Source organism: Meriones unguiculatus, chromosome 17 (assembly GCF_030254825.1).
Source record: "Meriones unguiculatus strain TT.TT164.6M chromosome 17, Bangor_MerUng_6.1, whole genome shotgun sequence".
Taxonomy (NCBI): Eukaryota; Metazoa; Chordata; class Mammalia; order Rodentia; family Muridae; genus Meriones; species Meriones unguiculatus.
The window spans coordinates 80,052,133-80,196,311 of NC_083364.1; the positions used below are offsets into that span (position 1 = coordinate 80,052,133).

At 40.5% G+C, this 144,179-nt stretch overlaps 3 protein-coding genes and 1 long non-coding RNA gene across 8 annotated transcripts; 1 reads left to right on the forward strand and 3 right to left on the reverse strand.

The window, feature by feature from the left end:
* Positions 1-3,257: 3,257 nt before the first annotated feature.
* LOC132648594 (uncharacterized) lies at positions 3,258-36,312 on the reverse strand. 2 transcript variants are annotated; one of them, XR_009587027.1, is made up of 5 exons: positions 35,818-36,312; positions 34,301-34,402; positions 13,591-13,730; positions 11,185-11,274; positions 3,258-10,419 (listed from the first exon to the last, which is right to left on the reverse strand). It is a non-coding gene; the product is annotated as an uncharacterized LOC132648594 (long non-coding RNA). The 2 variants fall into 2 exon arrangements; XR_009587026.1 differs by having other exon boundaries at positions 11,185-11,334.
* On the forward strand, positions 35,611-91,257 carry Cxadr (CXADR Ig-like cell adhesion molecule). Of its 3 annotated transcripts, none has more exons than XM_060370669.1 (8): positions 35,611-35,876; positions 56,359-56,528; positions 60,168-60,372; positions 65,041-65,196; positions 65,858-65,980; positions 66,448-66,586; positions 67,595-67,778; positions 91,152-91,257. In XM_060370669.1, exons 1-8 carry the CDS (start codon positions 35,834-35,836, stop codon positions 91,164-91,166), a joined length of 1,035 nt encoding a protein of 344 aa, XP_060226652.1. In that variant the 5' UTR covers positions 35,611-35,833; the 3' UTR covers positions 91,167-91,257. The 3 variants fall into 3 exon arrangements, with proteins under 3 accessions (XP_060226652.1, XP_021515134.1, XP_021515133.1); XM_021659459.2 differs by lacking the exon at positions 91,152-91,257 and adding an exon at positions 84,968-85,503; XM_021659458.2 differs by lacking the exon at positions 91,152-91,257 and having other exon boundaries at positions 67,595-72,165.
* On the reverse strand, positions 85,572-105,460 carry Btg3 (BTG anti-proliferation factor 3). Of its 2 annotated transcripts, none has more exons than XM_021659460.2 (5): positions 105,252-105,460; positions 101,868-102,046; positions 97,481-97,618; positions 90,510-90,717; positions 85,572-86,245 (listed from the first exon to the last, which is right to left on the reverse strand). In XM_021659460.2, the coding sequence occupies exons 2-5, from the start codon at positions 102,038-102,040 to the stop codon at positions 86,006-86,008; spliced, it is 759 nt and encodes a 252-aa protein (XP_021515135.1). In that variant the 5' UTR covers positions 102,041-102,046; positions 105,252-105,460; the 3' UTR covers positions 85,572-86,005. The 2 variants fall into 2 exon arrangements, with proteins under 2 accessions (XP_021515135.1, XP_021515136.1); XM_021659461.2 differs by lacking the exon at positions 105,252-105,460 and adding an exon at positions 103,836-104,567.
* On the reverse strand, positions 104,734-105,957 carry LOC110562624 (collagen alpha-1(III) chain-like). Its single transcript, XM_021659457.1, has one exon. It carries the CDS (start codon positions 105,955-105,957, stop codon positions 104,734-104,736), a length of 1,224 nt encoding a protein of 407 aa, XP_021515132.1.
* Between the last annotated feature and the right edge of the window lie 38,222 nt (positions 105,958-144,179).

Genomic DNA, 144,179 nt, shown 5'->3' on the forward strand with positions numbered 1-144,179 from the left:
TCCTTTCTCATTAAAAATACCTTCTATCACAAAGATGATTGAAACATATCTTCATTTAGAAAAGAGACTGATAAGGGTCAACAGCTGGAGATAGGAAAATATAGGGACATGATGGACATGATCCAGTCTAAGGGTCTTGATTGGGTGTGTTTTCTCTTCCAGTTAAAGGCAGGAAAAATCGATAGCAGCAGAGAAAATTCAGACACTGCAGACAGAATCAGCAGTTAGAGATAGGTCTTCTTTGGCGATGAGGATACACAGGCAGGCACAGGCATACAGAGAAGACACTCTGAAAAGCTGGGAAAGTGGGAAACTCCTATCTCTTCTCTGGAGCTCAAGCTTCTGAGAGTTTCCTCCCCATATTCAGGTTGGTCAGTCTGATGGAAAATGCAATGGGTGATGGACCCAGAGCTGCTATGTAACATATCCTGACTCTCCCTTGAACCTGTCGAGCCAGTCTACCAGCGGGGCCCTACTGTTAGGAGACAAAAGTCAACAGGCTTTTGTTTTAGACTGTCAGGCTTTTGTTTCAAGTCAGAAGAGCAAAGAAGTTGGCCATCTTGGAAATGTTCCACCATTGTTACCTAGCCATGCCCCTCTGCCTTCCTGCCTTCCTAACAGGGAGTCAGTCCAGCGTCCAGTCTCTCAGATATAGATTCCTGCTTTGGGAAAATGAAATGATTTCTGGCCATGGATGGTAGGAAAGCTTGTGTTGTTGTAGCAAGAAAGACGCATTAAGGGAAGACTCCTGATCAAGAAAACAGAATTTTGATTACAGTTGTCAACACCTGGCCAATGGACCAAGATTAAGAAGGTCTTTCTTAGTCTTTCTCCCATAGTATAGCAATAGGCTATCTGGGGTGTTTTCTGCAAACACTAGCAACAAGGGTAGACAGAAGTTAGAAGCATTTTTATAATGAAAATTTAGGAAAGAAAAGCATTTGTTGTTTTGACTATGGATAAAGGAGCAGGTAAACACAAAGCTGGCAAAGTTTGAAGACAGAAATAGCCAACAGTAGAGGCATTTCATGCTTCATGCTTTCGTAGTGGTTGGGGTTAGTAGCCCAGTTCTTTATTTGGATTGGGGGTATTTATTTGGATTTTGGATGTGGAGTTGGGTCCCCACAGTTGCAAGGCAAGCACATTATCAACTGAGCTATCTCCTCAGCCCCAGGAAGGTGGTTTTATAAATCAAAGGTACAGTTTTGGTCAGAACAGAGGTCTCCTGTAATGTTTAGCTAACAGCGGCATACCACAAGTTTCCCAGCATGGTCTAAAGATTTTTGGCACACACTGGGATGAAGACTGGTGAGTTTCAAAAGGGTCTGAACCAGGCAGCAAGAAAAGCAAATAGAGCGCTATTTATTTTACTTGTAGGTACAGGTTTTCCAGGACACTCTGAGCCGCTGCTGAGAGGTTATGCCCTCACGGTCATTAGGTCTCATGTGTATCTGGAACTGCATGTGTGAACATATTTACATTAGGGAAGCCAAGTTTTCTTAGTTTCATTTCCCATTGCTGTGAAAAAAAAAAAAAAAGACAAAAGCAACTTAAGGAAAAAAAAGATCACAGTTCAAGAATATAACCAACCATGGCAGGGAACTCAGAGCAGCACAGGCTTGAAAACTCTGGCCACGTGACGTCACAGTAAGAAAGCAGGAAGCAGTGGCACATTCCTGTGCTCAGCTTGCTTTCTCTATTTTATATATCCCGGATCTCTTGCCTACAAGACGGTCCTGCCCACAATTAAGATGAATCTTCCCACAGTAATTAACTAACTAGATAACCTCACACAACCTGCCTGAGAGGCCTGTTTCCTAGGTGATTCTAGGTCTAATTAACACTAACCATCACACAGATCTAAGCTACAGCTATGCACACAACTAGAAATCTGCGTTCCGTTCCCACAGTCCTGCTCTTTCTATACAATGGGAACTCTATTCTTCTCTTTTTTATTTATTTATTTTTTTCCCAAAATCATTCTTAGAGCTGGGCATGGTGGTGCACACCTTTAATCCCAGCACTCAGGGAGGTAGAGGCAGACAGATCTCTGTAAGTTCGAGGTCATCCGAGTCCAGGACAACCAAGACTACACAGAGAAACCCTGTCTATGAATAAAGAAGAGAGAGAGAACAAAACTAACAAAAATTCTCTATGAACTTGTGGTCTCATTCTCAACTCCATGCTGTTTTCTTTTCTGCCTGCCTCACTGTAGTTATTATCAGACATGACTGGTCACTTCCAAAAGGCAAAGCAATAACTGCAGTCATGTTGCCTGAAATGCTCCTCTGAGCATACAGATGTGCTGACCCACAGAGGGCAACACTCCTTATCTCATCTTTGAAGTCATTTAGCAGGGGTTCAAACTCCATCATTGCCTTTCACTTGGTGTATGACTCCTGACAGTCTCACATATAAGTAAAATAAGAATTTTAATAAAATTTTAATCTCAGAAGCTTGTAGTCATAATTGGATGAAGAATGTTTAATAATTTCTTGGTGACTGTGTATTGAGTGAGTGCTTATGAATTAAGCAAATTAGTAATCATCATATTATTGGCAAGAAGCACAGTAGATTCCATTCTGGGCAAACCATGCAACAAGTTACTATTCCAGGTTTTAATTGATAGTTGTTGGCTCTATCTTTATAACCTATAATAACCCAGAAAAGGATGAATGATGGACATTGCTATGCTTGAATAAGTCTTCAGCACAGGCCTAGATGTGAGCAAAAAAAGGGACTTCAGCGTCTAAGTATTCGGTATATTTTACACACTTTATCAATTACATAATTCTGCCAAAATAATAATCTTTGCTTTCAAGTATCAAACTCAACCAGAGAGCTGGACATGGTGTTAGAGACTGGAATCAAAACACTTAGTTAGCAGAAGCAGGAGAAATCCATGTCTAAAGCTAGCCTGTGCTACATAGGGAGACTCTGTCTCAGAAAAAGAAAGAAAGAAACAAACCTCACAGCTTTGGGGAATTTTGCACATCGTTAAGGAGGGCCTCAAACACGACAAACCCCTGAAGTTTGAGATTCTTGCATGGGCAAACTAAAGCTCGTCTTTCCGAATAGTGCTTGAAATGCATGCCAGTCTGTCTTTAGAAGCTCATGAATTCTTCCTAGGAATTTATTCTACTAATCTATGTGTATTACAATGTAAATATGTGAACAAAGATGCTTAGTATAAATATAACAACAAATACAATACAAATATAAATATAACATAAACATGTGAGCAAAGATGTGTGTGAGTCCCTGATCATGTTCACAAGGGCAGAGGAAATAAAACTACTTCTTATTTAATTAAAAAATGTTTCTGGACTGGGCATCGTAGTACACGGCAGCCCTGGGTTCAGTATGGACCCAGCGGTAGCCTTGAACTCCCATTACTTACCTCTGCCCTTATTGCTGGAGTTACAGGCGTATGACACCATTCCAGGCAAAGACAACAGTTAGTTGTGTTATATCAGACCATGAAGAATTAAAACATAAAAAGAACTATTTAATGATATTGTGCATTCTCTCAATTTGGTTTTTCTGACCAAATCTTATTAGACTATGTAAGGGCCATACATTATACAAAATAAAACAGAACATAGTGGCACACACTTGTAATCCCAGCACAGAGGAACCAAAGGCAGGAGGACAATGAGACTGACGCAGGAGAATAACAATGATAACCTAATAAGCACTTGTGAAATGGGTAAGTGGGTAACGGTGCTTGATGACCTGAGTTTGATCTCCAAACCCCACATGGTGGAAGGAGAGATCCAACTCCCGCGAGACATCCTCTGATCACATATGGTACACAAGCATATATACTGTGGACACACACTCAAACACAGGATCTAAAAACAGCTCTGTCATTTTGTCCCGGAAGTATGTTCTCCACTCCTGCGCGGGTCCATACTCCCAGGTTCTGCTCCTCTCAGACATGGCTAGAGCCCTCAGGGCGAGGTCCACAAGCAAGGCTCCCAGATCTCAGCTGGGTGTAGATAACTTTTTCCCCAGGGTGTTACAGTTAGTTCAGTTTAATTGCTGGTACCAGACTGCAGCTGGAAGCTTGGGCGGTCCAAAACTGGTGATGATTCCACAGTGTTACAGCCCATTCGTGAAGTTGCTGATGACAGAATGCAGGAGGACCCAGGTGTGTCAGTTCACAGCCTGAACACAGGCCAGCTCTCGGTGGTTGGGCAGGCTTCAGGGGTGACGTAGGCCGCTATGGCTGCATGCATGGCCAGAGGCCAAGCCCCAGGAGTCAAACAACGAATTCTTCAGGGAGTAGGGGTGCCTTTTCTTCCCCATGATGAGTACATGATGAGTCTCAGATGATGGCAGCCCGTTTAATTCAAAGACTTATAAACCTCGGGCAGTGGGAGGGGTTTTGAGGGTGAATGTGTTTGATTTGATGGGGCTAAGGATGTTAGGAATACTTCACTTACACGCGGTTGCACAGTCCTATCACAAGAAGGGGAACACAATACCTAATTATCCTACGGGTGGGGGAAGAACTCCAGGTGGAGGTAAAAGTCATTTGCTGAAAACTGCGGTCTCATTAGCATAGGATGGAGTATTTCTAGGAATCCCCAGGTTCTGGCCAAACAGGTTTCTTATCAGGAAAGGGTCACAAAGCCCCTGGGGGCTATGTGATTCTCCTTAGAGGATCTGGCGTCTCCCCAGGTCAGGGGGAGAGGAGGAAACCCTTTTTAAGGAAGGGAGTCCATTATTTTGGTACTGAGCTCCAGGGATATCCAGTAATGCCAGACTTTGACCTTACCAGCGGGGTCTCAGACACCTTTAAAAAGCTGTATTACTGAAAGAGGCTGTGGTGGCTTAAATGGCCCCCATAGGCTTATATATTGGATTCTTGCCCCCTAGTCCCTAATTGGTGGAGCTGTTTCGGGAAGAACCGGAAGGTACGATCTTGTTAGAGTAGGTGTATCACTGGGGTTCAAAAGCCCAGGCCAGGCCCAGTCTCTGGCTTTCTCTGCCTCCAACTTGCAGAGTAAGATGTGAGCACTTAGGTTCTGCTCCAGCACCATGCATGCCTGCCTGCCTGCCTGCCTGCTGCCAGGCTCCTGGCCACGATAGTCATGAACCCACCCTCTGAAACTGTAAGTAAGCCCCTAATTAAATGTTGTCTTAGCTACGGTTACTATTGCTGTAATGAAACACCGTGACCATAGCAACTTGGGGAGGAAAAGGTTTATTTCACTCACAGTTCCATAGAGCAGTTTATCATGGAAATGATAAAACTCAAGCAGGGTAGGAAGCTGGAGACAAGAGCTGGTGCAGAGGCTGTGGAGGCCTGCTGTTTCCTGGCTTGCTCAACCTGCTTTCTTATAGAACCCAGGACCACCAACCTAGAGTTAGCATCACCCACAGTGAGCTGCCCCCTCCCCCCCCCCCATCAATCACTAATTAAGAAAATGCACAGGCTGATTCACAGCCTGCTCTTACAGAGGTTTTTTTTTTTTTTCCCCCACAAAGGTTTCTTCTTCTCAGAAGACCACAGCTAGCAATGTTGATACAATGTCTACCCAGTGCAAATGCCTTCTTTTGTAAATTGCCTTGGTCATAGTGACTCTTCACAGCAATGGAATGGTAACTAAGACAGATATAATCATAATTAAAACAGAAAGAAAATGATGAAAAATCAGTGTAATTAGAAGCCAGTACTGGTGACACACAACGATATTGTGCTACTCCAGAGACTGAGCCGGGAGGATGACAGTTTCCTTCCAGCTGTGCTCTCTGCCTATCCGGGAGGGTAATCCAACAGCCATGTCAAGGCCAACTAGAGAAAAAAACTAAGACATGCTCACAATCCCACACATGAGTGAGCATCTTGGAGGATGCAATGGCCTTGCAATCTGGCAAGGACTACAGCCTTTGCCCTATGCTGGAATCCAGCATAAGGGGAAACCTTAGCAAGACTGCGAAGCCAAGCCACTCCCAGATTCCTGCTTCTTAGGAACCATGTACAACAATAAAGGCTTGTTGCATTAGGTGGCTGATATTTCCAGTAATTTGTTTCACCATGATAGATAAATGAAACAATCCTCCAAAAGGGAAACAGAATATGATCCAAAGATAATATATGTATCGTTACCCAGTCAGATGAGATATTATTCAAAAATAAAAGCAGATATTTTCTTAGGTGAAAAATGTTAGGCACAGGCAGATCCATTAACAAGACCACTGAACTTGTTATGAAAAGCAGCCAATTAAGACATACATCAGAGGCCCTCTGTGGTAGGCTCCTGTCCTGTTTCCTGTTTTCTCCCTCTTCCTATGTCCATTTGCCTTTCTGAGTGAGGATTTATCATCTTACCCAAGGTCCTCCTTTCCTATCTTATAGTCTAGTATCCACTCATAAGTGAGAATATACTATGTACGTCTCTCTGCTTCTAGGATACCTCATTCAGGATGATCTTTTCAGGTTCCCACCATTTGCCTGCAAATTTCATGATTTCCCTGTTTGTAATTGTGGAATTGTGGAGTAGTACTCCATTGTGTAAATGTTACACAATTTCTGTACCCATTCTTCAGTTGAGGAACACCTGTGTTTTTTCCAGATTCTGGCTATTACAAACATATCTGCTGCGAACATGGTTGAGCAAACAGGGAACAGGACAGGAGCCTACCACAGAGGGCCTCTGAAAGACTACCCAGCAGGGTATCAAAGCAAATGCTGAGACTCATAACCAAACTTTGGGCAGAGTGCAGGGAATCTCATGAAAGAAAGGGGAAATAGAAAGACCTTGAGGGGACAGGAGCTCCACAAGGAGAGCAACAGAACCAAAAAATCTGGCACAGGGGTCTTTTCTGAGACTGATACCCCAACCAAGGGTCATTCATGGAGATAAGGCCCCTGCACAGATGTAGCCCATGGCAGCTCAGTCTCCAAGTGGGTACCCTAGTAAGGGGAACAGGGACTGTATCTTACATGAACTCAGTGGCTGGCTCTTTGATCACCTCCCCCTGAGGTGGGAGCAGTCTTTCCAGGCCACAGAGGAAGACAATCCTCATGCAGCCAGTCCTCATGAGATCTGATAGACTGGGGTCAGAGGGAAGGGGAGAAGGACCTCCCCTATCAGTGGTCTGGGGAGGGGCATGGGAGGAAATGATGGAGGAAGGGTAGGATTAGGAGGGAGGGAGGGAGGGGGCTACAGCTGGGATAGAAAGTAAATAAACTCAAATTATAAAAAATTAAAAATTTTTTAACAGGGCTGGAGAGATGGCTCAGAGGTTAAGAGCACTGTCTGCTCTTCCAGAGGTCCTGAGTTCAATTCCCAGCAACCACATGGTGGCTCACAACCATCTATAATGAAATTCGGTGCCCTCTTCTGTCATGCAGATGTATACGCAAAATAGAGCACTCATATGTAAAATAAAGAAATAAAAAAAAATTTTTAACAGACATATATCACTTTTTAAAATTTATTTATGTATATCTATTTAAGTTTTAATACAGAGAAGAAAACAAACATTAAAGGCCAGACAATGCACAAGAAATAATAATGTAAATAACAAAGTTAGGAAATGCAGGGAGGAGATGAGTGAGGGATGGTGGAATTGGGAGGGAATGGGGGAGGGTGCTACAGCTGGGATACAAAGTAAATAACCTATAATTAATATATAAAAATAAAAATTATTTTTAAAAATCCAAAAAAAAAAGAAATGCTGTAGGAGCACTAAGTCTCTAAATTCTTTCCTAGAAGGATCTCAGTTTATTTCAGCTAAGATGCAAAGATATCATTAGCAACTAAACAGGAGAATTTTTTAATTTTAATTTTTAATATTTTATTATTAATATTTTAATATTAATTACAGTTTATTCACTTTTTATCCCAGCTGTAGCTCCACCCTCATCCCCTCCCAATTCCACCCTCCTTTCCTCCCTCCCTCATCTCCTCCCATGCCCCTCCCCAAGTCCACTGATAGGGGAGGTCCTTTTCCCCTTCCCTCTGACCCCAGCCTGTCAGATCTCATGAGGACTGGCTGCATTGTCTTCCTCTGTGGCCTGGTAAGACTGCTCCCACCTCAGGGGGAAATGATCAAAGAGCCAGCCACTGAGTTCATGTCAGAGACAGCCCCTGTTCCCCTTACTAGGGTACCCACTTGGAGACTGAGCTGCCATGGGCTACATCTGTGCAGGGGTTCTACTTTATCTCCATGCATGGTCCTTGGTTGGAGTATCAGTCTCAGAAAGGACCCCTGTGGCCAGATTTTTTTGGTTCTGTTGCTCTCCTTGTGGAGTTCCTGTTCCCTCCAGGTCTTTCTATCTCCCCTTTCTTTCATAAGATTCCTGCACTCTGTCCAAACTTTGGTTATGAGCTTCAGCATCTGCTTTGATACACTGCTGGATAAAGTCTTTCAGAGGCCCTCTGTGGGAGACTCGTGTCCTTTTTCCTGTTTTCTCCTTCTTCCAATGTATGTCTTTCATAGTGAGGATTGATCATCTTACCCAGGGTCCTCCTTCTTGCTTAGCTTCTTTAGGTGTACAGATTTTAGTATGTTTATCCTATATGTCTAATATCCACTTATAAGTGAGTATATACAATGTGTGTCTTTCTGCTTCTGGGATACCTCACTCTGGATGATCTTTGTAGATTCCACCATTTGCCTCCAAATTTCATGAATTGCTGAGTAGTATTCCACTGTGTAAATGTACCTCAATTTCTGTATCCATTCCTCAGTTGAGGGACATCTGGGTTGTTTCCAGGTTCTGGCTCTTACAAATAAAGCTGCTATGAACATGGTTGAGCAAATATCCTTGTTGTGTACTTGAGCATATTTTGGATATTTGCCTAGGAGTGGTATAGCTGGATCTTGAGGAAGCACTACTCCTAGTTGTCTAAGAAAGCGCCAGATTTATTTCCAGAGTGGTTGTGCAAGTTTCCAGTCCCACCAGCAGTGGAGGAGGGTTCCCCTTTCTCCACAACCTCTCCAGCATGTATTGTCACTTGAGTTTTTGATCTTAGCCATTCTGATGGGTATAAGGTGAAATCAGGGTCGTTTTGATTTGTGTCTCCCTGATGGATAAGGATGTTGAGCATATCTAAGTGTTTCTCTGCCATTCTATATCTCTTTACAGAGAATTCTCTGTTTAGCTCCATACTCCATTTTTTTTTAATTGGATTACTTGATTTGTTGCTTTTTAACTTCTTGAGTTTTTTACATATTCTGGATATTAGCCCTCTGTCAGATATAGGGTTGGTGAAGATCCTTTCTCAGTCTGTAGGCAGTCGTTTTGTTCTGATGACAGTGTCCTTTGCTTTACAGAAGCTTTTCAGTTTCATGAGGTCCCATTTATTGATTGTTGCTCTTAGAGTCTGTGCTGTTAGTGTTCAAACAGGAGAAATTTTATTATTCACTACTGATAGGGATATGAACTGGTAGAGCCAGCCACTGTGGAAACCAGCATGGAGGTGCCTCAAAAAATACTAAAACCAGAAATAACAGGAAACAACCATGTGACTCCGGTACTGTACTCTGCCCATGTATCCGAGGGACTCTAAGCCAATAAGCCACAGATACACTTAACATACATGATAGATGGGAAATGGGTCCAGCCTACCTGTCCACCGAGTGATGTATGATAAAGGCATGTGGTGCATACATACAATGGAATTTTATAAAGTCAGATGTAAAAATGACCTTATTGCAGGAAAATGACTGTAACTAGAAATCATATTAATTGAACAAACAGATTAAAGAAAGATCAACTCTGGAGCTGGCTACTGTTTGTTTTTTTAACTGATAATAGCTGGCATTCTCACTTTAATTTTGTACTTTCCTGTATTTTATGTACATATTGCCTAAGAAAGCCAGGGTTAGGAGAAGTCTAGGACGGAAACATGCTAAAAATATTTCCCCCAATTAATTTGATCCAGTTCACTTTTATGTATTTACTTACTGTTTGCCTAACAATAAGTGACTTTAAACAATTAGACAGGATACTGAAAGCACTCACTTTAGTTTTTCTTTAACATGAAGATAATAAGTTCGGTGAAAAGGGTTAAAAGAAAAAGCATGCATTAGGTCTGCAGTGCCAGCACAAAAGCAGAGGTCAGCAGAAGCCAGCTACACAATGGCCACCTGTGCTATTTATAGAGCTCTGAATAAACCTTACACATTTTCCATGAATCCCTTCCAAATTACACTCTTGCTCATATTGTGGAGAGATTTATGGAGCTGTGCACTGTGATGGGTCTGGAGAGAGCTAAGGAAGGTGGCACAGCCCGGAAGGACGTATGTGTTAGCAGAAGCAGCTTCCTGTTGTTCGTGCCTCACGTGTGCCTCCTGGAGCTGTATTTGGACGAATCCAGTGACTTCCTTCCCAACCTTTACGACGATACTTGTACTGGAAAGAGGAGAACTGACAGATATTTTCGATAAATCTGACTCCTAAAATGTATTGACAGGAAAGAACTGATAAAGGCAAAACTAGGATTATTTTTTTTTTTTTCTTCACAATTTTTTCACTATATATCCTGATTGAAACCCCCTCCCTCCCTCTTCTCCTCATCCCCGTCCCCTAGACCACTGAAAGGGGGAGTTCTCCACTATTGCCACCTGCCCATAGCTTGTTAAGTCTCATCATGACTGCTTGAATCTTCTTTTTCTGTGGCCTGGCAAGGCTGGCTAAGGTTCTTTTCAATTATATAAAATAATCACATTATTTTCTTGTTATATTTCCCTTTTCCATAGGGGAATAAAGAGGAAGGAAAAAAGAATAAATAGCTAGGTGCCCTCATTTGTTTTTAGCACTGTGGACCACTTAGCCACACATCCACCCTCCCTAGTTTTCTAGATCTTCAATAACAGAGACTAAATTCACTGCAAATGACTGTCTTTCCGTCAAGGTATTCTCATGTTCTCACTGTGGAAAATCGCAATGTTGTGGAAGTGTGAATGACAATGTTTCAAGGCCCCCATTGGTTCATATGTTGAATGCTTGATTCCCACTTAGTGGAACTGTTTGGGAAGGACTGGGAATTGTGGACTTGTTGAAGAAGGTGTGTCACTGCTGGTGGGCTTTGAGGTTTAAAAAGCCCATGCCAAGCCTACCCCCCCGCCATGCCCCCTCTCTCTGTCTCTCAGGTGTAAGCTCTTAGCTACTGCTGCAATGCTATGCCTACATGCTTCAAGTCATGATGGCCAAAGACTCACCTTCTGAAACTCTAAGTAAGAATCCAATGAAATGCTTTCTTCCATAAGTTGCCATGGTCATAGTGTCTCCTCACAGCACCAAAGCAGTAACTGAAACAGTTGTCATAATGAAGATTTTCTTGTGATCTGTCTTCTATTGACAGTAATAATCTCAAGAATCAAACAAAATACAATCACACTTAACACAAATGCATTTGATGATGAAAATCTATAACATTTGATGAGCACTTTCATTAAAATATGAAAATTAGACAAAAGAAATTTTAAATTCTTATTTTTCCTTTAAAATAATCACTTTTTTAAAATTAAAAGGTTAAATACAAATGAGAAAAAAAAAATCACAATTTGAGATTTATTTATTTATGTGTTTGTGGATATGTGTGGAGAACAGGGTGCATTAGGAAGCCAGAGGTCAACCCTGGGTAACAGAACTGCTCAACTTGTTTTTTGAGGTAGGATCGCTCATTAGGCCTTAGGCGTGTAGGCTAGGGAAGGCTGGTTAGCTGGAGAGCCCCAGGGTCCCATATGTCTCCTTAATGCACAAATGCTAAGGTTTCAGAAGCAGAACAATTGTTTTGTGTGGAGTCTGGGACCAAGCTCAGGTCTTCAGGTTCACAGATAAGCAATTACAGATTGAGCTATTTCTCCAACTCCAGAAAACTCCCTGTAAATGCTAAATTTGAGCCTCTTGACAATGTAACCACCATTAAACAGGCATAATTCTAGCGTTTAAAGTCCACCTTGATGCCAGCATTAGAACGTCATCTCATTTTACTGCAGCCACATGTCTGCACGCATGCCTGTGGGTAGTGGCTGTCATTCAGACTTGCATACTATTCTTTCTGTGTTTGGATGGGATTTTGCTAGGCTCTCCAAGCCAGTCTCAAACTCTTGGGCTCAAGTGCTCCTCCCACCTCAACCTTCTGTACAGGTGGGACCACAGACCTGCACTGCCCGGCCAGGGTGGGTGGGATTCTCGAATGCTTACAGAGTTACTCACAACTGAGAATGCAAAGACAAGCAAAAAAGTGGAAGGATTCACTAACTAGGGGGGAAAAAAAGAAGCATCTCTAAGCATGTAAAGATGTCTCAGCCAGTAAGGAGCCCAGACCTCACAGGAAAGAAGGGGAGAAACCATTCTCCTGCCATCCCTCCACGTTCTCTCTCCACTGTCATTAGTAAATGTAAAAAAATAAACAAACAAAAACAAAGCAAACGAAAAACAAAGCTGGGCATGGAGGTGCACCACCTTTAATCCTAGCACTCAGGGAGGCAGAGGCGGGCAGATCCCTGTGAGTTCAAGGCCAGCCTGTGAGTCCAGGACAGCCAAGGCTACCCAGAGAAACCCTGTCTTGAAAAAGAAAAGAACAGAAAGGGCCATAAGTTGGAAAGGCACATGCCTCTAAGCCTGAAGAAGTAAGTCCAAACTCTTGGATCCACATGGTGGAAAGAGGTGTTCCCTAGTCTCAGAGTAGCACCATGGCACAGATATACATAAGCATGTGCGAACATGCACACACACTCTAAACAAGGAAATAATAAATTTTTGGCCAGATGGCTCTCATCTCAGCTTTTGAGAAGCAGAGGCAGAGACAGGTAGTTCTCTGTGACTTTAAGACCAGCATATCTCACAGGAAATTCCAGGCCAGCCAGGACTACATAGCAAGGAGCATACAAAAACTAATATATATAATTACATTTAAATATAAAACCAGCACTTTCCAAAGTTTGGCTATGAGTCTCAGCATCTGCTTTAATAACCTGCTAACTAGAGTCTTTCAGAGGCCCTCTGTGGTAGGCTCCTGTTTTGTTTCTTAATAGCCAAACTTTGGGCACAGTGCAGGGAATCTTAGGAAAGAAGGAGGAGATAGAAAGACCTGGAGGGGACAGGAGCTCTACAAGGAGAGCAACAGAACCAAAAAATCTGGGCACAGGGGTCCTTTCTGAGACTGATACTCCAACCAAGGACCATGGAGATAAGGTAGAACCCCTGCACAGATGTAGCCCATGGCAGCTCAGTCTCCAAGTGGGTACCCTAGTAAGGGGAACAGGGGCTGTCTCTGACATGAACTCAGTAGTAGGCTCTTTGACCACCTCCCCCAGAGGGGAGAGCAGCCTTACCAGGGCACAGAGGAAGACTATGAAACACAGTCCTGATGAGACCTGATAGGCTAGGGTCAGAGGGAAGGAGAGGAGGACCCCCGCTATCAGTGGACTGGGGAAGGGGCATGGGAGGAGATGAGGGAGGGAGGGTGGGTGGAATTGGGAGGGGATGAGGGTGGAGCTACAGCTGGGATACAAAGTGAATAAATTGTAATAAATAAATAAAAAAAAAAAAACAGCACTTTCACCAGTCAAGAATTCTGTGCATTCATGCTATGTGAAGGGAGGGATTTGACCACTTACCTTACCTCTCGCGTGGGCATCCCTGCCCCGTACTCAGGGCACTTTTCTGCTACTGGCTGCAGTGTGCCCTCAGATCTTCACATTTGGTTACAGTGCCCTTTTGTTTCCCGGACATTGATGTCGAGAGCTATTCAGCAGGTCTGAGTGTTAGCCCCAGGACAAGAACAAGCACAAGTAAAGTCACGGGCCATTCTGTGCCAGCACACCCATTTCAAAGGCAGAGGCTCCCTGTCCTTTACTATTGTTTTTGTTTTTGTTTTTGGTGAATGTTTTTGATCTGTGTGGTGCACAGTGATGGCTTCTTCCGTGCAGCTCTGTAAACAGAACTATGAGAAGCCACTGAGTAAGCTCCAATTTTCAGTCTCTATATCCAGAGTAGCTGTACAGACCCTATTATTAGTTAGCATTGTTGGCACCACGCCCTTTAAACTGTGAAGTAGGGTTCAGTCAGAAGGTTCAATAGGTAAAGAAAGGCACTTGCCAACAAGCCTCCTGGCCTTAGCTTGAACCCCAGAACTCACTCGGTAGAAGAACTGATTCCTGCAGGCTGTCCCCTGACTTCTACACATGCAGTGTGATATAAGTAAGTAAATGTGAAAAACAATGTCAAGAAAATAAAATTGGAGGTAGATCCCCAATTCCAGGTGTCTCCGGGTAAGCGCTCTAAGGGGCTGACTCTCTTTGGACCCTCCTGCCACCATTTCCTGAGTACTGGGAGTAGAGCTGCGAGTCACCAAGTCGGTTTATGAAGTGCAGCAGACTGAACCAAGGATGTGTGTGTGCCAGCATTTTACAATCTGAGCTACACCCCCAGTCCTCTGTGTTCCTTTGATTATGATTTTTATAGTTTTTGCAGTGTTGAGGATCCAGGTAACTATTCTCCCACTGAACCACAACACTGACCACCTTCTTATTATTATCACTGTTTTTCAAATTCTTTAATCCATGTATGTAAGCTGTTATAAAATGAATGAGCTAACCAAATACAGTTTTCTAAACTGCCAATTTTAGCAAAATTGTGTGTCTCCGAATAGGTTGCTAGCTCCGCTACTCCAGCCTCGGCAACATCTGTAAATAACATTTGTGAATAAATGGACTGGTTACATGTGTTATGGTGTGGACGTGAAGAGTTCCCTCAAAAGGTTAATGTGCTGAAGATTTGATCTCCAGTTGCTGAATCCAGGCATGGAGAAGTGACTGATTCCTGTGGGGTCTGACCTAATCAAAGGGTTATTACATTAATGGAGTCAAAATCTCACAGCTTTTTTTTTTTTCTTTCTTTTCTTTTCTCTTTTAGAGGTACTGGAATACCTGCAGAATGAGGTCTCACTGGCAAAGTGAGTTCTATATTTTCTTGAGTTCTAGATCTTATCCTGGGCCCCTCCATGTCTTTCTTCATTATCATGTTTTGCGTCACCACAGATCCACAGCCATGAAGCCAGCCAACCGTGGGCAAAAGCCCCTGAAACTGTGAGGCAACAGGAATCTTTAACACTTTAAATTTCTTTTCAAGATATTTTGTCATAAAGACAGAAAAACTGATAATAAATTTTGCCTCTTCTCTAGGCCTCAGATTCTCTGATTTATTAATAAGAAGACAGGAGAAAAAAAGCCCCTAATGATTTAAAGCTACACAGGAGAGGAAACACTAAATTAAATACAGCAATAGGACACTTGATCCAACAAATTCAGAAAGACTTGAGAAACCAACTAATTCATGGTAACTGCTCAAACTAGCAGGATCTGTACTAAAAACCATTAAAATGAAAGCAGGAAAGCTGTTTTCTCCACATTATCTAAGATGAATAGATCAGAAAAAAAATATTCAGGGGGCAAAAGGAGCCACATTAAGAACAGAGCTCCCTTATTTTGTGGCTGTGCTTGGAGCATGGGGCTGCTCTCTCTCACCATTGAAAAAAGGATCACCTATGGAGCACCGTGGTTCCCGTACATCCATGTATCTCTCCACCAGCTCCTGGAGTCTTACAAGCACACAGAATGAACATTATGTTGGTATCACCAAATTCACAGGCATCAACTGTAATTTGCCTCCATAGTCCTCTTCTAGTAAATAATGAATGGTGGAATTTAAGTTATTAATCTCAGAAACTAGACGGTATTTTTAAAACAGTAAACAGGAAATAATTCCAGTCACTATCCACAAATCAGCAAAGTACCATTTCTGATGCTTCTCATGGTCTCCTAGCTGAGGATCATTCATTACCACAACCTGGCCAATGGCAATGACCACCTCTCCCCTCCTGGAAGACTGAGTACTCTGTGATCAGTGGAGGCTTGTGAGGGTTAATTCTGATTGTCAACTTGATTGGATTAAAAATACTTAGAAGGTGAGGTATTTGTTTGTGATAAGGGCTCTAAGTGAGTGATGGGATTAATCCTCTGACGATTCTTGGTATGAAGGGATTATTGAGAAGTGGTGAAAGTCATGAGGTGTGACCTTGATGATGGTGGAAGTAGGTCACAGAGAACAGGTCCTTCTGACTGTCTCTACTTCCCACCAAAAGGTAAAGAACAACACACTGGATCATATACTGCAATGGCCATGATGGTTCCACTCAAGTGAATCCACAATCCAAAATAAATCCTTGATGGCAGGACTCCTGGGGCCTGCCTGCCTTCTTACCTTGTTTTTCTCAGGGTAGAAGGGGAACCTTTTTTTGTAATTTTTATCCTCACCCTGGAAGCTGAGGACTGAACCCAGGGACTTCTGCTTGCTAAGCAAGCATTCTATTGCTGAGCTGAATCCCCAGCCCACACATTAATTCCTATTTCTTTGTCCTGTTTCTTTCTCTTTCTTGTCAGACCAGAGCTGCAGTTAGGGGCTCTCAGCCCCTGCTCCCTCTCCATTTTGACTCAGGCATTTTTCCTCAAGAAAGTTCTTTATTTTCTGAGTTAGCATCAACATCTCTTTTCTATTTATTTAGTTATTTGCTTTTCATTTTACTTTTTAATAAAATCTATTTTAACAGGCATATAAAGACTTAAAATTATACATGGTCATGGGACAAAATATAATCTTTTCATAAATGTATGCTGTGTGTAACATTTTGATACATATCTATGTCAATAAACTAACGATGTTTAAACACTTTCTTCTGGCCTCTGGAAAAGTTCAGTACATTACTGTACACATGTTTTCTCTCTCCCTTGCCCTCCACCCCCCCTTCCTGGTCTCTCAATCTGCACTCAACTTCTATGAGACCAACTTTTCCAGATGCCACCTATGAGTAAGATCATGAGGAATTTGTCCTTTAATGCATGTTTTACTTAACGTAAGTAATGATCTCTACATGCACCCACACTACCACAAACAGTAGAATTTCATGTACCATATTTTCTTCAATTCTTATTTGATGGATACTTACATTGTTTCCATGACCTCTTTGAAGGACCTGAACTACCACATAACTATCACATGGCTAGACTTATTGACTATTCTTGTGAGCACATCATTCCTCACATGACTAAGGGCTAGTGGAGATATCAAACTTACCGTAGACACAGACACACACACATACACACTCATTCATACCACTTATACTCTAAAACTCTAAGGTCAGCTTGAAGGTATTGGTGTTAGAACTTGGAGGGAATTGGGCTTGTTACAGTAGCTGAAGAGGATGCACAAGCACTGGCCGTTCATCAAGAACTGGCATATAGACAAATAAATCTTTCTACTTATCCTTGTTTTTTTTTTCCTTTGCCACAATATACTTATTTATCTAAATAAATCAAAAAGTAGGAATAACACCTATCATTTTCTAGTTTAATGTTCTGAAATATTTGTACACCCCATGTCCAAAATTAAAACTTTGGCCCACAAATCACAGTTTGTATTTCCTATTTTCCTATGTCATAACTCAGGTACCATATGAGAACCATACAGATCATACACTTTATCACCAAAGTTCTGCTTTAGCACAGCTAGTCTGCTTGAAAACCAAACCCAGCATCCTTGCACCCTTCATCCTTGTTTTATGACATCTGTCTTGTTCAGAGAAAGATTCCATCTGGTCAGTGAGCACTGACTGCTGCCTATCTAGTTTACCTGTGTATTTTTAACCTCAAAACTCTGTAAGCAAATCACTAGGTCCTCTTTAAGTTACAGTTCATACCCAGGTAGTGATTCCTCTGTCTACACAAAAGAAGAGCATTTGCCTGTCAACCATGCAGTCTGTGCTGCCCCAGAAATCTAACTGGTAAGCCAAAAAGCCGCCCTCTTCCTCAGGGGCAGGAGTGATGAACTGTTTTTACTCCTTTCATAATGTATTTGTTGTTTTATTTTATTTTGTTTTGTGTTGTTTTCTGAGACAGGGTTTCTCCGTGTAGCCTTGGCTGTCCTGGACTTGTTTGGTAGACCATGCTGGCCTCAAACTCACAGGGATCTGCCTGCTTCTGCTTCCCTGAGTGCTGGGATTACAGGCATCCTGGCTTTTTTTTTTTTTTTTTTTTTTCTTCTTCTTCTTTTTCTTCATCTTCAGTGTTTTGGTAATATGGTAACAATTGTGGATACTGTTTCAAGTTTCTTTCCCTAGACAGGAATTCCTCCTTTTGCAGTCATCCACACTGCTATGCTCGAAACTGATAGCAGAAAGGAGGAATTCTAGATGTCTGACAAGAATTAGGGGGAACAACTGTCCTATCATTTTACAGCTACTGAAGTTGGAGTCCTATGATTGTTTTACTGCTTAACAAACAAACTGAAACATAAAATAGATTATCACGCTGTTCTTGTAGGAATATTAGGTAGTTTAGCAGCATTAAATTGAAATTCACAATTCACCTGATTTAGGAAAGATATCCTAGCCTCTCCCACCATCCCTCCCCCTTTTTTACAATGGTGTCTTGGCTATACCGTTAGTGGATAGGAAACTGGAAAATCACTCTTGTCCTTAGATGAGGCAACCTAAGTTGTTATGCCTCCCCTAGAACTCCTTCCCAAAGAATGAAGCAGAGCCCAGAGGAAAGGAAGAGAGCTTTTAACAAACTGGAAGTAAAGCAAGGATTGTACACCAGGGTGAGCCGAGGACCAGGTGACACAAGAACTTGCTGAGGGTCTTATGGAAGTGCTGGTGAAAACTGCTCTCTGCCCAGGATGTAAACCTTGGTCTTGAAAACTGTGCTCTGACCCCCTTGGGCCATTCAAGTAAGAAGTGCTAAACCACATGTCATTGTTAGTTTTTATTACGGCCTCTTTAAGACTGTCCTGTGTGACTCAAAAACTCAAGGTGTGTGTTTGAGATTGCAAACACTTAACGGCCTTTATTACCATGAGATTTCCATTTAGTTGTTATCAGGTTTAGACAGGAGCAGTACTTCTAGGAACCCTAAGCTGCTCTTCATTTTACTTTACCCAAGCAGTTTGAGGAAAACTTGCTATGACTGTGGAAATCCATCTCCTTTCTGAATTCCCTAAGTCCTTCCAGACCCTGACAACATTATCTGCCACCCTTGGCTTTCTCTTCTTCCTACATCTGAGTACCATATATCCAATTGTCCTTCCCTCCATGGAGATCACAGTGGCTCCATATACCTGTGAGGCTCCGCCATTCACATCTTATGATACTTTCTCCTGCAAGCCTGACCAAGATGGCAGCTGGCCCCAACCACTCTGCATTCTGGCCAGACGTTGTGACAAGATAATAAAAATATCTGTGTGTTCCCAAAGACAGTGACTCTTTTTGGTATTTCAGGTACAAGTCCAAGTAAATTGAATGCAAGTCAAATACATATGCTTAATTATTTTTTGCAGTGAGAAGATACACAGCTTTAAACAAGTTCTACAAGTGACTGATAACCTCCAAAACAAACAAATAAATAGATTCTTTTAAAAAAATCACACAGAAAGAGCTATAGACAAATGGTTCATATCCATTCAGCATTTATTATTTATTTTTCCTGTTAGTAAGAATTAACAGCTGGCCGCTTGAGGACTTTCTCCTGCTATAGGAGTGTTAGACCCCTCGGGGCCAGATAAGAGCAGCCTTCAATCAGTGACAGAAAAGAGTTAGCAAATTAATATACCACTCCTCCACCCTGAGATTGGACAGCTCTGATGCACTTATATAGTATTCTAGTGTCTCCTGCTGGGACTGACCACAAGGTCAACCTGCTCACCAATGTGTCCTCTACTGGCCAATTTTACAAGGTCACTCCACTGTCCCTTTTTCCTGCTTGTATTTCCTAAAACCACCTTCTAACTCACCTTTAAACCTGTCTGGATCTGAGGGTCAGTTTCTGGGAGAACAGCTAAGTCAAATCACTACTCCATTAGTTTTATTATAAATAATCCATTCTTGTTTTGACTCATCTATACTCAATATTAAAACCAGAATGCCTGCTAATTGGGCCCAGTTCTGTATCTGTCTTTGAACATATCCATCTTTGTGTTTCCCTGACCCCTTCTTAAATGGTAAACCAGATCCTACATTGTATTTCAACTCTCTTCTGTCCACAGAACACTAAAGGTGTGGTAGCTTATAAACAGTTACATTACTCGTCCTCATAATTTTGCCTTTTGTGCTCAGCACATCTATATAAAGATGCTCACTTGCCCATGCATTGGAGGAAAAAAAAATGAAATGAATGATGAAAAGTAAGGTAACCTGGGTTACCACTGGAGATTAAATCTTTAACTGAGCTTATTTTATTGAAGACCGTGATCTAATTCGGATAGCTTGTTTTTGTTGCCTAGTTGGTTTTGTTTTGAGGGTCTTTCTTCTTTCTCACCATGGGTCTCATCCTTCTTAGGATATTAATAGGAACACTGGCCACCGTTAAAGAAGCCAGATTCTGGAAACTGGATGAATGTTGTTTGACAGATGCTTTTTGCAGTTCTGTGGGCAAAACCTAATTATCCACTTTGAGTTATCATCTGAGCTCCTGTTAGAGTTGCCAATATTTGTCAATTTGACTTTTATCCTGCCCACTAAGCAATTTTACTGCATGATAGGGCATTTACACAGGAAAAATTTCTGGACACTATCAGCCATGTGTTGAGAGCAATGTGAAATATGCCAGTACCATTTGCCCAAGGTCCATTTCTGTCCTTAATAAAAAAAATAAGAAATATGGAATATTATGATAAATATTTTTTTTAAAGATGTGGCTTGACACATCTAAAGGACATGGTTTGGAAAAATGCCTATCACAGTAGGAGTTCAGAATATGCCTGGAATGCACTACCACTCACTCCACTCAGAATGTTTAGTTTCTGCTTAAATAAATACACAAATGAAAAAAAATAAATCTGTAGCCTCCTGAGTATTTTTAATTAGCACAATTAAATATGTTAAACATAATTTCTGATTTTTTTAAACATTCCTACTTTAAAGTTATTTTTGTTTTTTTAAGTTACTATTCCCACATTTATCAACCAGTCAAATTTGAAGTTTGGTTCACTGATACAACAAAATGGTACAAATTTCTCTTCAGTGATAGCCTGGGCATTGCCTCCCCATTTCTAGGGAAACAGAACAAATAAAAAGCAGATACGACAAGGAACAAAAGCAATTGATTAATTTTTTCTAAACAGTAATATTCCTATTAAAGTGAGGCTATGCTGGACAGCCACTGAAGTGTCCTTTACTGACAAAAGACTTCTAAGTCTTTCTAATACCCTTTTTTTTAAAAAAAAGAATGGGGCTTCCCTGTGTCACTCAGGTTTTCCTTGAGCTTCTGAACACAAACCATCCTCCTGTTTCAGTCCTGAAAGGCAGAGGCCATATATGTGCACCAGTGCACCTCACTACAAGGGCTCCAGAATAAGCAAGACTTAGCTGAGTGCTAAATCTATGAGGCAGAGACAGGAAAAGGTCAACTCCACAGAAGGATTGCACTGTTTGAAAGTTCCTCCTCTTCCAGATGTTTATGTGATACCCAGTTCTGCAGAGCTTGTTTTGTGAGTGATTATTATTATTACCACCCCCAAATTAAACAATTCAACACCTAGAGTCCAAGGAAGCTCATTGTTCAGACTACCCACAGTGTTCTGAGTGTCTCTCTACTTAACCTCAACTTCTCTCTCATCTTTGTTGATGATCAGCAGAACATGAGGCTGAAATCTTAATAAGAAGGTCTCCAAAACTGCCAAGGGTGTGTGACTCCTCTAATCTTTCTCATTCATCAATCTTGCTATTCATTCTTTGAGTCCCCATCAAGGTCCTTCAGTCCACGTTTTTAACCTATCACCAAGAGCATCTGTCTATGCTCCATCTCTTTCCTACATGAAATACCTGCACTTTTTATTTTATCTGAAAATGCAGCCCCTTCTTTCTAAAATCACAAACAGTGCTAGTTCCAGAGGATCTGCAAATTGCCCTTCAACAACTAATGTTCCGTTGTTACTAAGAAGAAAAGAAAGTCTGTTACCAATTCTGTCTTGCAGCAAGAAAAGATGCTTTATTGGAGTTGGCCTAGTTAATGCAAGTCCCCAGAGAAAATGAACAGTCTTATCAATGACATTTTATCATGGTCTATCAGGAAAAAGACCGGCTAAATGTTGTTTGTGGGCAGCGTAACCACGTTTGCAGCATGGATGCTATGGAATATGTTGAGTTTATCACCAACACAAAAATACAAACTAATTCCTGAAAGGAGTACAATCTAGGTTCCCCAGCCTGGATCTCCAGCCAGTCTGGCTCTTTCTGGTATCTCCACTTGGATGTCCCCCAGGCACTGAAAACCTAACATTTGCACTCCACTAAACCGGCTCTTCTTGCTCCTCCCTCTTTAGTTAACAGCACCCTTATCCACAGTTGCCCAAACCTAGAAACCGGAGACAGCTCTGATTGTTTCCTGCCTGCGCCCCCTCACCCCCCCTCCCCGCCACTGTCTTCATTCAACTGGGCTCAGTTTTCTTCTAGTGCTTCCTCCAAAATACCTCCCCAAACTCCATTTTCTGCCACAATTCCACCAGCTTTTATCGGGACCTTGGCAATACTTTCTTCTTCTTCATTGAACTCTGTTCTTCTGTTTCATTCCTCTTTCTTTGGTTGCCTCCCTGGCACTCTCTGGGGTGTTCTGTCCTAAACTGACAGGGTATGACAGGCTCCTGTTGTAGAGGAAAGAAGTACACATAGGATGGTTCTTTGTCACATCAAAAGGACTGACTTCAGAAGAAACAGGGTTCCTACCCACTCTCACACTTGAGTACCCAGGACTACACTTAAAGCTTTGCTGGCAACAATTCTCTGTGTGTCTCTTCCATAAGCCCAGAGAGCAGACAGCTCTAATACATCTCTTGGGTCCCCAGAAAAACCTACCATAAGTCCCTTCTCCCTAGAAGCCAAGTGATAGAGTCAGTTGGGTTTCTGAGCCCCAATTTGTTCCTTACTTTCCTAATTTGTCTCCTTTCACGTTACCAGATTTTAAGTGGTTTTAAGTAAGTTGTTAAATCATTTTATAATGTTTTCTTATTCAAATATATTAGAATAATAAATTAGAATAATTAACATCTAGATTATAATTTTAAGTTGGAGTCTCAAGATTTAGGTTTAAATTTACAAAGAATACTTTGCTAAAGGTCAAAATTAATTCACTTAATTTCATCTATTTTGAAGGCATATTTAGACCCAAGCATTTTAAACAGACACTGGGGGTAGGGCAGTAAGAGAAATAAATGTGTTTTCTCTACTCATGGATCCTACAGTTGGGGGAGAGAGATAGTAATAGATACTAAATAAATAACTAAATAATTTCCTTATCCAGGTATGAAGCTGCAACTGTTACAATGTGCTTGGAGCAGGAAGCTCAATAGACACCTCAAACAATGCTAATTCATCCTGCTGAAGTCTGGATTCTTTGGAACAACTTGTAGTTCACTATCTATGATAAAAAAAACAAAAACAAACAAACAAACAAACAAACCCTCTAATGGTGGAATCTGAATTGACCAGGAGGCTTGTCTTTGCCCCTTTAGGAAGAAATAATTAATCCAAAATGTGTAAGTATCCAGAAGATCAAGTTTCTACACAGCTGTAGCAGACAGGCTTGGAGATGGAGGGAGCTCAGGGTTTGAGAGGGCTTAGAGAATGAAGGAGCGCTACACTTCTAAGGGTTAAGAATTATTATCACTTCTGTCACAAATGCAACTGAAATCATTGGAGACCTTTGCAGAGAAGGAAGGTGTGCTTTTGGCTGCTGCATGATCAGAGGAAGGAAACTCACTGTGTGCTACGTCTCTGACACCCTGTAATGCTTGCTCCATGCTTAACACCACCTCCATTTTTGTCCAGATCATAGAAAGAATAATGAGTCATAATTGTTGAGTTCATTCAACTCCTCAGATGAAAGAAGTTTTACTGTCTATAAATGTGAAGCATTGTTATTATCTATCAGACAGAAGGCTGTCTCCATCCAACTACAACAACAAAACCCTAGTAAACTGTAGACAATAATGTGTTTGCTACTATAATATTTAAATTTATAGTCGGGTATAAATTAGATATGTTTAGTGCTGAAAAAAGTGAAAAAAACTTTGATCTATTATGCTCAAAGCATTGGGCAAACATAGAAATCACCTAGATTCAAAATGAGTGTGCATGTCACACACTGGCCACTGCAGTGTCTTTAGTTTTCTTTGTAAATCTTACTCTCAAATTTCATTTCTTCTAAACAAGAAAATGAAAATAGTCATGTGGGCTGGGTAGGAAGCTAGTGGTGGAGAGCTTGCCTATCCAGAATGTGACTATCATCGGCACTTGTCATTTGTTTCCTTGACACTCACCCTGACTCTCTGAGGTAAAATCTTAAAGTCATTTTAAATTGTATTTAAAAGGCTAAAGATGTTTAATATTTTCAACTACTTATTGGCCATTTTTAATTGAAAATTCCTCCCAGATCCTCTCCATCCTCTGTCTCAGTTAGATTTTTTTCCCATTCCATATGCTGTCTCTTCACTGATTGTTTCATTTGCTGTGCAGAAGTTTCTTCCTTGGGTTCTTTCCTGAGCTGTTAATAGTTCTTTTCAGAAATGACTTGTCTATTGTTTCTATTTGAAATGTGTTTTCATAGCATCTTCAGGGCTTCCAATCTTACGACACATCTTTGGTCCATTGGTTTCTGTGCAGGGGAAGGGATAGGTGGATCTGGTTTAGTTCTTTTGCATGAGGACATGCAGTTTTACTAGCACCATTTATTGAAGAAGCAGTCTTTGCTCCAACATATGCTTCTGATTGATGCCTTTGCAAAACACAAATGGGGTGGCTTCAGCTATGTGTTTATCTTTGAGTCATCTACTCTCTTTGATTAATGTATGTCTTTGTTTTTAAACCAGTTTTAATGTCTTTTGGAATTATAAAGTGAAAATGATATAATACAGTTTTGATCATATTTATTTTGAAACCAACATAATCATTGCATGACTCTTAAGATGTCCTATCCTGGGCTGAGGAGATGGCTCAGTAGTGAAAAGCACTTACTGTTCTTTCAGAATACTGAAGTTCATAACCCACTCCCCATGCAAGGTCGCACACACTCTCTTGCTGTAACTCCAGCTCTAGAGGAACTGTGGTTGTTAAATTTAGTATCAGTTTGACACCAACTAAAGTCACCTAGGAAGTGGGAACCTCAAATGACAGACTTCCTCAATCAGTTTGGTCTGTGGGTATGTCTGCAGTGGTATTTCCCTTACTGTTTGTTGATGTAGAAGGACCTAGCTTACAGTGGGTATTCTCTAGGCAGGTGGGTATGGGCTGTATAAGAAAGGTATAGCTTTCTTATACCAATTATTGTTGTATTGCTGATACAAAACACCATGGCCAAGGCAAACCTTCCCCCCTTGTGGAAGGAAAGGTTTATTTGGGATAAGAGTCCATCACCATCATGGCAGGGAAGCATAGCAGCAGGCAGGCCTGAAGGCTGGTGCTGGAGGATGAGAGCTCACATCTTGAAGTACAAGCATGAAACAGAGGGTATTGGCTTTTTAAAAACTTTTTACTTTTTTAAAAACTCTCTTATTTATCTTTCTTCTATCTTTTTCTTCCTACTCTACCTCAATCCCTTCCAACACTCCAACACCAAATAGGAGAGAGAAAGGGTTAGTGGGATAGAGGGCTCAGTTCTTTCTTAGCTGCTTCCTGCTGATTGAGGCTGCCAGGTTCCTAGGAGCCAGTCCAACCCTTGTTTCAGGAGATCTCCAGCTTCTTGTCTCACAACAGCAACCAGAAGTAGCAAGGGGGAAGCAGGAGCAGCCTTATTCTTTCCCCTACTTTCCACACTCTTCGGGCTGTGGCATTTAGTCTCTCTCCAGAGTCCTCAGATATAAACTATTTGCACTTGGCTAAGAGCTCCTTTCAGAGCTCACATGAGGCAAATTGTCTGCTGCTGTGGAACCATCTGAATCAGTCCCACATCCCACACCTGGGACCAAAACAAAAACATATTTATGTCCGCAAGAGAGAAGGACAAAGGAAGAATGAGACAGAACACTGAGATTAGGAATGGCACAACTTTGAAACCTCGATGCACTGCTCACTGATAGACTCCTTCCAGTAAAGCTACACCTCCCAAACCTCCCCAAACAGCACCATCAACTGAAGACCAAGTGTTTAAATGCCTGAGACTGTAGGGGAAATTTCATCAAACCACACACAGAAAAGTTAGCTGCGATTACCTGCATAAGACCTACACAAGACCAAGGCAACCAACATTTCAACATGGATCAGGGAGGGAATAATGTGGCCCCACTGTTAGATGAGAGATATTGGTAATTAATCACTCTTGGGGCAGGGGCAGTCAATTTTCTTCAGGGTTCATGTCCCTTCTCTAGAGTATGGCCCTACAACAATGTGCTTGTAGGCAGCAAGCACATTGACTGAGTAGGTTTAAAAAAAAAATGAAGGTGGAAGGGGGATGTGTTGGGGAATCTAGGCAGAGTGAGGTAAATAAGATCAAGATACACTGAGTATATGTGTAAAATTGTCAAAGAACAGATTGTTTTGTTTGTTGAGACATGGTGTCTCTGTGTAGCCTTGGCTTGTCCTGGACTTCTTTGTAGACCAGGCTGGCTAAAACTCACAGAGATCTGCCTGCCTCTGCTTCCTGGGTGCTGGGATTAAAACTGTGTGCATCATGCCTGGCTTAGAGAGAATGTTTAAAAGTGCTTAAAATGTTTTCCAGTAAGGGGAACGGGGGATGTCTCTGTCATGAACTCAGTTGCCTGCTCTTTGATCACTTGCCCCTGGCAATGCAGCCTTGCCAGGCCACATAGCTTATCAAGTCTCATCCAGATTGCTATGGGAAGATGGAAGAGGAGGAGAACTCTCCCTTTCAGTGGACTAGGGGAAGGGGCTAGCGGGGAAAGAGAATGGGAGAGTAGGCCCGAGAAGAGTTGAGGGAGGGGTCTTCAATCAGGATATATAATAAATAAACTATATGAATAAATAAATAAATTAATTTTTACAAGTGCTTAAAATAAAGTAGAATGATGGACAGCAGGTCTGGGAATAGAGAAGAGGGGGCAGTGCCTGTTTAATAGGTACAGAATTTCAGTTTTGCGAGTATTTGTCACTGAGTTGTATACTTAGAATAGTGAAATCTGTGTTGTGCATATTTACCATCATTGAATGGTAAAGAAAAAAAAAAGAAACATTTAAACCCCTTAAGTAATTCATAGTACAATCCCAAAATGAAGGTGTTTTTTTTTTAAAGATTTATTTATTTATTTTACATGTATGAGTGCTCTATCTGCATGTACACCTGCAAGACAGAAGAGGACATCACATTCCTAGTATAGATGGTTGTGAGTCACCATGTGGTTGCTGGGAATTGAACTCAGGACATCTGGAATAGCAGATAGTGCTCTTCTGAGCCATTTCTCCAGCTAACCCCCTCCCTTTTTTTTTTTTCTTTTTTCCTCTCCAACACAGAGTTTCTCTGTGTAGATTTGTCTGTCCTGGAACTTGCTCTGTAGACGAGGCTGGCCTCAAACTCAAGAGATTTGCCGGTGCCTGCCTTCTCAGTGCTGGGATCAAAGGTGAGCTCAACCCCCACAGCTGCCAAGACCACCCGGCAAAACCGGGAGATGCGTTTTTAGCGTAAGGGTCAGCTAAAACTATTTCAGTTCCTAGTGCTTGGCTAGTTTGCTACTAACCTCCTGATGGGCAGGAAGCAGGGAGAGCCTGACGACCTTCAAAGGCACTCCTCCAGTGACCTGCTTCCTCTCGCAGGTGTCCCACTTCCTAAAGTTTCCACTACCTATCAAATGTCAGAGGCCAACCATTCAGTACATGAAGGGACTATTTCGTGTGTAAACCATAACAGTAATTACCTTCAGGTCTTCCCTAAAACTTTCCTTTTTCCCTGTGTATACCTGTCCTGGGATTGCCTTGCTTGTGCTGGCAATCCGCCTTGTTTAACCTCCAGATGCTAATACAGTGGTGTGGTACCATCCCTACCTGAGTGATTTCAAGTCACTTTCTTCCCTAAATCCTCTGTTTAACATTTGAGGCTAAAGTTATGAAGTACCAGAATTGGAGGAAGAAAAAAAAATAGTATGAAATTCTAGAGATCTGAAGTAAGAAAAGGAAGCAATTGAGAGAAACAAATTCTTCCTGAGTAAAGATATTTTAAAATCCTATCAACAAATCCTTAGTTGTGGTGTCTATATATCCAGTACTTGTGCATCCATTTTATTAAGAACCTAAGGAATGCCCAGGGTCACCAGTACTAAACTGATGTATGTATATCGTATATTGCTAGGGGCTTATCAGGTTTGTGTATCAAACCAATGTGCTGGCAGTGTAAACACAACACACTAGTGATAAGCCTTGATTTCTTTAGAGCAATATCAGCATTTTCCAGATACCATGAAAGTCAGCCGTCATGTGTGATAGACATGTCTATTTAGGTCCACATATCTGAAACTGGAAAGAGATGAAAATCATTTAAATACTAAGTATAAGTTAACCTTGGTTATACAATTTTAATCACCTGTGGGTGTGTTGATGTATCCATTACCACTGAGAAATCCGTGGAAGGATAAATGGTTTATTAACCGCAGAGTGATTTAGGTCTGTCTAATTGCTGCCTTCTCTGCGGGCACCCATCATCTTTCTGCGGCTTGGAGGCTACACAATACGGCATTCCGAGGTGCACTCGATGACAGAGAGACCCGTACAATGGTTGTGCATCATTTGCTTATTTGCTTTGAGTACACCAGACAAGGAGTAAATTGCACATTCCAGAATTAATGAGATTATTACGGCACAGTTTCCAGGAGGCATGACTTCCAAGCTGACAGGCAGAAAGGCATGTTAAGATGTCATTAGCAGGTTCCATTTACCTGCATAATTCTATTTATTATTTGTGTGAAAACTTAGTCATAATCCAAAGCCTAAACGTGATTTCATATAACTTTTTGAAGATCAATAGTTTCTTAAATAAGATAAACTGCTCCTTTCTTAATTACATATAGGCCAGATTTTTTAAATGCCCTCAAAAATTTGTATTCTGTAATATAAAGTATACAACATTGATTTTGTAAAATATGTTTTAAGAGCAGGGATTGATACAAGGTCTCATGTACTACAAAAGCTGTTTTGAACTTGCTATGTAACTCAGCATGAAGTTGAACTCTTGATTCTCCTGACTTTATTTCCCATATGCTGGGATTATACACCTGACCCACCATGTGGGTAAAATTCTAGGAGCTGGTGAGAAGGCTCAGCATTTAAGAACACAGGCTGTTTGTTCAGAGGTCACAGGTTTGATTCTCAGCACTCACACTGAAGTTCACAACTGTTAGTAACTCCAGTCCCAGGGGAACTGACACTGGAGGGTGCCAGGCTTCACGTGGTGCAGACATGCATGCAGGCAAAACACCCATACACATAAAAATAAGTACATAAAAATTAAAATATGTATTCTCAAAGATAGATCAAGGTGCAGTGATTTGTCTGAACATGTAAACATGTAAATTATTTTGTTAACACGGTGTAGAAAAGGCACCATTTGAATGATAGAGAACAAATTTACTCATCTAATAGAAAGACAGAGATGAACAAAGTGCCTCAACTTCTAGAAATATTCAGAGTAGAAGACATAATTAAAGGCAGGCAGATGCCCATCCCAGTACCTAAAACATGAGGACTATTAAATAAAAAAAGTATCTGGACAGAGAGAATCAAATAAACATCTCTCTGAATTAATTTCTAAAATTTGCTGCCATAAGAGACCACGATGGTCCTGCAGGGTGGGTTTGATTTCTATTGCAGGAGATGGACAAGACAACAACATCATACCCAACACCTGCTACTGTCTTAGTTAGGGTTTTTGTAGGTGTGACCAAAGAAACTTGTGGAGGAAAGGGTTTATTTGACTCACACTTCCACGTCACTCACTGCTCATCACTGAAGAAAATCAGGACAAGAACTCAAACCGGACAGGGACCTGGAGGTAGGAGCCAATGCAGAGGCTGTGGAGGATGCTGCTCACTGGCTTGCTCAGTCTGTTTTTTTCACAGAGCCCAGGACCACCAGCTCAGGGATGGCACCACGTGCAGTGGTCTAGGCCCTCCCTTGTCAACCACTAGTTAGGAAAAATGCCCTACAGGCTTGGATGCGTTTTCTCATTTGGGGTTTCCCTCCTCTCAGATGACACTAGCCTGTATCAAGGTGAGATACAATTAGCTGGCACAGTTACCATAAAGGTCAATATGGAGAAAAGTTCCCACAGCTGTGAAATAGATCCAAATGGCTTCAACACCTACTCTTTGTGCCTTATTTTCATAAAATATAAGGTGGACATTAAAAATGTTATATTCAAGCACTATATATCTGCAATATCTATTCAAACCAGGTTAAAAACTATTGATGGGAGGCCCAGTCTTTGGAGAAACACACACTGTTGTGTGACAAAACTTTCCCTGGGGAAATACGACACCAGAGTCTACTCACCCCAGAGAGGGAACTGACAATAGATCAGCGTACAGACACCACCAAAGTGCACTTTGGTAATCCAATGAGTTTTAGTAGGATTACTTACAGGAGTATGGGGGAGGGTTACTTACAGGAGCAGAAATGACTCAAAGTCACGTGCATCACCAAAGCCCATCCCACAAAGCTGGAAACCTGAACAGAGCGTACTTCATAAGCCTGCAGGGAGCTCAGCAGGTTGGAGAGTGTCTTTTCCAGGTGCTCTGAGAGTCTGGGGGTGGGTTGGGGTTGGGGGGCACTAAGCTTGGCTGAGTCTTGGCAGTTTGACTCCTCTGAGAGACCTCTTTGCAGCTCAGCTTCTGTTTGAGAACTCTCAGCTTTTATTGTTTACTCTGGGTGAGTTAGTGTGTGTGTGTGTGTGTGTGTGTGTGTGTGGTGCTCTAGTGAATCTGGTCAGTTTCAGAGACTTCCTGAAGCTATTTTCAGTTGTTAGTCTTCTGTTCAGAACTCCGCTCCCCACTCCCCTACCAATGCACCACACCTGAAACAAAAATGGACACATTTGTATCTTTTACAGTGTCACAAGTTGTTGAATAAGTTAATAAATTACATCTGATTTTTTGGCTGCAATTTAGTATTGAATTCTCTTGTTAGTTAACAATCACAGGTTATTTTAATCCAGTTAATTACTAATACCTCTCAGAGCATTCATTGCTCCACACACACACCACCACCATTAGATAATGATTACAAAAGGGTAAAAGCATCCAAGAGGTCAGTGAAAACTACTGGGGCCAGAGGCCCAGGGCTTCGGTATGCCAAACCTAGCCACAAAGTTCAGCTTGGCTTCCTCGGTTCAGGGTCGTGGGGAAGAAGTGCAGCACTTTTTGCAGATGCATGGACAGAGGCTTACCCGGGTCACTGTCATAGTCTGGGTTACTGTGGCTGCAAGAAAACACCAGGAAGAAAAGTAACGTGGGGAGGAGGAAAAGGTTTATTTGCCTCTTTCAATTGTCTCAGAGGCATACTGCCTCTTTGTGCTAACCTAGGCCCAGCCCTGGAAGTGTCTAGCCTCCGTACAATCTAACCTAGGCTGCTTCCAAATCATTGAAGGAAGTCAGGACAGAAACTCAAACAGGAGGAACCTGAAGGCAGGAGCTGACAAAGAGGCCATGGAGGAGTGCTGCTTACTGACTTGCTCCCAGGGCTTGCCCAGATTGCTTTAAAAAAATTCTTTATTATTATTTACAATTTATTTATTTTATGTCTCAATTGTAGCCCTTCCTTCATCTTTCTTGTAGCACCCAGAACCACCAGCACAGAAATGCTACCATCAGGTCACTGGCTGGTCATCCCAGGGAATGGTGGCATATCTGGGGTTCAGCGTTGGTCTCTGCCATCAGCAGATCTGGCACTCTGCAGCAACGGTAGCCAAGTCAACTTTGATGAGTGGACGTTCATGTTGTTGAGCCCATGTATAACCCCTCTCTCTGCCACCGTGACCACATTGTTCATGGGCCGACTGGGCAATGACAGGAGGAAAGAGGCCGTCTACAGAATAGGTCGTTCTACCTGCTTTATTACTGAACTCCCTTTCAGCTGAAGTCACCTTTTGATCATTTACAGGGAGTACAAGTAGCTCCACATCCTTTGCCCATTTGTAGAGATTTATGCACATACTCCTTCCCCAGATGCTTTTCTCACCAATTTTCCAGTCACATTCTTTCCAAGTCCCTGACACCCAGCCAAACCATTGTCTCTGCACTGGCCAGATAGAGCGTGAAAAGGAGATGTGGTGGGAACCATTACCCCTGCATTTTGCAAGTCCTTGACGGTGGCAGTAATTTTTGCAGTTCAACAGAGGCATCTCTAAAGGCTTCCATTTAGCCTTTCCAACCATAACAGCCCTTGCTCTGCTCCGCTCCACTCGTCAGGAAACCATTGTGAGAATTCTGACTTCTAAGTATATTTATTCCAATTGTATAATCTGGGACTGTGGAAATAACCACAGGATGACCCACCGGACTTCTCCCAAAACTCCATTAATTACCCGTAGTAGTTTGAATAGGAATGGTCCCCATACACGCATACATTTGAATGCTTGGCCCACAGGAAGTGGCACTGTTGTTGGAGGAGGTGTATCACTGTGGGGGTGGGCTTTGAGGTTTCCTATGCTCATGCTCCGCCCAGTGTGGAATGAGAGCCTCCACTTTTGGATCAGGAATTCTTGACTCCTTCAGCTCCACATCCACCTGCATACTGCCATGCTTCCTGCCATGGTGAAAATGGACTGTAAACCAGCCCCAATTAAATGTGTCTTTTGTAAGAGTTGCCTTGGTCATGGTGTCTCTTCACAGCAATGGAAACCCTAAGACATCACCGGACCTGCCTGAGCCCCTGCTTTAACTGGAGGGCTACAGGGTTTATAGGGGTCTCTTGGAATTGGCATCATTTCAGAACCAGTATCCGATAGACCCCAGAAAGCCTTATTGTTTTCCCTTCTCTCAATGTACAGCTATCCTTCTAAAAGGCCATAGGTCCGTCTGGAGAAGGATTACAGAACACAAAACTCTTTAGTATTTTATCAAGGTCCTTTCTCAGGGAGACTTGGCTATACCTTCATGCTTGGCTTTCTGGATCTGCAAACTGGCTCAAGTCTGGAAATTGGTTCACTGGCTGAGATTCCTTTTGCCATGATCCAAAATTTCCATGCCTGGAAAAACTACGATTGATTAGCCAGTCCAAAGCACCTTATCAGTCATGGGACCATAAAATTCACTTTGCCTGTCCTGACTGTTAAAGTCCCTATCTGCTACAGGGCATGGCTGCCATACCCTGCCCTCTACCTAGGGGCGGGGCTTGTCTCTCAGAGGCCCTTCACTATGTAATCCAGACATCTTGGTGCCCCTTTTCTGCCCTTTCTCCTTCTTTACCCTCTTCCTGCCCTCCTCCCATGTGTGCTCTTCTTGCCTTCCATCACTGCTCCCAATAAACCTGCATTTATATAATATAGCTTCATCTCCCCATTAGCTTACTCTGTTTTATTTAATCAATCACTGACCATTATGGGTCAGGCCATTATGGATGTTGCTCTGTTTATGCTGCCCAACTACACCAATCATTTTGCTTTTGGAAAGTCAGTGCTGCCTCCTGGCCCCTGCTACCTCAGAGCCCAAATAAACCCAATGCATTTAATTCAACCAACTGAGTAGCCATGTGTCTAAACCCTAAGGTCTGGCACAAGAAAAAGGGCAACAACAAAGGCCTTCAAATGTGCTGGTGTTCCTCACACAAATTTGCGTCATATGGGATTATCAAAGAGCATGTCTTTTCTGGACCTTCTCATTGTGGACAAGGTTTTACACAGTTACCCACTCTAGCATTGCAATTTCCCTGAGCCTTAAAATCCCTTCATCAACACTAAGCCAACAGGTATTAGGCATCTCCAACTCTTCAAATGCTTCAGCCAACCATTCAGACTTTTGACACCCTTATTAACTGTGCAACTGAGAATCCCCATTCAGTGGGTTCTTCAGTGAACTCGGCCTGATCCAGTTTTATGTTCCTTCTACCTTTATCTCACACAGTCAAGGTCAATATCCCACACACATTCCCCAGACTTCCACTTGATGAATTAGCAAACTCTAAGCTTTTTAGGAGGGTAGCGCATCTCCTGTGAACTACACTTTTTTCTCCCCTGTAGGAGCCTGCTTAGCCTTAAGTCTGGTTATTCTTCTATCTTAGTCATTTTTTTTTTTTGTTGCTGTGGAGAGACACCATGACCAAGGCATCTCTTGCAAATATAAACCATTTACCTGGAGATTTGCCTACAGTTTTAGTCCATACAGCAGGAAGCATGCAGATGGGCAGGTGTGATGCAGAAGTAGCTGAGAGCTATATCTTGATTACATCCTGATCTGCAGAGAGAGGAAGAGGAGCGAGAGGAGACAACAGAGAAAGAGACAGGGTCTTAAGGGCTTTTTGAAACCTCAAAGCCCATGCCCAGGGATACACTTCCTCCAAAAAGGCTACACCTACTGCAAAAGGCTGCAGCTTCCAGTCCTTCTAATCCTTTCGAGTAGCGCCACTCCCTGCTGACTGATCACTTTTATAGACAAGCCTTTGAGGACTACTCTTCTTCAAACTGCCACACCTGCCTTCTCTCCTTCCTGGTTCAACAAACCATTCCTAATATTCCTCTATTAGCTGTTACTGCTGAGCACTTCCTATGTGCTCTGCCTGGGGGGTGGGGGAGAGCGGGGGGTACCAAGCATTTCTTTCCCCCATGCATTATTTCACTTTCAGTTCTAAATAACTCGCCCACCCAAACCCCCCAGCTCCTGGCCATTGAGCTGGTTGCTTCTGTTTTCTATCTCCGGATACGGAGCTTCTGTGAATTTCAACATCTCCACAGTTAAGAAACCTTATCTGGGAAGAGAGAGCAATCAAGAACAAGCAGCAAGGACAAGTCTGAGGACAACAGCACAGGAGAGCTCAAGGCAGGATTGCAGAGGCTCTTCAAATTCCTAATTTCCAGGAGCCACTCCCGTTCATTTAGCTATGCCCAGCCAGCCCCACTTTTAAAATTCTCTTGTCCTTGTGGGCTAATTTTAGGGCTAGGATGACTCATAAACTCCAGCAGGAGAAAAGCCCCAAGTATTTGTTAAATCTGTAGTAGAATTTTACGGGTCTAGTGTATACAGGAGCTGAAGAAAAGCTTCTAGGAGTGTTTTACAGGAACCTAGCAATTCAAAAAGAAGGCAGCAAATTCGCTAACTGTCGGATCGCCCAAGGACACACGGACAGCAGGAGGCCCCCACCCCTGACCGTGGGGTGCGGCGGCTGCTGGCCGGTGGCGTGTAAGGAACCTTGCTGGGGTCTAGGGAGAGAAAGCAATTCCGGCCTGGAGCCCTGCCCGGTGGAGGGTGTGACTGCAGGTTCAGTGGTGAGGCTGGCAGGCTGGTTCCCAGTTCACAAAGCAGCGATTTAACCACGGGAAGGAGGATTGCGGCAGCCGCCGGAGGTGGCTCCCAGTGCCAGCAGGTGTAGGGCGCAAGACTGCTGGAGCTGGAAGGCTCCCTAGTCGGGGGTGGGGGTGGGGGGAGGTGGGGGACTGACAAACGCGCGCTGCGCCCGGTTTCCATGGCAACCCCAGGGCGCCAACCCTGGGCGCTTGCCTAGGGGCTCCGGACTTTTCCGGAAGTGACGCGTTCACCTGCCGAGCTGGGGCGGGGCGCAGAGGTGCCTTCGCTGCTGCTGCCACCGCCGGGAGCCAGTCGGGAGCGTACCAGGCTCTGGAAAACCGGGGTCCCCCTCCCCTAAGAGCGTTTACCTGCAACGCAGCTGCCATGGCGCTCCTCCTCTGCCTCGTGCTCCTGTGCGGGTTCGCGGGTGAGTCGGGGCACCGCAGCGTTCTCAGTCCCCTGCGCTCGCAGCCCGCGGCCTCCCGGGAACAATGGGGCGTGGGGGGAGGGGGCGGCGCAGTTTGGGTGGGGGCGCTGCTGTGGTGGCGGCGCTGGGCACCCGAGCCCCGGGGCTGGCTGGCCGGGCCGCGCGTGCCAGCCGCGAGGATGCCGCTGCCCCCGGGAGCCGCGCGGGGGGCGTGTGGCGTCGGGGAGGCAGCGGAGCAGGGACCGATCGCCCGGTGGCGGTGGCCGGGGCTTGCGGGGCGGCGTGCGGGCGGCGGGCGCTCCTCCAGGGCAGCTCACCCCTGGGGACCGCTTGGCTTTCTCTGCCCTTGTCCCTTTCCCGCGTCTGCCTGGCTCTTGTGTGCCGCCAGCCTCCCCTGATTTCCAGGCACCGGGCTGCGAGTCTTCCTTTTTGAGGGATCGGGTAGTCCGAGCGGGGAGGCTGAATTACAAACGCCATTATCGGGAGAAGACCGAGACGCTCGCTCGGTGTCAGTCGCGCAGACTACCTCTAGGAAAGAGGCGCCGAAGCTGCGCTAGCCCGCTGGCCTTTGGTCTCTAAGAACAGGCTGGCTCGACCGAGCAGCCCCGAGACGGGGCTTTAGGAAGCCGACGGTCTGGAATCAGTGTTGGGGAGCAGTTACTCAGGGGTTGTAATGAGCTGGTTCATTTTTTAAGATTATTGTGGTTCAGGTGGTGAAGTCGCCTAGGACGTCTTTCAGGTGCAGAGCGTCTTTCCTGGGAGAAGGAAACAAGGCATTTAAAAAACGCCCTCACACCAGGACGCGTAAACATTGTGACACTTAGAAAATTGATTTTTTTTTTCTTAAGTGTGTTTTTAACTGATCGATCTCATTTCCTATACTAAGCATTTGGCGGAATTTTAAGATCAAATTAGTCATAAAAAAGATTTACACGTTCAACTCTAGGAAGCACGCACACAGTGTAGACTCCAAAGATGATTTTGTTGAGGGAGCTGGGGAGGAGGTTGGGTCGGCGGCGCCTCTGTTGGGATGGCTCTCTGCTTCCTGCTGAAATGTTAATTCCATTGTTGAACATTACTCTACACATTACGGCTGTGAACATTACTCATGGGATCAACATTCTATTAACGAGTCTAATCTGTGGATCTGAGGCTATCACACCACCTCCACCTTTTTCGATACAGATCTTTTAGGCTTGGCTGAAATTTCGAAAGTTAAGGCTTCTGGAAAATAGGAAGGGTTGTTGGTGTAACCCGCCTCTTTTCATTTTATTTTATTTTTTGTGAAACAAGCTGAAGTAGAATGCTGTTTAGATAGACCACGTCCAAAGCAGAAGCTGGAGGAAGGAACTGTGTACCTATCTTCCTTCCGTGTGTGTGTGTGTGTGTGTGTGTGTGTGTGTGTGTGTGAAGGAATGTTTTTTTTTTTTCTTCTTCTGAAGTTTTTGTTTGTTTGTTTTCGAGACAGTGTGTTCACTGGTATAACTGCCCTGGCTATAATGGAACTCGCTTTGTAGACCAGGCTGGCCTGGAACTCACAGAAATCCACCTGCCTCTGCCTCCTGAGTGCGGGGTTCCCAGGCCTACACCACCATGCCTGGCTTTCTTTAAGGCTATTTTAATATCCTTAGCCATTCAGTTCATATAGTATGCTTTAGAGTGCAGTGTTTTCATCTAAACAGGATAACTATTTTGACTCCAATTTTTCTGCTTATGAACTCATGAACTCCCCAGTCGACCCCCACAAACAAACCAGCAAAGCCCCAAATTTCAAACACCTCAGAAAACTAAGTGACGTGTGACTTTGAGTATTTTCGTAGATCTGGCTCTTAGTCTAGTGGTGAGCCGCCTAGGTCATTGCTAACGCGGTGGACTCTTACATTTGTCAAACAAGCTTTACCTATCAGATACTGCAGTGCCATAGAGTCCCCTTTGAAAGTTTTAAAGATGCTGGATGCTGATGAGACTTTGGAGGTATAATTATTGCCTATGCGGTCCAGAGTCATTACTAGGAGCAATAGTGGAGCTGTAAGCTCGAGTAGTAAAATTAAGCCCTTGGTTAAACAGTTATTAAGCATGTATCCCCTCCCCCTTTGCAACCAAGTCTGGCCTCCAGTTTATGTTGGAATCTGGCCTTGAACACTTGATGTCCTTACCTCTTCAGAGGCAGGATTAGAAACTCCGTCTCAAGCACGCTATCAGCTGAGCTATATCCAGCCCCAGCTCGAAGAGTGCTACCTTTCCAACAGCCAGTGTTGTTTTTAAGGGTCTCTATAGTCTTGTATGGAACACATGTGTAGAGAGCAAATTTAGCAGCGTTCCGCCTCTCCCTCCTACTTGCTGGATTTATAGGTGTACACCACCATGCCTGGCCCTATGGGCTGTTTATTCATTCCTTTAATCTTGGGCAACACTTGAAGATGTGTACTGTAGTAATTTTTATTGTCTGAGTAGAGAAACTGAGGCACGGAGGACTGTGTAAATTAACGTGCAGCAGTCGCTCTTTTGCTGTCCATTGCTTTGGGCTCATGTCACTGTGAGATTATACCTTTGAAACAGCCACTTTTCTCTTGGTTACCTCTAATTGACACCCTCCGTTCTGCCACTGGTCACCAGTCACTTAGGAAGACGGTGCTGTCGGTTTGACCGTGTGTCAAATATTGAAGGCTTTTATGGCTAGCCTTTTACTTTCATAGTCTTGGTTCAGGGCTTTTGAGTTACTGAGAGGAATCCCAAGACTTTTCCAGACTTAAGGAAACTGTTGAAAACTAATATGCCTGAATGAACCCCATGTACACCTGAAGTAGTTTTGTTTTCAGGCAGTATCTCAGGTAGCCCAGGCTGACCTCTAATAAAGGATGGGCCTTGAGTCCCTGATCTCTGCCTCCACTTCCCAAGTACGGGATTATGGATATATATGTACTACCATGCTCAGCCACCACCAGCATTTCCTTTTCTTTAAAAACAAAAACAAAAACAAAAACAAAAACAAAACAGCTGGGCATAGTGGCACATGCCCTTAATCCTTTGAGTTCAAGGCCAGCCTGATCTGTATAATTTCAGGACAGTAGGGCTATGAAGAGAGACCCTGCATCAAAAACCCGAAACACAATCACCCACCCTCAAACCCCCAAAACCAGAAACAACTATTTCTTTCAGGCTTTCATAAATATATGATGCATTTTGATCTTATCTACCTCCCATTTTCTCTTCAACTCTTCCCAGATGACTTCCTTCCACCTGCCACGTCATGTCCTTTCACTGCCCTGTGAGTTCACTTTGTACTGTGCACATGTCCGTATGTCCATCCACTGGAGCATGCCCACATGTGCACGGATGTAGACCCATACATTGGAGTAAGGACAGCCTAGCAGGGTCAGTTCCCTGAAAATAACTGTCTCTCCCTAACCTGGCAGCCTTAGCTGCCAAAGCTCAGCTAGGGACGAAGCCCTGTGAGATCCTCCTCATTTTGTGATGGGAAACTTGACTGGTTTGGTCTTAACACCAGCATTTTAGAATGTTTGTTCAGTAACAGGGTGCTTCTGGTTGTCCCTCTCCCAAAAAGAGTAACACTTCAAGCCGGGTTCCCTCACTCATTAGCCATGTGGTAGTGGCCAAGCTACAGTCCTCAGTATACCTCAGCTGCTTTGTGTGCCCGGAATAGGTATACTGAGAAGGGATTGAGAAGTTGTTGGTCAAAGGATGCATTATTTCCATTGGGTCAGAAGGATAAGCTTAGGAGATTATTACTGGGCCTGTTGACCATAGTTAATAACACAGTCTTGGAAATTGCTGAGTGGATTTTAACTGTTCTTACCACAGAGAAATAAGTATGACGTAATTATCTATTACGTGGCTTGATGCATCGTTCCAGGAAGCACTGGTATGTCCCTGCCTTGCACACTTCCTCCTGCCATCGATCTCTGGCTCTGTCTCTCATTAGGTCACTTATACTGTTATGTAGGCAGGCTGTGCTGGAAGTCATCCTTTGGCCTCTACTTCCTGAATGCTGAGGTTATGGGAGCCTAGGATCTGGATTGTGCTAGCCTCCATAGCACGAGCTCAGTGTTCTGTTTTAACCTCTCCGCTGACCTTAACCACGTGGAAAGATAACCCATGTGTTGGTCCCATTGGTTCTTCGTAACCAGTTGACTTGTCCTTCCCTGCTTTCTGTGTCAGCGTTCCCATGTCTTGGCACATAGCCCTTTATACAAGCCAAACCTGGGTGATCTCAGTATCCATCACTGTAAACCTGCAGCCTGCTTAAACTACATGAAAATTATTTACAATTTCACTCACTTTGGATTCTGAGCTTATTATTTCCTTTTCTTCCCTTCCCTCCCTCCTTTTCTACCTTCCTTTCCTTTTCTTGTCCCATTCCCAATTTTTTTCTTTTTTCATTTTTTCTTTCTGAAGTCTCTTTCTGTGGGCAGGCCTGAATAGTAGCATGTAGCCCCAACTGGCTTTCAACTCATGGTAATCTTTCAGTCTCAGTCCAAGTTCTGAGATTATAGGCATAAGTACCACACCTGCTTGAGTTACCATTTGACTGACAGTTTCCAAGTCCCTAAGTAAACTTTTCCATTAATTAATAGGTCTGAAGGTCCATTCATTCAAGTATTTATTCTCTGTGTTAGTTGTCCCTACAATAGGATATGGCTTTGCAAATTGCACAGTGTCTTAACAAAGAGAGGGGATAGACATGCAATGAAGGGTGTATGATGTGTCTTAGGGGTTGAAAAGTTCAGTGGATATAAAATATGTAACAACTACTGTTTGAAACGTTTATTGTACATGACTCATAGATGGCCTAGGGTGGGGCCTGAGGTTTTTTTTTTTTAATATTAACAAGTGCCATGTGATGTCACTGCTGACCATGTTTAGTGGACAAAGATGTAAAGGCTGTTTTTAGAGCTTGGCAGAAAATTATAGGTTGGTCAAGTTAGATCCACACACCCATGGCCCCTAGAGACTGGTAGAGTTGTGAAAGTTCTCACAACTCTGCGACAGTGCAGCCATGCTGGAGGCAGGACATTTGGCTTGATCTGAGCATGGACCTTCCCTGTACATGCATTACACTGCCATGCTGGGCTTCCCCTCCAGCCTTTGGAAGCTGTTTTGGTGACAGGGTGAAACCTTCTGTCTGGTTCTTTCTGAGGCAGAACTTGGACAGAAGCAATGCGATTTCTGCCTTGACTGTTCTGATATCACAATCTACACGGAGAAAAAAAAAGAAGAATGCAAGTTTCAAGGAGAAGGCAATGAACATAAATTTTAACTTGTAAAAACTTGTTTGTTTTCTGAAGACGTCATTATTTTTACTTTTTGTTATGAGGCTTTCGCTTGTAAGTTTTTTGTGTGTACCCCATCCATGCCTGATGTCTGGGGTAACTAAAAGAGGGGTGTCAGATCCCCTGGGACTGGAGTTATTGTGTGGCACTGTAAGGGTTCTGTTCCTGGACAGAACCCAGGTCCTCTGCAAGAGAACGTGCTTTTAACCTCGCTCCAGCCCTTGACCAAGATCTTAAGAAAGACATAACAGCCAGTAGGGAGACTTTCAGTAGGACTGATCCCAGGAGAGTGGCAAAGATCAGCAATCCTGAACTGGGGTTCAATGCCGAGAGGTGTCAACCATGACTGAAAAGTAAGGCGAATTGGGACATGGCAGAAGCACCAGCCTGTAATAAGGAGCAAGGGATGAGAACATGGAGGCCTGTTACGGACTGGTAGAGAGCTGGACAGGAAAGCTGTCCTGGAGAAATGAGTGGAGCCAGTCCTCCTGCCAGCAGGCAGTTGTGAAATTGGGGTCAGTGGATTCCACCAGGCCAGTATCTGCAGTGGTTGTGAGGAAAGCTGGCCTCTAATAGGTTGACTGGTCATTTGCTTGGTGGAGAAGAGAAACTGGACTTTGCACGTTGTCCCTTTAACCTTAATTCCAAAACAGAAAGAAGCCAGCAGCTCTCGCCTTTTCCCTCTCCAGATCGAAAATCTCAAAAACCTTAGTATTCGAACATTGTTCCTCCTGCAGGTGATCTCTCTCTCTCTTTTTCTCCTTTGGTTTTTCAAGACAGGGTTTCTCTGTGTATCCTTGCTTGTCCTGGAGTTACTTTGTGCACCAGGCTGGCCTTGAACGCACAGTGATCCACCTATCTCTGCGACTACAGGTGTGCTTCACCATGCCCGGCTTTGAATTCTTGAATCCTTTGGTTGCTCAGGGAATGACACTCTCCTCTCTTATTTCTGGACTTCATCAGTGTTAATCTTATTCCTCTGTATGTGTTCAGCCCCCTACTTTTCCTTCTTTGCACTCTTTTCTTTTCCTGTCTTAACCAGATTTTTTGAAGTGGGTGCCTGTATCTACTGGCTCAGTTTTCTCTTTCCACGACACATTCTTTTTTCACACCCTTCTGTGAAACTGCAGTTGCTATAGACACTGCAGTTACCTCAGTGGCCTCTTAAATCTTGCAGTAGAGATATCTCCGTTGGGGATGCAGAGATGGCTCAGTGGTTAAGAGCAGTGGCTGCTCTTCTAGGGGACCCAGGTTCAATTCCAGCACCTATACAGTGGCTCACAATCATCGCTAGCTCTAGTCTTCGGGGATCTAACACCCTCTTCTAGCCTCTAAGGGCACTGCATGCTCATATATACAGGCAAATAGCTATACATATAAAATAAAATGAAATAAAATAAAATAAAAAACCAAAAGCCCAAACCTTGTTATACAGCCTTTGCCATCTCGCTGACATCTTCCTTCTTGGCATGCTGTGCTTGCTCAGTTTCCTACGTGTACAAGTTTTGTGGTTTCAGTTTCCCGTCCCTCCGTCCCTGTGCTTACTGCTTCTAGTCTATTTCTAGTGTCTCAGAGCCTTTACCCATCATAGGTCACTTGCTATGAGGAAGTGAGAGTCCTTCCTTGCACCACTCACTTGCTATCTCCACTTATATTTTGCATTTGATGGAACACTATTCCTTCTGACATTATCTTCGCTTTTAGCCAACAAAAATCTCAGGCAGAAGTATGAGGATTTGACTCGACTCTCTCATATGCTCACATCCCGTTCTAGGACACGTGTGTCCCTCCAGTCATGAGCTGTTTGGGTCATAATATCACGATATCTGTCAAATATCTTGACATATATCACAGCTGGCCTTCGTTAGGGGCGCTTCCCCTGAGCTCCAGGCCTGTCCCTTTAGCAGTTAACAGGAATACCTTATTGTAATTGTTTTTCTCAGGAGGCCGATTCTTTCATGAGATAAGAGACTGTGTCTGCCCTCCCCAGCTTACACTGAAGCTGTGCACATTCACTGGATATATGCAGAAAGGCACTTGGAAAGGATCTAGAGTGGAAAGAGCCATGTGAAGGTCAGAGTGGTAGAAGAGGTGATCAAGGCTGGGCTGCGTCTTACCAGCTGGCCCATTCTGTGTCAGCTGGGTGTTCAGGAATGAAGGAATCAGTTTCCACTCCAGCCCAAACCTTAGTATTCTATTTTTTTTCTTCCACTAGTTTCCACATGGCCCTAGTCAACAAACACACAAGACATCAGGTGAAAACTGATCCTTTTGTGAGTAAATGAAGGAAACATTTAAGCTGGGGATTTTTAACTATGTTCATTCAGTGGTCAGCAAGTCATGAATGTGAACTTTGAAATACTTATTAGAGTGAGCCAGGAAACAAGCGGTGTCTAACCAGAATGACCTTAGAGCCTTGGCTTCCTGGTTTTTCATCTAGCTTGCAGTCTTTAAGAAAATAAACATAATAGGCTAAATTAAACAGTGGATCTCAACCTGTGGGTCGTGAGGCCTTGGGGAGTCACATAACATATTAGATATTTATATTGTGATTCATAGTTATAACAAAATTACAGATCTGAAGTAGCAATGAAATACTTTTAGGTTGGGGGTCACCACAACACGAGGAATTATATTAAGGGTTTGCAGCATTGAGAAGGTTGAGAAGTGTGTTAGGTGATTGGTTTTTATATCTAGATTTTCTTCTTGGAGCTGGAGAGGCAAATGGTCAGCAAAGTGCTTGGCGTGCAAGACTGAGGACCTGATTTCAGTCCCCAGAACTCATGTATGTAGTCAGATGTAGTGAATGTACTTAGAATCACAGCACCAAGGAGGCTAGGCCAGGGCATTTCTATGGCTCCTTGGCTGCTAGCCTAGCCTGCTTCGTGAGTTCCCAGACCAAGAGACTGCCTCAAAAAAAGCCAAGGTGGATGGTATCCAGTAAATGACACCTGAGATTGTGCTTTGACTTCCACATCCATGTATGCTTGGCACACACACACACACACACACACACACAGAAGATGTTTTATTTTTCCTGTTGTGTATCCATTCTGACTGAGAACTAAGGATCCTTGGATTTCACATCTGGAGATAGGATTACAGGAATCCTACCATGCATGGCTCTGGGGTCGTTGTTTCCTAGAGACTAGAGAATAAAGAGGAATGACCTTTTCTATGTGATTTCTAAATTGTTCTGATACTGCAGATGGAGAAATGTGAGGAGTGTGGGTGGTCTCCTTGGCACACTGATAGGTTTCCTTCAGAAAACTGGAATCCTCCTTCAAGGTTCTTTTGGGGCTCTGTTACTCATGATTTTCTGAAGATTCACTTTTCCTAGCCTGTTCCTAACTCCCGGCTAATCGAGGTCAAACAGCTGAGGAAGTAACTATTTGATGAGGCTGAGAAGGTAACATTGTATCTCCTTTCCTTGTGTCTCCCATTCTGATTTGGAATCAGGGGTTAGCTAGTTTAGAGTGTAAGCCTTAAAGGTCAGGACTGGAGGAAGCAGTGTTTGCAGCTGATTGTAATTGACTGGGTTTTGGAGTGTTTCCTTCTGTGTTTCGGGAGAAAAGTTGGAAAAGACAGGAAAGCTACCTTCGTTTGTCTTGGGGTGTGTTATGTAAGTGTTTGTTCTTTAGTGTTTGAGGAAAAGGCCTGGCACTAAATGAACTAACATGTACATAATGAGGAAATACAAATGTCTTTGGAAACGTATCAGTATCCGCGAGGTGAAAGAGGTCAACAATGAGGAAGGAGACATCCGGATACCTTTGCAAAATCTGAAGACACAGGTATACTTTCTCCATGACCTTTCCAGGTTTTCTAAAGAAGAGATTTCACATGAACTTCCCCAAGGACTACTAAGGGATATCCAGAAGCAGTGAGCAAATACAATAAGTCATATCTTTGCTAAGTCTTCATTGGTGAAATAAACTTTTCACCTTGTTTTGTACTGGTTAGTGTTGCAGTAAGAAGTAAGAGACTCTTTTAACTTGTTCATTGCAAACATGGCCAGTTAATGAGTCTGAGACAGGAAAGTTAATATATCCTCCTGTTTTTGTTTTGCTTCTTTGATGTAGTCTCCATGTGTAGCCTGGCTAAAATGAACCTCTGGAGTTCCATGATTGCAGGAATGGGCCACCACTCAGGGTTTCTTGTTGTTGAAAACTATTTTATTTGAATCTAATTCTCTTAATAGCGTTGGGATAAGGACATCCTTCATTCAGAATTACAGGAATCAAAGCCTGCATCCAGTAAATTGTGTCCATGTTAGACACTGCTGTGCAACAGAAATGTAAATATTTCCAGCATGTGCCAATAGAAATTTTCTTCCAGATAATATCTTTTAAAAAAAGGTGCAGTTAACTTGGTTTATATAAAACACATTTCCATATGTGATCAAATTAAACATTGATTGAGATTAAATATTTTCCATGTAGTCTTTGAAATTTATCTAGTGTTTCTATTTCTAAGAAGCTCATTTCAGCTTGCACTAGCCACTTGTCCAGTGGCTGGCAGCCACTGGCCAGCATAGATCTGAGTACAAAGTGATCCTTCTGCCCTAGTCAGCCCTAGAACAAACACCTACTATGAAAATGCACAAAAGCAGTGTACCCTCAGAACTAATGGAGTGTGGCTCGGTATTATTCTTGTAAGGTTTTACCTTTCAAGTAATTATCCATGTTACATAGTATTTTCTTTTGGCAGTGAGCTAAATAAAGTCTCTTGTTTTTTAATCTTGCTTCATTTAATCGATAGAGCAATTATTGCATGTATACAAAATTATGTCAGTACCCCTTATTTGATAATTGTGAACATTGCACATTTTACAGAGAAGATAAAAACATGTATGCACACAAATTATTGTCTTAAACTTGCTCATAGAGGAAATAAATGCAGTCTTGGAGGGGTGCCAAAAATCTGGATACAATGGCCCTGGTAATGGATGAGGAGGAGTTTGAATTCATTTGGGAACATTAGGAAGGCATTTCCACCATAATTAAAGCATCCAGTTTAGGCAGGTGAATCACAGGATGTAAGTGACCTTTTCTGTGGGGCTGAGGAATTTTTTTTATAATGTGAAATGCTATTTACCGATTTTATATTAGTATATTTATGTTTCTTATATCATTTGAATGTTTTTTCTTGCTTTGACCAACTAGCCAGGCATATGTTAATGAAAAGGGAAGAGGAGCAGAGGGGTGAGCTGAGGTTTTTATGAGCCAGGAGGCAAAAGATTTCCTAAAATGAAGTGATACGTAGCACTTTATGAATGTGATAAAATAGTCACACTAATGCAAAATGACCTGTTTGCATTTGATTTGTCAGAAACATTTGCAGTTAGCAGCCTCTTGTTAGAGACCAAAGGGCAAATAATGTACTGCTTAGATAGGAACGGACTGGGGTGACTGGTGAAATGTGAATGCTGCTTTTCAAGAGAGGGTCTTTGTGAAGGGTGTGGGGGAGGGAGGGTCTCAGTCCAGTGCAGTACTGCTGATATATGCATGCTTCTTGCCTGCTTTTCCGTGGTTATTTACATTTTCCTTTTTCCTGCCTTCTAAGTTCTGTATTAAATATTTATTAAAAGCTGTCTCAATTCCCAAGGGAAGTTCGAGGGAGACAATGCATATTTTGGGGTCGGGTGTTGCAGTGAGCTTTAGGAGATAAAAATGAGAGGGCATGGTTCTGGGGAGCAGTCAGACATTGTCTTATGATCTTTTATTCTAAGTGAGTGTATGCTTTGTCACAGAGGAAGTACAGGTTAGCCCGGGCAAGCGACAGTTGAATTTCTTGCACCCATTGTAAACCTAACCACAATTGTACTATGCATTTCCAGTCTTTACAGGGTCTTAGTCTGTGTTTCCAAGGTTTTCCTTCTCTAGGTTTTCATTCTTCCATCTGGATGTTCTCCAGCATGTATTTCCATTTTATTCCAGTTTTCTTTTTTTCCTATTGACTTGTAAGCATGTTCGACATTTCTCATTCAAACAACCTTTACTTGGGTAGGATCTCAGCATGTTTTTGTTTTCTTCTTGAAGGCATGTTCCTCAAAATAGTAGTCACTTCTGTTTCTGCTTGGATCCCATAGTCACTCTAGTGCAGTGTTTCCCGTTCTACATCTACAGAGCGTTGCTAAGTTGGAGTTGACCTTGGTCACCAAGTGGTCACAAAACCCACTAGATGCATTTTAGTGTCATTTCCTTTCTTGTTTTCTCTTTTCTTTTCTTTTTTTTTGAATTTGAGTTATTTTTGTTTAGAAAACATTACCACGTGTTATAGATAAAAGACCCAGAGAGGTCTACATGCTAATGGGTGGGATGGAATTGGTACATTTACTTGTTATATACTGTGTGGCTAGTCTGTGTTAACTTGATACACAAATCAGAATTATCTGAAAGGAGGGAGTCTCAATTGAGAAAATGCCTTCCTAAAGATTTGGCTATAAGGCATTTTCTTAATTAGTGATTGATGGGAGAGAGTCCAGTCCATTGTGGGTGGTTCCATCCCTGGGCTGTTGGTCCTGGGTTCTATAAGAAAGCAGGCTGAGCAAGCCAGAAGGGGCAAGCTGGTAAGCAGCAGCACTCCATGGCTTCTGCATCAGCTCTTGCCTCCAGGTTCCTGTCCTGTTTGAGTTCCTGTCCTGACTTCGTTCAGTGATGGCCAGTGCTGTGGTAGTGTAAGCAGAATGAAGCCTTTCCTTCCCAACTTGCCTTTTGGTCATGATGTTTCACCAGAGCAATAGAAACCCTAAGATATATAAGTATGCACTGCCATGTCCAGTTTATGGCATGGTGGACATCTGACCCCTGGGCTTCCCGCATGCTAGACAAGGACTCTTACTAACTCAGCTATTGTCCCTGCCTGAGATGGGCTTTTAGGATGGCAGTCTATTCCCTACTGCCTACTGTTTATTGAAGAGAGAATACTGGTTTACACTGGAGCTTAACTTTTTTATAATGATGTATCTGTGTGCGTGTATGTGCCTGGAGTTTGAAAGCAATGCATACCTGGAGGTGAAGTTACAGGCAGTTGTAAGCTGCCTGACAGATGTGCTGGGCACAGCTGTGTCACTGGGCTAACTTTCCAGACCCTGCATTAGTCGGTTTTATATGCACTATTTTACCTGATCCTATAGTGATGTAGGCATTATTACAATTTACTTGTTCAGTTTTCAATACGAGATCGTACTGCACAACCTAGGTTGGCCTTGAACTCACAAATATCGGGTAGTCTCAGCATCAGCCTCATGAGTGGTTGGATCAAGGAATGTTTCACAGTACCTGGACCACATCATTACTATTAATTTTCTCTTAAATGTGAAAATATCTAGTCATCACGAAGCTACAAATTACTCATGGACAATTTCATAAACTAACTTTAGAGTTGAACTCAGATCTGACCTTACAGCCCCAGCTATTCACTGGGCAAGCTGCTTCTGTAATTCAGGTTGTGGATGTTTTCATCTGCACTTCTTGAGGGGTAGGTTCTGAGCTGCGAAGCTGTTGACATGCTGATTGGTGGACTGGGGAAGTAATGATGGCAAGCAAAGACATCTTTTCTTGGTTGATTGATGAACTACAATTACAATGCATTTAATTCTGAAACAGATAATTTAGTTCAACACCTTTAATTTATGCTCGACCCCAGAGAGGAGAGCGTTCTCTCTCTCTCTCTTTCTCTCTCTGTGTGTGTGCACCAAATTTGACAACAGATTCCTAGTCTGGTACTTATTTCTCTGCTATAAAGAAACTCATCCCACTTGGAAAAGAGACGTGTTCTGAGATTTCTACGCTTCTTCAGTTGTGGCTCTGGGGCTGGAATAATGAATTCTTTGATCTTTCTCTGTGACACCTGAAACAGCACAACTAACTTTATAAAGAAATTTATTATTGGTAGATTGTTAAAGGCTTTAATATAAATAATAAGTTTAAGAAAGGTAATGAATTAGATTTAGTATTAATAGGCATTAAAAATAGTGTAAAAATAATAGGCTCCTTCTTAAGAAATAATAGCATGAGAGGTGCAGCTGGCGGGAGTTTCCCCCTCCCTTCAGCGTCTTGTTCCTAGGGAAGATCATAAATCTTTAGCAGGACATAAGGGAGGATGGTTGACAGGTGTGTTTAGACTTTGGCAGGTATTCGACTTGGCTTGGAGGACTATTACAGCTCCTGACTTTCCTCTTCACTAGTCAGTGATAATGAAACCATAGTTTGAGGTTTTTGTTTCTTGTTTGCGTTGATCAGAAAGTTTCTAGGCAAAGATTTCTTGTGGGCACTGCCCTATGTTAAAACATAAACCTTGTATCCTTGGTAAAAGTCTGAATATTCTGGAAAGCATGTCAATTTTAAGGTGCTTCCTTGTGAGATCACTATAAAAATACTAGCTTGACTTCAGTAAAGTTACAGCAGAGTCAAAACCATCAAGGTGTCTCTGTCTGTCAATTTTTCCCCGAAACCGTGTCTACCTGTCCGAAGCCTTGTTCTCCCTCAGATGACGGGAGCCCGACTGGGCCGGTCCGTGGCACCTGTTCACCAGCAGCAAGCCTGCAGTATTTGTGGTACCAAATTCTGCTCATCTTTACCAATCCTGTTAATGTATGGGTTGCTGCTCTGTTTAATTTACTTCTTGAAATTAGTCTTGAAAGTATTTTTTTCCCTCTGAGGTTACTGTAAAATCCAATGTAGTCTTTATGAGCTGCTGTAAATGGGAAGTTTCGGGAGATGGGTGACCTTTCACATAAGTACCTGTGTAAGCAGACCCTGATTTTCAGGAAGTGTAAAGAAAATGCGAGAATTATCAATCTGAAGATCCACAATCTTTAAGAAAAGGGACAGCTGCTCTTCTGAGGGAGCTCTCAGTGATGTCATTGCAAAACCTAGTTTGCCCGACATTGCGCAAACCCAGCTCAGGTCCCAGCAGGCTTCTGATCTTAAGAGAGTTAAGGCTATGTCGATGGGGGAGGGAGAAAAGAGCACATGAATGTGCCAAGGTGGCCTGGTGAGTCAGCGTCCGACAGTCCTGGGAGCTAAGACGCTCATCAAATTATCTGGCTTGGTGGACATTCTCTTAGGTGAGTTCCCCCAAAAAACAAGGAGGGGGTCTGTGCAGAAGGAGGTGGATTAAAACAAAGTAAAAAAAAATTCTTGTTATAAAACTTGATTAAAAATAGTATTTTTAGCTGTGCTGTCAGAAGACGCACAGAGGTATAAAAAACACCTACATTTCACACGGTGCCTCAAGGTAGAGTCAGTAGAAGGTTTACTAGCATGTTTATCTAGCAAAACCACCGGTTTGATGCCCAGCGCAGCATAAACAGGTGCAAACTCGTAGTCCCAGGTCTTCAGTCCTTCTGTTGTGTCCCTCTACCCCATGTAGACAGTGACAGTGTTATTTAGTATCATCCGTATTTTGTGTGGGTGTGAGACGGTCACTTAGTGTCATTGTAGTGTCTACTCCACAGGATTTGTAAGGGTTAAATCAAATAATACATTCACAGCCTCTGAGTGATGCCTGGCTCATAAGATATTAATACAGTTTAATTAAATGAGTTATTAATTTTACTTAAATAAAGTTTATGCAGTTCTATATCTTCCTGGACATAAATTATTTCCTGCTGATCTGGAGAGACCATCTAAGATGGTACTGGCACACGTTGATGAGGTTTATGAAGTCTTGGTATGTTTAGATCATACTTGGAAAATTTGTTGTAATAAATAGCTCCCCTGTTTCATGGATCTTTCTGAGGCACTCAGCCTGTTTCTCCAGGCTGGCATAACAGGATACCAGAGAGGCTGGCTTAATTAAGTAGAGAAACAAATCTGCAGGCTAAGAAAGCCAGGGTCAGGGGTGGTGGCTTTTTTGGTTTCTGGTGAGAGGCCTCTCTCTGGCTTATAGACAGGTATCATCTTATCATCATATCTTATCTCTGTCCAAACCAGATGGACAACCATTGTGACTCGTCCTCCAGTGCTCAGCTCAGATCTTTGCCTTAAAGGCAGTATCTCCAAGTCACAAACAGGACCTTTACTTGTGAATTACACAATCATAGCCTAGGTCTCCAAGGGTTTTTAGTATTTAGTATTAGTGTGCTGTTTTTGTACACTGTCTGCTTAAGGCCATATTCTTTTTGAATGAAATGATTTGACTAAATGATTGCGTAAATGAAATGAAACCAAAAGAGCAATATTTAGCTATACTTTTTAATGTGAGTGAGATTCACTTTTACTACCTCAAACCAAATTTGCTTAAGTTTGGAGGTTTTTCTTTTTCTTTTTTTTCTTTTTGGTAGGTGAGTGGTTGCTACACCAGTGAGCTACAATTCTAGCCCTTGGTTTTTGAGGCAGAATCTCTGTATGTGGCTCAGGCTTGCCTTGAACTTGCAATGACACCTAGGTTAGCCTCAAAGTCTTGAGTTTCCAAGTGCTGGGATTGTAGGTGTGAATGTTCGTGTTTGACATAATATATATCGACTTTATATTTAGAATACGATATTACATTGCTGTAATTTATATTTCTGTAGTTCTTCAATTACAAATGTACATTTTAAAAATAGATTATATTTGTAGAACTGTTTGAAATACACAGCTAAATTGAGTATGTAGTACCGGCGTTCCCTTGTACCTTGGGCTTATTTTGTAGAGCCGAGGCCTTCGTTGTTTTCAGCATTCCCAGCCCAAGGGATACGTTTGTTAGACTTGATGAATCTGTGATACATTTCTATCACCCAAAGTCCATGGTTCTGTTTATTGTTCACATATGGGCAAATTCACAACAATGTGTTGGGTAGAAGAGCTTGTCCTCTCTAAGAAACCTCTGTTCCACCCCTCCCTCCATCCCTCCTCTCTAAGCATCTTTTTACTGGGTTAAATTGTTTCTTTTGAGAAAGTCCTGTAGTTGTAATCAAACAGATCATCACCTTTTCCACTGGCCTATTTTCTCAATATACTTGTTTTGTTGTTTTAGTTTGTGAGAAGGTCTCATCATGTACCCTTGTTGGCTTGGAACTTGTTACATGTAGACCAGGCTAGCCTCAGAGTTTGTGTCCCAAATACCCAGATTCAGGTGATCACCCCCATGCCTGGCCCTGCATATCTACTTTAAAGGCTTTTCTATCTTTGTGGTTAGCTTATACATTTTTAACTTGGTGTGTGTTACTACAGGAGCAAAGCTATATTTTGAACCAGGATCCACATGCTTTCCTCGATGGTCTAGTGAAAGTACCTTTGACATTTGGTTAAGGCTATTGCCAGGATGCTCCATTATAAGTTACCATGTTTCCCTCTGGAATCCATGTTACCTGAGATTTTGTGACACATTAGATAATCTGTGAGATTTTGTGACACATTAGGTAATCTGTTTCTCATGTTCATCCTCTTGCCTGAAGCTCTTCTGTCACTTTACAAAGTGATGATTTCCAACTTCAAATGTTTATAGACTATAATATTTGCTATATTTACTACAAACATAAAAGAAAAGCCTTTTCCACCCTTTTCTTAAAAAAAAAAAACACCCAAAACAACCATTTCTCTCTAAAACCTTCCTCACTCAAGGTAAATTAAAAAAACAAACAAACAAACAAAACAAAACAAAACTAACACCAAATTTCCTTAGCATCTTCTAACTTTGTGTGATTGAAAGGAAAACCTCATTGAAGTCCATCTGCACTGACAAGCTAGCTTACCTTGGGACAGTGCAGTGTCCTCTCTTCAGAAAACTCCCTCCCCTTGTAGGAACAGCCGGTCCCATTTCTCTATGTGTGCCATTCTTTGTAGAATGTGATCTCTTCAGGACTTAGTAGGAGGTGACATCAAGGGCTGAAAAATACTTTGATGAAGTCTCATCACTTTGATGTTCAGCGAGACTGGACAGCAACAAATCTCCAAAGACCCAAGCCATTTAGAAATTGGAGATAAGAAAAGCAAGCAGAAGGCTGGGAGATGTTATTCCAATTAGTGTCCATGTGGGATGGTTTTTCACTCTGTTTATTTACGTACTCCAGTTCCTAGCACTTAAAACTGGCCTCTGCGAGGACTTGTGGCTTGAATTTTTGTGCCATGTATTTCATTAAATCCTGAGAATCAATTTAAGTAAAATTAGAAGGTTTGATATTTGATTCAGTTTTCAAACACTGTATGAACCTGCAGGTAGTTGTGAGTTAATTTATTTTATCACTTAGCAGTTTACAAAGTCACTACATGAGATCAAGTATATCTTTCTTTTGTTTTATACAATTTTGACTGTTGCGTACTTGAAAAAAAAAGAACGAAAGGATGCCTTTTTGGAGAGAGCTCTCAGTGTTGCTAGGAAACGCAGAACTCTTGAGAATATTGAGATTTCAGTTCATTTTTAGTACAACCCAGAGAGGAACAAATACATTTCAGAAAAGAAATACTGAAAGTCATTTATGAAGATGCTTAAAATATCTTGAGCAGAATAGCATCTCTTGGTATCTGAGGGGGCCCGCTTGCAGGTACTTACTTAGTGCACATATAAAATCAGGGAGAATTTGCATATAGCTTAAGTATGTTATCCACAAGCAAAGGGAAAGACAAAAATGACCAGTTGAAGTGTAGAAACTTCTTCTGAAAGATCTTCGCATTTCCTTGACAGTTCTAAAGTTGATCAGAATATAATTCAATCTAGAATTCTTTTCAGCAATTAAAAAGGTGCTATTTTAAGAGAGAGGTACTTTCAGGTTCCTTATCAGTACATGCTAATCGTGTACTGGTAAATCAGGATTTCTCCCTTCAAGGGTCCTAAAAATACAAGGCAGCATTGGCGAGAAAGCACACCAATGCTGAGGAAATGAGATGAAATCTGGATGCCGAGTCAGCCTCTCCGTAAATTTCTAAAGGAAAACAAACACTGAAGTCAGTGTGTGTCAAATGCAGGATGGTGGTGTAAACAGGTGGAGCTCAGCGAGTGCTCCTAGAAGGAAGAACAGAAGCTCCCTGGAGGGTGGAGAGGTAGTAGATTGTGCTCTGAAAACGAGGTAGGCATAGGAATGAATTTATTAGAAATTACAAAAAGAACCCTGAAGTTCCAGTATCTCTTCAGCAGGGACTCTAGAGATGGCACAGTCAGCGTCAAACCATATCTTCATAAAATAAATATGCAGACAGGAAACAAACTGAGGGCAGCCGACTTTCAGGATGGTGGGAGGCAGTTACTTGGTCCCAGTCAGGTTCAGATGGTCGATAGTCAACCTTTGCTGTGTGAAAAACCAACCCCAACTTTAGAGATTTCATCCAGGGATCCATGGGTGTTGGGGTAGGCTAGGCTGAGGATGCTCAGGGTGCTGCCGGAGCTTGGTGATCTAGAAGCAGGATGTCGGTGGCCAGGTGTGGGTTGCACCTTGGGCAGTAACTGTTGCTGACCTGACACCTCAGTTACTTCCTCCAGTGGTGTGTTTGGGGTGAGACTGGATTGAGCGAGGAATCTGGAGACCTCATCCTGGATCATGCCCTGGGCATTCCTGTTACATTTCACTGTTCTGACTTACTAGAAGAATGCAGAGGATTTGTACTCATTTCTTATTCAGTTTGAGAAATGCCCTTAGATGCTGTTACAATCTTAAGATGGTGGCTTTTCATTAGTTCCTATTCTTTAGGCTTCAACTTTCCCAGTGCTATATTATTTCTGATGGGTAGTGTATTAAGGTTCATTCTTATCTAATAGAAAGGATAAGCCATACATTATTGGAGAAACATCCTCAAATAGACATTGTGGAGAGGGAGATCTCGGGGTTGACTGACTCCCAGTTTTGCTCAGAGTGCTGATGAGTAAGATGAAGGGAGGGGGAAAGTAGCCAAGAGGGTGGTGGTAGGGAGAGGCAGGCCCTGTGTGCTATTCATAACCTCAGTGTTTTGACTTTGTTGTGTAATCCAGCATTGGACATCTGTGTCAGGAAGGGTAGGGCTTCAACTGGGAAAGCTGTTCCTTAGCACAAATTGGTGAAACTTGGGGCCCTGGACAGTGAGATGTTTCAGTTAAGGCATAGGAAATCTGGAGTTGGGGATGGTGACTCATTTCTGTACAAATAGCAGCTCTTAGGGCCCTGAGGTAAGAGCATTGCCTACAGATCAAGGTGAGATCCGGGCCAGGCTGGCTTAATGAGTGAGACCCAGTCTCAGAATAACAAAAGGTGTCTCAGAGAAACTGGCGGATATGACAGACTATGGAAACTTATGATTTAAATAGGTTTTTAAAGACTTTAACTGATGGTTCACTTATAGGTAATTTGTGTTGACTATTCATGACCTTGGATCTTGATATGAACACCAACAATGGCTTTTTTTCTTTTTTCTTTATTTTAATATATCGTTCTGGGAATCAAAGCCACAGAATCCTTTACGCGCTAGATAAGTGTTCTAGCAAGGTGTGGGCATTCTCAGCCTGTTTTGAGAAAGTGTCTAGTTCTGGAGTTGGGGATGGGTGCTTAAACTCTCACTCCTCTGTTTACTCAATTTCAGAAATTGCACTGCTACATTTGATGGCAAATCCTTTTTTTTTCCTTCTGTTTTTGAGACAGAGTCTTGCTAAGTATCCCAAGCTTGCCTCGAACTTTTGATCATCCTACCTCTGCCTGCCTACTGCTGTAATTAAAGATATGTGGCACACGCTTGGTGACAAAACCAAAAAAAGTAAACACAAAACAAACCAACCAAAAAAGCAAGTCTTAGCCAGGTGTGGTGGTGCACACCTGTAATCCCAGCACCCTGGGAAGTAGAGGCAGATGTAGCTCTATGAGTTTGAGGCCAGCCTGGTCTACAAAGCAAGTCTAGGACAGCCAAGGCTCTCTACAAAGAAACCTTTTCTCCAAAAACCGGAAAAAAAAAAAAAAAAAAAAAGAAAGCAAAAGCGAAAACAGTTGTTCACCTTCTGGGAATTTAAAAGTCCAGTTTAATAGTGCACTTTTATAATTGTAATAGGTTGTCAGCTGAGACAGGATTATGGGCTCAAGGCTTTAGCTGCTTGTTTTATTTCCTTCTGGGAAGTTCACACAGTGCTTTCAAAGGGAATTGTTCGGACATCTTAGCATCAATGGCTCATTACGAAGGCACCACAGACCTTGAACTCCATTGCTCTGAACCCAAACCCCATATTACTGTGATCCCATGAGTGGCCACAGGGCCATGTGCCAGGGCAATAGCAGAGGCTTAGTCTCATGTACGTGTTTCCTGTTGCAGATTTCACCAGCGGGTTGAGTATCACTAATCCTGATGAACAGAAGATCGAAAAAGCTAAAGGGGAAACCGTGTACCTACCATGCAAGTTTACCCTTAGTCCTGAAGACCAGGGACCTCTGGACATTGAATGGCTGATATCCCCGTCTGATAACCAGAAGGTGGATCAAGTGGTGAGTTTACTGCCAGGGTTGCTGTCCGGTGTGTCTTTGCATCGATTGCGTGCAGGAGGTCAGGAGTGAGCTGGCAGCCGCTCAGGCGTGGTGTAAGTGAGGGACACGCTCATGCTGTGTGCTGACACACCCAGGAGATCTGCATATGTTATGAATGAAGACACAGTGAGGGAAGGCTTCCTCAAGGACTAAGGCAAGCTTCTGAGAGTTTGCTTGTGGGTCTCTGGAGCAGGCAGGCATCAGCATACACAGTGTTAGGGGTTTTGAATACAGCAGTTTTGTTATAGAAGATATAAGGTACACTATAAGAAAGGTATGCAATCTTACTGTTAGAGCCCGGTTTCCATATTTCTTCAAAGGAAATGTCCTGGATGATGAACTACCTTTACCTTTTATTTACCGTGCGCCTGAGTGCATGCGCGTGCCATAGTGCTGAGCCAGTGGAGGTAGAGGGCAACATTTGGAAGTTCTTTTCTTCCGCCACGCGGATCCCGGGAGTTGAACTCAGGTCCTCATTCTTGGCAGTGGGTCTCTTTCCGTAGAGCCTTTTTCCTCGGAAACAAAAATAATCAAAAGGGGTACGAGTAGGGGTCAACAGCAACAAAACACTATAACATATTTTCTTACAAGTTTGGTGTTCACGTCATTTAGACTCTTACCTGTTAACCAACTTCATTTGACGTATTTCGTTTAACAGTATTAGCAAAGACGTAGAACGCAAGTTGAGGTTTTTCCAGGGTATAGTAGTATCCGCATTTAGGGAATGTAGAAGCTGAACTGGGCAGTGCACCCCTGTTTCCTCGTTCAGGAGACTGAGGCAGAAGGCTGCTGAGGGTGAAGGCAGCCTGCACCCACATAATGGGACTCTTTAAAAAAAAACTACAGTTTTATTCATTGTCCAAATAAGAGAGAAGGGCTTATTTTAAAACTGAAAATGAAATTCTTCCGTTTAATGATCGAATTAGTGCATTCTGGAAATGAGTATTTTTGATAAATTCAGACCTTTGTGAAGGAGATGAAGCTGTCAATGTCTCTAGCTGTCAGTGACCGGGGCTATGGATTTGCCTCTGCTCTGATTCTGTGACCAGACCCATCTCTGTTTCCTAAGCAAAAAAGATCACACACACACACACACCCCAAAAATACCCAACTAGCCAACCACCACCACCATCACCACCAACTAAATCCCTCCCCGAAAGAGTTGTCTCATTTACTCTCATCAGGCCAGAGAGATACCTTGTGGCCTTCTCCATTCTCACTCTTGTTCCCCCTTTTCTCCCTGTGAAGATGTCTACACTCTGAACACACATTCCTGCTGGAGGTCTGGCACTCCTGTTTTCCTGTCCTGCTTAGGATTCTGAGCGGTTAACATAGAGGAGCATGAGTCCTCAGTCCTGAGTTACATAAGATGGTGAAGGCTGTGGCGAGGTGTCTGAAGAGACCAGCAAGCATAGTGTGCCCCAAGCCTATACTCTGTTCATGGAAGGAGGGTCCCACATCTTCCAAGCTAAGGACGAAGCACAAGAATTGTGAGACAAGTATGCAGTGGCCAAGTAAAGGGTTAAAGGCCTGGCCTCAGATTTAATACCCAGTAAGAATCAGATGAAAAGGAAGAGGGAAGGGAAGGAGAGCTCTCTACAAAAGAGGAGGCCTTCAGAGGATTTTACCATATGTCAGACAAACCCCTGTTTGAATAGTTAGTCTAGCAGATGGTAGCTAAGGACTTGAAATAGGAAGACTGGGCTGGAGAAACTTCAGTCTTACCTGACTGAAAGGGACAGTGTGTGACACTATACCACATACCACATCTTGACCACTGTTGGTGTGCTTTAGTTACACAGCCATGCCTGTTTTAGCATGAAGGATATCTTCCAAGAATATCATCATACGATTTCAACAATCATTTGAACACCATGTAATGTACACACAAACATACCATGGCTGTGAAGTAGGCCTGTAGGTCTGCCATTGCATATACACGCACCTGGCTTCACAGAAGCATCTCTATGGAACACATGACTGTAAGTACCTATTTAAGCTTTAAACAGACTCTGAGATGAGCGTGGTTATGCTTAGGAAACGAGCTGATAGATATGCAGGAGCAAGCCCAATGCCACACAGCTAGTAGCTGGGATCTGAACCCAGATTCCTGCAGTTCTCACACCTGTGCTTTTGCCATCCTTTGCACTGTCCTTCCTTGTGTCCCACGTTCCATAAAACTGTTTCCTCATGTGTCAGATAGGGCCATGTGTCACAACCATCTCAGAAGAATTTAACAGAATACTGCATATACAAGCATCTTGTCAGCCTGGAGGCTGTATAGAAACACCAGTCACATACTGTGCCAAGTGAAAACAGGTCCAGCTCATAGCTTAGGTAGGCTGTATGAACTGATGTCACAGAAGTCTGTACTTTTTTAGGGTAAATGTTACAGGGGGACAGTTCCACCATCCCTGCCACGATGCAAGGAGAGATCAGTGAAGATGTACAATTGTAGGTAAATTCTACTTGTACCATTTCTTAACCAGTCGCTGTAGGAAAACACTAAGGTAGTTTGCAGAGTTGCTCATGGCAGGGGCACATCTTCTCTGTGCCCCTTTGTGCCCACATCTGCTTCTTCTTCTTCTTTTTTTTTTTTTTAATTAAGATTTATTTATTATTTATACAATATTCTGTCTGCATACCAGATCTCACTATAGATAGTTGTGATCCACTATGTGGTTGCTGGGAATTGAACTCAGGATGTTTGGAAGAACAGCGAGTGTTCTTAACCTCTGAGCCATCTCCACATCTGCTTCTTAAAAGACGTTGAGCAGAGTTGTTTGAACTCTGTAGCTTTCACAACCGAGTGAAAAGTTTAATAGACGGGAAGTCGGTGGCTTGTTTGTGACTGTTGACTGAAGCTGATGAGTGGGTGTGGCAGGACTGTGGAACAAAGTAATGGCTAGTGTGTTCAGACCAAGTGCTGTCGCCTTCAGCTGCTTTGCATGTTTGCTCAGCAAACTGATCTTGAATGTGGCCTGGCAATGGGCAGTTAACGTACATACAGAGGTGTTCTGTGGACCCAGGTTGGGGGTGGACATGCTAGAGGAGTCAAATGCAGAAAAATCCAAGACTCCAGTAAAGAGGCTCCTTTGGAAAAAGATCCTTGGGAAGCATTTTCCTTTTATATTGCACATAATTAGCATCTGAGACCAGTTTGTGTAGATTGTAGTTGTGTTGGGCTCTGTTGGTTGGATGTTTTGTTTTCTTTTGAGATAAGATCCTTTTCTAGTCTCAAGAAGTCTCGTCCTTGTATAGGGCGTATTTCGTAATCCTGTTCCCCTTTGGTTTCCCCATTTGAAGTGGAGCCCAGGGCTACAGCACGGTCCCCTCTTCTGTTCTCTCGTCCTGTGTGTGAGGGGATGGCTGGTGTCTCCACATAACGCTGGGGGAAGGTATTCTTGTATGTTAGTGTATGTTATCCACTTCCCACCCCCATACTGCTTAGATAAGAAAGTTATCTGAAGAGGTTCCAGCTGTGACCCTGTTATTTGCATCTCAGGGCAGGATTAAGGGGTCTTACTGGGAAACATGAACAATTATGGAATGAATTAAGTTTTTTTGAATCTCCTTTTCTTTATTTTGCTTTTGTTTTAGATTATTTTGTATTCTGGAGACAAAATTTACGATAACTACTATCCGGATCTGAAGGGACGAGTACATTTTACGAGCAATGATGTCAAGTCTGGGGACGCGTCTATAAACATCACAAATCTGCAGTTATCCGATATTGGCATCTATCAGTGCAAGGTGAAAAAAGCTCCTGGGGTCGCAAATAAGAAAGTTCTGCTGACCGTTCTTGGTAAGTTATCGCTCCTGGTGTCAGTGGGGGTGACATGGTGACAGGGAAAGTGGCTGCAGCGCACACTAGCAGCACTCATAGACAGCAAGGCTGTTTTCATAGTACTGGACTTCTGATGTCCTCGGACAGCAGAAAATAGACGGGAAGACGGGAAGCTAGTCCATATATTTTTCTGAATGGAGAAAGGAAGAGGACACTAACTTGGCGAAAGTCAGTGGAGGAAGCAGAACTGTTATGGTTTGAGTGTATTGTAACCAAAAACTCACTAAGGCTTAGGAAGTGGGTGGAGCTTTTCTGTAATTAGGTCAAGGAGCTCCTACTCCTGTGAAGGGACTGATGTGGTTCCAATGATGCTGGCTCGGTCAGCATGAGAGCAGGTGTCACAGCTGATTAGCTTCTTTGACCCCATCATGGCTCTCTTTTAATGTCAGTTTTGTTTCTGTTGTGAAATCCTCACTAGAAACCAAGCAGGTCCAGTAGACACCATGCTTTTGGACCTCCAGAATTATATCACAAATTTCCTTCCAAGATCTAGCTTCAGCTTCAGGCAAGAGAAAACAAAACAAAACAAAACAAAGAACAAACTAGACTAAACCTGGAGTTACCTTAACTGGTGTAAGCTTTTTATTTTCCTTCTTCAGAAGTTTCCTTGAGAATTAATTTAAACCTGTTCATTTCCTTTGGCTTCAGCCTGTCACTTTGAAAGATAAAAATTTAATTATCATTAAGCCTAAAATCTCATTCAGCTTTAAAATGTTTTTGTGTTTTAATCCCATTTCTGTGATAATTACTCAGAATATTTATATATTTGTATTTTTAATGCTCTGCTTTACATGATGTGTATGTGGATGCTTGTGTGTGCATATGCGTGTGTGTCCCACCAGTCAGTCCCCTGCAGGCCAGAGCCCCATGGGGTTGGTTATATGCAGTTAGGAACTGCAGATGTGAGTGCTGGGAATCGAACTTGGGTCCTCTATCAAGAGCTTTAGTAAGTCCTCCTATTCACTGAATTGTCTCTCCAGCACAAATCAGTGGAGTGTTTCAGTTGGGGGAGAGGTACTGTGGTAGAAAGAATTAAAATATGGACTTGGGTTATTTATCTCCTCGCTATCACTGTTTCTGTTCTATAGCTGAGGGGATTAGATAGTTGCTGGGGTGCATGGTAGCCCCCTTTGGATAGTTATAGAGGTGCTATGTCAACTTCTTGGGAAGCTGTCAAACACTGAAAAGTCTGTTACACATCTTCAGAATCTGAAATAATGTGCACAACTAAGCTCTTCATTGGGGGGCTCTGAAAGGCCATAACTCAAGTATATTTCTAAAACTTCCTTGTGGTGGGCTGTCCACACAATGAGTACCAACTTCCTTGAAGTAAAACGCAGCTGTCAGGGCTCCCTATTATGATAGGGCTCTCCCTGTCTCGTGTCTCAAAGTCTGATGTGCGGGGAGACTCACTCTTTGTAGGAAATGCCGATTGCTAGAATTACTTAAGATAATCCTGGGAACGATTAAGTAAGAGAGCTGCCTCTTGTCAAGCTCTGCACTTGGTGTTAATTAAGGGAAGGATGAGTAAGTCTTCCTGGCCAGGACGAACAGGAGGGATGAGGAACCGTGACTGGGATTTTCTTTGGCGTCCTAGTGGCCACTGACTCTGCACTGAAGCCGCCCTGACCTTAAAGACGGTCCTTTTTTTTTTTTTTTTTTTTTTTTTTTTTTTTAACTGGGGGAGGAGTTTGTTTTAGCTTACAGTTTGCAGTCCATTATCCAGAGAAGCCAGAGCAGGAAGTCTCAGCAAGAACCTGAGGAATTAGTGCAGCAGCTGTGGCTTACTGGCTTGTTCCTGATAACTTGCTCAGCCTGCCTTTCTTTCTTAATAATAGTAATGTATTAATGAGTTAATAAATACTAGTAATCAGTTGTTAATTATTATATAAATAAAAATGTGTCACTATATTTGTAAGGTTTTTATATTTTTGAGATTTTATTATAATTATATCATTTCTTTCTTAACTTTTATCCCTCTCCCATATATCACAGCTTGCTCTTTTTTGATTTTCCCACTTATTCATTCATTCATTCATTCACTTTATAGCCTGAGCTCAGCACTCTTTTGCTCCTGCTTTCCCCCCTCCTCCTCAGAGAAGGGGAGGCCAACCCACCCTGGCACCTCAGGTCACAGCAGAACTAATTATTGTATCCCCTTCCACTGAGGCCATACAAGGCAGCCCACCTAGGGGAAAGGGATCCAAAGCCAGGCAACAGAGTCCAGACAGCCCCCACTCCCACTGTTAGGAAACCCACGTGATGACCAAGATGCATATCTGCTACCTATGTGCAGAGGGCCCAGGTCCAGCCCACGCAGGCTCTTTGGTTGGTGGTTCAGAGCAACAGTCCATCTTAGCACGGCTTTAGTTAAAAGTATTCCTCAGAGAGGGGAATATGACCTCATTGGAAAGGCTAGCTATGTTTAGGTCACATAAACATGGATTGGCCTTCATGTGTGTGAATTGTGTGAGCTGGTGACAGTTTTTTTAAAGAAGTAGTCTGGAGTCTTTTCAGATCCTACTGTGGAGTCTGTAACTCCGTGTGTATGTCTTCTCTTGGCCCTACTTTCCTGGAAGCTCTGAGTTCAGATAAATGTAGAGTATTTCGTACTGGTATTCCCGTGGTTCAGGAAGTGACTGACAGCTGGCTGTCAACATTTGGAAAAGGGTATTTGGGAGTGATGGGATTTGCACAGCTATTCTCAGAATACCCTGGACAAGCATGCTCTCTGTGGGTGGAACAGCAGTGATGGCCGTGTGGCTAAGCATACTCGTGGAAGCAGTAGGAATGGCCTTTAATTTTTTTTTTGTGTGTGTGTATGTGTATATGTTTTACTTCTCACTTTTATTCACAATGGCAAAACAAGGAAACTCATGTAGGACCGAAAGCATGAGACTCAGCTTAGACTGGGGAAAAGAAATCAGTGACCTTGTCATTTAGCAGGCTGGGAAGACAGGTGGTGAACCCCACCACAGACTTCACAGGAACCATTGTTTTCCCCAGGGTCTTAGAGAGCAGTGAAAATCATGGCTTACTGTTTGGCACTGTGATACTAATTACTAACGCCCCCCCCCCCCGCAGTACCCACTCCATATTTAGTTCCACTCTCCTAGTCTCCCTTACAGAAGTAGCTGCCTGAGAGCCGATCTCTGCATTTTTGAGACTGTCCCCAAGTCCTTTACGGATCTTTGCCTCTTGGTAGTGGCATTCCATACTTCCCTTACTGTTCACTCTGATTTTACAGACTGCACAGGCGGTCCTGGTGAGCTTGTGTAAACAGGCTTCATGGTTGTCCCCAGGGGACAGGGTTCCTCAGTAGCTGCGTGGGAAGACACACTTGCCTTGTACCGATGCAGTGGAATAGCAATCTTCATTTAATGAAGATGATTACTGATACATACAATATGGTTTATTCTAAAAGAACCCCACTCCAAAAAAGAATATAATATTATTATTGTAGTCATCAATTCCAGAAGAAGAAAAGATCCATGATATATGATAGAAGTCTGACCTGCCAGCTGTCTGAAGTGAGGCTGTCTGTCGCTATCATGTGAGAACTTGTGGAAAGTTATGACTATTGCTTAGTGGGTGTACAATTAGCGTTTTGTATCCCTAGATTTCACATCCTAACACTGAACTGAACGTGGATAAAAAAATATTTGGAAACGTGTATGTGTGATGTAAGATTAATGATTTTTTCCCCAGTCATAATTATTATAACAACTATATCATTTACATTGTAATTCATATTACAAGCCATCTATACGTAATTTAAAGTCCAAACAGGAGTCGCTAAGTGAAAAACTATGTCATTTTATGTAAGGCAGTTGAGAATCCTCCTATTTCTATACCCACAGGGTCCTGAAACCAATTACCAACTGGAGTACCAAACAATAACTTTATGCACACATTTGCCGAACCCATTTGACTAACAAATATTAATTTTATTTCATAAATGTCATGCCTCCATGAGGTGCCGAACGCTGTACAGTGCCAAGGTTTTAGGCAGAGTTGGGTAAGTTGCAGGTAATGAGATGAACTGTTACTCAAAATCGCTGCTCAGAGGCCTGAGAGATAACCTCAAGTTTACTTTTTATGACTGCTGTCTGACTGGATTTGAAGTGATGTAAACACGCGATGTTGAATGGTCTGTGCTGCACTGAGTGGCTCATCCCGGTAAATAAGTGCCCTGATTGTCCAGTAACAACACCTAGACAGATGTGACTTGGCACATACTCACAGATGGCTGCCTTTCAAGGACAGAGAGTAGGTAAGGCGTGGAGGGGAGCTTCGGGGAGCATCATCACCCGGCCTCATCATCCCCGCTTTTTCGATGTGTGCGTGCCTCTGGAATGGCAGTGCACAGAGCTGAGCTGCATCTGAAATGTCGCCAAACTTTATGCAATGGCTGCTTGCCTGAGCACGGTGCCTGTTTGTTTGTGTTTGATGAAGCTAAGTAGGCTGGCGTTGAGAACATCATTCTTTGTTCCCTTGCCCATTCTGAGCCCAGTCCTGGCTGATAAAGGAGTCAGTGGCTATGCATCATATTCTGCTTAAGTAATCCATTAGAAAAGAAAATCCCATTCTCTTGGATAAAGCTGAAATTTCTTTTCTTTTCTTCAGTTAAGCCTTCAGGAACAAGATGTTTCGTGGATGGATCGGAAGAGATTGGAAATGACTTCAAGCTAAAATGTGAACCGAAAGAAGGTTCACTTCCGTTGCAGTATGAATGGCAGAAATTGTCAGACAGCCAGATAATGCCTACTCCATGGTTAGCAGGTACTGTTCCTGACACAAAATGCTACACTTGTGACACTGATTTGCATTTAAGCCTAGTGGTGTTTGTATGTATGTGCTATATTTTCAATTCCCTGGTCTATGTAAAACAATCCAAGTCACCATGAAAACTATTCAGTATCTTAGAGTCACAACCAAGTGTTCTCAAAGAAGAAATAATTTCTATAAAGATTTCACCTTTAGAATATTGTAATCAGTTACTTTGGTAGATCATTTTTAATGTTGAGAAATGTGCCCAGTCATAAATCAGTGGGAGAAGGAACAGAGTAGCATCATCGTTGTGTGGCCTGGATTCTTATTGATGTTACAGCAGCGCACCCGTGGAAGTTTCAACCAAACAACCTATGTGATGTGACATGAGCTAAAAAGTTATAAGTTGGCTAATTGTAATCAATCACTCATGTGATTACTGTAGCTGCTCTACAGTAGACCAACACCCTCGCTTTAGCAGAGGGATTGTGGTAACTGTCTGTTTGCTTGTAGGACCCACAGGCTGGTTGTAAGCATCTGGCTCTACCAGGTCATTTGCACCCAGCTTTGTCTGTCTTTTAACTGCATTGCCAAACTCTATAAGTTTTATTAGCTTTATTAAGAACTGATAGCAATACGTACATAAATTTGCTTTTCCTCTTTTCTTTTGTAGAAATGACTTCACCTGTTATATCTGTGAAAAATGCTAGTTCTGAGTATTCTGGAACATACAGTTGCACAGTCCAAAACAGAGTGGGCTCTGATCAGTGTATGCTACGACTAGATGTTGTACCTCGTAAGTGCCTTCTTTCATCTGCTTCGCGTCTGTCAGTCTAGTGAAGCCATATTGAAGGCAAGGATGCTCACCTTGATCAGAACACTATGGGCATTTATTCACTTTTCTAGTTCATGAAGGAAAGACACTACATTTTACTAACAAAAACCATCATTTTCGTAACTAAAAGTCAAAGCAGCTTTGGTATGCTATTTACCCATTAGAATAGTATGAGAAGCTTTAACACTTTTGTGCGCTCGTCAAGGCAGCTTTGACTCAGAGTTCATCACTTTTTAAATTTTAGTGATACAGCATTCAAAGGAAAAATTATTTTTATACGTCTTCCTTGCTATACAAAGCCTCGCTGGTCTCTTTTAAAAGTTAAGATATGCAATGCAATGGCTCTCTCTCTCTAGCATACTTTAAATGCTAAGCTGTGTGTTGAGGGTTTTCATATTCCTACTAACGCTTTGGAAATCTCATTCTAGCTTCAAATCGGGCTGGAATGATTGCCGGAGCCATCATAGGAACGCTGCTTGCTCTTGTGCTCATTGGTGCCATCCTCTTTTGCTGTCACAGAAAACGCAGAGAAGAGAAGTATGAAAAGGAAGTGCATCATGATATCAGGTAATGAAGTGAAACTAGACCTGACCAGCAAATAACAAACGTTCCCATCTCTGAAATGTCAGGTTTGGGGGTACTTGAGTGAGCAATATTATGAAACCTGGGTAAACTCTTTGAGTCGTCCCTTCAAATTATTCCCAAGCATTTATGTTCAAGTGCATCAGTCCAGCCACTGCTGGCTGTACTGCGTGGCCTTCCATTTTTCATGTCCTATTTTGAGAATTACAACAGCGAAATGATTGTCTCAGGAACACCTGACTTTCCTGTGAGAAGACTTGATTGTCATTAAGTGACATGGCTAGTTTGTGGAGCTGGTAATGTTGTCTTTGTTTTTCTTCCTGACAGTCTCACCCAGTTGCCCAGACTGACCTTGAACTCATAGTCTTTGTGTCCCAGTCTCCTAAGTGCTGGGATCACAGGTGCACACTGCCACACGTGGCTTACTTCCCTAAATAGTCTCAACTGGTGGACTTCAAATAGGGTTGTACTTGACTTGAATACCTTAACAGCCTGGAAATCGCTGTCGGGTCTAGAGGTGGAGCTCTGAACACTTGTTTTGTAAGATGAACCCAAAGTTATTCAGGTTTGTATTCTATATTAGTGCTTCATGAAAATTCTTAGGGACCAATTCTCAGGTTTTGAAAACAGAAAAACGCAGTTTTTGTCTACAGTCTTGGAGGGCTTTCACAGCAAGAAGGAATTCCTCCCTTCTTTTCAGGATAGAAATATATGTATGTGTCAGTGCTTTATTAACTGTTAATATTATGGCTTAACTAGATGATTGTTAATGGTACAATGTGAAACTGAGATTTCTTCCTCATTACACTTTACAAAACATGGCATTTGTGCTCATGATCCGACCAAGATGGCAAATTGGGACAGGAACACAGCTAATGATGTTAAGCCTTGCTCTGCTCACTATTTTTGTACTTACTCATGACGTGTAGCTTACATAATTGCAAGTTTTTACAAACTAGTGCTTTAGTGTGTGTTGGGGCCTTTGTTTTCCAGGGAAGATGTGCCTCCTCCAAAGAGCCGGACATCCACTGCCCGGAGCTACATTGGCAGCAACCACTCCTCTCTGGGATCCATGTCCCCCTCCAACATGGAAGGGTACTCCAAGACTCAGTATAACCAAGTCCCCAGCGAAGACTTTGAACGTGCTCCTCAGAGTCCAACTCTGGCCCCCGCTAAGGTAGCTGCCCCTAATCTAAGTCGGATGGGAGCGGTGCCTGTGATGATCCCAGCACAGAGCAAGGACGGGTCCATAGTGTAGAGCTTGGCACCTCCCTCCTGCTCGCCATGTTCCTTTCTTCTCTTGACACATCAAAACTTACTCTATTCTCAATTTTCACACACACACACACACACACACACACACACACACGAAGAAATTAATAAGAAATGATGAGAAACATGCTCCACATATTTTTGGGAGCGGGACCAAGTTATAGTGAAACAATAAAGGCTAAATAGTAACGGCATTGACCATCTGGGGAAGATGGGATTTCCTAACAAGTTTGATTTTAAGGGCATCTGAATAATAATACTTAAGAAAAATATGGCACTTTGAATATGAAGTCATGGGTGAAGAAATCTGTAAATTTACATACATACCAAGTTGATACTTGAATCATCTGGAAATGATACTTTGTAGTTTCTACCATTATTTTTAGGATGTCTGTCTCATTTATTTATGAACAACAGTATCTCTCAAATTTAAGAAACATCCATAGAAAAACTACTTAACATATGACTTTGTTTTTATAGTCTTTGTGAGAATTCTTTTTTTGTTTTGCTTTTCAAGACAGGGTTTTTCTATGTAGCCTTGGCTGTCCTGGACTCGCTTTGTAGACCAGGCTGGCCTCAAACTTGCAGAGATCCACCTGCCTCTGCCTCCCTGAGTGCTGGGATCGCAGGCGTGCACCACCATGCCTGACTCAACTCTCTGAGATTTCTAAGTGCATTTGGGATATCACTAAGAGTAGAAGACACTACAGAGTTTTAGAAATGACTAGTTTCACTTCTAGATCATTTGTAAACATCGTCTGTGAAATGGTCTCTTTGTTTTCTTTTTGTGTTTTGTTTTGAGGTAGGGTCTCAGTATTCAGCCTAGGCTGGCCTCAAATCATGACCCTTCTGCTTCAGCTTCTTGAACGCTGAGATCACAGGTCTGCATTCCTGTACTGCCTGTAGAATGGCTCCTTACGTATTTTAACCAGTACGCTGCAGACGCAACAGAAAGTAGTAACCTTTTGAATGCTTCAAAAAGAAGCACCTGTCAGATCCAGAAGCATTTGCTTTTGCTACACAGAGGTGAAACTCTTGATGTAACCTGGGCGTAGGGGTGGGTCCAGGGATAGGGCAGTGTATCTGTGTCTTAGGGCCTGTGGACATCTGTAAAACAGACCGGACAGCTTGAGGGTGCCGGATTTGTCAGTCTACAACTAAATACTGGACTTCCACTTTACATGATGTTTTTGCAATTTAAAAAAAAAAAAAAAAAAGGAAGAAAGAAAAACAATAACAAATGTTAGCTCATTTATCATCTGGCAGTTATAGAAGAGAATCCTTAAATTATTGATTTTTAAATGTGTTTTTGCTTTGTGGCAGACTGTACTGCACATTTTATGTTGTAGAAGCATATAATCTAGGCTTACTGTCTGGAGTACAGTTCCTGGAGGCTGTTTTTCTCCAAGACTCTGAACAAAGTAGCCTTGAGGCAAGTTAAGTTTCTTCCACCAGGCTTGGGCAGTGAGCTTGCTGTCCTGTGGCCAAACCTGCCTCTCTTTTGCTGTCACAGTTCAAGTTTGAGTCTTAGTTTTGTGAAAGTGACTTATTCTTAAAAGAAATTTAAAAGGAGTAAAGGGAATACTCCTAACTGCCAAATGTATTAAATATAGTTTTCGTAGAAAAAAAAGAGTGAATTTATTGTATTTCCCTTAAGATTATAAGGGAGCGTGTGTAGAGTTTGATGAGCCAGCAATTCCTTTATAGTAGATAAGGTCTGTAATAAGAGATTTCATTAACTCCCAAACCTTTCCGTAGGGAATTGGTTTCTGTTAATCTCTTCAGGTGCTGTGCTGGTAAATGCGACATTATCAGTTAATGTTGGCATGCGTTTATGATTAGACAAGAGTATTGTGTATACCTTTTAATGGTGAATTTAAGCTGAATGTCCATGTAATGGATTAGTGTACAGTTTTACATATTTGGAAGCATTTTGTAAAGTAGGTTTAAACTTCCCATAAAATTTCTTTTTATATTTGTGTTGTTTTCATCTGTGCCTTTTTGGGTAATTTAATTTCTACTATGACTTTCTGGTGCCTATGAGCTGGCTATCACCTACCTGAAAGGTGCTTAGAGGTGAAGGTACTGTTTTCAGAAGGGTATCACTGTGGCTCCTTTCTACCCTTAGAGTCTCAATTTTGCCTGTTCTCTGCTTTTTTTTTTATTTCACTTAAATGATACCATTATTTATAAAGATTTAAAAAAAGAAAACGAAACTTCACATCCCTATTACTCTCTGACCGTGTGTCTGATTTATAACTGTAGCCACATTTGACTGTCAGGTGTTTGGCATTTTTATAAGATATTACAAAAAATAATTAGAATGTAAATTAATGATTTTTATATAATGAAGATTATGCTAAGTAGAAATTACTATAGAAAGATGTAGAATCTTTTCCTTTCCTTTGACTTCCTATTTATTTAAAGGCAAACAAATCCTAGAGTATCCGACTGTCTCAGTCCAGATCTGTAGCAACTATAACCTTAAAAGACAAGCTTGTTTGAAAAATAAAACACTATAAAAGCTGACCGATGTAGAGGATATAGAATTAGAGATACAGTTAAATTTTAGGCTTTGGTCTGCAGTTGCTGGTTTCAAGGTCAGACAAGTATGAGTAGTTTCCCGAACAATTCTCACTGATTTTGGTTGAACCAGGGAGCAAGTATTTGTTCTAGAATCAGTACTGATAATGATCAACAGTTCACCAACTGCATTGATGCATATTAACTAGGGAGCCAATATGAATTCAGATTCAGCGCTGTGTCTTCACAGCAGACCTTTTTGATTCCACTTTATACCTGAGAAACTTAGCACCATATTTGAATGATACATGGGGTAATGTGGAGAGAAATGACACTATGGATTACATCGCCTGTGCTCCGAATACTAAACAGTTTATGAGTGTTGTTACTGATAATAGTACTGATATTTTCCTGTTAGAATGCTTCCCTGCTGCTCAAATTCTTACATTGATCTCCCTGAAGAGTTACATAGACAAATATTTCTTTACATTTGAGTTATCTACCAAGGAATTATTAGAATGGAAACAGAGTGTTTTTGGCAGGGAAGATCCATATAGATTATGGAAATGCCTAATGTGACTGTACACACCTATGATCCCAGAACTCTAAAGGCGCAGGAAGATACTGCATTTGAGACCAGTAGCCAGTTCAAAGCAATCCTGAGCTGAACTGCGAGACCTGATACCTGGGGATTGAACTCGGTGGCACAGCGTTTTGTTTAGAATGGGCAACAACTTAGGTCTGAATCTGAATCTTTTAAGAAATGGATTTCAGATTGTGACTTGGCAGTTGAGTGAAGAGGCAAGTAAACTTTTTGTTTCAAAAGGACTCACTGCATGGAGTTGGCTATCTGCCGACGTGTGACTTACTAAATAGCTATTGTCTCTGTGTACACAGCATGTAAATTTGAAGCTATGTGAATGTTCATAGGTTTTTGTTTTTCTAAGTTTTTTTCAACAGTGTTTAGAGTGCTCTCAGCTGCCTTATTTCAGTGTGAACAGAAAAAGTCCATATTCTATGTGGTGAATGCTTTAAATGTGTCACAGTAGTGTGTAGAAAAAGGCTGGCATAATTTTAAGTGGTTTGTGACATATATTATATATGTACATATATCTTTATAACATTCTTGTGTTTCATAGTATAAATGTTCTGGGCAAGTTTTGATATTTCAAATGCTTCTGGATATTCCAGCAATAAAGGCAACATGTTCTTCAAGAGAATTTTTTGTTTGCCTCCTTTGACACTAAAATAATCCATGTTTGAGCAAGACTTTTTTGGAAAATACTACAGAAAGAGGGAATATAATTTGTGAATTGTGGTTCTTTCTGTTTTAGGAACATTTTGCTCTGGAATTTGATCCTAAGCTCTAAGATCAAGCTTACAAAATATGTGCTCCTGTTTGTATAGAATATAGAAACCATCAGTTGGGTTTGATGTTAATCAGACAGAGTTCTGCCAATGATGAGCTCTCTGTTTTCTGCTAATTTAATGACACAGATAAAAGAGGACCACAATTCACCGATTGACTTATTCTTGTCCCTAATTGTGAATTTGGGCTATAAACAGAGTTGTACTAAGAAACTAATTTGACACCCCCACATTTGCAAAGTAGGATTCGTAGTATCAGTTTCAGATTTGGTATTTTAAATTTCTGACTTCCATATCCAATAATGCAGATTTTAAAGTTTGTAAGAAAACTTTGTTTAAAAACAGTAACTTGCTCTTAGTTTTGTGACCTTGTGTACTTTTGAAATAAAATGAAAAAAGCAGTCCTCTGCCTTGTGTTGTGGCTTTATTTTGCTTTTACAGACATCAAACAAAGTTTTAGTATGTTTATTCTTCCTGCTTTCATGTATCACCCTCATCCCCTGACAAGAATAAAAAATGTAATCATCATTAGTCAAACATATATAATTTGCCATTTCAGTGTATATATATATATATATATATATATATATATATATATATATATCTCCCAGTATACTGAAGTTGAAGCTTCTGTAGTTATGTAATTTGAGAAATAAACTCAGGTTTTTCAGGTGAATTAAAAGTGAGTCAAATACATATTGAACACATAAACATTTTTGGTTCCTACTGCTTTTTAAAAGAATCTCTTATACTGAGTTATTTGTAAACAAATTCTGCTCAAAGTTTCAAAAGCTGGGAAACCCAAGCAAGAGTCTGATAAGAGCTTGTTCTGCTATGTCTTACCAAAGTAGAATGGGAAAGAAGAGCTCTTTTATAGGGACATCGATTCCAATCAAGAGGTTGGGGCCCTCATGGCTGTCATTTTCCAACCCTCCCCATCACACGCTGTTGCCAGTGAGGGCTCAAGATAAGATTTTTCAGGAGAACATAAACATTCAGATCACAGCCACAAGCATCTCATGGTTTAAAGCAATTTCCACAGGCTTGAAATGTTGATTTTAAGAAAATGAGGCATTGAAGTTTCTGTAAGAATACATGTTGAGGAATTAATTTGGTTAGTAACTGGTTTCTCAGCCTCGACATTGTTAGCATTTTGGCCTGATAAGCTGTCTATAGGCAACTGTCCTGCACATTTTAGAATGGTGGTGGTACCTCTGACCGCTACTCATTAGACGTCTGTACCTTTGCGTCCACCCCAGTTGAATGAAAAGTGTCTTTAAACGTTGCCGTTGTCCCTGCATTGCTGCAGGGTCGAAGGTCAATCAGGTCCACTTGAGAACCAGTGAATGGCTTATACAAAATGTGAAAGTTCCTTCTGGGGCTAAGATGAAGAGCACAGGCTGTAAAAGAAGCCATGTTGGAATGCTGAAGATTGCTGGCTGCTTAACTGCAGTTTCATGGAGCTTAAAATGGTGGCAGTTACCTACTTTAGGAGATATTAGAACGTTTTAGAGACTTGGCCTAATGAAAATTAATTGTATTCATTCTTGACATTTGAGATGCTAATACTGATACAGGGAACTTCACATCTGAATTTCAAAGTCCATATTACAGTAATTGTCAGGTGAAACTGTGGTGCATAATTGAATGCATTTACCTTAGATCATATTTTAGCCTTAATAACTCTTAAAGACCAGAAAATAGTCCTGGCTAATTGAGTAAAAGCAAAACTTGCTAAACACTGAAACATTGAATATAAAGTAGCTTATTACTAAATAAAAGTGGTTTAGTGTCTAAGGCATAACTGAATATAATTTCAAAAGGCAATAATGGCAACAGTCAAATGATTGGTCAGCCACAGAAACCAAGCTCAAGAGTTTTTAATATTTCTGCTGGTGTTTCTGAAATAGAAGCCAACTCACTTCAGTGAGGGTTTTTTTTTTGTTTTGTTTTGTTTTGTTGTTTGTTTGTTTGTTTTTTATGTTAAGTAGTGTATAGAAAACACCGAGAAAGTCCTTTCCTTGGCTGGCATGACTTAAAAAGCTATTGAAAAGCTGAGAAATAAATGCTAGTCTAGGAAGCACATTGCCTAATTTTAATATCCTAATACTTTTTGTTATTAAAAAAAAATTAGGGAGACATGCTAAGATACCTAAAAGATAATTTCTTAGAACTTTTTAGTTTTCAAGCAAAACAAAACAAAAACCTTAGAGCACTGTGTCAGTTGTCTTCAAGTCTTTAAATGTTTTGTCTTCTGAAATTAGTTATTTACAAGTGATTTCTCTCTGATTATACTTATTTGCTAGGGCTTCCTTCCATAACAAACTACCACAAATAGTAAAGCTTAAGTATCAGAGACTTGACGCCTCACAGTTCTGGAGGCCAGAGGGCCAAGGTCAAGGCCGTGGCAAGGATAGCTTCCTTATGAACTATGAGATGGGCTGTGCCTAACATCCATCCTTGGCTCATCCACAGGCTGCAATTTTTCTTCTGTAAGTACCTGTCTCTGTCCTTATTTCCTTTTTGTTTGAGGACATCAGTTATACTGCGTTTACACCCACAGAAGACCATCTGAAGGACCTTTAGTGTCTGTCATGAAGAGTTGTTTCTACATAGGAATTTGGTTATGGGGAGAGCTTAACCCATAATAGTGATGATTGCAAACTACAAAGGAAGGCCCTAATGAAACAGTCAATGTGGACTATCTGCCTAAAGGGTTTCTGTTTAATATAGAAAAACAGTAGGTTTTTCAAGACAGGGGTTCTCTGTAGCTCTGGCTGTCCTTGAACTCAAGAGATATACTTGCCTCTGCCTCCCAAATGCTGGGATTAAAGGTGTGTGACAACACCACCCAGCTTTAATTTACAGTGATTTACTAGCAACAAAAAGTGATAACCCTCACTTGCCTCGCCCTTTCTCCAGGGTCTGCAATCTTAAAAAAAAAAATTTCACATGGCATTACACAGTTTAAACTTATGAAATTGTCAAGTGCAAGTAGATGAATTGTTAATGAACATATCTTATGAGGCTTGCTGAGAAGATGAAATGACTTTTTCTGGAAGCAGAACCAAAAGGTCTGTTTTTAAACACAAGTAACTGCGTCTGACTAGGTTTCCTTAGCTTTTTAGTTTTTCAAAATGTAATAAATGCAGGCGGTACAGTGTGAAATATAAGACATAGGATATTTCTATTCCCAATTCCTCTTAAAAAAGCTACACTTTAAATTCAATATTTGTGAATATGTTATTTAATGAACAAAATGAAAAATCTAGGTATATAATGAAAAGTATGTGTTTTAGAGCACATCCTATTCATTTTTAAAAGTTAGTAGTGTCAGGATTTGTTCACAAGAGAGAGGAAGGAATATTAGGTTTTAAGTTGGAGCACCCGAATGGAAAACTAACGTGGAACAGAAAACTGAATGTGTTGAGAACATCTTTGTTGTAGGCAGAAAACACATGAAGACATTTTTTTTTTTTTTTAATTTAATCCAAGCAGTAACTGGCAACTGAGTTATATACCTGAACCAAAACATAAAATCAGTACTGTAGACAAAGAGTTGGGGGCAAGCTGGTAGACAACATAGGGGAAAAGATGGCAGTGTCAGCCTTGACTTGTAAATGTTGGAAATGAACCCATAAAACTGTTTTGAACACTGCGTGCAAAGAATTTACTTGACTAGAGAACTGGCAATATTGAAATACCTAAGTTTACCTGGAGCATGAAAGAATGCTGGATTGGTGATAAAAGGTTGGGATGTAAGAGCATGTATGTGTTGGTGATCACACCTATGTGTAGAAGAAAATGAGGGGCCAAACCCTATAGGTACCGCAGTCTGACAGGAAGCAGGGAGATGACTGTGTGTGTGTTAAGATATTCTAAGTAGGTATTTAGCATTCAGTTCTGTCAGCCAGTACAAAAAGAAAGGGAAGAAAATAAAAACAAAAATAGATGTCACAGTTCTCAAAGTTGGATACACCTTTACATTAAAATGTTCAACAAGTAGATTCTCAGTCTTAGTTGTAGATAGTTTACAACTGCTCTCATTTTAGTTATAGTACACTACCAAATGTATTTCTACCACAGTATTTTTCAGTTTATCTTTAGTTTCTTCAAGTTGCTAGAATTTCTACCTAGAACAGTTTAGGAATCGGCACAAACTAAGTGAATGAGAGAATGAATGATTTTGCCCTTGAAAGAAAATGTGATTATGTGACATTAGATTAAATGCCACATACTATTATTCTAAGATGAATTTGGCCACTGGCACTTTGTTCTTTTAATGTTAAGTAGGACAGTTTCCCTTTCACACAGTCCTAGAACTGTCAACAGTAAGAACATTTCCAGGGAACAGTGGAGGACAGAGAAGAATCAAGACCAGTAACAACAACTTGTAAATTGTTGTAAAGCAAAAAAAAAAAAAAAAAAAATTGTTGTAAAGCTGGTTCTTCTAACACGCACCAGGCTTTTAGCATGAAAAGTAGAGCAATTTCATGCATTCACAGAAACATTAACACAAGTCAAAATTTAAGCTCACCAAGAATAAATGAGGTCTTTTCCTTCATCATGTTCACAGGAAAGTTAGCATGTGCTGTGTAGTAGCTAATAAGACTTCAATATGTGTTTATATGAATCTGACTGAAACTTCTTACAATGTTATGGGCAAACAATATGCCATTGTTAAGTGAAAAACCAGTTAAATAGCAATTCAAATTTTATAAGAAAGGGAATGCCAACAGACTTTTAAACAAAAAACTTTATTGTCTATGACAGTTGTAGGAATGACATCAAACTGAGACTAGTTTTGAGGTGGTGTTTTATGCAGTTTTCTCCAACACACGTTATTAATTCTACAAATCATGACACAACACTTGAAATCCATCAGGATGTTCAAGCCACCAGTGATTTGCTCATGCATACAGTCCAAAATTGACTGCACAATCCTCAACATCAAGAATAGCTCATTTAAATGATTCATCACTACAGTGTTGACAAATGAAAACAGAAAAACAGCTTTCCTTTATAGTTTGCTTAAAGATACGGCTTATGAACTCTTAGCATGACCTCAGTTATCTTATAGAATTCCTCTTGGATTCTTTGAAGCCATGTTGAAGTACCCTTCAATGGAGCAGAGATCATAAGATATCACCTTACAGAATGCGTTTTAACCGCCTTCCTTTTGTTGTACTACAAAAGGATCTACTATGAACACAAATTAGAGCTTGTTAATACACAGTAATTTTTACTAACGATGCACCTTCAGCCTTTTCCTACCTGGGCTGTTTGGCAGTATAAAGCTAGTCGTCTTAGGGAGGAAATCTTGTAGTGCAGGAGGTTTAACATATGTACTGTCTCATCCTATATTCAGTTCGATGCTCTTTTGCAAGCCCACATGGCTCTTGATATATATGCACATTCCACTATTGATTATTATAAAATTATATTTTAAAAACTACAATACCAGGAATATTATATAACGCTGTAATTTGGTGTATCATCGTATACATATTGGAAAAAAATATCCAGAAAGGTTTTACCATTTCAGAACGCCTTATAAAACAAAATGTGTCTCAATTCGTGGTCTAGTATTTTTCTAGAAACCTTGGCTTCTTGCCGTTGAGGAAAACTGACAGGAGGGCAGTTAGTGTGGGGATCTCTGACACCTCTCCCAGTTTCTTTTGGCAACAGCAGCCAAGAAGGCCAGTGTCCTCACAGGCTCCTTCATTAGCTATTTCAAGCACTGTTATCAATAGGTGCTCTAGATTGTCTTGATGCTCTCTAATGGTCCTAGTGCAATGAGTGCTATGCATTGTGTGCAAGGAACTGTCTGTCATACTTGCTGTGATTCCATATTTTAAGTAACTAGTATATTTTGGCTATATTAAATATCATGAGATAATAGCAAAAATAAAAATCTGAATCTGGGTTTGGGGATGTGTGTAGTTCAAGTGCAGAGCGCTTGCCTGATGTGTACAATACCATGCTAGGCAAGCCCTGTACCTGAGTGACAGCTCCAAACAGAAAAATTCTATACAGCCCAACTTGGATTCTTTAACTTGTATGCTGGTACATTCACACTTTTAATTCTGATGTTTCCTGAAATGTGAAACAGGGCACCATATTCCTGGAAATGCTAGGCTACCAACTGTAGCTCCCAGTCAGCCACAAGGTCACAAACTGATACTCTAGTGTGTATTACTATGTTGCTAAGCTATGATTGGCATATTAAATGCATTTACAGTTTATAATTATTTCCAACTTATGAAGGATTTATCATAATTTAACTATGAAAAACATTTGAACATAAAAATTTAATGGCCAAAAGTACAATGATGTTTAAAATATTTAAGGAATATATCCAAATTGAGTTGCATTTGTTTGCTATTCTTTTTAAAAATTATTTTCTGTACACTGGTGTTTTGCCTGCATGTATGTCTGTATGAGGGTGTCAGATCCCCTGGAACAGGAGTCACAGTTATGAGCTGCCATGTGGGTGCTGGGAATTGAACCCAGGTTCTCTGGAAAGACAGCTTCTGCTCTTAACTGCTGAGCCATCTCTCCAGCCCTTGTTTACTATTCTTGGTTGTCAGGGAAGGGAGATTGTACTATAAACTTCAAAAGCAAATCCCTTGCTATATCCTGTATTTAAACAGTAATATCAAGTTTACAAATGCTATGGTCAAAATTACTCACCAAAAGTATTTTAGTTATTGAAATATTAACAATAACTCTTCCCTAACTTTTTGTTGTTGCTGAGACAGAGTCTCACTGTATAGCCAAGGCTGGCCTCATATTCAGTCTCCTGGCCTCAGGCTTCCAAGCTCTGAGAGTATTCATTTGTTTAATGACGAAGACTGATTAAACAAATTAAGGAACATACTTATAAGTGTGAGTATAAAAACTAAGATTTTTTTCATTCATATCCTAAACAAAGCATAGGCACATAGAACAAAAAGTGCCTCTCTCCATCCTGTAACTTTTCAGCAGTGCTTTGTCTGCCACAGCTTATTTGGGGTCTCAAGTTATCTTTTGTAAATAAATTTTACTATATGGTTACAATTAACCATACCGACCTGTAGTAGGTTTCATTTACAAACATTTCAGATGACAAAACGAATTTATCTTTCATGTTTCAGTCAGTTTAGATGAAATTAAAAACAGAGTATACATTTTGAAAAAGGCCTTCATTCTATAATGCAGGTTGGTCTGGAACCCACTATGTAGCCCACACTGGCTTCAAATTTGGGTCAATCCTCTTGCCTCAGCTTCCTGAGTGGTGGGATCATGGGTAAAAACCACCATAACAATTTAAAAAATTGAAGACTCTCTCCCAAGCTGGAGCTCAAACCTGGGGCCTCATACATGCTAGGCAAAGTACTGTCTTAATCCCGTTACCCAGCCCAATTTCATTCTGATCACTTTACTTTTACCTTTGTGGAACACGTGTCTGCTTATTGATCTGTACTATATAAAAACAAAGTTTTCAGTTTCATGAACAACCACATTTGGCTGTTTTGTTCATTCCCAAGAGATTTACAGTAGTTCATTGACAAAGACCGATTAAACAAATTAAGGAACATACTTATTAGTGTGAGTATGAACACTAAGACTTTTTTTATTCATATCCTAATCTAAGCATAGGCATATAGAATGAAAAGTGCCTCTCTCCATCCTGTAACTTTTCAGCAGCGGCTTTATCTGCTACAGGGATAAAGGGTCTCAAGTTGTCTTAGGTCTCAAGTTATCTTTTGTACGTAAATTTTACTGTATGGAACACTTCTATAACAAAAAGACAAACTGATAAATTTTTATTGTACACAAGTATGGAACACTTAAAAATTTCCACTACTATAGGAAGCGTTTCCAGACTATAACCTCTAACTTTTCAAATTTACTTGGAACCCAACCTTTAGCTTTGACACTAAAAAGGTTATCTGATGCCCTCTTGTGGCCAACAACTTTTATGTGTTTTATTTTTGCTAGTCTAACAGATCGGCCAGAAATAATACCTTATTGTTTAAAAAAGCAAGCAAGCAAACAAACAAAAAACACACAGTATTATTAACAGTGTAAGACAATGCATAAATGTCTATTACCTGGCTCTTAAAAGCATGTGTCCCAGAGCTTTAATGTCTAAGTTTAAGGTTCTCTAGTTACACTACCTGGGGTAGCACAAATACCCAGTTTTCTCTTCTGTAAAGTAGATAGTATTAGGGTATACACAGGTTTATTAGGGAAAGTACTTATGGTATATAATTTTCAACAGGTTAGGTAAAATTCCTTATATGTATGCATACACATGAACTATCATAAAATAATCTTCATTATTAGGTTATTTTTTTTACTCCTCCACACAAACTTTTGTTGTTGTTATTTTAAGACAGAGCCTAGCCACATAGGCGAGGCTGGCCTTGAACTTGCAATCTTCCTGCCTCAGCCTCCCAAGTGCTGAGACTTCAATGTATATGCCAACATGGATAGCTAATAAATAGGTACTATTAGTACTATTTTCTATACTCACTTTCCAGGCACCTCATGCAAATATATTGAGCATTAATGCTTGGGAGGTACCAGTGTCTTGTATTAGTCATCACAGTAAAGCAGTTCTAAGCCATGCCTGGTGGCTCACGCCTATAATCCCAGCATTCTGGAGGTAGACACAGGAATTGGTAGATCAACATCATTCTCAGCTACACAGTGAGTATGAGGACTGTCTGTAACACACAGACCTTGCATCAAGAAACAAAGCACACACAGCCATGGAAGCCACATTCTGGTCTATTACCTTTTGTATGTATTTCCACCCATCATAACACTATGATTGTGTTTTCTATTCAGTGGACCCAGATCACAGGTTTTGTTTTTGTTTTTACTGGCTTCATGCTCCTGCAGAGCATGGGAATTACAATCCGTCACTACTGCAAATGTTGTGACAAAGCATTTTGTGTATCAACTCTGTATTTCTAAGTATGCCCACAGGCTATTTTTCATATTAGTTAAAAATAAATCAGGTTAACTTATATTTTTTTTTAAATGTTTTTACTCCTTCAGTTAAAGTTCTGGCTTCCAATTTGGTGTTTCTGTGGAATTCCTGAATGTGTGAAAGAGTGGGTCTCTGATTCTTGTTCTTTCTCTCAGGCTCTTTCCTTCTGTTTATCTTGTCCAACCCTGATGTATTAATTTTCTTTTTTTTTATCCAGATAGTATATTGTTATCCCTTAAAAATAAAATTAAATTTAAAAGGCAAGCCAGTAAAATAAAGTTAGAGTATTAATGTTGACCAGAAAAAAATCCGAAGAAGATGCAGAATAGAAAAATAGAATCATCTACACTTAGCCTTTCTCCTTCCTCTGAATATACTGTCAAACATCGTATTTTATTCAGACAATACAAATACCATCCAAGCTAGGATATTCTCATGTTCCCACCTGTAATATTTTACCATTATAAGCTTACTTATTCTTTTTTTTTCCCATAGCAACATAGCATTTTCATACTTTTAAATTTTTTTAAAAGGCTGTTCATTTGCTATGGCTATTTTTTTTTATTTTTTATTTTTGTCACCCAAAGATCTATTAAACTGTTTTACATAGAGGATAGCCCCATTTAAGTACTTCTGTAGATAATTTTCTCGCAGTATGGTTACTAGGTGAAAACATACAGACTTCACAAGTGTTAATGCCTTGCAAAAGACTGTATTTCTTCAAATCTCTACTTTGACACATGTTCTCAGTGAGGAACATTATCTTTAAACAGTTATTTAACTGATGTCAGAAAGATGTGAGCATTGAGAGGGCACTACATAGGGAACTATGGGATACCGCAGTACACGGGTATACTGTACAATGTTTACGCAATAATGGGGACTATTAACCCTGACTGCCTATTCAGGCACATAATTTTGTGTAATATCTGAAATCTTTCATCCATTATTACTAATGAAGCTGATACACTTATCGGCCCCAGCACTACAGAAGTGATACCAGACAGCTAACATAGCAGAGATGCTTTTCATCCATACATCTCACTGATTTACATTTTATGAGCTCTATTGATGTGTGTCATAAGTATTTTCAAGTCTTATGAAATTTGTAAGTTCCCAATGATTATTTGTAACCTTTATGGAAGTTCTGTAGCTATTCCATTTTGAGTGTAGAAACAAGATTTTGTATACTTTGTCTCATGCAGTAAATATCAAACCACACTAAGAGTGACATTATCTTCTACAAGTCCTCATGCTTTTGATAACTATTAAGTGTTTCTGTTTTGGTCCATATGTTGCAGATGGCATTCTTTTATGCACTGGGAAGCATGTAGCAATTTCTGCAATGTTGAGAGTGCACACACTTTACACGGGAATTGCAGGAGCCTTTCCTGACTTGCCTTGGATTAACAACGCCCCAGTCACTGCCACAAGTGGCATGTATAATAATACAGGGGTAATGCTGTGCTTCTCAGGAGACATCCACGTTACTGCTTCACTAACCAGAGTCTAATTCCAGAGGAACGATGGGGAAATCTGGCAAAAATAATTGTTAACATTATGTTCCAGGTTAAATTACAAAAAACAAACAACAAACAAACAAACAAAAAACCCTGCTTACCTTGGGCATTGCTACTATTATTTCTCTTATGTGGATCTTCTTGACCAGTAGCTTTCTTAGTTATTTAGGTCATACTGCTATGGAAGTCTGATTTACAGTTCAAACAAATAAAATTGCTTGCAAGGTTTTAGTGCCCCTTCTCAGACATAACAGAATAGTTCGACACAAGGAACTAAGATTTAGTGGCCAATGCAAAAGTCTAATGTCTAATGTCTTGTATTCATTTTCACTTAATATAATCTCTGCCTAAGTTTCCTTCTTTTAATACTCGTCTAATACTTAAAACCTCCCAAGTTCCAATAGTTGGTGGAGTTTACACAGATAACAAAGTGTTGTGGTGCTGAGGCACCATGGGCACAGGCTTTTAAATCCTGTTTTTAAGGTAAAGCTCAAGTTACTTAGCTTGCTATCATCTTGAGCGTCTTGAGTCCTTATTTAACTGAAATTAAAATGGCAGGTTTTTGAGATCGTTATGAGGACTGAACAAATTATCACAAAGCTGACGACTTAGAAGTCAACATAAATGCTTGATCTTAGTCTAACATTATACTGCACATTAGTCTGTTTTGCTATAGTTAAAAATACATAACATAAACAAGTACTTTATTAATGATATTGTAGAACTTACTAAAGAATTTACATTTTTCAAACATACATGTTTGAAAACTTAACCTGTAAAATTCAGACCTTTTGCTGTTATGCCTACAAATACAAAATGGGAAATTAAAACAAATTCATTCACAAACCACTCCTGCTTGAAACTTTCTCTAATAAGGTTTTTAAGCTGAAATTATGCAGCTGCTGTCAGTCTTCATTTAGATCAATCCTGTAAGGAAAACATTAATTTAGTTGTAATTTCCATAAAGAGAACCATATGCCTACCAAAACTTAGGAGCCGATTACCAAATGGTAATTTGTTTTCAATAGTTATAGACCTGAAAAGCTTTCCTGCTGAGAGCTATATTATATGAACTGAAACTAAAACCAGGTAGAGGATGAATAAAGTTCATAGTCTTATACAGAAAATTATTTAAAATGCAATTAAATTAAAAATGAGCCTTCCCAGGGCTGGAGAGATGGATTATTGGTTAATAGTTAATGTTCTTGCAGAGGACTGAGGTTTGGTTTCCAGAACATATACATCGCTGTTAAGAACCATCCGTAACCACAGTTTCAGAGGATCCTCTTCTGGCTTCCCTAGGCATGGGGACCCATAGGCACAGACATGTGCAGGCAAAACACCCATTCACATAAAGACAAATAAATACAAATATTAGCTTTCCACAAGATTGGCCATTGAGTTGTCAGGGCTAAGAACTCACTAGTGTATTTCTGTATGTGTGTGTGCACACAGGCACGTGCAGGTGCCACACCAGGCAAATGAAGTCACAGGACAACTTGCTGGATGGCCCCCATCACCATGTGGGCCCAAGAAAGCAAGTGCCTTCATACACTGAGCCATCTCACCGACTAGAGTTATCTTTTGTAGTAAGGTGCAGAGTTCTAGTAATTTCTTAAGTGCTAACATTTAGCTTCTCTTCCTGAATGGCTATTACACTTCAAATTGTCCAACAAGTTCATATACCCGTAAGATAAGCAAATAGAACAAATGCTGTTTTCTCTGACAATAGTATTCCAAACTTCCCAACACTAGCTGTCTGTGTGTTTGTGTTCTCTGTAAAAATCTCCCAGTACTTAGCAACACAACAGCAATGGGCCTATTAAACATTTTTCAATGGAGCCAAGATGATACAAGGCTGCAGTCCCTGCACTGGGGTGCTGAGGGATCATTTGAGATCAGCAGATGGGAGACAAGACTCCTAACTCAAAATATTTCCCTTCACCCCTTCTCATTTTAAAACTAAACTTGTGATACTAAGTAGGAAAAAACTCGGGAATAGTTGATAGTATCCTTTAGAAATGCTAAAATCATTATAGCTTAAAAGTCAGAATATTAGGAATTTCTGCTGTTTGTTTCACATCACTGAGCAGTTAACTTCATTCTTGCTATCTTCTGTACTTAAATAGTAAATTAAAACAAATGGGGGCTGGAGAGATGGCTCAGTGGTTAAGAGCACTGTCTGCTCTTCCAAAAGGTCATGAGTTCAATTCCCAGCAACCACATGGTGGCTCACAACCATCTATAATGTGAACTAATTCCCTCTTTTGGCAGTTGTATACATAAAATAAATAAAATCTTTAAAAAAAAAACAAAAACAAAAACAAATGACAACAGAGCTGGGCATGTTTACAAACACCTTTAATCTCAGTGCTCAGGAAGCAGAGGCAGGTGGATCTGTAAATTCAAAGCCAGCCTGTTCTACATAGTGAGTCCCAAGACAGCTAGAGCTATGTAGAGGCACTTTATCTCATAAAACCAAAACAAACTAAATGAAACAAAGAAAGATTGACAACAGGAATGTTTGGACGAGCCAAAGTCTTTTAATCAGTTACTAGGAGGTTGTGATCACTCTTGGTTAATTTCAATAATTTCAGAGTAAAAACATAATTAGTGATGGGGAAAGTCTTGCTGGTCTTAATTTATAAGTTTACCTTAACAACACCCAAACTCAGATGAATTTTCCTTTTTTTTTTGTAGTTCTCATATGCTTATAAGACCGATGGGATTACAGTGGTATAAATATGAAGGACTACTGAAGAATCTGAAGTACCGTACTTTTTACTTGAAAACTCATGTAAAGACTAATGCTTTTTGAAAAAAAGCACTTTTTTTTTTTTTGAGAAAGGATATCATCTTGCCCAGGCTGGCATCAAATTTGCCATGTAGCTGAGGTGAGCCCTGCTGTCTTGATTTCTGCCTTAACCTTTGAAGTTATGGAATTACAGGCACTCCCACTGTACCAAGTTTACAAGGTAGATTAAGAGTGGCTACAAGAACATTTCTGCTTTCTTTAATGGTAAAAGGCATGTAACTCAGATGTTCTATAAAATTATTAGGGGCCAAAATCCTGGTGACAAAGGTCCCATATACACACTGATTTTGATAGCTGAAAGTTACTGTATTTATATTTTCAATTAGCTACTGCCAGTAAAATTTTTTTACATGTATATTTTGATATGTGGCTTTGGGGGAACATATGTTCAATAAAGTTTTTTAAGAAAAGTTTTAAATTATTTCTTTTCCTAAGAATCTTTTCTGCCTTCTCCTTTTACTATGTACAGAACAAAACCACACATTGTCATGCCTCAAACTACTTTTTATTTGCAACTACATGATTTCACGCAATTCTTCTAAATAATGACATAAAATAGATTTCCTTGTGTATAAATAACTTATATACTCTCCATAAAGTAAATGCTCAAAGGTGCTAGAACACATTGCCCACTCCTACAGTGTTTTTGTATCCAACAAAGTCAATGCACAATATATAAATACTCAAGTCCAATATTAAAAACTCAGGCACTTGACTAACTTTAATAAAGTTTCTCAAACTATTTTAATATATCTAAAGTGCATATATATATACTTTTTTAAGAAAGAGTATTCTCAATAGCTTTTCTATAAAAATAAGTTTGATGGTCTGGTCCATCTAACTTCACTACAAGTATGAACTTTCAGTATATAGTAAGGTATAGTCTTCCTTTCTATCAACATGGCAGCACAAATCAAAATAAGCTAGTGTGGTGCTAACATATGAGGATTAATCCAGTGGTTTCGGTCACAATGCATTCCAGGAGAAGGTACCCATGTCACTGGAATTGGGCGGTATGGTTTACTCTTCCTTCCTGGATTTGGATAGCCAAATGGAACAGGGGGAGGGTAGTGAGTCTGGTGGCCACTCCCTCGGTACATTCCTGGCTTTTTTCTGGGCAGTGGGTGCCACACTGGAAGAGGCGGGAAGATCAGCTCTGAAATCTGTAGGAGAGAGAAAGCATTAAATATATTCGAAGGAAAAAGAATCTACTTTTTCAGTAAAAACTAAGTAGTTTTAGGCCGCTCACTAAACACAAACCTACCATTCACCTTAAGAGTAGGCCTCATCCCTACGGTTACAATTAAATATGTTAAGAAACAAAAACCCACACTTCATTAAAACAGCTCATGGTACTTTCTGAATGAAGAAAAAAACTAAATAAATGAAAAAAGATCTTCCAAGTATCAAAGATGCAAACACAGAATGAATGGTAAGCCCTAAGAATACAACAGGTTTTAGGGCTTTAGGCAAGTTTCTATAGCTGGTCAAGTAAGGAGTCACTAAGGGCTTTGAAGCACAAATTTTCATGTCCCAAGTCAAAGCCTACTAAAAAAATAATTGTCTTAATAACAGAGGCCAAATATTTTGAGGAAACTTTGCAGATCATTATGCTTTAGCCTGTTTAGTACTTGGGCACAAAAACATATAAGTCAGGTAGGCAATATCAAGTTTTCATTATTTAAACTCTCATCAGCAGTTTTCAAATTCTTTCCTTAGGTTTTCTGGTTCTAATCTGTCCTTCCAAGTATGGGATGTTTTCTTTAATATTTAAGATTCTGTAGAACATTTAATTCAGATGGTACAATGACATGAACCAATTTTGTGTATATTTTGAAAAGGAAAATCTACGTTTGTACCTGTGAACACATCTATATACACCTGAAGTTTTTACATTTGGCTTTCAAGATGTATTTTTATTTTTCTTAATAATACCAAGGAGGAGAATGCTGACTAGTAGAGGGAAAAGTGTCAATTTTTCCAAGTGGTGTCGTTACTTTATACTCCTTATGAAATCTGGCTGCTTCTGTTCTTCACCAACAGTTGATGCTGCTAGATTGTTTAACTCAGAAAAAGTCATGTTTCATTTTGTTTTAATTTCATTTGTGTTTCAATGAGATCCAACATTTGCATGTGCTTAATGGCCTTTATACAATTTTTGCATATTCTTAATTTTGTCTATTTCTTAATTAGGTTATTTGTGTCTTACTACTATAACTATTGCTATTATTACTATTATTGCAATACTGAGAATAGAACCTAGGACCTTGTGCATACTAGATAAATAACTGTACCACTGAGCTATATTCCCCCAGTTCTCTTTTCTTGTTTTTATTTTGAGACAGGGTCTCACTTGCCCAAGCTGGCTGTACCCTTGTTATCCTCCTGCTGTTCCAGGCTTACTAATTTTTTGGAGTGGTTTTTTAAAAAAGTATATTTTGAAAACGAGTTTTAACACCTATGTGTAATGAGAATATACTTTCTATGATTTGGTCGTTCATTTTCTTATGTTTTCTTTTGGTGATTAAAAATGTTTAGTGATAAAAATCAACTTTTCTTTTGTGACCTAGGAGACATTTACGAGACAATTCTCCAGATTTGTTCATATATATAAAACATTAACCATTTAGTTTTCTTACATGGGTGCATGGCTATCTGGCAGCACTTAGATCCATTTTGGCCTTTTCCCTCGTTTTAGAACCCATTCGAGACTTTCCACCTTAATTGCTCTGGTATTCTGCTGTAAGAGTGGTGAGTGGGCTAAATGTATAAAAGAGACTTTATTCTAGATTTTTTTTTTCAATGACACATTGTATATCCTTAAACTATTAGTAATCCTGATACACAGAACAGTTTTATATTCATGGCAGCCCTGAAATTTTATTTTCTTAAAAATTTAGAACCAATGTATTACTTAATAGAAATGGACTTTTGGAATTTTGATTGAGTTAAGTCCAAAGATCAACTTGGGAAAGATTGAGAACTGACTGTAAAAGTAATTTCTAGAAACACTACAGTACAAAGACCCTACACCCTACACTATGAATGTGATCTTTATCAGATAATCCTCCTTTAGATTCCTTGTTTTTTGTTTCGATTTTTTGCTTTTTTTTTTTCTCCCCCCGAGACAGGGTTTCTATTTGTAGTTTTGGCTGTCCTGGATTTGCTTTGTAGATGAGGCTGGCCTCAAACTCACAGATCTGCCTGCCTCTGCCTCCTGTGTATGCCACCATGCCACAATTAGATAATAAATAGTCAAATCACAGATGATATATTCTCATTATACCTGTGTGTTAGGACTTATTTCCAGAATATACTTTAAAAACTAATTACCAAAAAACAATTATATCAACTCTCTACACAGGGCTTAAACAGAAGCCCTGTGTCTTGTTTTGTTTTGTTTTTTTTTGCTATGCAATGTTTTGTTGAGGAATAGAAAATGCCAGAGAGAAATATTTATCAAAAAAGTGTGTAAGATACCTTTATTTCCACACCTTTCTAATATTCTTGTGTGATGGGGAAAAATAAATGCCAATTGGTTCAAAAGAAAATGTAAATTGATTTTAAACTTAAAGGTCAATTTACTTACAAAGAATTAAGAGCAGTCAGTGGGACTTACATTCTTGCTTGACTGAGTAAAAACAAAATCAAGTTAAAAATCATCACATTTAGATGATTTCCAGGAAATTCAATAAAGGCAATTTGCAATATATAATGCAACATACACAGAGAAAAAATGCCCTAGATATTTATGGCATAGAATTGAAAAATGATATAAAGGCAACCTTTATATTATTTGTCTTAGAAACAAAACAAAACAAAAAGCAAAGCCTGGTGATAACACCGAATGGAAAGAGACAGGAGAGAGAGCTGGAGAGAAAGGAAGAATTCCCAATTCTGTTTTATACTCTTAAATATTTACTGTCTTAATTTGCAATTTTGTATAGTTTTAATAAATGTTTATTTTTTAAAGTTTTGCTGAATGTGGTTGCACATGCCTTTAATCCTCGTATCTAGGAGTCAGAGGAGGTGGGATCTCTGCGAGTCTAGACCAGTCCAGTCTACGCAGTTGGTTCTAGTCCACTTAAGCTACATAGTGACACCTTCCCTCAAAAGAGAAAAGTTTTATAAAAAGGAAGAAAATACACATCTAATATACAATAATCTTTATAACTATCCTTCCTGTCAATCCAAGCAAGCACAATTACATAATCAAGAGAGGAAGAAATTAATTTCAATGGGGAAATGTTCATTTTATCATTATATAAATTTGAAAGCTTAGTTTGTCATACTCAAAAGCACCTTTTACATTTTTTAAAAATTATTTATTACAGTTTACTCACCTTGTATCCCAGCTATGGCCTCGTCTCCTTCTAATCCCTCCCTCCCTTTTCTCCTCCTATACCCTCCCCCTAGTCCATTGATAGGGGAGGTCCTATCTGACCCTAGCCTATCAGAACTGGCTGCACCCCCAAGGGAGAGTCAGAAAGACATGATGGGGACAGGAGCTCCAAAAGGAGACCAACAGAGCCCCCACCATCCCCCTAAAAAAGTGCCCTTCAGAGACTGATACTCTAACCAAGGACTATGCATGGGGAGAACATAAAACCCTTGCTCAGATGTAGCCAGACTCACTCTCCAAGTGGGTTCCCTAATAAGGGGAGCAGGGGCTGCCTCTGGCATAAACTCAAAAGCATCTTATTCATTATGTACAAGTTTTTGTATTTCATTATAAACTTGCCCATTAAGTCACATCTAATCCAGACTAATAAATGAAGGTATACTTTAAATTATACTAAAATATGAGACCATAAAAATTGTTTTATTAAACAATATTGCTAATCCAATTTCTAGAAAGTTAATGTTTTTTAATACATAGATATAACATAAATGAATCTATAATGCAAACACATTTGCTGTAAGATGTTTCCACAGTTAGAGCAACACGAGAGACCTTCTTTTCATTTTTACCTAAAAACACTAGTCAAAATATAATTCAGTAAAATTTCTCCTTAATGATGAAAAAAAAAAAGGAAGAATAGTAAGAAAATTAACCTAAAGAAATAAATGAAGTATCAAAAGACTAAAAAAGTTACTGGTGCCTTTTTTTAAAGGAATTTTTAAACAATCAGGAATACTTATTATGAACTTATTTTTTTTTTTGAGGACAGCATATTTCTTAAAAATATATATACTTTTCCTAGTCATTGAGGAATGGAGTACACTTTTGGTAAAGTGACTAGAATGCCAATCTGAACCTCTGAGAAGCAGCTTTCTATCAGTATGTGTGTAAGAGTGAAGACTTGAGATTCAGAATTTTCTAAAGACTCCCTGGACAGCCTATCTGTGACCAGCTGGAGTCTGGCCAGTCGCACTAACGTCTTGTAATTTGCTACTGCCCAGTAACAGGATGTATTGTGTGGTTACCTGGTACACAGGGCTTGGTGTTGCAGCCATTGAATTTGGTTTCACTTCTACTTCCTTGCCAGTTTCTTCATCTGAAGAAGAGGATCCTGAATGATAATCAGAGGTCACTTTATCAAGAGCTCTGCTAACTTTCTTGGAGATCTCATCCTTGTTCTCATCCTCATTTTCAAAGCTGGCAACGATGAATGCATTGTTTTTCTCTCCATACCTAGGTATACATTAAAATAAACAAACAAAAAAACATATATCATTAAAAAAAAGCAAGAAAGGCTTATAAAAACAATTAAACATGTCTAGTCATGCCACTCTTCCAAGGCAATAAAGGAACCAATTCAGAGCTGGACTGCACATTTAATATCAAAAGCACAAGCAGGCTTTAATTGTCTTACATCTACTCTATTGAAGTGTAAGTAAAAGTGCATACTTTCTTCTCCACTAACATCAAACAAAAAATGCTTTGAAACATCACAAACAATCCACATTTTTATTATGTTTTGTGTATATCAATGACATTTTCTTTACAGTAAAAATTTTCTAATGTATTTAAAAATGGCCACTGTCCAAAATCGACTAAAAAATCCCATACTTATTTTGACAGGGCCTGTGGTTTTTTTTTTTTTTTTTTTTTTTTTGTATTTTCAGACAAATGATTTCTGACAATTACTGAGATTAAAGGGAAAAGTGATGAGGATGATAAAGGACTTCTGCTTGAATTATATTATGTTGGGATTTCTAGGAAAACATCACCTTAAGAATTCTTCTTAAAACAGGTATGTACATTCAAAAACAAAAACCACCACCAATACTTCAGTCTGTACCTACACTACATAAAAATCAACTGAAAATGGATGGTAGGCCTAAATATCAAACCTGTAACATAAAATGTTTCTTGAGTACCTGAATTAGATAGATTTAATTTATAAAACATAGACAAATAGCAAACTGACAATCTGGACTTTAGAAAGTAAAATATTTTACTCCTCAAAAGATATTATTATAATAAAAGAGAAGTTACCAACTGTGAGGAAATGTTTACAAGGCAGAAATATAATATCTTAATGTAGTTTTAGAAAAGCAACATTTTTTTTCTTTACAAATTTTCTTTTTTCAATTAAAATAAAGTTTTCTTGATTCAACATATTTTGATTATGGTTTCCCCTCCCCCAGTTCCTCCCAGATCCTTCCCTTTTCCTCACTTACCCAAAAGCACACCCTTAGAAAGCAACTCTCATGGGCAGCTTGTACTTCATGTGGGTGCTCTAATAAGGGGAGCAGGAGTTGTCTCTGACATGGACTCTTTTGCCTGCTTTTTTTAATCACTTCCCCCTGCTGGGGCTGCCTCACCAGCCCACAGGAGAAGAGGACATGCTCAGTTCTGATGGGACTTGATGTGCTGGGTTGGTTGGCGGTGGTGGGGCTCCCCTTTTCTGAGGAGTAGGGGAGGGATTTATGGGAAATGGGAGGGAGATGGGACTAGGAAGAGATGAGGGAGGGGGCTTTGATTGGGATGTAAACTGAATGAAGAAATGAAGAAAGAGAGAAGGAAGGAAGGGAAAAGGAAAAGAAAGAAAGAAAGGAAGGAAGGAAAGAAGGAAGGAAGAAGAAGGAAGAGGAGGAGGAGGAGGAGGAGGAGGAGGAGGAGGAGGAGGAGAAGGAAGGAAGGAAGGAAGGAAGGAAGGAAGGAAGGAAGGAAGGAAGGAAGGAAGGAAGGAAACTCTCAATACCCATGAATAAGAAGACAATGTATCTGGTGAGATAGCACAGCACATAAAGGTACCTGCCACCAAGTCTCACGACTTGAGTTCAATCCCTGGGACACATATGATAGAAGGGGAGAACTGACTCTCCAGCATAGATCTAAGCCCCCAACACACATGAATGAAGGAGAGAATTGACTTTTCAAACTAGTCCTAAGCCCCACAAAACATACTGTGCCATACACATGCATTTTAAAGATATAATTTAAAAGGCATTTCAATTAAAATAAGCAAAAGACTAACATATTAACATACACACACACAACAGATAACTACTTTAAATGATGCCTTCTATCACTGATCACTAGGAAAACATAAAATAAAACCATGAAGCTTATTAATGGCTAAAATTTTAAGTAGAATTCGCAATAGGAACTTGAATATAATGCTAGTAAAAAGTTAAGCAGAGTGTGGCACACCTTTAATCCCAGCACTTGGGAGGCAGAGGCAGGCAGTTTGAGGCCAGCCTGGTCTACAGAGTGAGTCCAGGACAATCAGGGCTATTACATAAAGAAACCCTGTCTGAAAAAAAAAATACCCATAATAAATAAATAAATAAAGTAAGAAAATGAAGAGGCCAGTGGTCCTCAACCTCATAGACTGAAATAGAAAAAGCATGACTCTTGAAGCTAGTCTGACCAAATGCAAACCAGCTAGTCTCCTTTGGTCTTAGTGTCCCACCCAGTGGATGGGGAATCCAGAGGCACTCTCAACTTCAGAGCCATCTTTTTAGCAACTGTTATCTCCAAATGCTTAGCAGTTTGGCTGAGTTACTCATAACATAGAATATATGCAGTGTATCATCATTTTTACCCATTAATGGAGTTAAAATTCAGGGAAAATAGAAAGGCAAGAAACTTACTGGAAAACAAATTACTGTCTTTGTAGAAACAGATCTAAAACAAAGGTAGGCACATAATAATTAAATGGATCTGTTGTACTAACTCAGATCTTTTTGGTAACCAAATAACTTGTGCATCTCTGCCTTTGTAGTGCTTTAGAACGAGGGCTTTATGCTAAATGAAACTACTAACTATATTCCTGTAATATTAAGAATCCTTATAAGAATTAAAAATGGACAACTTTTAAACTTTCCATTCTCAATGATGTATTGCTAAAAGCTAATTTAGTTACTATGAAGCAAATCAATATTTGCCTATTGCTCCTTTAACAGAAAGAGTGTAGACATTACAAAAAAGTTTTAAAGTAATATTGAACAGATTAAGTTGTCAGCTATTCTTAGACTTTCTCATCACAGGAAAAAAAAATTTGTTACTTATTCTGTATCTTCAAATATTTCACCAATTGATAAACTACTAAGCTTTAATGTTATCTGTATGACAAGGAATAATGTTCTATCTAAATACATCTCAATTTTTATAATAGCACCTTGGTCTCAAGTGTACCAATGTGTTAATTTTTAATTTTAGTTATGTTTATGTTTGTGGGTGTGGACATACTAAGTGCTGCGTGTTTGAATGCCAGAAGCATCATATCCTCTGGAGTGTAAGGCTGGTTGTGAGTGGCCCTACATGTGTGCTATGAACCAAACGTCTGAGTCCTCTGGAAAAGCAGTATAAGATCTGGACAATTTCTTCAGCCCCAAGTTACTTTTTTAAGATGGAATGATTTTTTCAATTTTCTTTTATATCAGCAGTGTTCTAATTTCTAGAATATTTATATTTCCAGTTTGGTTTCAAATATATGTTTCCTTATCTCAGTGCTCTCTATTACCTTACAGAGATCATGTTGTTATGTTATTCTTTGATCTGAGGGTATACACTACAGTATTAAACTAATTTGTATTAAAAAAAAAAAAAAAAGCAACAACACACCAGGCATAGTGGTACATGGCTGTAATATAGCACAAGGAAGGTAGAGGCATGTTTGAGACCATCCTGATCTACATACTGTAGATATGAATGTGTGGCCCTATTTCAGAAAGAAAAAGAGAAAGAAACAAACAAAAGAACAAAAATAGCTTTACACAGTAGCCAGTTTGGGGAAAAGTCATAACCATATATAAACCTATTAGTAGTTACGGAGTGTGAAGATTTTTGTAAACTAATATGATGAAACCACAGTAGGTTTTCATTATCTGGCATTATTAAGAATGAACTGTTACCTAAAGAAGCTAACCAAGGAGGAGGACCCTGGGTAAGATGATCAATCCTCACTATGAAAGACAAACGGGATGGACATTGGAAGAAGGAGAAAACAGTAAATAGGACAGGAGCCTACCACTGAGGGACTCTTAAAGACTCTACCAGCAAGGTATCAAAGAAGATGCTGAGACCCATCACAAAACTTTGGGCAGAGTGCAGGGAATCTTATGAAAGAAGGGGGCGGTGGGCGGATAGTAAGACCTGGAGAGGATAGGAGCTCCACAAGGAGAGCAACAGAACCAAAAAAATCTGGGCACTGGGGTCTTTCCTGAGACTGATACCCCAACCAAGGGTCATTCATGGATATAACCTAGAATCCCTGCTCAGATGTAGCCCAAGGCAGCTCAGTGTCCAAGCTCAGTTCCGTAGTAAGGGGAACAGGGACTGTCTCTGACATGAATTCAGTGGCTGGCTCTTTGATCACCTCCCCCTGAGGGGGGAACAACCTTGCCAGGCTACAGAGGAGGACAATGCAGCCAGTCCTGATGAGACCTGATAGGCTAGGGTCAGATGGAAGGGGAGGAGGATCTGCCCTATCAGTGGACTTGGAGAGTGGCATGGGAGGAAATGAGGGAGTGGGAGTGGGATTGGGATGGAATGTGGGAGGGGGCTACAGCTGGGATACAAAGTGAATAAACTGTAATTAATATAAAAAATTAATTAAAAAAAGAATGAACTGTCTAGTTAAGTACAACCAAAACTTTCATGCTTAAATACCAAACTTTAAGTACTTGCAATAAGCATGTCGAAGCTATGTCTACTGTATCATGCCATGTTGTAGAGAGGAAGAAGTTGGTAATGGCTATTTGCCTCACAGTTCACATAACTTAGTGTTTAAAGAAGTTGTTTAATCAGGTAAGGAGTAGAGAGGATCTGCCAGTTCCAATGAGCACTATAAGATTTGTATCTTAGAGGAACATAGATCTCTGGAGGTTTGAGGCCAGCCTGCTCTACATAGTGAGTTTCAGGGCAGCCAGAATAACAGAGAAGCCTTGCTTTTCAAAAAAAAAAAAAAAAAAGAAAGAAAAAGGAAGAGTAGGAGGTGGTGGTAGAGGAAGAAAGAAAAGAGGTAGATGAAATAATAAGGATGTATGGGTAGGAAAGATGGCATAGATCACTTGCTGATCCTCCAGAGAACCTGGGTTCAATTTCCAGCATCCATATGCTTGCAATTATTTGTATCCCAGTTGCAAGGTTCCATTGCCCTATTCTGGACTTTTCAGGCACCAGGCATTCACAGGGCGCACAGAAATTCAGGCAACAAACAGATGTATCTTCTGTGAGAACTATTAAGAATGTATAGGTTGTCATAGAAAGAAACTGAAAGAAATAAGAAAGCAATTAAGAGAGTTCAAATAATGGGGTTTATGCCCAATTATGGATCCTACATATCTCACAGACCCTAAAATTTGTAACATCTGATATAAGGAATAAATTTTGTAAGTGTATTGCCAATAAATCTTTTTAGTGAATCTATGTCATTACTGACTCAAAATAAAAGTATTTAAAAAGGTTGGGAGGACTGGATTCAACACAGCAACATTATGATAGTCACTTTTAAATTCTTGTAAACTGAGGTCTTCAGCAGGATTTCAATGGGTAAAGTCCCCTAAGTCTAATATACAAGTATCCTTGAGGGTTTTTTTTTTTATGACTATTTATCTTTATTTATTTCATGTTTTGCCTGCACATATGTCTGTGTAAGGGTGTTGCAGCCCTGACACTACAAGTACAGACACTTGTGAGCTACCATGTGGGTGCTGAACCCAGGTTTTCTGAAGAGCAGCCAGAGTTCTTAATGAACTGAGCTACCTCTCCAGCTGAACCCTGACCTCTCAACTAATCACACAATCTAAAAATGTTGACTATCTCTGATATCTCTGATCAAAATTCAACACAGCTTAGTCTTCCTTTTCCCTCAAGCAAAACAAGAATGTTAAAGAAATTCCACTTCCATAAACCTGTATCTCCCCTGAAAATTTCCCACAGCAATAATACTTTTATATCAAGTGCTGGCAAATCAAGTTTATCAGGAGCTTTCCTGGTAAAATTTAGAAGAACATGCATTTTTTTTTAGTATTAGTTTATCTTCATTTTCATCTTCCTTAAATATGAAGTTAAAGGCTGTGATCATCTCTACCGTACATAGCTAGATTCATATCTTCACTGTAATGAATAGAGGCCAAGAGAATTGTACTCTCAAAGAAAAGAGAGAGAGAGAGAGAGAGAGAGAGAGAGAGAGAGAGAGAGAGAGAAAGAGAGAGAGAGAGAAACTCCCCAGGGGCACTACCTTAGAAAAACTGTGGGAGTTCATGCTACTAGTTTATGCTGTTTCTTCTTCCTGGAGAAAAATATCTTCCCTAACTTGTCACCTAGTGACAACCCTCAACCTTCACTAGTAGCTCAAGTGACACCCACATTGTCATCTTTTTCTCTGTTATCTTCAACTCTATTTCTTATTTGTCACAAATAATACTATGTTTTAATTTGATAACTACTTCTTCTCCATTGTTCTCCTGTGAACTATCTAAAGAATGCTGCTTTAATTTTTTGAAAACCCACAAGTGCCTAGGTTATGTTTTTATTAGAACTTTAAATAAATTTCATATCTAACACCCTTTTATAGTTGTTTGAGATAAGAGAAGCAATTTCTATTATGAGAATAGAAGCTTTAAAATGCTACAAAGCTATCTAAAAACAGAAATAAGAGGCACTATCCTCCTTTATTTGGAATCAGCGCTCCTAATTTGAATAAAGGGATGTATCACATGAATGAAAGTCAGTAAGAGAGGACTAGGTATATAAGTTCTACATTCAGCTTCTTGGTGTACAATAAAACTTTCCTTGGCAAAGTTCTAGGAAAACCTGTTTGTGAGTTCTTCATGGTATAAAATATTCAATAGCTCTTCACCATCACTTTAAGAGGGCAATTTTAGAAATCTTTTCTGAGAACACCAAACTGCCAGGTCTTGGATATAAAGCGATACAGGTCAGACACACAGGAGAAAATTTGGTAAAATCAGTTTAGTTGTTAAACTTGAAGACTCACCGGCAGCACACCTCACATGGGTCCACCCAGAGTGTAAGTTCCTTTGGCAAGCCCAGGTCACTGTACAAGATGCAGCTATTCTCACAGGCTTTCAGGACATCGGGATCAACTCTCTGAAACTTATTAACACGAATGCATCTATAACAAAACAGAATTAGATTAATAGTTATAACTGAACCTCAACCGTAAATCTTACGTTTCAATTATGTGAAAGTGTGTAATAAAAACACCCTGATGGAGAACCTGAAGTTCAGGTGTGAACTTCAGACAAGAAAGGCAACACAAAGAATGCCCAGCCTGGTGAAAACAGAAGAAAGATGCCTGTGGGAAGTCACCAGTCTCTTTATTTATCAAAGACTACAGAATTGTACATGTACATCAAATAAGCACAGATGTGAAATAGCTACTTAAAACTCTTGACGATTGCTGGGGGTTGGGGAACAAGAGTCTCATGTATCACAGGCACACCTCAAACTTGCTATTGAGCTAAGGATGTTACTCTTGCTTCTACCTCTCAAATGCTTGGATTACAGGTATAAACCCTCACACTTGGTTTATTGCAATGCTGGGGATCAAATCCTAAGCTTCATGTATATTGGGCAAGTACTCTAACAACTGAACTATATCGCCAGCCTGACATTATAAAGTTTTGTAGACTAAGTTGATATAAAGTTTTGTAGACTAAGTTGATAAAATCTGTAACTACTAAGACTGCAGCAAGTGCCTCAAATATTATTGCATTTGTTTTGTGACAAGTTTTATTGTCACTAACATGTTTTTACATCCTGGGTAATAAGGTTAAATCTTAAGGGAGACAGCTTTTACTTCCTCTATAATTACTTCAAAAATAAGGAATGATTCAAGGACCATGAACATCATATACTTATGATTAACATGTAATCCTGAATCATTATTGCCTCTATTTACTTCTGTTATATGGAACTTTTTTATCTAAGTTGCGAAAATAAGTTAGAAGAAGAAAATTAATTAATAAAGCCCATTACATTTTAACCTAAGAAGTTCCATGTTCAACCAATGGAATGTAGAAAATATAGCTAGCAGCTGCAGGCAGCACCACACTCACTGCACTGCCTAACCTGCTGTCCCCTTCTACTGTCCTCAAAAATAAAAAGCTACTTTCCCCCAGTGAATAAACAATAGCATGAATAAACATGTATCTCAAAACATGCATTCTGAGTAAGTAGAAAAACAGTAGCAACAATGAAAAATATGAAATATATTTACTATTTTCAACCAATACTCAACTAAGATAACCTGGCATTAGTACTATTCCTAGAATTTATCTACTAGGTGAGCTTAGGTAAGCTGTTTCATTTCTCTACATACCTGAAGATACAAAATATGGAAATAGAAATCAACTGACAATGAGATTATCCATTATAATGTGCTACTTAGAATATCGTGGAGAGAGCTGAGTGGTACAGCAACTGCCTTGAGTTTCTATGTTCCTGAGTTCAATCTCAAGCACCCAATAGTTAGTGAAATCTGTACTCCAACAAGACTTCTCAACCAGTGTTTTAATTACTAGTATAGTACTAATGTGATATTTAGTTTTAAAGTTAAATTGTTTCATTAGTCGATTTTAATCTTCATTGTAAAAAGTTCTCCTAAGACAATATTCCTAAAACATTGTAATTCTTTTTGACCATGCTCTATGCAACAGCCAGTTTCCAATTAACTTTTTTTAATTTCATGAGCTAGATATTATTTTCACTTTGTAAGGGAAAAAAGGAGGCAGCTGAGGAACTGTCCAATATCACACACCCTTGACTCTAGACGTCAGATCCAGGCCACCAACCCCAAAGTTCATGTGTAGCTTGGAAATAATGTGATCACCTAATGTGTATGAACAACTTTAGATCTATAGCATACAAAATCCTCTCTTAACAAAAGCTCAACCAAAGTCCCTCTCGTTTCTTAATGGCACTATTAAAACTAGCAAATTCAGAGTAAAAAATTACTTGTCTGAACATAAAATTTATTGTATATAAAAACTGTATGTGTAAGATGTTCTTCATTTTTTTTACTTACCCTACAGATTCTAATGTTATATAGGATAATTCAAGTCCAATGCATCACACCATCAGAAGCAGTTAAGACTGTGGAAATCATGTTTTATATACTGTATTCACCATAAGAATGATGGTGATGCTTAAGCCTTAATATTAGATATAACTTATTTGTTATAGCAAATTTAGATATATCACATTTTTATGCTTTTTTTTTTTAACCCTACATACTGGAACTACTTTTCTATTAACTGTTCTTCAAATGCAAGATTATAAAATCTGCATGAAAACAGTATATTATTTACTAAATGCTGATGGTTAATTTTTTTCCCATTATAACATATAAGAGACTTCTGTATTCATCCTTATTTATTTGCATTTCTGATTATGTCTCCAGATAAGATTCTGAAACTTAATGTTCAAAATATGACTATTTTTACAGATCTGATATTGCCAAAGTGTCCTCTACAAATATCACATTTGTATAAAAGGTAGAAAACATTTAAAACTTATATTCTTATTTTTTTTCAATCTACCATAAAGTTTAACAGCTTTTTACTTAAAAAATGACTCACTGATACTTCTGATCACATGCCAATTTAGTCTTATTTGACATTTTCTCAAGATTTTAGAATTAATGGAAATGAAATGGTACACTCTCTGATTTTGCTGTATTAACTTGACAGTGCTTCTATTTTTCAGTAGCTTGGCATGTCCAACAGCAGCCATCCAACATAAAAAGCCTAAATAACTAATTCACAAAAGCTATTCACTGTCAGAAAAGAAGTGTACGTACAGGGAAAAAAAAACCCAAAAACCAAACCAAACCAAACCAAACCAAACCAAACAAACAAACAAACAAAAAACAGACAATCAAATAAGAAGCTAAAAAATTACTTGAACCTAACTCAACAGCTACATACCTAATTTTGACCAACTTACTAGAAAACTTTAAAAATTATGAAAAAAAAATGCAGAAACTACCTTGGTTTATCCCTTGTCATCAAAATATTAAACCTCAGTTGGCTTTAAGCAAATGAGAAACAACAAAATTGTATTTCCAGTTTGGTCTTAGATTTCTCAAAGTGCTAAACAAAAAGACTTTTATAACAAAGCACAGAAGTATTGGTTTGTAGAACCAAGACTGGAGATAAAAACATGCTCAAATAAAACAGATTACTGTAGTTGTCAGTTAACTAGCGTTTCACTTTAAATTTAGAAACATGTCCATAATCCCCCTTATGGTATGACAGCTAGTTTAGGAAATGACCTCTTTGGCTTCTCAATAGATGCATCTGTACCAAAGTGAGCATGTCAGGGCATTTTATTTTATTTTTTACAGCTTAAAGTCTAGCCTGCTTTGCTGTTCTTTAACTTACAAATCAAAATACAAGTCAGTTGCACATAAAGTCTTCTCAGTGTAGAGACTATGGTGTGTACAAGCTCATGAAGACCTGGAATCATTCAAGACTTGATTTAAAATCCCCAAGCCAGTATTTACCACTTGAGGCACAGTCCAGTTACCTTCACCAGACTTATACCATAAAGGAGATTTCATAAATGACATCATTATTCTGAAAACTAAGAACATGTCAGGTTGTCTAACTACCTTTTTCTGTTTCTTTGTTGAGACAGTCTTTCTACATAGCCCTTGCTGTTGTGGAACTCACTATATAAACCAGGCTAGCTTCAAAATTCAGAAACCCACCAGCCTCTGCCTCCAAAGTACTGGAATTAAAGGCTATTACCACGATGCCTGGCCCAGCCTGATTATCTTACTTTACCATTTTATCTTCTTTTTGGGTTTTAGAGGCAGGGCTTCTCTAAATCATCCTGGCTGTCCTACAACTCTCTCTTAAGACCAGGTTGGCCTCAAACTCAGCAATTTGCCTGCCTCAGCCTCCTGAGTGCTGGGACTAAAGGTGTGAGCCACCAATGCCCTCTTTTTAAAAAAAAGAAAAGAAAACATGGAGTGTGTACTTTACTTTTAGATACAAAGAGACTACTTTCCTTCAACTCTTAATTACCATGCTCATTTCAGAAAAATTAGGATCCTCTAGATTTGTGAAAAACACTAAGTGTCCTCAATAACAGCAAAATGTACAGGAGCCAGCCTACTCACAAGAGCTAACTGGTGCATTCATAGCTCCAGCCTCCTAAGGCTAAACAGCAGGACTCCATCAACAAGAACTTGGACAAAAAACGAACAAGAAGATACCATGACACCCCAGAGCTTTGTATTTTGCAGGTAAAACCACCGTAGGCACGTTCTAAACATCCTTTACCTCTCTAGCCTTGTAACCATTATACAAACCAATGGCCACTTCATCCAGTTCACTGTCCAGTCTGATTCTCACCTGTAGGCCTGTCCTTTTGATGGTTTTTCTGGATACCAGTGATTTTTATATTTCTCTTGAAGTATTTGAGTCAGTTTCTCAGCAAACCTCTCAACGGCTTCTTTTTTCAACTTATCATGTTTTCGCACCAGCCTTGTGAAAAAGAAGACAACAGCAGCAATTTCGTTCTTCATTTTTCCCTGTAAAGACAAAAGTTCTCTTAAAAACAAAACAACAGACACCACATACTCATACACACACACATGTTGACAACTGGAGAATAAAGTGCTACAACATGTGCCCACTTCCAGCTGTCCTTCTCCCTTCAGTTTTGTCTGGTATTTCATTGCTAGTAATTATTCCTAAGGTTTTCTGGTCCTCAGAGACCTATTAGGAAATACTCCTGAGATTCTTATTACTTAGTTTTAAGTAGTACTTCAGTGGAGAGCATACCGTGCTTCCGACGACAAAAATAAAATAGATACCACTCAAAAAAGAATCACTGTAATAACTACTACACAGGTTTTACTAAATCAGTCAAATTCTAGCTAAATTTAAAACTCTGTGAAAGGATTTGAAATGAAAACAGAACTTTAAAATCTGGCACTGAGGGCTAGAAAGATGGCTCCACATGCTACTCTTGCAGAGGATTTAGGTTTAATACCCATAACCCACAATACCCTGATGACCAGCTGTAACTCTAGTTCTGAAGGGCACTCTTCTGCTCTTTGAGGGTACCAGGTATGAACGTGGTAGCCATACATACACGTAGCCAAAATACTCACGCACATGAAAAGTAAAAACAAAAAACAAAAAACAAACAAACAAAAAAAACAACTTTAAAATCTAATACTATAGCTCCATTTTGGAAAAAAATTTGTAGTTCTCCCAAAATATTTCTACTAGCTATGAACCCAAGAGATCTAAAGCATATGCCCCGACAAAAAACATGTACAGATATGTTTATGGCAGCATTATTCATACCAGCCATAAAGGAGAAACACTCCAAATATCCACCTAATGGTAAATGGACAAATAAAGTAAACACGTACAACAGGATTGGCAATATAAGGAATGAAGTATTAGCAAATGCTACAAGATGGGAGAACCTTAAACACAGCATGCAAAGGCAATGAGGCAATACACAATACCACATACTGAAATTTCTTTCCTATATAATGTGCAGAACAGGTTAAATCTATACAGTTAGAAAACAGATTGGGTGGCCTAGAGGCAGGAAGGGAGGAACAGGAGGAAAACAAATCTAGTAAGTCCAGGGTTACTTTTCTAAAAGTGAGTGCTCTCCTGGCTTTACAACCTGCTATACTAAGAACAGCTAAGTTTATTTTAAATATAAGTTATATATATCAATTATACTTCAATGAAACTGTTACACATTAAAAGTTTTCAGCATTGAACTCTTTTTTTTTTTCTTTTTCTTTTCTGTGTAGGCTTGGCTGTCCTGGACTTTGTAGACCAGGCTGGCCTTGAACTCACAGAGAGGTCCGCCTGCCTGTCTCTGCCTCCCTGAATGCTGGAATTATAGGCGTGTTCCACCATACCTAGCTGCACTGAGCTTTTTGTACATACTCTCCAGGTATAAATATATTTTCCTAAAAAGCTAAACAAAAAATAGTGAGCATTAAAACACATCCAACAAAACGTCAATTCAGGATCACTGACAGAAAAATTAAGTGAAATAATCAGTTACATTTTGGAACTTCATCAAAGGACTCTTAAAATAGAAAATGCGATTTATCATTGATTAATCTACAAAGGCTGTTCAGGGGGTTGTTTTGAATGTATGCGTTTCCAGATGAGCTCATTCATTTGGCTGATGAAAGTAACTTGGAAATTCAGATGCAGCATTTATTAAGTAACGTCATCTTTATGGGAGCCAATGACAGGCCCTACTGTATTGATTATAACAGTGAACTAGCTTAACAACAGTCTATTCTTAAAAATTAAAAGAGAAAGGAAAAGAAACACCTGATTCTTTTAGCTTCTTTTTAAGTTTCTCGTCGAATGCGACTCCTTTACTCTGTGTGCAAATGCAAACAAGGGACCTCACTGTGAAACAAATTCTATAGTTATCCGAGATTTGTCCTGGCAGCTGTACTCCCTCTGATCCTGGATGGGAAGATACCCAAACCTTCCTTTTAGAGATTCTTAGAACACCAAGTTCCCCTTCTACTGTTGTTACCATCCAATGGATGGAATTCCCACAGAACAGTGTGTGGGTACACGGAACTTCTACAACTACAACTGCTGGAGATGTGAGGCGTTTCCCACTTTATGAAGGTTCACTTCTAGCACCTTATGCTGGAACAATAACAAAAACCCAGTGGAATTGAATACACAATCTGGATAAGAAAAGTTGCTGATGGAACTGCATAAGCTCCACTCCAAACAAAATAAAAGATTCACACTAAAGAAATGTACTGCTTCCTAGATCATTCTCATTCATCAATTCGGCCAATATGTGCTACACAACAGTTTGGAGATTTGCCTTTGTTTGCTCAATTTCATATCAAAAAAGAAATAAAGGAAGGAAAGAACCACTTAGTGGTTGCTTTTGGTTTATAACCGAAGATGAGTCATACGGACTTATTTATTTTTTTGTTTGAAGGAATGACTAGAATAGCTGAAAAATTAACCCCCTCTTATCAGTGCTCCAGGAGTACCAAAGGCAAACGAGGGAGGTCTACGTCCGGGGAGGGGGTGAGTGGAAGGACCACCAGAGCGGGAAAGCACCACACCCCACACCTTAGGCGTCTAGAGCCACCCACAACCGCCCCCCCCAGCTCCCATTTTTAAACACCGCTTGGTGACGTCACCCCGGGACGTCGTCACCGCGGCGGCTGCTCCTCAAGTTCTACTTTGTTCCTCAACCCGGCCTTCTAGGAGTTTCGAACTTTGTCGTTCCCCCTCCCTGGCAACCCATCTCTAGAGGCGGGCGTCTGCCGCGATTTCCAGAAACCGGCGTCTGTCCAGGTGGACGCTGCCGAGGTGGAAGGGGCGGCGAGCGTGGTCGCGGCGGGCGGCCCTGCCCGCCTGGGCGGCGTCGGCCAGCGGGATCCAGACGCGGCCGGCCCGGGGGGCGCGCGGCCAGTGCGGGCGGGGAGCCCCGAGCCTCGGGCGGGCGCCGGCCTGCGCGCCCGGGCCAACCTGTGCAAGCCGGCCGGCCCCTGCCCGCGCGCGCCGGCCCGACGCCCGCCGTCGCCTCCCCGGAGGCGGTCTGGGCGACGTGGCACGCGCCCGAGGAGGCGTCGCCTCCCCGCCGCGCACCCCTCGGCCGCTCCGCTTCCGACGGGACGGCGGGCGCGTCCCGACCTCCCTCCCCGGTGCCCCGGGCCCCGCCGCGTCCTCCCCGCCACCGCACCGCCCAGGCCCCCCGGTCCTCACCGCCGCCGCTCCGGGGCTGCACCCTCGCCGGCGGCGACCCGCGTTCCGTGGCCGGGGAGCCGGGCGCGAGAGCGGCGAGCCTCGTCCGGCGAGCGCAGCTGCTGCGTCGTCGGGCCGCCGCCGAGCGCGCGCCGAGCAGACTGGCGGACAGGCAGAGCGCGCGGCCCGGAGAGCGAGCGCGGCCCCGACGCGGCGCGCGGGGGGCTCGGGGCCCGGAAGAAAGGAGGGGCGCCGGGTGGGCGTGGCCAGGGGCCTCGCGGAACCAATTCGCGGGCTCCGGGGGCGGGGCTTCCCGCGGGCCCGCCCCCTCCCCCAGCCGGTGCGCGTGCCCGGTCCCTCCCTCCGGCTGCGCGCGGAGCCTGGGCTCCGACGGCGGGCCTGGCACGCGGCGGCAGAGCTTCCAGCCGGAGCCACGAGGGCCTCGCCTCCCGTGGTGGGGGCGGCGGCACACGTCCTCTCGGCTCTTTCGCAACTCCTCCTCACGCGGGGCTTTCTCTCCCTTGGCTGGACCCGCCTCCCTGCTGCCTGAGGGCGAGTTCAAGCCTTGCTTTTCTGGGGAGCGTGGATAGGCTGCCGAGGGGAGCTTGCGACTGACGCTCGTCCTTCTGGATTTGAAATCGCCGGCTGCCCCCTGTATGTGAGATAGCTCGTGCACAACTCCTATCTGGGCTCTTTGCTGGCAGAGCTGCTGTCGCCATCTGAGCATGGCAACCTCCTGTTGAAAGCGATCCTTGAGTGGCCGGCCAGACTTTCTATTTCTGAGATACTTCTAACTCAGGGACTTCCCAGGATTCTAGCTTAAGCCTTGACTAAACACCTAAGAAAAGGGAGCATAGCCTTTCCAAAGAAAGGGACATTTTTCTCTCCCTTAGGCTGAACTGGCAGCAAGGTGTTAGTGTTGTGAAAGCAGCTGATAAGTCAAACTGGCCAGAAAAACACAAGACACTCATTAAAGAGAATTTAAAATGCAAATTGGCTTGAGAGCTAATTGCTAAAGCTTTATTTTGACTAGCTTTCTTGGTGTTTACCAGGGCCTGGTAACATGGTAGCTACTGATAGGGATTATAGCCTTGTGCAACTCAAAAATGATAATTTTTACCTTCAACCATTATAAAACTAGTGTGATGTGCCTTTATTTGAGGAGAAGCAATCCTGCTATGGTAGAACTAGGGCCACATCTCCATTTAAACATTGTCTCTTAACATATGCATATGTTGGGTTATTCCAGGAGACTATGTGCGGGTAATCCCATTGAAATTGCTTTATTGATACGGGCCTTTAACTTTGCATTTTCATTAAATAGGTAGCTACAAATATTTTTAATTGTCAAGAAATTTCTAAATCTCATGATTGATGTTCTATAGTTTTGATTTGTTCATTTCTTTGCTTTTTGTTGGTTGGTGTTTTGTCTTGGTTGTTTTGTTTTTTGAGACAGGGTTTCCCTGTGTAGCCCTGGCTGTCCTGGAACTCTCTGTAGACCAGTCTGGCCCCAAACTCACAGAAAGCCGCCTGCCTGCCTCTGCCTCCCTAGTTTAAATCCCTTAATCTTCCTGGGATTAAGGATTAAAGGCGTGTGCCGCTACCACCCAGCAGTGGTTCAGTGGTTAACTCAGCTGGCTCACCAGGCCAGCTAGGATCCCTGTGTAATAATCATTGTTAATCTGTGGTCCATGAGGTTCAGACCATAGTTAAAACTGGACAAAATGCAAAAACCTGAAACCTTGCACATTACTAAACAGTACTATCCAGCAGCTGATGGAAACAGATGCAGAGAGCCATAGCCATAGCCATAGGGTGTTTTGTGGAGGCGGGGCAGGGTTGAGGAAAGACCTACAGAGTGAACTAACCTGAGCCCATGAGGGCTGAAAGAGACTGAACCACCAAGGAAAGAGCATTGTGGACCTACACCCCCTTCACATATGTAGCAGAAGTGCAGCTTGGTCAACATATGGGTGGCCTAACGATGGGAGTAGGGCATGTCACTGACTCTGTTGCCTGTCTTTGGATCCCTTCCCCTTGGTTGGGCTGCTTTCTCAGACCCCAGTAAGAAAGTCCTGCTGTGATTTGAGAGGCAGAGTGGGTGGTACCCTTTAGGGGGGGCCCCTTCTCTGAGGAGACAGAGAGAGGGAAATGGGGGGATCAGGAATGAGGATGGGACTGAGAGGAGAGGAGGTGAAGGGAGCTGGGATCAGGCTGTTAGTGATCAAATTATAAAAAGAGTTAGGAAGATAAAAAATATTTAGTACTACACAAATCTGAAACACCTGTTTTCTCTCATTTACTTTTGTCCCACATTGTAGTTCCCTTGGAGTTTTTTTCAAAACTTGCCCATGGAGGCTATCAAGATGGCTCAGTGATTAAGAGCAAATTTTCCCTTTTTGACTTAAGAGGTGGTTCTTTTGCTGTTAGCTTCCTTTGGCAGAACTCCATCTACTTTCTAATTCATGAAAGAAACCAAGCTTTGTAATCGAGTACAGCCTATATGTACAAATGCATACATATAAAGAAAGAGGGGAGATTTAGGAATTGGTTTGTATGGCCATGGGAGACGGAAAATCTACAAGCCATCAGTATAGAAACCCTAATGGAAATTATCATTTGCGCCCCATATTTATGTCTAGGATTTCTATTTTAAGTTCATAAGTCGAAATTTCTTATTTGGGAAAATTCAGCGTTTGCTTTTTGGGCCTTCAACTAATTGAGGCTCAGATCTGTCATCGAGAGTAACTCCTTTACTTAATGCAGCTGATTATGAATGTTAATCACATTCACAAAACATCCTCCACACTAACATCTACTGTTTGAGCAAACTGATGCATACAAAATGAGTAACCAAAACAACTGCTAATTAATAAGGTCTTTTCAAACGCATGCTGATGCGTAGGCTTAAAAAATGTGAGTTTTCTAATGGGCCACATAGCACTCTTATAGGAAAACAATGCCCTGGGCTGCGGAGATCGCTCAGTTGTAAAATGCTTTGTTCACATGGTACACCCAAGTTCTATATCCAGAATCTAGGTTTAAAAAATAAAAAAAAGCCTCCATATGATGGTACAGTTGTAACCCAGTGCTGTGGAGGCAGACCCAGGCAGATTTCTGAGGCACACTGACCAGCCAGCCTGTCCTGTCTGACCAGTTCGAGGGCAACAAAAGACCCTCTTTCAATAAACAAATTGGGTGGTACCTAAGAGTGATGGCCAAAATTGTCTTCTGGCCTCCACATGCCCATGCCCTTCTCCAACAAACAGTCACACACAAACCCACAATGAAAAACATGAAAACAAATCCTTTTTTTTTTTTAAATCTTTTTAGGCAGTTTTGTGGTAGTGAAGGTGGGTGTTGTCTGTTGCTATGATGAAACACCATGACCAAGGCAACTTATAGAAGTAAGAGTTTATTTGGCTTATAGTTTCAGAAGGATAAGAGTCAAACATGGCAGCTGGAGCAGAAAGGTGAGGGCTCATATCCTGAACTACACATGAAGCAGAGAGAACAAATTGGGAGTAAGGTGAGGTTTTAACCTCTCAAAGCCTGGCCCCGGTAACATGCTTCCTCCAGCAGGGCCACACCTCCTAAGCCTCCTCAAACTGTGCCATCAACTGAGAACCAAGGATCAGGTGCCCAAGATTATGGTGGGTGTGTGTGTTGGTGGGGACATTCCTTGTTCAAATGATCACATTATAGGTGTGGGAGAGAAGACTGGATGTCTCTTTTTAGAAGTCATCTTCTCTATAACTAAGTATTTGCTACAGCATTGGGGACAATGTGGCTGTTGAGAACAATAGTTGAACTACTAAATGGCTGACTGTCTTTTCAAAGCTACAGATATGCTAGTCTGCTTTCAATATGTCCCTTCTGAAATCCAGATGTTACCCAACTGGTACTATTGACTGGTAGGGGCATTTTATAACGGATTAAGCTATTGAGAAAGCTTGTTTTCTAAATGAGAGTAATGCTGATAAAAAACATGGATCCTATTTTAAAAAGAATAAGAGATGTTCTTGAGGCAAATAAGAGTGACTCTGCCTCAGGCACACAGATTCAAGTTTGTGGTGGCTTGAATGAAAATGGCTCCCATTGGAGCATATATTCAAGTGCATGGTCACCAGCAGAAGTGTTTGGGAAGGAAGAGTTAGGCAATGCTGCCCTGTTGGAGTAGGTGTGGCTTTATTGGAGAAGGTGTGTCACTGGAGATTTCAAAAGCCCATACCAGGCCCAGTCCCTCTCTCCCTGTCTGCTATCTATGGGTCAGGATGTAAAACTTTCAGCTACTGCTCCAACACCATGCCTGTCTGTTTCTTGCCATGAGGATTATGTACTAATCCAAATTATTAGCCCCCAGTTAAATGTTTTCTTTTGTAAGCATTTTGTATTTTCCCAACTACATTAGTTGAAACATTGGTAGGTGAGTTTCAGTAAAGTGAGAAATCTCAGATGCTATCTGATGGCAATCTTAGCTTTTAGGTTGCTGGATGCTAGTGATCTGTTAGCTGATCTCGGAAAGGATGTTAAGTCAGAGTCAATGATGGGCAATGACAGACTCTTAAGGAGTCTGCAGATAGCCCAAGATAGTTTGCCTTAGGATCTGCTTTCTGCAATCAAGAAGTTCTAATCAGTCTGTCAGCCTTGTAGAGTCTTTACCATAGGAGTAACCCTTTCCCTTGCAACTTCAGATCACAGTAGATAAAAGATTGAGGGCACATCATTCCTAGGTGCCATATTGGATGCAGAGAGGAGCCCTCACCAGACAACTCCTCCTGCTGATGTCTTGATCTTGATATTTTCTATCTCTAGGACTGAGATAAATAATTTCAATTTTGTATTAAGTTACTCAGCCTCTGAGACTTTGCCAAAGCAGTGCAAACAGATAGATGCAAACATTCTAATTTCTATTTTACAGGCTGAATTATTAACTAAGCGTCACATAAAGATGTAGAGGCAATAATGACAGTATAGGTATATCAACGTGTCTGGATGGGATTGGGCTCCTAGCTGAAAGGAAGTTTCGAAGACTTGTGAGGACATCTTTGCAAGCCTTCCTCGGTACCAGCAGGTAGCCAGGAGAGGTCATAAACATAAGGAAATTGCTTCCCAGGCAGACTCACTCCTTTAATGCAGGCAACATCAGTTGCACCACAGAGATGGTTAGAATTAATGAAATTCACACAGCAAGTCCTGACACTTGATGGCCTAATTAGCATGATTATGGGAAGACTTTGCAAAAGTGCTTTGTCAGCAGATGAGCCAATGAGATGTTCCCATAATGAGCATGTTCCCACCCCACCCCGGTTCCTGCAGCAGCCTAAAGCATGTACTAAAGTTAGCACATTAATAATTGTTTGTGATGTGGTTAGCAAAAATATTTTCTAATGGTGTGCTTGTAGGAGTGCTTTAGGAGGTAATTGCAGCAGGACAGGGTTTTCTTTTAAATTGCAGGAGTGTTTCTATTCACCACTGTGTATATATGTGTACATTATTTCTAAGGGTAATGGAAACAGAATTTATAACAGATCTCGTCAGTCTTTTTGTACTACTCTAAAGTGTTCTCACACACCCTACTTTTCCCCAGCAGAACGTCAGTAAAGGTAACAAGCTAGTTGTGACATAGTGGAGCAGAGGGCAAGGAAAGAAATAGTGCAACCCAGGATCAGGATGGTAACTTCATTTGTTTTGTTTTTGTTTTGTTAGTTGAACATGTATAAAAACTGAAATCTTATGGTACCAAGGAAGTGAAACAAATAATATCATTTCTTATCAGAGGGCCAACATAAATTTTACATAAAAAGTACACAATTCTGAGACCTTAGAAGGTCTCAGAGAGACAGCAGTTGGGGAAATACAGCTTACTAGATATTTAATTTGGCTTTGGATCTTAAGTGCTTTTTCAACTGTTTAATCTTAATTGTAAGACACATAAAAAAGTAATAACTATTTCCCTTTTTTTGTCACAGTAAGACTTTTATTTAATTTTATTATTAAAAAAATTAATTCAATAAATATATAAATAATTTAAAATATATTTTGTTTTGGGCCAGTGAGATGGCACAGTGGGTACAAGTGGGTAAAGATACATGCTACCAAGTCTGATGACCTGAATTTGGTCTCTAGAACCCATGTGGTGAAGTAAAGAAGCAACCGCTGACATATGGTTATGGCATGGATGTACACACTCAAAACACACACGCAAACAAATAATAAATACGAAAATAATATACTCTATTTTGTTGAAGCTGGGTATGGTTGCATGCTTTCATTCAGCAATCGGAAGGCAACACTGTTATATATCTCAGGCCAACCTTAGGGCTACGTAGCAAGACAATCTCCCTATGTCTCACACTCACACACACATTTGTAGTCACAAGTCAGCAAAAAAGCCTTACACTCTATAGAAAACTTTCACAAAAGACTCATCTAGGAGGAGTCAATTTTCCCTGAACTGTTTGTTCACCCCATGACTTTGAAAGAACTCTACCATTAACAGTTGCAGTTCCAGATAATCTTCTGAAATCCAGACTGTATATCTAGCAGCGTAATGAATATCCTTCTCCTTGTGGCTGTCTGACGGGAGTTTCCTACATAACAGGTCTCAAGATGAACCTGTGTCTGTCTCTGTCCCGTAGCTTCCACTAAACTTGCTCCTCTGCATTCTTGTTACCTAAGTGTAACTCTTCTAACCATGGCTCAGGCCCGAGACTTTGGTGCCATCAGTGACTTCTCTCTTTGTACAATACCCATAAGCCACCCATCATCATATCTCTTAACTCATAATTTTGTTTTCAACTTTGGACCCACTTAAGTGGCAATTTAATATGTGTCAACTTAATACAATCTCCATTATGATTTCTTGTTGCAGGAACTATCATGGCATCTGTCTAACTAGATCATTCTAACAGGGCCACTCAAAATGTTCTCTTCATACTGTAAGGGTAAGTATACACACCTCTGCTCCCAACACCTGTTGGCTCCATATTTCCCTCCAATAAAGACAAAAACTTTACAGTGGTCCACAAAGCCCCGTGGTATCTTCCTCATTTGTCCTTGTACCTCACATACCTTGCTTCCTTTTCCTGATCTCTTTCCATGCTCCTCCGACATTTCAGTCTAGTGTCATAGTCTGTATGACTTTGTAATGGCTATCATGACAAGTGATCACTGATTGCTCTCGGCTGTGCAACTTAACACATCATACATCTGCTGTCTGGCAGTTCTGGGCTGGAAGTTGGAACTGGCTTATTTATTTTTTTCTGGTTGTCAGGAAAATTCTGAGCCTTAGATTTGTACAAATAAGATCTCTATTTCCTTGCTGGCTGTTGTGTAAAAGAGGACTCTCTGAAGTCTTTCCTGGTGGGGTCTCTATGTTTCCAAGTCAGCAGAAACATGTGGTATCTTCCTCATACTTATAATCTTCTATTTCCTTTTGTGTTAAATAATTCTTGCTGCAGTCAGAGAATGCATCTTCTTTGTAAGGGCTCATGTGTAACTGGTCATTTGGCTACTTTATTAGGTCTCTTTTCCTACCTCCTTATACCACCCCTGTCCTTTATAACCTTCCCCTCTCCCCCCAACACTAGGTAGGAGAGAAAGAAGGTCAGAGGAGAAAGGCGATATTGCTATCATTTGAATACTTCTTGATGATTAGAGGGCAGTGAGGGGATGAGTTTGATCTTCGTCATCAGTTATCTCCAACCAGCACCTAGCAATCCAGCAACCAGCAACCAACAGCAGCAGCAGAAGCAGCAGAAGCAGCAGGGGCCGAAGCAGTTGCTCCAGCCCCTCTTGGGGGTCTCACATAAGTCTACCCAGAATTCCAAATGTAAACTATCTTCAGCTGGCAAAATCATGTTGCTGCCAGAGCACGAGACAAATCATAGTCAGCTGCTGTGGACAGTCTGAAGCAGCTCCATAGCCCACATCTGGGATTAAAACAAAAACACACGTAACATTTCTGTATTTAAAAAAAAAAAATTCACTACATTTATCCCTTTCTGTTTCAGGTTACTAATTGTACTGTTTAGTGAGAAATTGTATAATAAATACCATAAGTATTGCATATAACTCTGCTTTTTTTAACTGAAATATGTGAACTTTGAATTACTTTGCTTATTTTGTCTGGCTTATAGGCTGGCATTTCCAATTTATTTGCATTAGTATAGAATGTAGGAGCTTCAGAAATTGACATTCTCTTTACAATCCAAAGGAGACTCCTATTAGTTCTTTTTTTAAGCTGAAGATGCTTACTTTTAGAATATTTGTTGTTAATTTTCCCCAAATAGTTGCCACAAGCTTTTTGTCAATCTTCATTGATTACCCATAATGACATAATCTCAGCATTAGTATACAGTATTACAGTTTCAGCTGGGTCTGTTCCTGACAATTCACATAGTCTTATTCTACCTTTTTTGATTAATAAGAAGCCTTTTCTATGTACATTTTAATGTTCTAATTTAAAATTTATTTTTTAATTTTATTTTTTTATTATTAGTTACATTTTATTAACTCTGTATCCCAGCCCACTCCCTTATTCCCTCCCAATCCCACTCACCCTCCCTTAGCTTCTCCCTGCCCCTATCCAAGTCCACTGATTGGGGAGGACCTTATCCCCTTTCATCTGACCCTGTTTTATCAGGTATCTTCAAGACTGGCTGCAAAGTCCTCCTCTGTGGCCTAGCAGGACTGCTCCTCCCTTGGGGGCTGGGGAGGTCAAAGAGCCCGCCATTGAGTTCCTGTCAGAAATAGTCCCTGTTCCCCTTACTATGGGAAACCAATTGGTTACTGAGCTACCTCGAGCTACATCTGAGCAGAGGTTCTAGGTTATATCCATACATGGTCCTTGGTGGAGTGTCAGTCTCAGAAAAGACCCCTGCGCCCAGATATATTTGGTTGTTGTTAAAATTTAATTTAAATTTAAAATTTAAAGTTTTTAATGCTTGTTTGTGTCCTAAGAAAATCCATTCCATAGTAACATCTTTCCATTGCATAATGAGCCCAGTAGCAGAATGAATTGAAGGCAAAGTAATCAAAATATAATCAAGTTTTGGCTCTATTTGTTTCACATATGCAGCTCTTGGTCTCTGCCCTACCAATGCTAACTCTTTCTTTGCTTCAGCTGCTAACTATCTTAGACTGTTTAAGTCCAAATCTTTTTGTAATGTTCGAAACAAGTTACTTAATTTTTGAATAGTTAATCCAATTGTAGGGTATACCCAATTAATATCTCCCACTAAGTTTAAAAATCATTAAGGGTTTGCAACTGATCTCTACAGATCTGTCTTTTGTGGTTTATGTTTTGCTGACTTACTTTATAGCCCACCTAGTTAATAGAGTTTCATCTCTGTAATTTTTTAGGAGCAACCTCCAGCACGGCAAAATTCTTTGTTTTCTTCAACCATTTTTCTAAAGTATCTGTGTCAGAATCAGCCAACAAAATATTATCCATGTAATGATAAATAGTGTATTGAGGAAATTGTCTGTGCATTATTTCTAGTGGTTATTGCGCAAAATGTTGACATAAAGTTGGACTATTTAACAGTCACTGTGGAAGCACTTTCTGATGATATGTTTTTTTATTGGACCACTATTATTTTAAGTAAATATTGAGAAAGAAAACATTTTCCTATCCTGCTCATGCAAGGGAATTGTGAAAAAGAAGTCTTTTAAATCAGTTGCTATCATAGGCCATGACTTAGGTAGTAAAGGAATTCTAAGCTGTAAAGGACTCATTGGTTTAATTACTCTATTCACTGCTCTTAAATTTGTTAACACCCTTCATTTTCCTGATTTTTTTCTAAAGTAACAAACACAGGGGAATTCCATGGGCTTGTAGACTCTTCCATATGTTGAGCCTCCAGCTACTCTTGCACCAGCTGCTCAAGTGTCTATAACTTTTTCTTAATTAAGGGCCATTGCTCTACCCACACAGGTATGTCTGTAATCCATTTTAGGGGTAGGTCCACTGGTATTTATGCAGTGGTCTCTCCTCCTTGCAAATTTGGAAACTCAATCCCTGGGAGGTCCTGTGTTTGGACAATTGGCACAGCTTGGGATTGTCTTTGATGACATACATCAATAGTTTCCCCAAGAACAGCAACATTTTACTCCTAATTTCATCATGAACAGTCTCTGGGACTTCAGGAATATTAACTGAGTACTCTATTCTTGCAAAAGATCCCTTCTCCTTAAATTTATGGGTATGTCAGCCACATAAGGTCTTAATTTTCTTGTTTGACCTTCTGGTCCCATACATTTAACCCATCAAATACTTTGTTTTATTTGAGATAATTTTCCATTTCCTATATGCTTCTGAAGTGGCCATTCTGGATTCCAAGATTTTTTTGGAAATAATAATCATATCAGTGTCTGTATACACCAAACCTATTTCAACACCATTTACTTGCAATTTTAATTTTGGCCTCTGGTCATTAACCACTGTTTGCCAGAACACACATTTTCCATTACTTCCAAACCCTCCTGTTCTTTCTACTGGAACAGCTTTGCCTTTAATGTTAGAAAAGAGTAACAGCTGATCAATCCTATCCTCTCTCACCCCTTCCCTTTCCTCCCATTCCTTTATCCTCAAAGAAGGGGAGGCCCCCCATGGATACTAACCCACCCTGGTACATCAAGACACAGCAGAACTAGGTACATTCTCTCCACTGAGCTCAGACAAGGCACCCCAGCTAGGGGAAAGGGATCCAAAGGCAGCCAGCAGAGTCAGACAACCCCACTTTGATCGTGACTCACATGAAGAACAAGCTGCTCATCTGCTACATATGTATAAGGGGCCTAAGTCCATGTATGCTCTTTGATTTGTCGTTCAGCCTCTGTGTGCCCCATGGGTCCAGTTTAGTTTACTCTATAGGTCGTCTTGTGGTGGCCTTGACCCCTCTGGCTCCCTCAATCCTTCCTCCCAGTCTTCCACAAAACTCCCTGAGCTGGGCCTGTGCTTTGGCTGTGGGACTCAGCATCTGTTTCCATCAGCTGCTGGATAAAGCTTCTCAGTTTTGACGTCTACAAGCATAGCAGAGTACCATTAATAGTGTCAGGGGCTGTCTGTCTTCAATGGGGTGGATCTCTGGTTGGGCTGGTCATTGGTTGGCCGGTCCCCCGATCTCTGCTTCATCTATATTCCTGCAATACTTGTAGGCAGGACAAATTTTGGGTCTTGTGGATGGTTTTGTGGATGGGTTGGTGTCCCCCTCCCTCCACTCTCAGTTCTGCCCTGCTATAAAGAAGTGGACTCTTCAGGCTCCATATATCCTGCTGGTAGAAGTCTCAGTTTGGGTATCCCCAGAGATGCCTGGAAGCTCCCTCCATCCCAGAAATGCTCCCCCCTCCCCATGGATTCCATTTTCTCTCCAGCTTTCCCTCCTCCCCGCTCCTGACCCTCCCCCATTTCCTCTGTATCTGTCTCCCACTCAGGTACTTCCCTCCATCTACTTCAGATACCTATTTTATTCCCTCTTCTGAGTGAGATTCAAGCATCCACACTTGGTCCTTCCTTGTTACTTGGCATTTTGGGGTCTGTGGATTGTAGGCTGGTTATCCTGTAGTTTATTGCTAATATCCACTTATAAGTGAGTACATGCCTTGTGTGCCTTTCTGGGAATGTTTTACCTCACTCAGAATGATCTTATCTAGTTCCATCCATTTGCCTTTTGCTGATGCCTTAAAACAGAATATTCATCTCTTCATCTCCTGCCTTTTTCCCTATGTCATTAGAAATCAGATCTCCCATTTTGCCTAACCTCGCACACGTCTGGGCATCACTTGTAACCAGTCCTTTGGCTACTTTATTGGGTTTCTTTTCCTATCTCCCCACACCATCTCTATTTCTTCCAACCCCTCAACACTAGGAAGGAAATAAAAAAAAAGGTTAGAGGGCAAAGAGAAAGTTGATATAATTGGACTACTTCCAGCTGATTAGGGAGCATTGAGTTGTTTGGGGTGAAATTGATTTTTATCGTCAGGACATCTCAAACAAGCAACCAGCAATCTAGAAAACAGCAACAAACAGCCACCAGCAACAGCCTCGGGAGCAGCAGCAGCAGCAAGGAGAGCCACAGTCGCTCCAACCCCTCTCAGGGCTCTTGCATTTGTAAGAATTCCAAAAGTAAACTATCTTCAGCTGGCAAAATCATGCCCTTGTCAGAGCACGAGACAAATCATAGTCAGTGGCTGTGAACATTCTGAGAAGCCCCATATTCCCATATCTGAATCATATAACATTTCTATGTGTTTTTTTTTTTAATTCTCACTACACTCATGTGACTATATTAAGCCCACCTGGATAATATGGGACTATCTCTTATATCAAGGGTTGAAACAATTCTATCTCTAACGCTCTTTTGCCATGTAATACAACACATTCATGTGTTCCCAGAAGTACCCGCCTTACTGAGGTCCAGGTATGATTTGAGTCCCTTAAGGTTCATGTGTCGAAATGTGATCTCCAGTATGAGGAATTAAAAAGAGTGAAATGGGCTGGGTTGTTAGTCCATATCTTTGATCTCATCCAGCATTTAGGAGGCAGAGACAGTGTCTATGTGTTCAAGATCAGCCACATAACAAATTACAGGCTAGATAGGGACATATAGTGAGGTGCTGTATTAAATATAATCTGACTCTGGTATTTAGATGTGGACCCTTGGATGGTGATTAGGAATAAGTAAGTCCGTAAGAATGGGACCCCATGACTGAATGTTGGTGGCTTTGTAGAAAGAAAGATCAGGGACACACACACTTATGTGTGCTTTCTGTTTCCTGTTATGTAATGAGACACATCACTCTGAACTGCATCAAGCAAGCTACCATCATCTGTAGCACCTTGACTTTTCAGAACTCTAGCTAAAAGAAGTTGCTTTTTTATGAAGTAATAAAGCCTCAGTATTTTGTTACAGTAGTGAAAAACAGAATAATACAGTGATGCTATGGTAGACAATCTCTCAGTGAAACAGATTTCTATTTCATATCCATATGCTCAGGGTCCTAATACTGACGTATTCTTCCCTTGGCTAATTACATAACTAATTCCACCATTCTTTCAAGTCTCTGCTCAGTTATCATCACACTCTTTCTGCTCTCTGTTACTCAGTTATCTTTTATTCACTTTTAATTTTCTTCTTTCTTTTACTGCATTCTGTCTTCTTACCTGTCCCTCTTTACTGAGTACCTTGAGAGAAGAGACTATAATTTATTTACTGTTTGAGTCACACTACCTAGTACAGTCTCTGATAAGGGATAAAATACTCAAGGAGTATTTGTTGAATGGATGTGAATTATCCATAAAGAAAAAAAGCTCCGGAGGCCACACTACTAATTATGTCTAACAAAAAAATGAAGCAACTAATTCTGAATTGACCTCAGAGAATCACTTTGAAGAGCTCTTATCCACAAGAATATAATTAGTTTGTAACATTGTCTTTGGTGTACTTACATTAACTTACGGCTTTCATCACGAAAGCCACAAGGTTCTTAGTACAATGTGCTAAAATCTTGATAGAACTGAAGATCAAGCCTGCATCTTTGAGAATTCACCTTTTTCGGTCTTTCAAAGTCAGGAATGAACATGTTTGCCAGTTCTTGATACTTTAAAAAAATGTTTCCTCAGAGATTAGAACAGTGTAGCCCAATCCTACAAATAACTGGGGCCAGAGTAATAGCCTCTAAAAGTTATTCTATTTTTTCTTTAATCCACTCCTAGGATAGTGGGTGTGTTGCTTGCGACTTAGGTATTACTTGGAGTAAAGAATGAAGGGAATGAGAACCTGAGGGGTTGTGTCTGGGTCTAAACTTGGTTTGGCAATCCCTTGTGACAAATTGGCTCTGTCTGACATTTTGCTTCTTATCACTGTCATAGGCTTCAGTAAATACTTTTTGTACTGACAGATGAGACAGCGCTCTGTCCTGTATGCTTTGTGTCATTAGCGTTTTCTTTTTTCCATCTTATTATTTCTTGATAATATGGCTGTCTGTTTTACAGTTACCTGCCTTTCACGACTCATTTACTATTTTGGATTTTTGTCAATGCAAGTATTACTATTCCTCAGACTGAAACATATTGTTTAAAAAATAAATCTGACTCCAACCAAGGACCATGCATGGAGAGGACCTAGACCCCTTGTTCAAAGGAAGCCCATTGGCTGCTCAGTTTCCAAGTGGGTTCCCTAGTAAGGGGGGACAGGGGCTGTTTCTGACATGAACTCAGTGGCCAGCTCTTTGATCACCTTCCCCTGGGGGTTGCAGCCCTGCCATGCCACAGAAGAAGATGACGCAGCCAGCCTTGATGACCTTAGTTAGGCTAAGGTCAAATAGAAGGGAAGGAGGTCCTCCCCTTTCAGGGGACTAGGAAAAGGGCTTAGGGGAGAAAAAGGAGGATAGGTGGGACTACGAGGAGATGGAGGGGGCTACAAAGTGAATAAATAAATAAATAAATAAATAAATAAATAAATAAATAAGAAAAAAAGAATCTGGAGTCTATGTGAGCATGAAAAAATGCACTGTAATAGATGGGGAGGTTATTTTCATCTAAGAGTGAGATTCATGGACCATCTGAATCAGAACCATGGGTCAGGGAGCAAGTTAATTATTACAATATAGGCTTCTAATTACTAAATCAGAATTGGAATGGGATGGAAGCTTGGGAATTTTATATCTTTCCAGCAAATATCTCAGGTTACATTTTTCAAAGTCTGAGAACTTCTTAGGCACATACATGTAGAGGCCTAAGTTTAAGGGGCTATTATCAGACAAGCAAGATAGCTCAGCAGGTAAAGCTGCCTGTGGCCAAGCCTGATCACCTGAGTTAGATCCTTGGAACTTGCATGGTGGAAATAAGAACCACGTGTTTATGCTCATAAGAAACACTCAACAACTGTTTGTTCTATTAATGATGATAATCCCCCAAGGTGAGTATGCCTTCCTTTAACTGAAAGGAAGACAACACTGTCTTTCTGCACTATCAAATAGATAAGAAAATTGAGTGTCAAGAGTGTCAACTGACAAAATTGTCTTTGTCAGAAATCACAGTGGTGTAGGAAAAGTCTAAAATCAAGGTCCCCAACTTCATTCTTCAGTGTTTTTCATACCTGCCCATCAGGTAATTGTCCTTTCTGAGAGTAAGGGAGAGGTATTCTGATAACCTAGATAAATTTAGTTCAGTGTGTAGCACTTATATGTTAACTCTCACACAGTAGGAAGTGCAGAGGGTTTGAGACAGTGATGAAAAACAAGCCTGAAAAATAGATGGTGATAAAATTGTGAGTGATTCAAATATCAGAGTGAAGGAGTGGATACTAGATAGTTACTAAAACCTTTGGGACAACATAAAAGGTGTGAATTATGAACATTAGCTTACAGTTGCTACAGAGCAAGCTGAAATGAGAGAGGGATAAGAAAGGGGAACAGGCTCCATGATTTGACCCAGACTGATGAAACTGTGTGTGTGTGTGTGTGTGTGTGTGTGTGTGTGTGTGTGAACAAATTCAAAGTTTGGATCAATAAAACATGTCACATGTTTAGTTCTAGCCAAACTCCATGGCTTCTTCCTCCTTTTAATAAGTAACTTTCTAGTTACACTATTTTTGAAAACAAAAATTTGTTTTTTTCTCACATCAGTGCATAATTTGACTTTTCTAAGTTTTCTCTGTGTTTTTTTCCTGTTTTGATAAACAAAAGAATTAAATCAAATTTATGTCTTAGGAAATTATAAGAATACTCTTTTTCTCCTCTAGGCCTCAGCAGACTAGATGAGCCATACCCACATCTTTGAGCTTTATTAACTATAGATTCAAATGTTCATCCAGACCACCCTCACAAGAATACCCTTGATTACATTTGATTAGCTATCTGAGAGCCCAGTCAAGTGCATGCATACATTTAGTCATCACAATTTCTGTCTTCAAGATGTTTCTAAGTTACTACAGTAAACAGAAAAGTAAAATGTACCACATAGTTTTAATGATGGTAAACCCAGCTCCTAAGACTGAAAGACATGTGTTGAGACATTAGAGACACTATCCAGGAAAAGAAAGGAAGAGTCCTGGGACCATTTCCTAGATGTACTAGCAATCTCTAAAGGATTTAGGAAGGCAGAACATTTTTCAAATGAAAACGAACAGGAGACAACTTAGTTTTAGTGCTATACCTTCCCGTTGACTAGAGGGATGGGGGTCATTAGAAGGAGAACACCTTGGACAGGAGGATAGTCACAGCAAAGTCACTATTGCCTTTGGACTGGTCGGTCCTGTGAGCAATTTAGAGTGGCAGCTACAGCATCACACTTGCATTTGAGTTAAAGTGCCAACACACACTAAACCCAAACTTTGAATCTTGTCAGTGATAAACTCCTCCTAATTCTTCCTTCTTCCTTATCTCAGCTCCTTGTTATTAAATTTGGAATATCTTAGAAATATTTGTGCCCCAATATGGTTATTTTAAAAATGTTATGATAGAATCAGGATTAACTCTATTAACTCTACCTGTGGAGAAAGGCAAAGTTGATACAGTCACAAGAAAAGCAGTGTTTTTAGTAAAACACAGGGATGTGCCACTTTCTTTATGGATATTAGGTCTCTGACCATTGTGAGAATACTCATCACCCAAAGTCTTCTGCTTGGGAAGTAAGTAGGCAGTGGAAGGTATCACCACACTGAAGAGTGAGAGTCTAGAGAGAAATCAAGGCTCCCCAAAATGTGTTGGACTGATTCTTAATGGAGAATATGATTAAATGAAATTTTCTAGGATTCAGGATTTACCTATAGTCCTAAGAACAAAACTGTTCATCATTATTATTTACTAATATTTTTGTTTTGTGTGTGGGTATTTTGACTGAATGCAGGAAGGTAGAGCACATGCTTGTCTGGTGCCCACAGAGGTCCAAATTGGGGGCAAGACCCTCTGGACCTGGAGTTACAGATGGTTATGAACCACCATTTAGGTCTTGGGAACTGAACCTGGGTCGTGTTCAAGAGCAACAAGTTATCTTCAAACCTGAACCATCTCTCCAGCCCTAATTCTTTTTTATTCTTAAATTTGAAAATTGTATAAAATGAAAAAAGTTAAACACACACACAAATAGAAAGCATATATAAACCATAGTGCTTAATCTCCTTTTTCCACTTTGTTACATATCGGAAGGAAATCTAAGAAATTCTTCAGTGTCATTTTTACATACTTCAAAATTTGTCCCCCAAATGTAAACTTTGAAAAACCTATAATGTAATGTCACTTATTTCTTTTTTCCCCCACTATATTTATTTATTTATTTATTTATTTATTTATTATTAATTACAGTTTATTCACTTATGTCACTCAATTCTAAAAAAATAGAAATAAAAATAAACATTTTGTTAATGCCATTTTGGCATATACACATATGCAGCACATGAAAATAGCCCCAATTGCCTCAAAAACTTCTTTGTGTAGTTGATTAGTTGCACAATTAGAGGTCCTATATAGTATTAGATTATCCTGGCTCTAAAATCTGTAGAGAGATGAGCATGATTCTCATGCTATTACTGACTACTGACATTGTTGAGGAAATTGGATCTAGTCTCCTTTAAGATGTCCATGTTTCGGTTCAGTATCCAAGTGGGTTCCATTGTAATAGGAATGAACAGGGACTGTCTCTGACATGAGCTGATTGGCCTGTTCTTTAATTACCTCCACCTGAGGGGGAAGCAGCATTACCAGGCCACAGAAGAAAACAATGCAGCCACTCCTGATGAGACCTAATTGACTAGAATCAGAAGGAAGGAAAAGAAGACCTCCCCTATCAGTGGACTTGGGGAGGGGCATGCATGCAGAGGGTGGAGGAAGGGAGAGATTGGGACGGGAGGAGGGTGGGAACCACAGGGGGGATACAAAGTGAATAAAGTGTAATTAATAAAGAATTTAAATAAATAAAATGTCCATGTTTTGAGTGTGTTGTTCTGGTCCCAACTAAACTTTGAATTGGAAGGTTCCATTGGTACATAAAAATTAGAGATCCTTTCCAGATCAGGGTATATGAGAAAGGAAGGGCAGATTTGAACTGCAGGATATAGATCAAAAGGACGGAGGAAAGGAAGTGAAGAAGGAGGGTATTAGGTTCATACATCTCTGTCTACCTGAAACTAGGAAAAGAGATAAATGGAATTTGAGAAAATAGTGGTGCAATGTGCAAGAAATTTGCATGCATGGTGGGTAGTAAATAATTGACCAAAGAAGACCATTGTGAGAATACTGGTCTGGGATCTCAGAACTCAATGGACTGAAGGCTTTTAATTAACTTGTGACAAAGTTTGTGTGGGTGTGGACATTCCCGTTCTTCCTCACTATGATAAGATTTTATTCTTTTCTGGTTAGTAGAATTTCAAGAGAAAGACAATGAAGGCAGTCTTGTGCTTTTTGGCAGATATGGTCTTCTTGTAGAAGGAGAATTTCAGAAAGGTCCCTCACCATGTCAGGGGAGAAAAAAAAAAGATTAGAGAGGCGTTGGCACTAAGACAGCTAATTCAAAGCCTTTAATTCCCCCTGACGTGAAGTTTGCAACTTGTTAAAGTGTCATGCTTTGAGATGTAATTTTTTTTCAGCTTTAATAGACACCGAGTATTGAAACTCCAAGATGCTTACAGAAAAGTCAGTCTTAAATGACTAGGAAAATTGAATATCGAGAGTAAAATGTTTTTACCGAGTAGTTTGTAATCACTGGTTCATTAGCTTGGAAGGTTCTTTAACCTGAACATAGAATCTTCATATTCACCTTTAGAAAATAGTACTGTTAGGGCTTGCTCTGTACTTGTGTCTTCTCCCAGCACTTCTCACCCTGTCAGGGGCTGGCCTGCCACTTCCCATTCTCCAGCGTCTCTTCCCTATGTAATCCAGCCATTTTGGTAACACAGGCTTCCTACATAATCTCTTGACTCCTGGCTGACTTGACCGCTCAGCTCCTGGTTTTCCCTTGGTCTCCTGACCCCCATCTCTCCTCTCTTGCTCTCATCAACTCTCCTCTCAAGGCCTGGCACGATCTGCTGGCAGTGTTCAGTCAGGACTCTTCCAGATCTCTCTGGCTGTTCTCTCCCTCCTATCTACAATAAACCTTCTCATCCATACTTGTCATGCTCTCATTATTCATTCAGATAAGTTATGACTTTATGGTAAAATCATGGCCTGTCCAATAGTGGTAAACAGTTTAGCACAACATAGCTTTATAAGTTGTTGCTTTTATAGTGTTAGATCATAAAAATAAAAAAGTTGGACTGAAAATGTCTTGCACTCCCCAGTCCTATGTCCCTGCTGTTTTCTTTCTTTCTTTTTTTTTATGCCCTTCTGCTCTTGTGGCTCAGTGCATGAGTTCATTTTAAGCCAAATATTTGAAAGTGTAAAAAAAAGTACAACCAGGCTGCTGGTTGTTTTTACCTAAGTGTAGGGTAGCACTCACAGATACCAGCTCTGCAATCTTTTTAAATGAAACAGTTTTATGAATTCTAAACGTTTTAAAACATTTTCAGGACCCCTTTGAAATTTAATCGTTTTAGTAGTGATCTGTGCCAGGCACCAGCAGCGCCTCAGGTATATCAACTTCTCATTCTCACCAAAACCCACTGAAGTTGCCATGGCAGAATTAATGATTTTCACTTTTTTATTCTCCTCATGCCATTGTTAGTTTCCCTATTTCTACAGATTGTCACTGTGTACATCCTTCCGCATCCTTGGCATCTAAGATTTATTGTAAACTGTGGACGTTGTTCCACCCGCTCAGCCTCTCTTAAGTGTGGTACACTAGCTACCCTTGCTCCCAGGGACAGTGAAGAGGATGAGACATTTCACACTGCTTAAACACGTCTCCATTCTACAAGCTTCAACAGAAAGCAAAAGAGGATGTGTGAGAATTTGGACTTGATAACTGACTCATTTACTTCTGGTTTGAGTACTACGAAGGGAAAGATTGAGAGTAGATCTGTGGTCAACAAAATTCACACCTTTCCTCAAAAGCAAGAAGGCATTTACAGTCTAGCTCTGATTGGAGCCTGACTGGATTAAACGTATGTGAAATGTAAAGCTTAAGGGCTCAGGAGGAAAACTTCAGCGAATACAGTGTGGCTTAGCATTCTCTTTGGAAAGATCAAGGAGAGGAAGAGCTATTAAAAGAACAGATAAGGGTGATACTCAGAATGACAGAGTTGCATACTCATATGGAGACTCTGCTAAATCGAATTACAGCAAGCTGGTCAGATTTTCCACAGGGCAGTCTTTAATATACACAAATCATGCTGGCTGTTCAGGCAATCACTGGAGTGTAGCTTGTATTTAAGACCGAGGGTGGGAGGTTGGTGCATGTCTGAAATCTCAGCATTTGAAGGGGGAGACTGCAGTTCAAGTTTAACTATCTAGCAAATCTGAGGCCAGCCTGGGGTATGTCATGCTTTATTATTATTATTTTTATTTTTTTAAAATATTAGTTACAGTTTATTAACTTTGTATCCCAGCTGTATCCCGCTCCCTTATTCCCTCCCAATCCCACCCTTTCTCCCTCATCTCCTCCCTGCCTCTTTCCAAGTCCACAGATAGGGGAGGATCTCCTCATCCTTTCATCTGACTCTGGTTTATCAGATACTTTCTCTGAAAAAAAAAAAAAAAAAAAAAGCTAAAACAACAATTACAGAAAACCAAAAGGAAATGGGTAGGCTTATGTCAACTTCTGAGTCTATGGGTGATGAAGGATTTGAAGGCTCGTGAATGGATTCTGGCTCAACATATAGGCTAGACAGTCTCAAGGATTCAATCTCAAGGATTATCTGTGTGTGTGTGTGTGTGTGTGTGTGTGTGTGCATGTTTTAAACTTTTAAAAAAGGTACACTAAAGGTAATTTTTCTTAAAGATTTATTTATTTTCATGTTCATTGGGGTTTATCTGCATGTGTATGTCTGTGTAAGGGTGCAAAATCCCTTAGAACTGGAGTCATGGACAGTTGTGAGCTGCGTGTGAGTACTGTGAATGGAACCCGTGTCCTCTGGAAGAATAGGCAGTGCTCTGAATCACTGAATAATCTCTCCAGCTCGTCTAGAGGTTTGCTTTTCAAGACAGGGTTTCTCTGTGTAGCCTTGGCTGTACTGGACTCACTTTATAGACCAGGCTGGTCTCAGACTCACAGAGATCTGCCTGCCTCTGCCTCACAGAGTACAGACACAATAATCTTACGATATTTTTTTTCTGATTAATATATATATATATATGACTTTATAGACATGAAGACATGGAATCTACAAAAGCTCAAAGTGTAGCAATATTGACATAGTAATAAACAGAACCTGTGGCAGTTTTTGTTTTTTATTTTGTTTTTTGTGGCAGAATTTCTCTGTGTAACAGCAGCCCTGGCTGCCCTGGAACTCACTCTGTAGACCAGCCTGGCCTCAAACTCACAGAGATCCTTTGGCCACTGCCTTCTGAGTGCTGGAATTAAAGTCGTGTGCCACCACGCTTGGCATGTGGCAGATATTTTACAACAGGGCTGGTGAGACAGCTCAGCAATGAAAGCACTTGCCCTGCAAGCCTGCAAGCGAGAGGACTGGAGTTTGGGTCCCCAAAACCTACAAGGAATACTGTTTGGGTACAGAGGCTTGCCTGTGAGTCTCGCTTTGGAAGGCAGAGCGCTCTGGGTTTCATTGAGACTTTGCCTCAAAAAGAATACACTGGTGTGGCTAGAGGAAGACTCCCAGCTTCAGCCTCAGGCCTTCAGGTGCACATGGGGGAATGTGAGTGCACCCACAAATATGAGTGCACCCACATCTATATGAAAACAAGAAAAAGAAAAAAGAACCCAGCTCTCCAGTAATCTTGTTTTGAAAATACCAATGCTAAAATATAGAGGGATGACGTCACTTGTTCAAAGTTAATGGCCTGGTTATTAACAGCCCCAGTACCACCATTGATATCAGCAGGTTCTTAGCTCAAGCTATTTTCTGGAGCCTTCTATTAAAGGATATTAAGTTAGTTATTCTTTTTTGCTATTGAAACACAATTATAACTATCAAATATTTGCAACATTCAAAACCAGGATATCTTCCTTGTATTTATGGATAAGTTTTCTAATTACCACTATATTACTTTTCTTATTACAAATTAATTTTTTTCTTGTCCAGCATTTATAATACTAGTAATTTCTCTTAGCCACATTTCATTATCATGTGGTTGTCCAAAGGGGGAAATCGCTCAGGCATTTCTCAAGTTCATGGAAACTTCTAATTTCCTTTAAAAAGATTTCAAATCTAAAAGGTATTTAGTACCATGGTCACTTTAATAATATATTATTTTAATAAATATATTCATTTTATTCTCTACAACTACTGCTAGAAATTACCTCCTAAAAATATTTTACACACACACACACACACACACACTGCCTTTGTCTGTTTATTTCCGTTAGAGGTTTTAGGTGTTTCCTACATTTTCAAATCAGCTTGTCACTTCTGTAAAGTAGCCTGCTGGTTCCTTTATTGGGAAATCTTAAACCTATAGATTAAATTAGGGAGAAATGGCATCTCAACAGCATGTAATCTTTAAACATGGGATGATTGTATATGTGCTTCTTTATGAGATATTTTTGTAATTTCTGAGCAATATTTTGTAGTTCCCAGTGTTGCCTGTTTTTTGTGTTGCATTTCATATTTTTGATGCTTTGTAATATAAATAAAAATGTAGTGTTTCTTTTCAATTTCTAATTATTCATTGCTAACATTTAGAAATATTCTCTCTCGGTCTCTCTCTTTGGTGATGGTGGGAACTCATGACCTCGTGCATGCTAAGTAAGTGTTATACTCCCAGCACAGTGATTAGTCTTTTATGTTAGCTTAATAGACTGGTACTTAACTAAACTCACCTTTAGTGTTAATAGCATGGTTGCACATTCTTTAGTATTTTAATATGGATGATCATGCCTTCTTCTATGCACAAAGAAAAATTTATGTCTTCTTTTCCAATCTGTTTGCTTATGGTTTCCTTCTCTTGCCTTGATTAGCGATGGCTAGCATGGGTATTTGGTTTGGGGAAAACCTCAGGCTGTCTTTTTTTTTCCCCCAGAGCTCAGGACCGAACCCAGGGCCTTGCGCTTGCTAGGCAAGCATTCTATCACTGAGCTAAATCCCCAACTCTAGCATGGGTATTTGGGATTGATCAATTTCGGGCTACAAGGTACCTAGATTAAACAATATTTGTGAGTGCATGTGTTTATGGATGAGATTAGCATTTGAATGGACTGAGTACAGTAGATTGTTTTTTTTAATGTGGGAGGGCATCTAAACTGCCGAGGACTCAAATAGAACAAAAAGGAAAGGAAGGAAGAACTCACCTCCCATTCTTCTTTCTTGTTCTGCCTGGCTGCTTGAGCTGGAACATCTTATCTCTTCTTTTGTACTAGAAATTACATAATCAGTTCAGTTGGTTCTCAGCCTTCAGACTCAGACTTTGGCTTTCTTGGTCCTGCAGCCTGCAGATTGGATTTTCAGCTTTTATGATACTATGATCCAATGCTTTGCTCTGTATGTATATATACACACACATATACCTTATAATATCCATTTCGCTGGAGAATTGTTACTGACATGTAAGAGCTGGGTTGAGCTCAGCCTTTTAGCATTTACTGTCTATAGCAGATTTTCATATGTGCCTTTTCTCGGGTCTCAACCTGAGAAAACTGCCTCAGTAGTTTAACTCTATCTGTTTCTCTGAGGTAATATGCACATTGCAAAAGCAGTTGTCAGATTGCTATGATTATGGATTATTTAAATAAATAAATGTTCATTTCTTCAACTTATTTAGTTTTGATTTTTGTTTTTACATTTTTCATTGTATGTGTGTACGTACACGAGCATACACGTGCATGCTCACAAATAAGCGAAAGTGTATACAGACACTGTATGCCAGGATACCTGTGTGGGGGTCAAATAACAACTTGGAGGAGTTGGTTCTCTTCTTACTATGTAAAAATTGAATTGAATTTATACACAGGGAACTGAATTTAGGTTATTAGGTATGAGCAAACACCTTTGTCCACTGAACCATCTCACTGGTTCAGTTTCTTCTATTTTGATGTAAAGTATAATAAAATTTCTATCAATTATAATAACTGAGTCAATTAAAGTTCTTCCTCTTTAAATAGAAATCTCAGCCTCAAAGAAGAAGGCTTACCTGATCCTGTAACTGAATGCCAATCATAGAAACTGAAATGATACTATTAGGGCCAATTTCTTTCTCTCTTTCTTTTTCTGTTTTTGTTTGTTTGTTTGTTTGTTTGTTTTTCAAGACAAGGTTTTTCTCTTTTCGTACCCTTGGATGTCCTGGATTTGCTTTGTAGACCAGGCTGGCCTCGAACTCACAGAAGATCTGGTTCCCTCTGTCCCCTTGAGTGCTGGGATTACATAAGGCCAATTTCTTTTTCCCAGACTCTCTTCTCCTTCCACTGATCATTGTCCTTGGATAGTGTGCTGGTTAATTTTATGTCAACTTGACCTAAGCTAGAGTCGTTTTGGAAGAAGAAACCTCAATTGAGAGTATGTCTTCACCAGGTTAGCCTGTGGGCAAGTCTGTGATACATTTCCATGATTCATGATTGGTGTGGAAGAGCTTGGCTCACTGAGAGTGGTAATACCTCTGGGCTGATAGTCTTGCGAGTTGTAAAAAAGGAGGCTGAGTAAGCCAGTAAACAGCATATCTACTTGGCCTTGAGTAATTGCCTTGAGTTGATGCCCTAACTTTCTTTGATGATGGATTCTTACCTGGAAGTGTAAACAAAACAAAGCCTTTTCTCCCAAGGTTGCCTTGGTCGTGGTGTTTATGACAGCAATAGAGAGCTAACTAAGACAGATAATGTCTGCTTTTGTGATAGCAACGGCGGCCTTATTCTTCAAATCTTCTTAGCTGAAAGTTCACTAGAAAAGAGCATCTACTTTTGTCTTGGAAGTCTAAACCAAACTCTTGCTGATTCTACTAGGCCTAAATTGGATCAGGACTAAGTTACACATCCTGAAGTAAGTTGCTATGGCCTTGGAAGTTTGGCAGGTTAATCTGGTCAGGACTGTATCCAGTGTACCACAAAGGGTTAGGGTAAGGGTTAACTAAGCCGTATAGAATGCATGACTGGGAAGATTCATAATGCCCTAAAGAGAAATAGAGATATGATTGCCAAGCCTGAAGGGAATGGGTCAGAATCAGTAACTGTCTCTTGTATTAACATTTGTTCAACATAAGGTTTGAATAAAAGACTTCACATTTCCTTACTTATTTCTCCTCAAAATAGCTTCATGACACAAGAAAGGGCTACATTAATTTGCAAGTTTAGAAATGCGAAACTGAGGTTTAGAGGTGTTTTGAAGCCACTAATTAACTCAGCTAGGTTGTTTGAGGGGCCAGTCAATTAAAACTCCTGCCTAGTAGCATTGTCATCAAGTCACTAGCAAAATAGTAAGTAATCTGACTATGGTTAAGAAATAGGTAGTGGTACACACCTTTAATCTTGGCATTTGGGAAGCAGAGGCAAGCAGATCTCTCTGAGTTCAAGGCCAGCTTGGTCTACAAAATGAGTCCAGGAACAGTCAAGGCTACACATAGAGGAAACCCTGTCTCAAAAAGCCAAAAAGAAAAAGAAAAGAAAAAAAGATATAAAATGTTGGGCAGTAAGATACAATGTGAGAAATGTATCTTATAAGTACACACAAGGGGACTCATATGACTATAAACCTTGCAAAAGTTCCAGGGAGAACACAAATCAGTAAGAGATGTCTTAAATCAGATTCAGATTATTGTTACCTAATAAGGATAATATTAGTAACAGTTAATGATGATATGGGAAAGCAAGGCTAAGTGCTAAGAAGGGTATTTTTAACTTCTGCCACACTGACTTATTTAAATAAATAGAGGTATTTACAGCTGGGAGCATGATTCAATGATTGCATGTTCACATTGCATATGTGAGACTCGGTTCAATTTCTACCACAAGAGAGAAAGGAATAGAGCATGGATGGAGTAAGGAGGAAAGCAAAGTAAGTTTGTGGTGCCTAGTGAAATATGAAAATGGGGATCCTTTGTTTAGTCACTAAGAACTCTTATGGCCTGGAAGATGGTTCAGCAGATAAAGGCACATCCTACCAGGCCTGATGACTGAGTACCATCCCTGGGATTTACCTAGTGGAAGGAGAGAAATGACTTCTGAAAGTTATTCTCTGAGCTACACTCTCTCCCTCTCACACACACAATAAATAAACAAATGTGATAATAAAGAAAAAGAATTCTAAGATGGTGACCACAGAAAATTAAGCCACTTTAGAGGGTCCTGTGTGACCTCACAGGCTATACACTCATGAAGGCAGATCCTTATGTTCATACATGCAAGGTGGCTCCAGACCCATCCATTGTGTGGGCAGTAAGATAAGAAAAGTGAAGCAGAAGGTACTACCCAGATCTTCTTTCTTTCTTTCCTTCCTTTCTTTTCTTTTTCTTTTTTAAATTTTTTAATTAGTTACATTTTATTAAGTCTATATCCCAGCTGTATCCTGCTCCCTCATTTCCTCCCAAACCCTCCCTTCCCTCCCTCACCTCCTCCCTGTCCCTTTCCAAGTCCACTGATTGGGGAGGACCTCCTCCCCTTTCATCTGACCCTGTTTTATCAGGTATCTTCAGGACTGGCTGCAAAGTCCTCCTCTGTGGCCTATCTGGACTGCTCCTCCCTTGGGGGTGGGGAGGTCAAAGAGCCAGCCATTGAGTTCCTGTCAGAAATAGTCCCTGTTCCCCTTACTATGGGAAACCAATTGGTTACTGAGCTACCATTCTTTTTCTTTTTTGATGACATAGCTTTCCTGGAAGATGTGACTAGTAACTATTCATTTATGTGTTATTAGCCAGAAGCAAGTCACATGCCCACAGCTAGCTGTAACCTTATCTGAGGAATATATTTTCCTAACTGTGAGTTTTGCTGTTTCAAAGAAAGTTGGACACTGAAAGGAAAAAGAGAAAGTCTATTGTGCTGGCAGTTAGCAGACTGGTATTTACTGTTTCATTTATCTAAGGCAATGCAGCAAAGCACCCCAAATATAGTTATTTAAAATAATGACAACATTTAATTTGTTTGCAAATCTGTATTTTGGCAGGGATCAGCAGTCTCATCTGCCATGGTTCAGGCTGAAGGCTAGAATCATTTGAAGTTTTACTTAAATATCTAGGGATTCCTTTTGTCTAAGAGCCAGAGCCTGTACTGGGACAGTGGCTGGAATGCCTCCATGGGGTTCTTCTTTGTAGCTGCTTGTCTTCACCACAAGGCAGTGGATCCATTTGGGAAATCTCATGTATCACTGGTGCTATAGGCATCATCACACTGCAGTTCACAGACTTAGACCCCAGTAGTCAATACAAGAATGCTAATGTCTTACAGGAAGAAGAGCATGCAGGCTGCGTTGTCTTGGTTTTGGCACATTAGGGATATAATTTGTTTACCTGCTCATGTGCTGATGTTATAACATAGTTATTTTATTTCTACAGGCACCAGTGTTCCTCCTGTCCTTTATTTTTCCTTTCTTCCTATCGTTCTTTTATCATTATTTTTTGAAACAGTATCGCTGTGTAGTTTAGTTGGTATCACACTTGAGATTCTTATGGCACAGGCTCCAATTCATGGGCTATCATCCTTTTAAATAGAAGAAGAAGAAGAAGAAGAAGAAGAAGAAGAAGAAGAAGAAGAAGAAGAAGAGAAGAAAAAGGAACGAACCATGTTGGATGCTTCTTTAAAATATGTCAGCACTCCCATTATAGCTCAAATTCATTTAGACTTTTTTGATTCACTGTTAATGAAATACCTAGTTCTTCCAGTTTTGTCTCATTCTTTTCTACCTTTCTTTTGCTATGAAAGCACGGCAACTTCTTTTATTCTTCTAGCTGTTGGTGTAAACATTTCTCCTTTTTTCCCGAGACACTCTTTCTTTAGTGTACTGAACAGATGAACCCTGATCATTCCTCACTTCTCAGAGGGCCTTTACATAACTGACCAGTTAACATGTGATAGACCACTATTATTTTTCCTTAATTGTTTATTTTTTCCTCTGAAATGAAAACCCGCAGGCTCAGAAACCTCTCCAGTATCACCACTATTTTTTAAATTTTATTTTATTAATTACACTTTATTCACTTTGTATCCTCCCATAAACCCCTTCTTCCTCCCCTCTCAGTCCCACCCTCCTCCCCCTCCTTCATGCATTCCCCTCCCCAAGTCCACTGATAAGGGAGGTCCTCCTCTCCTTCCTTCTGATCTTAGTCTATCAGATCATATCAGGAGTGGCTGCATTGTCATCTTCTGTGGCCTGGTAAGGCTGCTCCCCCCTTCAGGGGGAGGTGATCCAAGGGCAGGCCAATCAGTTGATGTCATAGGCAGTCCCTCTTCCCATTACTATGTAACCCTCTTGGACACTAAACTGCCATGGTCTACATCTGTGCAGGGGTTCTAGGTTATCTCCATGGTACTTGGTTGGAGTATGAGTCTCTTGGATTGGTGCTTGCATAATGTTTCATCATAAGCTAATATGTTAGAAACTATTATTCTCCCATTTAAATGATAGAAACTGAAGCCTAAGATGCATAGATGGCACAACACTTAGGTTCTAAAACCAGTGCTTTTCTTTACCATGTTGGTGAAAAGAGGAATGATGCATTAATTAAGTTTGTCATAGTTCATCCACAAAGAACTTCATAGATGCCAGGCCATTCAACAAGGATTTCAGTGATAGAAACAGTCTTTTTGAATGATGATAAAGGGAAGAAGACAGTGTGGGTGGTGAGAACAGCACGAATAAAATGAGAATTGGGAAAGCACTGGTACATTGTGGTGATGAGTAATGCAGAATAGGATGTGGGGGAGTTAGAACAGGAAAGGCAGGTTGCATCATTCGGCAGGTAATGAGAAGATAACTTTTTGTTTTGTTGAGAGGAGACTTTCTGTGCTTTAGAGGAGTGAAGCTGTATAAGAAGTGCAAGAAACTAGCAACTGTTATTGAACACATCATATAAGTACGTAGGGCCTTGTTTTATTTGTAAAATGAGCACATGGATAATTCCATGCTCATGGTCATTTGTAAGGATGAAATAACGCAGTTCATGTGAAAGTGGACTGTAAAGTTGAGCTCTATGCAATTACTGGGGCTTTCAAAACAGGTTCTCTGAATGGTTCTGGGTTAGGGATATTGTACAAAGAAGAACAGTTGGGAAACACAAAGCCTGATAAGCCAAAAACATCTACCATAGTAACGCTCAATCCTAACTACTTCATCATCACCAAGCATGTTGTAAAGACAAATGCCAAAAAAAAAAAAAAAACAAAAACCAAAAAACCCAAAAAACAAAACAAAACAAAAATCATATCTGGGGGCTGGAGAGAAAGTTAGGGGATAAGAACACTTGCTCTTTCAGAGGTTCAGGGTTTGTTTGCTTCCAAGCATCCATATCTGATAGTTCACAACTGCCTGTAAGCTCAGCTTTGGGGAGTTACACATGTGCACACAGGCACACAACACACACACACAATCTACCATCATCTATCTATCTATCTATCTATCTATCTATCTATCTATCTATCTATCTATCTATCTATCCATCCATGTAACTCCCCTGTAGCTACATATATACATTATATATATATATATATACATATATATACAAAATGGGTACATACATATTATGTATATACACATATTATAGATCATAAATATATACTATATATCATGGATAGCTATCTCTCTATATTTTAAGGCCACATTTCCCATAAAATAGGGAAAAGGAATACTTTTCTAATATTCTTTCAGCTTCTTCAGTAATCCCGTTAAAATCAAAATTGCTTCACCTCAGCACTTTTGTTCTAAAGATTAGCAGTTAAGCGAGTTTGCCTAAAGGTAACAATGTGAATAGTGGCAGGGGAGCTGACACCCAGCTCCCCCAGCTCTCAGTCGGTGGCTAATTTTCAGTGTCGTGTTTGCTTTGACTATGATTTGTTCCATTCTCCTGGCTTCACTGGGTTATTGATTCAACCTCAAGACAACAAAGATACCAAAACATGACTAGCATGACCTTCATATGTACCCACATGTTCATTTCTCATTATCTGTGTTAGGTCTCAAACTCAGGAGTAGTTAGTCTCACTCAGTACCTGTGGCTCTTGGCATCACTCCTCACCCTAAACCTCTCCCTCCCAGGGGCTGGGCTTCTGATTTCCCCAGCCTGATCCCTATATAATTCAGCCATTTTGGCTGCACTATCTCTTGTCCTGCTGCCTCTCTTGCTGGCTCCTCTCTTGCCACTCTCCCCCTATCCACCCGAGCCTTCTCCTGTTATGGTCTTGTTTGGTCTGCTGGCCACATTTAGCCTGGATTCTTCCTTCTGCTTGCTTTCTTCCTTGTATCTATAATAAAAAAACATCTTTTCCATGCTTTCATAGTTCTGTCCTCTTTTTATTTCATTTTTTTCATTTAATTTGCAAAAACTTAGGCATAAACTTCCAATTCATTTATAAGCTACCCAGCAATTACTCAGAGAGGCATTTAACGGTGGCAGCCGACACTGTTATACACCCATGCCGCCTCAGCTCACCCTTCTTTGTTCCCTGTCATGGCACACAGAAAAGCTGTCACAAGTCTCTTCTGTGTTCACCTTACCCTGTCCTTCAGCCGCCACAATTTGAGCCACTTGAAGTCAACGCAGCTTGTTTCCTAGCTTCTCCTCTGCCTGAAACCTTCTCTGTTATTCCACTCAAACCTATTTTGCTGTTGTGTCTTGAGTCAAGGTCTTCCTGTCGTCGGGCAGGCCTGGAACTCCCTTTGCAGCCCAGGGATGGCTTCAGACATAGAGCACTCCTCTTGCCTTCCTTTCCAAGTTCTGGGATTGCAGGTATGAGCCAACATGCCTAGCTCCCAACTCTAGTTTTCGCTTGTTTGGGGACTGAACTTCCTCAGTTCTCAATTGTATATTCTATCTGTCCTCTCTCTCTCTTTTTTTTTTTTTTTTTAGTTACTTCATCGCCCATCTTCATGTCTATAAATTAGGCCCTTTCCCTATCAGTGCCACCTCATTAAGTTATATACTATTCTATGTCTTTTTGTCTCCACTGAGTTTTTCCAGTGGGTGCTTTTGACATTGCTCTGCTTTGTTCAACTGTTCTATCTACTATCTATAACCTAACGTCCATCTTTGAAAGCCTCAAAGCTTCCCCCAAGTGAAGTACGTTCTTCTAACCCTTCCCAAAAGAGCTCTACTGACAAGGGCCCAAACATCCAAATGTAAGCGCTTATGGAGGCTGCTCTCATCCAAGCCGTCTCACTCTTCATGAGAATCGCCATGGCCCTGTCCTAATGGGGGCCGCCTCGGCTTGACGCCCAGGCGGCTTTCCTTAAAGAAGATGGGCACTCTTCCTTCAGCTGTGTCTCTGGGTAAGGAGGTGATAGTCTCTTATAGTCTCACCATCACTTCTAATTTTTCTTTTCATTTCTGGGAACTACATCCAAGTCATTTCCAAAGCTTGACTGTGTAAACCTAACAAAAAAAAATATCCCTGTTGCTTTGTGTTCTATGGTACCCAAATCTAAGGAACACTACACTACCCCAGTGAATCTGGTCATTTCCACAAATCACAAATGACTAGGACACATGGTTCCTCAAAAAACAAAACAAAACAAAACAAAACAACAACAACAAAAAAACCCCACACATTTTTCCTGTGTGTCTCCTTATTCCCCAGTCACTGTCTCTGGAAGTAATTCATTATCACCAGACTTTGCATATCCTTCCAGAGATATTTTATGCACATAAAAAATCCTATGAAAATACACATGCATGTATGCATACTCATATAAAACTTTTTTGTTTCTTAAAAATAAACAAGCGATAGGGCATTATATATACTTCTAAAACCTTTTATTTATTTTGTTTAGCAAAATATTTTAAAGAACTTATCAGTACATACAAGATTTCCTGTTCAAAAGAAATCACTGCAAAGTATTTCATATACTTGTTCAATAATTTATATAATGTATTTTCTACCAATAAACATTTTAAGCTCTTTTCTTATCTTCCGCACCCATGCCACCTCGTGTCAGATGTCCCACGTTCTTGCCCTCAGGCTGGCTTACCTTCGGCCTCTCCATCACCCTCACTCATGCCTACAGAGCTAGCTCTACTGTGCTGTCCAGGCACGGTACAGGGTCCATTTTCCCAAGTGCTACAGCTGGCAAAGGACAGGGACGCTCTTCTGCTCTCAAGACCTTAAGGTCAACTCTCCCGACCATCCCAGGTGGTGAGGGATGAGAGGAGGAAGGCATCACCTCTGCACCCACTCTGCCTTATGGCAGATGAATGGAAGAGCCAGTTCTCCCGTGCTCTTGCCCTGGGGCTGAGGCACTCTTTGACCACGGCCAGCGCTACAGCGCTTCCAGGTGAGGTGCTGTGAGTGTTGCTGTTGGTGAGAGATGGGGCCAGCTCTCCAGAGCACTGCAGCCAGTGAGGGGCAGGGCCAGTTCTGCATAGCCTCCAGACATTCCCTTGGTTCCTGGCGGCTGCCTCGACCAGGGATGTCCCCATGTTCTCTAGTGCTAATATGAACCATGGACATCAACACCAGCCTCTGCTGCTGAATAGACGTGGAGTCAGAAATGGCCCTCAGCAGCAGTTTGGGCTGGAATAACTTTTCCAAATAGTTTCCTATTAGCCTTTCCATAACATTTTTACACACACACACACACCATTACCACTCCAACAATGAAATATATATCGTTTAACTTTTAATTTAATTGTTTTCCTGTTTGGAATGAGATTGAGCATGGTTTAAAATGCTTAACATTGTACGTTCTTTTTTGTGGATGATGGCCATCTTTTTTTGCCTCTCTTCGTACTTTCCTTCGCTTATCTTCGAAAAGGAAATCCTGATATAGTGAGGAAAATTTATCTATACTGAAATAAGTTGACAACATTTTTTCTTGGTTTATTGAAGTTTATATGTTTTTCAATTTTGCTACCAGTATTTTATGTAATATTTTATATTTCCTTATTTTGTGATATTGAAAAAATATTTGTTTATTCTAGTAGTTCTGTCATTTTTACACATTTGTTTTTATGTGTAAGTTTTGGGCTCCTTGGCCCTCTGATTTATGGCCCCGTGTGGGATCACTTCATTGTTTCCATACCCATTGTGACCTAGTTGTCTCCACCATTTCGCTCTTACCTCTCACCATGACCATATCCCAGAATTCACCGTCATCTAAACGTTTTCCGTATCTGCAAACCCACGCTTCCATTCTCGTTTGCTCATCTCAGTCTCACATTTTCCAGGTTTATTGCTTCCCTGGTTTTGCTATCAGTTCATAAAATTTTCTTAAAGACCTCTGCTCTTCAGCACCATCCTTCTCTCTCCTATTACCTTTTCTAGGGCAGAGTCACATGACTTCCACGGATGCTAGGGATTTTTTTTTCTTTCTTTTGCCTTCATGAGTCCTAGGTTCCTTGTATGCCCTGACCTTATGCTTACAGTCTCATGCAGCCCTGCTCTAGACACTGATGTGGTACTTGTTACCACTCTCCTGACACCACTTTTGGCTCTGTGGCCTTCCCACTCCACACCCCATCCCCATGCATCCATCCTGTCCAGCCTCACTTCTAGACAGTTTCTTGAGCTCCAGCTCTACCAGATTCAAAACAAAAAGAACCCTGACGCTGTGATTGCTTTGAGGTTTATGATGGGTTGTTCTCTCAATGTGATTCAACAAGGAATTATGTAATGGTTTGGGGAGGCCGGACGTCAAGGTTAGTGTCGGCTGGCTGCAGTCAAAATGTCAGCATGACCTCCAAAGGCTGCTGGGGAGAATCTGTTCCTGCTGCTCTCAGCTGCTGGTGGCTGCCAGTATTGCAGGGCTGTGGCCACATTGCTGCAATCGCCAAGGGTAGCAGGTTCCTGTCTCTTTTCATTTTGTCTTCATGCTACCCTCTCCACATGTGTCAAATCTCTTTGCTTTTTTCTTATGAGGACAAACATGTCTGCATTAAGGTCTACATTAAGGTTAATCCAGGAGAGTCACCGCACTTAAGAGCCCCAGTCTAAGCACATACTTAAAGGTGACAAAGACTTTTGGGATTAGGACATGGCCGGCTGTCTTTTGGCAAGCCATTTGTCAGCTTCATGTTGAAGAATAAAAGTATCCTAGAGATCCAGAGCTTTACTGGAAGTCATGAGCAATTGAAAGGCCTGGCTAATGAATTTCAAAATATCCGTATAAAGTCTTGAATGTGTTTAAACAAAAATGCCTGGAAATTGTCCTCTGGAAGACTAAATGGTAACTCTCAGGCTTGGGATGGCTAGCATGAAAGAAATGTCATTTCAATGGGTTGCAAGGGAAAGAACCAGAAAAGCTACACTCCAGTTGAGATAAGCAACAGAAGTAGCATTAGCATAGGTGAAATTTACCTTGCTGTGACAACTATGATAAAGACCAGTCTTTGACTATCATCAGTCAGTCTGAATTGTCATCCCTTTCAAACTAATAGTTGAAACTAATAGTAGGAAGAGCCATTTGCCATGGTTTCCATGTTACTATCCTTGACTAGATATTATATATTATAGTTAATGCATGATCAGTTAATTGTGGCTAATTTGAAAAGATGACTAAAATTCATGTTTAGTGTCTGACTTTGCACTTCAGAAATTTTAATGAAATGGAATTAATTGCCTAATGATTGAATGAATATGGTAATCTATGGAAGGACTTACAGTCTGGCTTTCCTAGGACACTGTCCCTGGGGACTGTTTGCATATTGGCTTGTCAAAGGATATATCCTTTCTTGTATAACCAAGTAGTCATTCACAGCCACAGCTTCTTAAAGCTAACTTATATACTTATATCCCATCTAAAGTGGTAAGAATTTAAAATACAGTAAATTCTTAACCTTAAAATCTTATTTTAAATCATGATTTTTTAAACATGGAGAAAAATTTATTACTGAACATGATAGACAAAAATTATAGGTAAAAAATAGAGCATAATTTCTCCTGAAGCAGGGGATATTGATTTTTTCTCCATTATCTCATCAAGGAGAAAATGAAGGGAGAAAAATATAAGTTCAAAGAGCCTGGTCCTCAGGTAGCTGTGAGAATCATTCTTTTCTGTTTGAATTTGTCCTCCGGAGTTTTCACCTTTTCAGAGGGTTCATTCTGTGCAATTTCTAAGAAGTAGTTTTTTAATGGGAAGGACTTATGTTAAGTTGGTTTAGGGGAGTAGACGATTGTGGAGCCTTTTTAATGGACAACAAAAGACTGTAGAATAATTAAATAGGTTTCTTTTTCCCTTATACCATTCCATGGTTTTAAAAACACTTTGCTGAGCATGCAAAATCAATTTCCATTACTGGCCTTGACCTTTGCAGTTTTATAAACATGTTTTTTTTTTTTTTTTCCCTTGGGTTTGGAATGCAGTTCACAGGCAACAGTACTGAACTAGAGGATGAACAGGTTCTTTTAATAACAGCTCTGTCACAACAAAAATCTCATTTTTCACAGTACTTTTTCAATCGTTTCACAAACGTAGCTTTATACACGTATATCTACTCTATCATGCTTATGCTTTTAATGTACATATATGTTAATATTGGAGTGTGTAAGTACTCATATTTGTAACTGATATTATAATTATGTATTTAGGGAAGCTATGTGATGTATACATTTGTATACAATGTAGAACAGAACAGTTAGCTAATTAGCATATCTCTTCTCTTGCCACTTTTGTAGTGATATATTTGAAGTTTATTAAGTAATTTCAAATATGGTATATACTATTATTTGTTATTGATTGTGATGTCTATTGCTATGCCATAGATCTCAAAGCTTATTTATTCTTCCTAATTTTGCTTTCTACTCTTTGATAAACTTTCTCCCCTTCCCCCAAATACTTAAGTGCTTTCTTTTTTCCCCCTGCTCTGTAATACAGAACTATGCTTTGTTTTCACTGTTAAATGGTGTTTTTCCCCTTCCCTTCCAAGAAAGTAGCCAAGCCATTGTGTTCTTTTGCCCCAGGGCCTTTGGGTTACAAAATAGAAAGCAGATGTTGCCACAGAACAGCCTTTTTCTATTTTTGTTTTGAGACATTAGAATCTTGGTGGTGACTATTAAATATCAGCCAGAGAGCCGGAGTTAAAGATGAGATCTTTTGGCAGGTGCTGAGAAGTGATAGCAGAAATGACTACAGGTGATGTTAGACAAAAACGAAGAGGGTTTGGGTAGTTTCTAGAGGACAGTGAAGGTCCTATTAATTCTCACTGGGCAGTGGATTATTACATTCTCTTACAAAACAAGGACACTAGTGGCCATGGTGTGGACATCTTCCATGAAAAAGGGTCCATACTCTTCTATGAGGGTCAAAAGCACTATGCTATTCAGGTATCAGATCTTCTGAAAGGAATACATTTGTACTTTTGGCAATGTCAGAATACCAATAAATTGACAAGAGGTGTTTCAGTGGCAGCAATTTGCCAGATATTCTCACTTGCCGTGATAATCCAGATCATAGGAGAACCAATTCCTTTATTCCTATTTAATTATTAATATTCATTTTCAGATTCACATTACAGATGACACAGTAAATAGATATCTCTCTTTATACACACACACATATATATATATATACATACAGTGTATATTGGTTACAGAATGATTATAAAAGGTTAAAGAGTCTACAGCAGAATTGGGTTTCAGAAGTGCAAGGGACTGACAGAAAAACAAATACAGTCCGTATTAATAAGATGACAATCAGAAATGAAATGCAGAAGCTGAAAACCTACTTTTCTGGCTATAGAATCAGGATCCAGGGGCAAAACTAAGCTTCTAGAATGAGATAAAGCAGAATGTAGGACTAGGTCCAGATGTGTGGGTAAATGGGTGAATGGCAGGTGTAGATAGGTGGACTAGAAGGAAAGACACTCAGTAGTGGAGTAGACCTTGGTAATAGCAGAGACCGAACTGAGATTAATGCCCTGGGATGCTCAGGAGTTCTTTGCTTCTGGGTTTATTGATGCATACACCTGCGTCAGGTGATAGTTCAGTGGGGCTGACTGCATTGTAGTGCTAGTTACCCATGTCTTTATGAGGTTCAGGAGAAGGAATACACACAGCCTTTCATTTGTATGTCTGATAACTTCTTGGGCTTGGATTCCATGCTATGATTTTTAATATGCTGACATGCTCCTACAGTTGAAATTCACTTTGATAAGTTTAGAGACTGGTACCTTTTCTATTTCCAGGAATAAATTAACAGCCCAGGAAAAATTAACATTTTTATTTTATGTGTTTTGCTTATATGTGTTTGTTAATCACATGTGTACCTGGTGCCTGAGGAGATCAGAAGAGAGTATTGGATCTCCTAGGATTAAAGTTACATATGGTTGTGAGCCACCAGATGGGTGCTAGAAATGAAACTTAAGTCCTCAGTAAGAGTTACAAGTGCTCTTAACTGCTGAGCCAACTTTCCAGCCCTGCTCTTCAGTTGCTTACTTTTTTTTTCTTTTTTAAAAGATTTATTTATTTATTATTTATACAGTATTCTGCCTGCATGTGTGCCTGTAAACCAGAAGAGGGCACCAGATCTCATTAAAAATGGTTATGAGCCACAATGTGGTTGCTGGGAATTGAACTCAGGACCATTGGGAGAATAGCCAGTGCTATTAACCTCTGAGCTATCTCTCCAGCCTATATGTTAGTTTTTAATGTATGACATTATATCTTAAATTTTTCTACTATTTTGTATTTTGAAATCTTAAAGATTTATCTTATTTCCAATTGTGTGTATATATCTGTGCCTGTGTCCATGTGTGCACATTCCTGCAGAGGCCAGAAGAGGGTGTATGACCCCTGGAGCTGCAGTTAGAAGCCGTTGTGAGCCACCCAACATGCATGCCAGGAGCTGAACTTGTGTCCTCTATGAATCTTAACCACTGGCCCACCTCTTTGGTTCCATTTTTTTTTAAATCTTGAATAATTATTGTATTTTTTAAGGTGTCAGGAATGTAACCCAGGTTTTCACACATGCTCTACTAGTGGTCTACCACTAAACTGTATTCTCAACCTCATTGTTTTCATAGTTGGTCATTTATTTATTTTTGTTCTTTTTTGTTTACTTACTATAACTCCACCTTTATTTACACAGTGATTTATCTCCAGTTGGCTAGTTGGTATACTTGTATATTTTGGATTATAACATTTTTTGCTATACTGTGTTGCATAAGGTCATTTTCATTCCAATATATAACACACATTGAAAATATTACCTTTCACCGTTTTCTTTTTAATTAGTCTTCTTTGTTTTCTAGACAGAGCGCTTTCTTGTTTCCTTTCATGCCTTATGCAGGTATGTTTTGTGTATGTATAGTAAGTTTAGAATCCATAAATGAGCAAAAACATGAAAGTTGTCCAACTTTGACTAACTGAATTAACTAATGTGACTGCTTCCAGTTGCAGTCACTGCAGCTGCAGATGAAGTTTGTTCTTTCCTTAAGCCGAAGAAAATCCATTTTGGTACGCATCACATTTTCTTCATCTACTCCTGTGTTGTGAACAATGCTGCAGTAAGCGTGGAAGTGTCTCTGTGATAGGTAACTTGGAGTCCAAGTTACTTATTTCATACTTGGAGTATGAAATCTGCACGTTATGGTACAAAATACTGGAAATAGGCACATGAATGGCAGTTGGAATGTATGGTCTTTCATGCTTTCAATTAGTTTACTGGCATTCTTTGAGGAAGGAGTGGGGTAGACAGGTGGTCTGCCATGCCTGTAGAACGACAAACTGAGCCTTGGTCAGTTTCTACTACACGAACAGGCTTTGATCAGGGTTCTTGGCCCACTTCAGGAAGATTAAGCTCAAACTACTTGCCAGGAGTGTTAGGAAACTGTTTG

Coding starts and splice junctions, on each gene's coding strand:
- Cxadr (XM_021659458.2), top strand. CDS start 35,834: ATGGCGCTCCTCCTCTGCCTCGTGCTCCTGTGCGGGTTCGCGG. Junction 65,197..65,857: donor GCCTACTCCATGGTTAGCAG/GTACTGTTCCTG, acceptor TTTCTTTTGTAG/AAATGACTTCACCTGTTATA. Junction 66,587..67,594: donor GAAGTGCATCATGATATCAG/GTAATGAAGTGA, acceptor TTTGTTTTCCAG/GGAAGATGTGCCTCCTCCAA.
- Btg3 (XM_021659460.2), bottom strand. CDS start 102,040: ATGAAGAACGAAATTGCTGCTGTTGTCTTCTTTTTCACAAGGCTGGTG. Junction 90,718..97,480: donor CCATGTGAGGTGTGCTGCCG/GTGAGTCTTCAA, acceptor ATGTATACCTAG/GTATGGAGAGAAAAACAATG. Junction 86,246..90,509: donor CACCAAGCCCTGTGTACCAG/GTAACCACACAA, acceptor TCTCTCCTACAG/ATTTCAGAGCTGATCTTCCC.
- LOC110562624 (XM_021659457.1), bottom strand. CDS start 105,957: ATGCTCAGATGGCGACAGCAGCTCTGCCAGCAAAGAGCCCAGATAGGA.